The 144,179-nt window shown below is 37.6% G+C and overlaps 1 protein-coding gene across 2 annotated transcripts; it reads right to left on the reverse strand.

Moving 5' to 3' along the window:
- Positions 1–49,067: 49,067 nt before the first annotated feature.
- Positions 49,068–74,027, reverse strand: LOC308194383 (uncharacterized protein). 2 transcript variants are annotated; one of them, XM_080590278.1, is made up of 6 exons: positions 72,957–72,976; positions 70,262–70,488; positions 64,908–65,019; positions 63,462–63,529; positions 58,461–58,618; positions 49,068–52,738 (listed from the first exon to the last, which is right to left on the reverse strand). In XM_080590278.1, exons 2-6 carry the CDS (start codon positions 70,353–70,355, stop codon positions 52,688–52,690), a joined length of 483 nt encoding a protein of 160 aa, XP_080446404.1. In that variant the 5' UTR covers positions 70,356–70,488; positions 72,957–72,976; the 3' UTR covers positions 49,068–52,687. The 2 variants fall into 2 exon arrangements, 1 of the variants encoding a protein (XP_080446404.1); XR_013950487.1 differs by lacking the exons at positions 49,068–52,738; positions 63,462–63,529 and having other exon boundaries at positions 58,274–58,618; positions 70,262–74,027.
- Between the last annotated feature and the right edge of the window lie 70,152 nt (positions 74,028–144,179).

Genomic DNA, 144,179 nt, shown 5'->3' on the forward strand with positions numbered 1-144,179 from the left:
AGCTTCATTGCACTAGGTTGTTTGAAACACAGATCAATGGCATAATGGAATTCAGAGGAAAAAAAATAATATTAGACTAGGTAATATTAGATTAAAAATATGTGGAATGCTCATGACAGAGGAACCCTTTGGGGACAACTAAAGGATATGCAGACTTTGTGAAGCATTTTTTCTAACAGTTTCTAAAATAGTTGCATTGACTCTGGCTTGAGAGTCATCTCATGAAATTGCTTATTCCTGCTCTTCACATTAGAGTACCATTACCATTCTACTTCTATTGAAGAATATAAAACAGGAAAGCACGCAATGCTTGGTCAATTCATTTACTATGTCACACCTGACATCACAGTATCTCCTTCTCCTCTTTCCCAGGAGACTTTAGTAGTTCATTGAAATTCATATCTGAAATAAGGTCTTCACCAAATCCATCATTATCCATCCATCTTTCTTAGGTACATACTCATCTATATGTTTCTGGGAAATTACATCAGAATTGGCATTTGTGAAAAAAGTAGAACAAGTAGAACAAGTGTCATGCCATGACCACAGAAGCATTCTCTGGTTTCACTAAAGAAAGAAGAAACCTAAAAAGGAATTCCGTGTGTGTGTCTGTGTGTCTGTGTGTGTCTGTGTGGAACTGGGAGAATGAAGAACCACACACTCTAGGAGATCATGTTCAAGACCATCTAAGGAACCTGAAGGTGCACAAGTCCATGGGACATGACGATATGCATCCATTGGTCCTGAGGGAACTGGTGGGTGAAGTTGCTAAGCCACTGTCCATCATATTTGAGAAGCTGTGGCAGTCCAGTGAAATTCCCACTGATTGGAAGAGGGGAAACATAACCACTATTTTTAGAAAGAGAAAAAAGGAGGACCCAGGGAACTAGAGGCCAGTCAGTCAGGACAGTGCATCTAGGCCAGGGCAATTCCCAAGCACAGATACAGGCTGGGCACAGAATGGATTGAGACCAACTCTGAGGAGAAGGGCTTGGGTGCGTTGTTTGATGAGAAGTTCAAAATGAGCTTGTAACATGTGCCTGCAGTGCAGAAGCTCAACTGTATCCTGGGCTGCATCAAAAGCAGTGTGGCCAGCAGGTTCAGGGAGGTGATTCTCCCCCTCTACCCTCTTTTCATGAGACCCCACATTCAGTATTGCCTTCATCTCTGAGGACCCCAGCACAAGAAAGACATGGACCTATTAGAATGATTCCAGAGGTGGTCCATGTGGATGATCAAAAGGTGAGCACCTCTCCTATAAAGACAGGCTGAGCGAGTTGGGGTTGTTCAGCCTGGAGAAGAGAAGGTTTGGGGTAGACCTTATTGCAGCTTTCCAACACCTAAAGGGGGCTGTGGTGGTTTTACTCAGCTGGGCAGCTGAACTCCGCCACAACCGCTTTCTCACTCTCCCTCCGCAAAGGGAAAGGGGAAGAAAGTATGATGAAAAAGGCTCAAGGGTTGAGATAAGGACAGGGAGATCACTCAACAATTATTGTCACAGGCAAAGCAGACTCAGTATAGGGAGACTGATGTAATTTATTACCTATTACTACCAGGCTACAGCACTGAGAAAATAAAAACAAACTACAACCACCTTTCCTCCATCCACCCTCTTGTATGTCCTCCCCCTGAGCAGTTCAGGGGAATGGGAAAAGGGGGCTACGGTCAGTCCCTAACACTTCGTCTCTGCTGCTCCTTCATGGTCACTCTCTGCCCCTGCTCCATGTGGGGTCCCTCTCATGGGATGCCGTCCTTCCCGAACTGATCCTGCAGGGGCTGCCCACAGACAGCAGCTCTTCAAGAATTGCTCCCACATGGCTCCGTACCACGGGGTCCATCCATCCCCCAGGAGCAAACTGCTCCAGCACGGGTCCCCCACGGGCGGCAGCTCCCCCCAAGGCCCCCTGCTCCTGTGTGGGCTCCTCTCCACAGGCTGCAGCTCCGGCCTGGGGCCTGCTCCTGCGGGGGCTCTCCATGGGCCGCAGCCTCCTCCAGGCCACATCCACCTGCTCCACGTGGGCTCCTCCACGGGCTGCAGCGTGGAGATCTGCTCCATGTGGGACCCATGGGCTGCAGGGGGACAGCCTGCTCCACCAGGGGCCTCTCCACATGCCGCAGGGGAACTTCTGCTCCATGCCTGGAGCACGTCCTCCCGCTCCTTCTTTACTGACCTTGGTGCCTGCAGGGCTGTTTCTCACTCTTCTCTCTCCCAGCTGCTGTTGCACAGCAGTTTGTTTTCTTTTAACTTTTCTTAAATCTGCTCTCACAGAGGCGCAAACAACATCACTTATTGTCTCAACACTGGCCAGAAGCAGGTCCCTTTTGAATCTGCCTGAAACTGGCCCTTATCTAACATAGGGCACCTTCTGGACCCTTTTAACAGAGGCCATCCCTGAAGCCCCCTGCTACCAAAACTTTGCCACGTAATCCCAATAGAGGAGCCTACAAGAAAGCAGGAGAGGGACTCTTTAAGAGGGACTCTTTTTAAGGCATTCTAGTGATAGGAAAAGTAGTAATGGATTTAAACTAAAATAGGGTAGAATTAGATTAGTTATATGGTATCAATTCTTTACTGTGAGGGTGGAGAGGCACTGGAAAAGGTTGCGCAGAGAAGCTGTGGATGCCCCATCCTTGGAAGTGTTCACAGCCAGGCTGGATGGGTCTTTGAGCAACCTGGTCTAGTGCAAAGTGTCCCTGCCCATAGCGGGGGGTGGAATTAGATGATCTTTAAGGTCTGTTCCAACCCAAACCATTCTGTGATTCTATGATTCTATTATATATATATTTACATTGTGCCCCTTAACCTGTCCCTAATCTGTTTATTCCACAGTATCTCCAGTGGGAACTGTTTCATTTTCCATTCAGACAAAGAAACAACAGACATTCAGACAAAGAAAGAACAGTTCTTTGCCAGGACACTGAGGGAAAACTTCAGTTTCTGTGAATAAGTTAAAAAAGCTCCTAAAATGTAATTTTCTAATTCTTCTGTAGTATCTGCTTTAATATAAAGGCTTTTTAAGAACATTTAAACTTGCGTAAATCATGCAACAATCATGTAACAACAATCTTGTGCATAAATCACATCATCTAAAAGATTTTCCTATTTTTTTCCTGTATGAAAATTACAGAGAATCCTCCCCTCCTATCAATAAAGGTTACTAGTATTTATGATGGCATGAACAATGAAGAGCTGGGTTTGCGGAAGAATAGCTAAATGTATTTTTCCTGGAAACTTATACACATCGTCGTTAGTAATATTCAGAGAATAATTTCTTGAGAGATCCTTCAAGTGCCAATTTCAGCAGGCTGATTTTGAACTGCACTCTAGAACAAACAATCAAAACCCCAAATTTATAGCTGCAGTAACATGTCTGAAGTGCTCCTTTGTTTTCTGTTTTTATTTCCTATGGTGTTTTCCGTTTCCTAGGGGTGATTTTAGCTTTTTTTAAGTCTATCTGAGTTGAAAGAAGCAGCAACTTCTCTGATACAGGAATGTGCTATTGGGAGCTACTCAGCAAGACAAGCCTAAGTAAGAGCTCTAGTCTTTTTGCGTTTTGTGTTGCCTGCAAGCGGTAGCACTCCTGATTTCCAGCTCCCAAGCCCTTTGAAATTCCTCATTTCTTACTTAGATAGGAGAATAGATATGCTCCTCCCAATGTTACTCTTCCATAACCAAGTTCATAGAAACATAAATAATACTTTCTTTTGTTATTTCAAATTGTTTAGCTTTCTCTAAATATTTTTTATTATTATTATTAACAGTTTTCTCCAATCTTTCTACATTTTTTTTTCTTTTGTTAATTTCAAGTGCTACCATGCCCATTTAATCTCAGGAGTAAAGGGTAGGGGGTACATTACTTTCTCACAGGGAAGGTAATTTTACTATATAAAATTAGTCTAGGAAGGCTAGTGTTTGTGTTTGGTAGGGTTTCTTTTATTTTTACTTGTAAATGCTTGTTGTATTAGCAATTTATTTATCTTTTTCTTTTTAGTGTTCTATTGTTTTCTGTCTTCTTGTTAGACCATGCCAACTTCTTGCTGTAGTTGTGTCTTATATAGCATGTGTTACTGAAAAGTGCTTTGGACACTTTTCAGGGAAAAGTGCACTGCATTATAGTACATTACATCCATAGGACAGGAAAATGAAGATGTCTTCATGGAGGTTGAGTAAATTAGCTTTGCTGGAAAATTGAAAGTGTTTTTGGCTGAGGAATTTACTCCTGAAAAATGTATATTTCACAGCCAAATGGAAATGAAAAGGCCATGCCCTAGAGATGTACCCATTTCCTGCCATAGACCACAGCTTGTTCCTGGTGACAAGAAAATGGACAACTAAACTGGGGAGATTAGTGTTGGGAAGTTAGCCAGCAATGTCATGTTTTTTTTCTGACAAACTGTGTTAGGTAACTAGTTTGAGATTTAGAAAAACAAGGCAAATCAAGCATAAATGATAGCGCTTAAACTAAGTTAGGTCAGAAACTTCCCACTGACAACTAACTGGTACTATGAGATAGGGTATTGCTGTTTACTGATTCATGCTATCTGGCTTACCACATAGTTTAAAACTATTTAATAAAAGCATATTGAAAGAAAAAGGAGTAGGGAAATTGTGGCTGAAAAGTACTGTTTTGTAAAGGAAACCGGTGTTTATCAGTTATTATATTTTTCTAAAATCCTGGAACCTGTAACATAAGATTGAGGGGAATGGAAAATTTCTCTGTTTTTAAGAGTAAGTATCTGTTACATTTTTGATTTTGCTAACACCTAAACTTTAATTTCTAATCCAGGCTAGCTCTAAATTCAGGCTCAAGCCAGTGAGAATTATCAGCGCTGCCTGGACATCTCTCTTACACTCTGTCACTAGTCCTAAGTCTTTTTACATGTATAACAGAGCAAATTACCTGGAAAAAACCTGTTACTCTATCACCAGTATTCATGTATGGCCTCAACTGGTAGTCAAGTCCAGTGTTTGCAGCCAATGAAACACACCTTTGGCCCGTCAGGAAATTCAGAGGCTCTCACATCCACACTTTGTCATGGATCACACGTGCTCTGTGTGTGGGCCTGCAGATGTCTGTTTACTTATGTGAAGAATAACTCCATATTTTAGGACTTTCCAGGAATTTTTACATTACTGTAGTTCAAAATTCCAGTTCTGTTTACCAGGAAAACTATCATAATGAATACACTGTAGCATGTTCATTAATAGCTTGTCCACTGTAGTAATTTAAGTATAGTTAGTCCATCTCTATTGAGAAAAGGATAAATGTAGTTTTTACTCCCATCCTCACTTGGAACAAATTATAGCTTTTTCACTGATTCTACCTCTTCTACACATGAGCAGCTGCACACAATTACAGCAGGTAGGGATCAACAGTTGTTGGCTTTTTTCCTTTTGTTTATTCTCTTTGTGGCAAAGGATCCAAGGATTACCAGTGCAATTATTTCATTCATATTCTGCCACGGTGTTGTCAAACACCAAAGATAAATTAATGTGGCGGCTAGTCCCTTGTGTAGAAAAAACAGTCTAGTTACAATGTGACAAGGACTTGTCCATGATGTCTGGAAAGCAAGAATAAAACCCAGTTTTACTAAAAATCACAGTACAAAAATTACTTCCTAAGGTGTTCCATTGAGTCCTCCATTCCTTCTCTTTTTTTATGCCTTGTTCCAACAGTTACAATGAGTGTTCCACCTTTTTTTGTTTGTTTGTTTTGTTTGCTTTTGTTTTTGTCTTTATTTTCAAGATTTCTTATAAAAATAGGTATTATGATGCATGTCATGAAGACTTAGATCATATATTTCTTCTTTTAGATAATTGACAGAAAAAAATACATTTTATGAAATATTTCAAGTGATTTTAAAATTGAATTGAGTATGCAATTGATTAAAAAAGTATTTAGAAGGAGGGATCTAGTTGTTTCTGCACAGTCAGATCTGATCACATCAGTCAGGACTGATCACATGTAACTACAGTCTTGTTGAAAAAGACACAGGAGAGGCTAAAGTACTGTATGTCCCTTCTTAACATGTCTTAAGAATTAGTGTGCAAAAGAAATCTCTAAGTAGAGTTTAATGGTATATCCCAGATATTTTCCTACAACATACATATGGCCCTCATAACACAATACATCGTTAAGCTGTATTATTTTATACAACAATATTTTCACAAGATCCAACATGAAATTTAAAAAATCCAGTATTTCATTCTTGTTATATAAATATATTATTTATGAAACCTGTAAAGGTAATTCATAATGTATAAGGGATTATTAAATGCCCTTTGAAATTAACAGGTAAATTTCATTGGGTGCAATCACTGGACTTGACTACCAGTTGAGGCCAAAGTGTTTAAATCAGATAACATTGTTATCATATTACTTTATGTAAGACCATTCCACATCTTTTAAAACAATAGCATGGAAAAGATAGCAGCACATTTTTGAGAGAGTGAGTATACATCTGGAAAGGTCTCTTTTATGACACAGCTTTAGATGAATTGCTAGGGAAAAAGAAAAAAAAAAAAAAAACAAGATGACAATCCATAAATAGAAGCTGGCATGCTGCAACAGAGTAATGATTCTTCCATTTGGTATTCTGGACAAAGAAGACAAAGCCAATTCAATCTGCTCTGCACTGCATTATAGTGCATTACATCCATTACTTCAAACAGGTTGGATCTGAATATAATTAATGTGATATCAGCTTCCTATTAATTTCTTATGAATAATATGTTTTATGTTGTTTACTAATATATTGTTGTTGTCTACAATCTGTATCACAGATACATTTGATCAGTCTTATTGTATTAATTTCAGTTTGTTCTATTTCCTACATTCAACATTAAGTATGTTATGTACGAATCTACATTATCCAAGATCCATCCTGTCTGACCAGGCTCAGACAAAGAATGTTTCCTTAGCAACATACGCTACCACAAAAATTGAAAATGCTCTTCTGAAATACACAGGTATTCCTTCGATTTATTCTGTTTGCTCTTAACAAACTGAAAGTATTGTTATGAGGGAAGCTGGCATGAACCTTAAGCCACTACTGGTGATTTACTCAAAATAAGCCACAATGACGCTTCCCTTCTATAAATGTGTTTGTACAAGTGGTATATGATAAATTCAATTGTCAAAGTTTTGTTTGAGAACCTTTTAGAATGTGACTTTTCTGTTATAAAAAAACAGGGTTTGCAACAATGAGAGACTGCAGGTTTTCCCAGGCAGTATTGGCTCACAATATTGGATGGAACTGACAGTTCAACATAGAACTGATTTTCTATTTATCCTAATTTGGGACAGGGCATCCATTTCATCCTCTAGAAATTCAAACACTAAAGGATTTTAAAAGATTAAACTGAAATTTTGGAGATGAACTAAGATGGGAAGGTAGAACTTACTACAAAAGTGTCTGTCAGTATATTCTCTTCCTTTACAGTCAGAGGGGCTCCAGAAGATGCTTTGTAAATGGAGGGAAATATATCACCTTTCCTAAATATTGGACACCAAAGAAAAATAGACTAATTGTTTTCTGGAGACTTTCCTCTAATTGACAGATCCTGGGGAATTCTTTGCCCTGGAAAAAAAGCTTGGTGAAATGCTGCAACATCAGCAGATGCAGCCATTACTGCAGGGTTGGGCAGTAACAGCTCTATCCACTATGTGCATGGTCAGCTCAGAACACAATGGTAGCTGCCTGTTTCAAAATATCTTTATGCCGCAATCTGGAAAAAAATATAATTAATATATTTTTGTCTGCTTCACCTTGTTTGCACAGTAGCTAGTTTCATTGTCTTAATTATATGTAATACTAGCAATTTCAGCAACTGTGAATCTTCTTATTTTTAATACCCAAATTAGCAGTCAGATTGATGTAGTTTCTCTGAGCTTTCAATAATTCTCTTGATAGAATCAAATAATAGAAAAATGAATTGCTTTCTTTATAATATTGCTTGTGATTAATCAATGTGATGAACTGTTATACTGTTTCCATTGATTTATTCTGGAATGACTTGTCACATTACAGGTACCACAAAACAGGATTGCTCTTAATGCATCAAAAGATACATTTATAGACACTATCTTATTCTTACATGCAGAACAGCTAATAGAATAACATAAATAGAATATCTTTTTTAAAATGCTAGCTAGGCATTGCAAATTTTTATGGAAGTTCATAATTTTCTTATTCTAAAGTCTTCCTATTATGTTTCAAGGTAAGATTTACTTTTTATCTTTTATTTGTGATTGTTAATTCCTGGCAATATTTCACTAGGTATATGTGTCATTTATCCTCTCCTCTCCTCTCCTCTCCTCTCCTCTCCTCTCCTCTCCTCTCCTCTCCTACCCAGTTCTCTTTCCTGGCTTACCCTCCCCTTGCCCAGGGTTGCCTGAAGCCTTTCTGTATGATTACAATGACATTAATAAATAACAGAGATGTTTAGTACATAAGTATTAATAAAGTTGTAAAACAAAAAGATGTTAAAAATATTCAGCATCAATATCCTAGTACCTTGATAAGTGCTTTTCCAGCTGCCATCAGTGAGAAATGGAGCTGAGAGATTCAACAAGGAAATTTCAAGCAGTAACTACAAATTCTTCTGTAATCAGTCTCTAGGTGTGAAACCAAATTATCAGTACCAGTGTTACCTGTGCAGATTTTACTCTTAATGAACAAGAGTCTAGGAGGGACCCCTTTTTCCTCTGTAATAATTTCATTGTCTTGCTGCTTACTCATACATTTTCCTCTGCAGCACTGAGCTCACTGGAGATGTGTCACATTGAAATAAAAGCACTGCAAGTTATCTGCAGAGATTTTTGCTCCTGATAAAAATGGGACTGAACATGAGGTCTGATATGCACTGCCAGACAAGCTGGAATAGTTTTGCTTCCTTCCACATTTTTCTTCCATGATGTATGTTATAAATCTGTTATTTTCTCACTGTCAAGTGGGATTAAATGTTTTTTTATTATTATTTTATTTTATTTTTGCAGTTTAGGAGCCTTAAGTAGCACATCATCACATGTTCTCAGGTTATTCACATGAACAGAAGGATGTTATGGAAGGGAAAAGGAATAGACTCCTATCTAGAGCAGGAAGACCTGCCTTCCCCCTGCAGTATCCCTGTAGAAAGCTACAGAATTGAGATCTGGCATGGCCCAGGAACATTCATCATGAGCATGATAGATTCGTTAGTTCCTGACACAGCACAATGATGCACTGCCTGCATGCCATTACAATGTCTATGAGTACTAAGAATAGCACATATTCTGTGCTGCAGGGCACTTGTGATCATACATTAAGGTCTGTTGAAATAAAGGATATTTGTCAGGTCGGTTTCACAATAAGCAATGTACGTAATTTAAATGTTATAAATGATAAAATTTAACCAGCTTATAAAGTGATGGAGTGGCGAAAATGATGTAGCAGAAGGGAGAGGAGAAATCATATTCTAGCCACCAGACACACATCATAGATTAGACATCCTTCCAATTACTTGGCTACTCTTCCAAGTCTTAGTGAGGAATTTACGTGTTAAAGGAGGGGCTAGATAAAAGAGGGTAAGAACTACTTAAGGTTATTCCATCCAAATGTGGCTATATAAGGTCTGTTATTTTAAATTTCCTTAACCATCTATGTCATGATTCTAAAAAAAAATCTATTGGAGTTTAAATTTCCTATTTTCACATTCTGTTTCTGATGCCATGTCTCAGGAAAGCACACTATTCCTTTACATTGCTCCTCTAAGACTAAAACCACTGTCCACAATGTGTGCCTTTACAATATTAAGAGTGTAGTTATGTCAAATATGTGAAGTGTTCTGAAAAATGCAACTTTTATTATAGAAGTTATTTTAACAGGAGACCCATGAGTCTTAAAGAAGGGAACCTATAGAAAAAAAGAGGTTCTTCATGTCCCCTAACTTTATGGACATGAAAACCTCTAGACATGTGGACTCCCCTTGGTTGAGTCCAGAAGACGGAAAATATGGCAAGCGGTCATTCTGTGTTCCTTTGACTGAAATGAACAGGTAAAAGATAGTGGCAGTGATAACATGTCTCTGCTGCTGTAAGAAACAGTTGAACAAAGTTCAAATTCTGAAACTGTGGGGAACTCAGTTTACTTAATCTTAAGGTTATTGCTATTGAAATATATATATATATGGGGGGAAAAAAAAAAAAAAAGTATTCCTTGAACATTCTTTCTCTCTTTCACTGCTGCTGTAAAGCATTGTAGTAGGAAAACGTGTAAGCCAACCTTTATAGAGGCATTAAATGTAGCACTAATTAACCCTTTTAATAGAAAACAGGTCAGGGTGGACTGGACTTAAGACAGAGGGCATATTTAAAATCCTGATTTATGGTATAACCCCTGAAGACAAAATAAGCCGAGCCTATCTAGAAGTAGAAGCTAGAAAAACAAATGCTAAAAATGAATGTTCTGCTACCCTTCAAGCAGACTCTCCCAGATCAGTAGGACTGCTGATGACAGCAGAGGAGGAAGCAGTTTCAACATCTCCCTCCAGATCAAGACACATATGCTTGGGCTTGTTTCCCATCTCCAGCGGAAAGTAAATATCTGGTCACTGAAGCTGAAGACTCACTAGCTAAGATTTGATACTCCTTTATACTCTTCCTTTCATAAAACCTTATACCTTTACAGAGGCAGCACAATGGGCCACCTGGGCCACCAAATGGTACCTTGACTTTCTGCATTAGCTTGCAGAAGGATGATCTAATTAGATTGTATGTTACATAAATTTTTGTGATTCTATGCAACATGCAATAAACATACTAAAGCTTAGTTTCAGTGTTCTCAGAGAGATAATCTTACAGGACTGTGGTATTACACCTCTTGAGTGTCACCTTCATTCAAAAATCACTCCCTAGAGTTTACAATAATGTATGCAAATTATATATTTTTTCTTATCCAGTACAGGAATGTCGTTAGTATATTGCATCCAACTGCTGCATAAAAGTAGATCAGTACTAGGCATTTTGCTTTTAATCTTGAGTCATGGGATAGAAGTTTATTTTACTTTATTTTTGCTTCAGCTTCTGTCAGGAAGTTCCATTTGCTGTTCTTTTTGCTGAGGCCAATATGTTGTCATCTGGGTTTTTGCATCAACTCAGATTTCATAGTTCTACATTGATGGGACCTGCACTAATTCTCCTTTTTCCTGATCCCAGCTGCCCAATAAGGACAAAGTAGAAGGAAAAACAGGAAGAACATAAATGGAGGAATAAACCAATAAACCTCTCTACTAAACTGAGAAACAATGGGGACTGGGAGAGAAAGGAGAAAATGTGTGTGCGTGCATGTGAGAGAGAAAGAAAAAAAAAAAGAGAGAGATAAAGTAAAGAGAACGAAATCAAGAAATCCTATTCTTTAGCATCCCCCATCAATATGTTCTCAGTGCTGCCTTGATACAAGCCTTTAAGTCACTCAACCTATTCCTCAAAGCTGTGATGAAATAAATATCTTCTTTTGGGTTTGTGTGTGTGTGTATGTCTTTGTACTCCATCTGACAGTTATAGTCTCTTTAACCATGTCTGCAAGCAAAATACATCACTTTACATTTCTGGAGGGTCTCATGTCATTGTAATGATGATGCATGTCATCCTGTTAAGTCCTTCACATTAAATAGGTAACTGAAACAATTTGAGTTGAATTCCTGGGGTGACAACAAAGATTGAAATACTGAAGTTTACTGAAAGCAATGAATCAAAATGACTACAAGGTGGCTGAGCAGAAGAAGAGACGTGAATAAAACCAGTGTGCCAGATCTGCTGCTTTTCAAGCTCTATAGACATTTACATTATTTCCAAATGGTGCACAGTCATTTCTATTCAGATATAATAGCATTTGGACAATCCAGTCCACTGAACTCAGTCTGTTCAAAAGCAGATACTAGGTATTATTCACCACTTCCCCAATAAGAGACATTCTTATCCAGTTGCATATCAACGACATCAGCTAACTTTAGATTTCTTTGGTGTCCATGTCTTAGACCTCCTTTAGAATGAAGAAAAGAAAAATCTTTAAGAAATAACCCGTGAGACCTCTTTTGACTCATTACATACCTACCATAGGATGGGAGAAATTGTTCTTTAGGTATACTTGTTTCTGGCTTTTGATCATTAAAAGATCTAAGAGTCCTTCACCAGTATAATCATCAATATTTGTCCAGATTCATTGTCTCATTGACAGAATTAGCCAATGGTCTTGTTAAAACAAGTGGTTAATCAAATACCAGCACAAGTTTTTGCAGATTCTTCACCAAAATTCCACAGCCTGAAATACCTCATACAAATTATTCAGTGAATACTTCCAAAGAGAAAGCATCTTTAAATAAGAAGGATTGACTCATATTTTAAAGGAAAGATGCAGAAGAATCCTAACATTTACCAGAGGAAGGAAAATAAAAATTTTAAATTAAAAAGAATGAAAGACAAAAGAAACAGAGAGAGCTTATTAATACTGTTTGTGGTTGTTGTTGTTGTTGATTGGTTGTGTATTAAGGTATTCAGGTTAAATAAGCTCGACTGTTTATATTTTACTCTTTGACCAATACAAAGCGTTACAGAATATAAAAGGCATTAGGTGTTTATCAACTTGTGGAATTATGCATGGTTCAGCATGATTTCCAGTTTTCTTTGAGAAAGTAAAGCTTGCAGCTCTGTGTATGTTTATAATTATGTGAACTAGAAATAGTTTATGTTTTTGTTTTTTTTAGGTGTTCTAAGTATGAAATGGTGGAAAAAAAAAAAAACCTCCCATTTTTGTATTGTTTGGATGTTTTTGTGTGAGTGTTTCTGAACGTTGGCTTGCACCTATATATATCCAGCAACATTTCCCCAGCCTAAGGAGGCAGAGTTTTGCAGGTCTTTTGATGAATATCTTTAAGAACCTAAACCTTGAAATTTGGAAGGAGAATAAAAAAGTCTCATAACTTGTTCCTTTCCTAAAGCTCTGTCATCCTGGGCAATATATATGTAAAGCAGTCAGAATTGCTTCTGAAAGTAAAATTGTGTGTATTACTGGTTGTATCATCTTCCCAGTGGTCGTGGCTCAGGAGAAGGTCATCTGCTTACTGCTTCCCCTTCCTCCATGAACAACAAAGACAAACAGTTTCCTGCTGCCTATATTTCAAATTCAGCAAGTCACAGAAGCTTAAGAGTTTGGTATTTCTCTCTGGCAGCTGCCTTTTCAGCTTCAAAATTTAGATTCTTGGTAAACTTTCAGACTTATTTTCCCTCTAAAAAGTTGCTCAAAAGGCACATGTGTTCAAAGCATTCATGGAAGATGTAATGGTCAGAATAGAGGTATCTCTTCTCACTCTTACCATCAAATATGGTAAGAGTATGTGGTGACAGTCATTTATTTCTTCCTCTACTTCTACTGCTGCTGTTACCATGTGATAAGAGGTAGCCAATTTAATAAATCATGAGTAGCTTTCTCATTTTTTCACTTCTACTCCATTTAGGTCTTGCAAATGTATCCAGGTCATATTTTACCCCCGAAATATAAGCAGTTTGTACCACCATGGTATTTCTATAGTCTTGATTGTTATATATATGTTACAGCAAGAAATTATAGGGAACTGAGTTATTTTCTTAACCAATTAATGTTTGACTAAGTCATGCATAGAAGAGAAAGATATTCTAGTGTTTCAACAAACATAGAGTTTCCCAGGTGAGGTGTTGCATGTAAGAAATAAATATTCTTTTCTGATCTTCATTTGTTCTGTGAGGTAGTATTTTGATTATAATGTATAGCTACTGGCAAGTTATTAGCTACCCTGCCTCCACCTATTTCTAGTCTATGCCACTCCAGTACAATCTTTATATCTTTATATATGTAGGTGGGGTTGAGAAAGCACACAATGATTAAATGTGAACAAAATACAAACACAGTATCAATGAACAGAGCACACTGACTGTGGTGCTCCTGAAACACCAGGTACACATTATACTGCTTCAGAGTAAAATGATAAACAATATGATTTTCTAAGAGAGATGAAGTGTACATCACAGCAAGTTAAACAGTATGTGCTGTGAGTCTGTACAGAGGAAAAATAGTGTCAAAAACCTTAGCCAGAGGTTAATTGGTAAATGGCTGAATTATTCATTTGTTATTAATGATTACTAATGTGCAGCATTAGAATAATCAATGTTCCAACCCAGTGCTTTGCCAGATGTCATGTTAATCGTGAGTGAAGACAGCAGTAGCTTAGCAAAATACGGAAACAATTAGCGTGATTGACCTCAAGGTACCTCATGGCTCTCTGGAGCATTGTTCCAACATTACTGCAGAACAGTATAAAATTCTCTGAGATTGCAGAGTGTGAAATGAGAATTCCTAATAGCCTTTGATATAAGTATGTTTTGTCTCATAAAAGGTAAAATTACAATAAATCTGACATAAGCAAATATATTTGCTTTGAGAGATTACAATCACAGGCTTATAAGCAAGAAACTACAAAATAACCTACAGTGAGAAAAATTATAACACTAGACAATGTTATTGGCTAATTGAAATTAAAATCTACTCTTTCCCCAGTGAAAAATCTGCTGAGTTTTAATATTGCCAATAAAATTGTGTTTTTAAATTATGCTTTATGACCTGAAACAACAATAAACCACTAACTGCCATGCTGTTATTCAAAATATGCAAAGTAGATTATTAACCTACAGGTATTGTAAAATGCTGAGGAGTTCGATTTTATTCTATGCAGGGTTGAGATTTTATTCTGTGGCTGTAACAGGAGTTTTCATCTGGTTTAGACAGATGAATCAACACAATTGGGTGCATCCAGAGAAATGATGGCAGGGGTGTGTGGAGAAGGATATGTAGAGCCAACACAACATCTCCCCATTGCAGGATGGATAGACCATCCTATCTCTTCCCACCAGGTTTGAGCCTTAGCTGCAAGCAGAAAGTTGGCACATCCATCTCCAGGCACTTATGCTTGCTCCAATCATTCAGTGGCTCAGAGAAGTGGTCTTTAGGAGCAACAGGCTCTGAACCACAGTTCCTAGTCAGGGAATCCTATTAGACAATGAAAAATCAGCAATGTTCCTGTCTGCTTTATTTGATTTGCACACAACCAGGACAAGAAGTTTCTTCAGTGAAAGTTGGCTTGTACCTGTGGTGCCTAGGCCAGACCCCTAGCACATTCTCACATGAGTGAGGGCTCACAAAACATGCCTTATACTGAAGCTGGAACAAATGAAGGACATCAGTCAAAGAAAAGATTCTGCTACAAATGTCTGTGATGTGCTTTTAAGGTTTAAGTTACAATGCTTTATTTATCTAGGGACATTTAGGGTTTGTGCCTAATCCATATATCAAATATTGCTGTGTTCCTTTCAGCAGAGGGACATGCGAAATGCTTCAGTGACCTCAAATACAGATTTGTTGTAGGTCTTTCTCCATGACCTTTCTGAGTTTTAGAATCATGATGTAATCAGAAGTCTGGGGCTAAAGTGCAAACTGTCATGAAAAAGACAGTAGAGGGGCAGGATTCTGTCTTTCATTGTGAGCAGAAAAATAGTGTTGTTTTTATTTATTTTTATTTTGTTTTGTTGATTTTTTTGATTTGTTTTTGTTGAATTGCTTTCATTTTTGTTTCTGCATATATATGGCTTGGGGTTTTGTCACCTTTTTTTTTTTTTTTTTGAGAGGGCTTGTTGATTTGTTTTGGGGTTTGTTGGGTTTTAGTGTTGTTTTTGTTTTTTTGTTTTTTGGCTTGGATGTTTTTTCTGTAATAACTAGGGATGAGTCAGGATGTCTGTAGCATGAGATACACACATCCTATGATCCTAAAATAACAAAATGAAGTTTTTGAGTGGAGTCTTGAAATAATGGAGAAGCTGTTCTGCAAGCAGTAATGGAGATCCCCTCAGGCATTTCACTCTACCCCAGAGAGCAAAGAAGCACTCCGTCTATGAAACAAAATAAAGCAGGTTTTCTTTTTCACTCTTAATTTGGATTTTCTGCCATTATATATCTCCTACTGGAATCTTCTGTACTGCTTTAGTTTAGGTAAAAGGCTGGTCTTTCTCCCCCCAAGGATGTTAAGTTCACTTTTATTTCTTCTTGATGTTTTAGTCCTAGAAAGTTGGTAGTGCAAGTATTTGTTCTCTCCTTTGCAGCGTACTGGCTTTTACATGTGAATTGAGAGCACCCTGGAAGAATGTTAACTTTCACTTTGGCAGATTTGGTTTTGTCACACAATGTTAAAAGTTTCACTTGTTTATGACAACTGTTTTAGACAATTTAACAATGTTCCAATTGCAGTACGTAGATTATGGCATTACAAATTTTCCAAATAAACTTATTTCATGTCTACGTGTGCTGAAGTGAGAACACTGAAGTCCCTGCATACTTACTGCTTGACCATAAGCAGGTATTTCAAAACTTATGACTGACCTGAAAGACTGTAAAATCAATGATGTATACAGATTGAAGTCTGCAATTGTAGCTGGATATGCAGGACAGATCTGAGAACTCATTAGAAATCTTCACAGCTTTCTGGTTCACTGAATATCATTAACTAGTGTGCATGAATTACAAAGTAACAAAAGGATCTCTTATAGTTCAAAAGTATCCTGCAGACCCCCCACCACCCACCACCTCCTTTTATGAGCTACCCAATTATTATTTTTTCCCTCTCTTGTTGTTGAAGGAAGAAAAATAATGAGCTATGTATTCATTAATTTAAAATCATCTTATACCTGTTAAAGAGGAAAGAACATATCTCCATAGATTGATAAATACAACTTAAAGCAAAGGGAAAGAGAATTATTACCTCTGCATGTATGTAGAAGAATGAGATGTCTTTGGACTGGACTCCTGTTAAACCACAGCTCATTTCCTGCCCATAGACAGTGGTAAAAATCCCAGAAATCAGCAAGTAACAGATATTAGTTCAAAAGTTAAAAAATGCCTAAACTGTCTTGGATAGATGGGCTATATGTTTGTCTAACTTATTTTTAAACACCTTCAAAAGAAGGAGATTCACAGAGTTACTGTGTCACTGCTTGTATTTCACTTCTTTGTTAAACATTTTTCCTCTTTACAAATTTCCTTTGATATTTACTAGGCAGATTTTTATCATCCATTTTTATTGTACATGGAGAAACAACTGATAATTAATCTTTAAGAAAAATCATAGTAAATGACTTCCAAATTTCCTTTTGATGAAGTCCTCTTCTCTCCAAAATCTTGTCTTTCACCGCAGCTGGTCAGAGAGAAGTTATTTTGTTTTCTAAATATCTGACATTTCTCCCACCTTTAGTCAGTTATGCTGCTGTTCTTTCACTTAATAACACATAATGTTCAGCTTTTTTCAAGCCATGTTAGTGTATTCACTAGACCTTCCAGTATTTTTGTTCACTCTCATCAATAACCAATTCCTCCTCCTTTCTCACTTGTGTCATACCTTCCTTTTCCTATCTGCAGTACCCCTGTTCTGTTGCAAAGTCCCTCTTCTTGACTGCATGTTGTGAGCTTCCTTATACATACTTTTCTATGAATATCATATTAACCTTCTTTCCAGCAAGTATAAGTTTTTATTTCCCAGTACATTTCTCTAACCTAGGCAGAATGCTTATGTTTACATTCAGGTGGCATCTCCAGTGTTCCTGGAAGTATAAGCCATGGAACAGATGAAGTCTATTGCATTTTCTGAGCCTACAAGCGTTTAAGAGGTAGTCCAAAAGGGCAGCTATGGGCCAGCTGCAGCAGAAGCCCTGATGCGTGGTCCTTCCCTCCAAATAAATGTCAGCCACTCCAACTGTACAGCTCAGGGAATCCTTAAGCTCCATGCTGGTTTATGCATGTCCAGGAAGCATGGATAACAGAGAAGTTTGGGCTCCTGAAGGTATTTAAAATCCCTCCATATTTTAAACGTGTCACAAAGCTGTTTGTTGACCTTGATTCCCTGTTGCTCAATTGCTGTCTCTGCATCAGACAGCAATTTGCACTGCTTCCGCCTGCAGTGCCCTTCCGCATGGATTTCTCACCAGCAGAAAACAGTGAACAGCTGGAAGATGTTTTATGGAGTTTTGAATTCTGCACCTCAATAGTTATTGAGGTGTTAACAGTTACCTTGCAAACACCTACTGTTACAACAAAGAAATTAAATCAGTTAAAATATATTACGAAAAAGGTTAATCTCTTAACATAAAAAATATATTTGTTATGTTACTAGGTCACTGAGGATCATTGATAATAAATTTTGGCCCTTTATTAATAATGTAAGTTATTGGTATTGATAACATAAAAAAATGTAAGGTAAGAGCAAAGTATTCCTTATGTTAAGAACATTTTTACTGCCCAAGTAGCATAAAAAGATGTTATAAAAATGAATTTCTGTCTGTTTTTAAGTTTGTGGCCTACACAGCATTGAACGCACAGACCACAGTAAAAAAACTACATTGTTAGTTTCTATTATTTCAGTGTTTTGAGGGATTGTTCAACTTCAGGGAATAAATACAGAAATGATAAATATTCATACACCAATATTTGGAAGACACCAAAATCCCTCAAAGCTATATTTGTCAAATCCTTTTAGTGTAGGAGTACCTTTTTTTAAACAGCAATTAATATTGTCCCTTAAATAGCCTGGTTTAGAGGGGAATTTTTACAACTTATGCATTATGAACATGTTGGATTTCACCATCAGTGCACCACTCTGTCTGTTAGTGAGTCATTACAGTCTCAGCAGAAAATGTATTTCACCTTGATGCAGGGAAGGAGGATATAGTTTGCCCAGTGCAGCTTCTCCTTAATTTTCCATGTGAATTTGCTGTAAACAAGACAAAGTAACTGAAATAAGATAGAGGCTATTGGCTATTGAATAAATTAATTTGAAAGAGACCTCGGTGCAGATGTAGCTCCCTTTACTCTAGGCACAGTATTTATAAGTTAACACCATTGTGCCTACTCTGCAGAAGGAAATGGTGGGTATTGCCTCCCTATCTTGCAGAGACGCTAGAGGATGCTGATTAATAGTCACACCTTGGCATATTCAGACTTGCAGGTCAATCCAGACATACATGTACTCTCTGCAGGGCCAGAAGTGACTTGAGCCAGGCACCCTCCCTTGCCTTCTCACATCTGCTGCACTCCCCATCCCGGAGCTCACGGGAGGTTAGAACCAGGGTGAGTCCCAATACAGAGGTGCAGAGGACAGCCAGGGATGTTGGGTTGCAATACCAGCCCAAGCTTACAGTCAACACGAAAACACATCTCTGACAAGTAAAGCCTGGGATTCAGTCTTTCTTATGGTGCATTCCTCAGGTGTTAGTGCAAAATTGTTTGTCGGTTCTCTTATCTTCTCATGTAAGAAACTTTGTGGCATAAACCTCATTTATAATACAAAGCCTAAAAAGTGGAGATAAAATGAACTAACTGTTATTCTGGAATCCTTTCATTGGTTTCAAATAGATTTAGTCTCAAGCAGTGCACAAGGCACACTCTAGACACATTTTAAATCATAATAAATATGCAGTAATGCTATATGTGGTGAAATGTCAAAGCACAGTAGGTAAGAGGGTCAATCTGTGTTGAGCCTTATTGACTCTGACAGTTTCTGCTGCAGAACAATACTCCACAACTGTATTATTTTTTTTTTGGTTGTTTAACTACAAATAAGATGACACAATGTTAGATAAGGAAAACAGCTGTATTCTTTTATCCTGGGCATAATTATAACAACAGATGAAAGAGTATTAGGGGCTCAGCTCTAATTTGGTAAGTAAAAACTACCTGCCTATACATCAGTTTTATTTATGAGGGGTGGCAGGGTTAGAAAGAAATCCTGACATAAAAATATACATATATATGTACACATATAAAGACATACATATACATAGATAAATATATATATAAAGAAAATTTGTGAGCAATAAAAGAAAATGTAACAATATATGCAATGTTTTATTATGTGTGAATAGGAAAGTGATACTCATTTTGATATTGATTATTTTCTCTATGCAACATACTGTTATTTACAATAGTGGACACGTTTTTCCCAGAGGCTCAGGGCTGCATGATTTATGCTGTGTCTCAGTCCCAGCATTATGTTATGTAAGGCACCAGCTGAGTCCTGAGATGAGTCAGCTGCCAAATACCATATTAAAAAGCTATTGTTTCATAACGAATCAACAGGCTTTGAAGTAATTATGTCCCTCATTGTTTAGTTTGATACAAGCTGTTTCAGCATGTAATAAAACAGACTTAGAAGTGAGACTTATCGGATCCCATTATAAACTGCTTTTAGCTTCTTTCAGTTACCAATAAAGCATGACTTTCAGTCTAATGGGATTTATAACAATGCATGCTTGCTTTATTTAACAAGTAAAGCTAGTAAAACCTATTCTTGTCATGCCAGTCATTTGTAATTGTAACCTAAAACTTAAATTTACTTTTGTTTGACGGACTAGGTGCTTCTTATCATCATTCACTACTTGCCTGTGTGCCTGTCTTGCCACAACTCCACAGGCTAATGGCTCAGAACATTGCAGGACAGGAGCCAGGATGTGAACTGGTACAGAAGAAAGGTCCGTCACAAAAGGAGCTCATGCTCTCTGTATAGACTTAACACTCTGTTTATGAGCAAGATAACATTTTGATGTTGAATGATGACAGAGGCCAGGCCTGGCCAGCAGACACACTAAGGAATTATGGAATGTGTCTGTGCATCTCTCTTTCCAGTGGAGATGCTTACACCGGACTTATATGACATTTGATATTTTATTCTCTCAGAATAACAGCATATACAGAATGACACCTTGCATGGTTAAGATGTCTTGTATTGGGGAAAAGTACTATTAATTTTTAATCTACAGTTTGTGATGTATTTACCATAGAGAAGACAAGGTCAAAGAGCAGTACCTCATTCTGGCACTAGAGAGTGGTGAATTTTGTGCTAATCCTTAGATGTTAGGAAAAAAATAATCATTCCACAGTCTTGTACCAAGGTGTTAGAAGATATAAAACTCTTAGCCAGAGTGTTTGTACTGGAGATTCAAGGACTCTTTTAGATACCTTCAGATTTAGAATCATGGAATCATAAACTATCCGAGTGGTAAGGGACCCACAAGGATTCTCAAGTCCAACTCCTGGGTCCCGAAAGGACCAACCCCCTCTCCCCATCCCTCCCTCCCCCAAAAAAAAATAATAAAAAAATCATATCACGTGTCTGAGAACATTGTCCAAACAATTTTTGAACTCTGGCACGCTCAGTGCCATGACCACTTCCCTGGGGAGCCTGTCCCAGTGCCTGACCACACTCTTGGTTAAGAGCCTTTTCCTAATATCCAGCCTGAATCTCTCCTGTTGCAGCTTCAGGCTGTTCCCTTGGGTCCTATCACTGGTCACCAGAGAGAGGAAACCAGTGCCTGCCTCTCCACTCCCCCTCATGAGGAAGTTGTAGATTTGTCTGTAAGTGCTACACAAGCACTTACAGGCTTTGACCTGGGTTCAATTTTCTCTGTGCAACCAGCTTTGATGTGCTCTCAGCCACCACCACCAATGAAAAGATCTGCTGTCTCAGCCTGTAATTGCTGGCATTTCCTGCACATCTAAGTTTCGTTAGGGCACATCACTGCAGCTTGCTAAATGAGTCACCATCCAGCCATAATAAATATGTATGTGTACTGTCTGCATGATTATCAGTGCTCTAATCCAGGGCAGCTGACCAGCTTACCTACAGCCACCAAACATGATAGAAAAGATGAAAGTGAAGATGGATATTTGCAGGCTCCCACACCCTGGAGAAAGGTAGTTAGGCATCAGTTTTCCTTCTCCTGCAAAATGTGTAGTATATGGTTGATTCATTAACACCAGTTCAGTACCTAGGATGTTCTGAACTCTTGTATATAGGGTATTCCAACCTCTGGGAACATAGGAGAGCTATAGATTTATAGGCATTTGCAAAATAGTTCCGTATTTTCTATTTGGGTCTGATCATTTGTTATCCTGAATGTCAATGTATGGGATCTCTAAGAAACCCTGAAGATAAGACAGCCAGGAGACTTTGGCCCTCCTGGTACATGTACTGTAGCATGACCAATAAAGAATGCATCACATCATGTCTAGAAAGGCATCAGTGATGTACTATATTAATCTTTCTTCACGAGCAAGAACTGAAGATAAGCAAAAAGAATTGTGTTAGCTCTGATTTCCATGGTTCATGAAAAGCAAATGTTTTAGCTTGCCAGACCTCTAGCATGGCTTCCTGTTTGCAGATAGATGAATGAAGCCTTGTCTGCCTTCTGTCATGAGTCTGGAGTCTGTAAAACACCATGCATGTCTGAAGAGTATGAATCACAGTATCCCACAGCCAGTGAGTCATCCATCCAGGTCTTTACAATGTTGTCATATAGCACCTAATGATAGATTTTGTACTGATCATTGTAAACTTTACTGCAAGCCACTTTGCACTACTTCCAGCTCATGACTGAGTAACAGTTTCATGCCATATGCAATCTATTATCTGTTATTTTATGTCTGCCTACCTGCTTTCTTAAACAAATTCACCTTGTCCAAACTGTGATGGATTAAATAATAGATTGTATGAAAGGGTAACATGTATGTGAGAAAAGTGGTGTGGGGTACAAAGAAGAGGCAGGTTGAACATATTCTCCATCATAAATTTTGATATGAGCGAAGGAATCTAGAAGACTCTGAGACTATTCACATAGCTAATTTTCATTATACAATACAACATAATTAGTAACTTACAAAATCATATTTTGCAGTCACCAGCAAAGGCTTTTGCCTTCATGACTGGAATTAATGAAGATCTCACCCTTTACTCTGCTGAGCACATGAGCCATCCCCTGATTCTTCTGGGTAATTTTTTTAATTGCTTATTTTAGGAAATATGCAGCAGCACAGAACTCACACTCATTTGCTGTCACTACTTAGCTCTAGTGAGTGCAAAATTCTAGTATAGATCAAAAGTCTAGCATTCTGTGAGTTAACAAGCAACTGAAATACAACCATGGACATATGAAAATATCAATATTTATTTAAACTAATAAAGTCTTAATTAAAAGTGCAATTATGTAACTAACCTCCTAAGATCCCTGGTTTCTGAAGAATACAAAGAGCCTGCAGCATGTGAAAAAGGCACTATGGAGTTGTGTAATCAAGGATGTTTGATTTATTATTTCTGTATGTATAATTATTTTATTTTTCCAGTACTTCTACATTTATTTATTTTTTTACAGACAGTTTTACATGTATAATTCTGATGCCTTTAGAATGAATGTAACATTTCATCATAGAAAGATAGAATCATAGAATGGCATGGGTTGGAAGGGCTTGGGTTGAAAGATCATCTATTTCCCTTGCATGGTCAAGGATGCCACCCACTAGATCAAGTTGCTCAAATCCCCATCCAGGCTGTGAACACTTCCAGGGATGGAGCATCCACAGCTTCTCTGGGCAACCTGTTCCAGTGCCTCACCACCCTCAGAGTAAAGAATTTCCTCCTAACAACTAATCTAAATCTCCCCTCTTTTACTTTAAAATTGCTCCCCCCTTTTGTATCTGCTCATATAAAAAGTCACTCCCATCTTTTTTATAAGAACCCTTTAAGTAGTGAAAGGCCACTATGCAATCTCCCCAGAACCTTCTCATCTCTAGGCTGAACATCCCCAGCTCTCTCAGCCTTTCTTCATAGGAGAGCTGCTCCAGCCCTCTGATCATCTTCATGGTCCTCTTCTGGACCTACTCCAACAGGTGCACATCTTCCTTGTGCTGGGGGCACCAGATCTGGATGCAACACTCTGAGTGAGGCCTCATGGGGGAAGAGCAAAGGAGGACAATCAATTCTCTCAACCTTCTTATCATGTTGATGCAGCCTATAGTTGGCCTTCTGGGCTGCAAACATGCACTGGGATTGACCCAGGTGCAGCACCTTGCACTTAGACTTGTTGAACCTCATTAGGTTCATGTGGGCCTACTTCTCAAGTTTCTCCATGTCCCTTTGAATGGCATCCCTTCCTTCTGTTGTGTCAACTGCATCACTCAGCTTGGGGTCATCTGCAAACTTGCTGAGGGTGCACTCAATCCCATTGATAAAGATATTAAACAGCACTGGTCCCAAGCCAGATCTCTGAGGGACATCAACCTCCGCCTGGACATGGAGCCATTGACTGCAACTCTCTGGCTGTGGCCATGCAGCCAATTCCTTATCCACTGAATGGTCCATCCTGCAGATCCATCTCTCTCCAATTTAGAGGTAAGGATGTTATGTGGGATCATACCAAATGCCTTACAAAAGTCCAGGTAGATGATGTCAGTCAGTCTTCCCTTGTGAACTGATACAGTCATTCCATCATGAAAGGCCACCAGATATTCCTGGTAATATTTCCTGTTAATATTACGTTTTTATCAAAAGCAAACAAGAATCTGAAAATTCATTCACTATTAAATACTAAGCAGTACCTTTATATTATTAATTAAAAATGTCATAATAATGCAAAACCAAAAATTAGGATTTATTGTCCTGACTGGGTTTCACAAGAATTACAGATATGTTAGAAAAAAAAAATATAGAGAGAGAAAATCTGAGACACTAATCCCCAAAGGTAAAAAAGTGAATATCACTTCTTGAATGACACTTTTTTATTGTTTGTTAGAAGTTATAATTTGTGACTTTAAAACTTTTAAACCTTAAAACGAGTTTATTGCTATCCACTTAATGGTATTAATTATAGATTTTAAGTTACTTCCTTGGTCTTGAAATTATTAGGAATTAACTTTCCCAGAACAATTAAGCAAGATGTGTGTATCTCTATATCTGTTTATTTTACATTATCATTAGAAAACCAAATATCTATGACATATATTTTACAGCAGGAACTGCATTAGTTAGGTAAGTTCAACCACTCATTGAAATTATATCTCTAAATCATTTTTAAAACTGTAAAAAAAATGATATTAGAACTGTAGTTTAGAATCAATCTCAATAAGAATTTGACAGTTTCACTTTTTATTGTGTACTTCTACTTTTAAGGAAGTACTTTATTAATCAGTTTGGCTTCCAGAGTGTAGGACACTGAATATGTTTTTTGATTATACCTTAAAATTCCGCATATTTTCTATGGAAAAGAAAAATCATCATGTAGTTTTAATAAGAGAGGTTTCCTCTGAGTGAAGAGGAAGCTGTGGGAAGTCTATAGTGTAAGTGCACAAATTAGAAGAGCTGGTCTTGGGATAAACAAAACTCAGCTCAAACTTTCTACAACCTTGAAAAGACTTTTTCCTTCTCCAAAGTAATATACTTCACAAACATTACAATTGTGTTCTTTTCCAAAGCTGATTTAATCTGAACTTTTGACTTGCCATTATTTCTTTTCAAATATGCCCCTCTCTGTCCTTACTCTGTTCTTATTTCTTTTCATAACATTTAGCTCACTGGGACTCTGGCATTGAAGTCATACTTGTTCCACAATGTGCCAGCCCTTCAGGGATGGTCATTCCTTCCTTTCTGATTTTTTTTTTTTTTTTGCTAAACATTTTCACAAAAGAGTGTAGATATCAATACAAAAAAAATTACTGTTATTTAAGACCACCGTTTTTTCTGATGCCATGAGCAATATACTGATCCCCTAGCCCATGCCACAAAGCAATAAAGCTTTAAGCATTTCAAATTTTAACCCAGCTCTGGTAATAATTCAGTCGTGTTGAAACATTTGCTTGAAAGTACAGTATTTCCTTGAATACATAATTCAATAAATGTATCAAAAGTTAATAACTCGGGTCAAACTAGGTTCAAACTTTGTTAGATTGTTATCATATAATGGTAAATTCAGTGATACAAAACCTAAATAGTGATATTTTGTCATTTTAATTATTATATTTTGTTTTTCTCAAAATTCCTTACATCGGATATTCACATAATATCAGAGAGCCACCTGCAGTAAGATACATTTCTAGTCCACTGTAACTCCTGCTTTTAGTTTGCTCTGTGCTTCCCAAATCTGAGCCAACACAGAGATTCATCTGACTTTCCACTGCAAGTTAGCCACTTGTGTTGTTAGGAAATGTTTTATTTAGAGGAAAAAAAAAAAAAAAAGTTGTTTTCAGTTAAATCTATTGCTGTAGAATACAAACAAGACAGTTTGTTTATCTTTAGTACCATATAAGCATAACTGCTACTGATTTTTCTAATTTGCATGTCATTGGTATTCTACTTTATGTTTTCATTTTGGAATGCAATATTTCAGGCAACCAGAACAGTCTGCAGCATTTAAGTTTCCACAATGCCAAAGGCACATTTCAGAGCTGTTCTTGGTGATTGTCTTTATTTGACCCTGCATTGATCAGAAAAGTAAAGGATTTTATGGAATGAAGGAGAAAATACAAAACAGAATGAAAGCACTTGTAAAGAATAGGATTTTCTTTGTATTGTCCTATTTAATTCCATTTCTACAGATAGCAAAGGAAAAATTAAATTTCAGCAGACTTAATTTTGGCATCTGCATCATTGCAGCCCTTTAGAAAGCTCTGTGAAGACTACTCAAGTAACAGCAAAACTACTGATAAAATCCATATGCTCATCCTCAAGTGCACATCATTTTATTCCTAAATCTACTCCCTCCTTGTCAGCATTTCCGAATTCTTATTAATGAAAATCTCAGAAGAAACACAATTCAGAAGTTAAAGAAAAATATATATTCATAGTAGAGCTTATATTTAAGCTTATGATATGATTGTCTTTTAGATCTGCTTTTCCTCTGGTCTTCATCATGCTAGACTATACATTCAGGTTTTGACAGATGGAGGAACGTATATGGCAAATAACAATAATAATAATAACAACAACAACTAGATTTGGAATCATCAGAAGTAACAGTAAATAAGAAAAATAACAACTCAAAATTCTGAGTCTTGTAAACTCACAAAAACTGACAGGGAACAGAGATCAAAATTCCAAAATTCTGCCAAAGTCCTTCTGACAAGAGCTGTGTGATTTGTCATGAGGGTTATTTTGTTCTTTTTTTTCTTTGTTTTGTTTTGGTTGTGGTGTGGTTTCATTTGCTTTTGTTTGGTTTGGTTTTAATGGGACTGATTTCCTGTTGTGGAAAGAAGATTCCTTCTCTTTTCAGTAATGTGAACTTTTCACAAATATCCTTTACTTTTTAGAGATATTTTCAAGTATTCCTCTGTACGATGAATACTTCTAAGCCACGTGAGTTTTCACTGAGAGAAGCAAGGGGTGAAAACTAAAAAATGCCACTGAAAAAAATCTGAGAAAAATTGGAGTACCTGTGCATGCACACTTCTTTTTTTTGTTTGCTGTATAAAACTAACTGAAAAGACAAAGTGGAACAGAGATTGCATGCTAACGATCATCTCCCAGTCAGGTGGACCAATGAAACTCTCTAATGTCCTTCAAAAACACAAAGTTTAAGTTAAGAATTGGAAATGAAAATGATAGGCAATGAAAATTCAGATTTGAGTCTCAAAGTCTTGTGGCCTCTCTAATGTCTGATTCCATCACTATTCTTCTTCAAAGGCCATCTTTTCCTTTTCCCTAATCACTGAAACTTTGTCACCACCCTTCCTGATGCTCACACCAATTTCACCAACTAAAATCATAGCTGACAAAAACGCACACAAGAAGGCCTCCCCAAAAATAGTTTTTTTATTTTTTTTTTATTTTTTTCAGAATATAGGCTTAATACAAATGCCTCCAGCAAACATGTTACTGAAGCAACTTCCCGTGTAGCATCGTGGTTGTGCCAGTGCAAATGAATTTAGACCAAATGAATTTAGACCAAGCATAAATTAAAAGACCAAAGTAATTTATTTATTTATTTATTTGAGGGAGAGAATTGTACTTGGTCTGGTTGGTACGGACATAACTTTCCTGAAGCAACCCATACAGTGCTGTGCTCTGCACTTGTGGCTAGAACAGCACTGGTATCACACCAGCGTCTTGTCTACTGATGAGCAATACTGGCACAGCATCAGGACTCCCTCCAACCCACCAAGAGCCAGCAGGATGTGTGTGGGCAAGTGATGGGGAGGGGACATCACCAGGGCAGCTGACCTAAACCAACCAAAGGGATATTCCACACCATATGATGTCACACTCAGCAATAAAAGGTGAAAAAGAGAAACAAGAGCAGCGGGCTCTCGTTATGAAAATGTCTGTCCTCCTGAACAGTGGCTACACACATTGAGGACCTTTACGAGGGACATTGTCAAGCATCACGCAGAGATGGGAAGTGGACAGTAATTTATTTCCTCTCTCTCGGTGCTTCCACACAGCCTTTCCTTGTTTGTGTTTTTTTGTTTGCTTGTTTGTTTTTCCCCTCTTCCTTTTCTTTTTAGTTAAATTATTTTTTCCCTTAATAACAATTTTACCTTAATAATTAAATTATCCTTATTCTCAACCTGTGAGTTGTTTTTTTCTTTCTTCTTCTCCTCTTCTGAGCAGAGGGAGTGAGAAAGTGGTTGTGGTAGAGTTCAGCTGCCTAGCAAGATAAAACCTCCACAAGAAGAATTTGATTTAATGTTTGTCTGATATCAGAGTAACCTGTACATGAGTTTGCAAAGAGGTGCACACAAGCCACAAGAACACCAGGACATGTTGGAAATGAATTAGCCATATCTTCCTGTGCAAAACTTTTCAAAGCTGAGTGTGAACACTTCCATGAAGGCCAAATCATATTCTTCAAATTCACAAACTGAAAGGTGTTATTAATATTTCATTCACTTCTAGGTTTACAAAAGAAACTACCACATAAGTCATGAATATGAAGAAAGTGGAGATAAGACTGACAGCCCAACCTTAGCTCTACCTGTTTTAAAAGCTTGCTATCTCAACTGGATTCATGGTATTTGTGTTCTTACTGCCAGACTACATACAACATATCATCAGAACAGTCCATAAAATGTGATTATAATACTTACTTTACACAGTCCACAATGTGCCTTTTTCCCCTTAAGATATTGGGAATCTTAAAATAAATAAATAAATAAATAAATGTTGCTGAAACATTGGCTTTTTGTTTCACTACAGAACTTTCTGTTCAACAAGAATATATCAGAGGGGAAGGAGATGTGATAGAAAAATTCAGAACCTGTGCAGCCTTCAGCAAATATTGCTAATTTTATAACATTTTTTTTCCTGTGTTTAGAGTTGGAGCAGAGGTTACAGGAAATCAATAGTTCTCTTGAGAATCAGAATTTATGAAGAAAAAGATCTTGATAGAACAATTTATTTCATTATTTTTCTTTTTTGCAGAGTAAAAGCAATGTGCATTGACACATTCACAATAATTTAGATTAGACCCCCTGTTAGAGCAAAGCACAACTCCCTTTGTAGCTACTCTGCACCCTTAAAAAAAAAAAAAAAAAAAAAAAAAAAAACACTTCTTGACTGTGATCAGTAGCAAGAAAGTTCAGAATATCTGTGGTCTGTAAAACAACTGACATTTAAGGATGTTTTCACTGCTAGGATTACAAAGTAAGTCAAAGTATGTTTTTCACTTATTTTCCATATGCTTAGGGCTGAAAAAAAGTTAAGCCAAAGCCTAAATAAATTTCTCCCCCAAGTAACTTCCTTTACTGTTTTGAATAGCTTGAGTGCCAAGCTGTAAGTCATTCACCAATAAAGTTCTAGTAGAAATGGCTGAGCAGAATTGGAAAAGATAGATCAGAACAAAATACTCTGTAGAACCAAGAATATTTGCACAAAGCTCCACTCTGTAATGAATATATATATATATATAATTCCTCCATGGATTGTATAACACTGGAAAGTGCAGCACTGTGGGTCCATACAGATGCAAATTCCCAGGACTTCCATATTCCCCAGCACTGGGAGAAAAACCCACCTGAGAACTGTAACACTAGCAATGTCTGCTCTTACATTGTCATATCCTAAGTTGTCCATTTTTCTTGCATTTCCTAAGAAATATAACAATGACGTGTCACCCTGAGTTCTTGTAATTGCAGTCTAGAATTTCTGTTTCAAGGGAATTTTTTAGAAATGTGATGTATTTCAAGGTAATTTTGTTTTTGTTTGCTTTTTTATGCCTCAGAAATATTTCAGCCTAGAAATCTCTAATGGTGTAACTGTTCTAAACTGACATATTGTCCGTCTTGCTTGTTGGTTTGACTTCTTGAAATACACCTTAACATTTTTATTTATTTTTTTTTCTGTATCTTTAAAAGTAACTTAAACTTACCAGATCAACAGCTTGGTAAACAGAAAACTGCACTTTCTGTATAAATTCTTCAAAACTATCCCAAACTTTTCCTGTTTGATAATGCATCAGCTACAAACTTTGAGATAAATTATTTTTTTTCTGCAAAGAAGTCTGATCATGTTGTGGTTTTTTTTTGTTGTTTGTTTGTTTGTGAAGACCTCATGGAAAAGGCCTCAATGGTTATGGAAATGAAAGAAGATTAACTCATGAAGTCAGATAGATTTGGAGATTTTACCTCCTAAATTATTTTTAACAAAGCTTTGTTATTTACTTTGTAACCCCAGACTAATATAATTCTAATTCTATTTTTGCATTTATGAATAAATCTGCATTTTATTTTTTCCTGTATTTGCGATGTTAAAGTTCAGAATCTGAGTTTAGTAGGCAGGCTCAAACTGGCTCACACAACAGAAACGTGGGTCCAAACTGGCCGGATGCTTGAAGCAACCACCATGTTTTCTTTGAAGTCAGCTGCTCCACCCCAAGGGTTTTGAAAACAGATTTTGTTAGAAAACAAAGAAAGCAAGTAACTTCTAAACCTGATATATTCTGCTCTTTGGAGTATGACTGTCACAGCTTGTGCTTGTATTTCTCTGATTTCCCCTCTTTACACTGCAGAACTGTTGCTCTTTTGGGTCAACATATTCTGTGGTTGCAAATACAAATGCAGCATCACCTTGTTGCCAGAGTGCACCCAGCTGCACAAGGGAAACAAGAGCTTCCCTCCCTACTGCCCACCCATTGCCTTCAACACAACAACATTTTCAGAAAAAAAGCATGAAGGAATGTGTTGGTCATGGGAGGACAGTGCCTTTCTTCCAACATGAAGCTTTCTGTTGGTAAATATTTTCAATGCTAATAAATTTTAGATTTTCAATACACAAATGCATTAAATCTGTAATTCATTTGGTAAATAGCAACTAATCTGATAAAATTCCTGATTTACTAAATCATACCTATTATTAAAACTTTAATAATTATAATTATATTTAATAATTATAAATATGATTATAAATGATTATATTTCTTCACTGAACATTCACTTTCTAGTTCCATCAATTTATAGTTGTCTTATGTTTTGACTGTTCTGCATCCTGCTGAGCAAAACACAGAAAACACCTCCATTCTTAACATACACTTTCCTTGCTAGCAGTGCAGCATATTAGGAGAAAAAGGAATTTTGCAATAATAAATACTTAAAAGTCAGTGGTCTGAACAACTAAAGGAGTCCCCAAAGTATGAGAAACCTCACAGACAAAATTTGTCTGCACTCTACTCTCCTTTCTTTCCAAGAACCTCTAGTTTGGAAATGCTTGCTGATTCTTATTGCAGCATTGCAAAAGCATGGGGATAATATATGAAAAAACACGGTTATGTTTGGAAAATTCAAACACTTACAATACTTAAATTGCTTTTTCTCTTAGAAGATCGCAAATTATGTGATGCTGTTTATCTTCCTTCATGTAAATCATTAATGATACAAGGTTACTAAGGAATTACTAGGAAGTGACACAGAAGACAGACCCATTAAACGATGTAGGTACTCAAAACTGGAGGTTAAATATGATTCAATACATACTTGACAGCTCTGTCTATGCTTCAAGCTAGCTTTGATCCAGATCTCACTGGGAGGTTGCAGCACTTGGCCATGCTGATATTAATAACCTCTCTCTATTAAGTGGTCATGTTAGCATGGGCGTAATTCTATTTCAACACATGATCTTGTGGCTCCTAGACATGACTTAGCTCATGCCATTGTCATTCAGAGTACAAAAGGGCTCTCTGAGGCTCTGTCTGCCTTCAACCCTTTGTGTCTTTTCCTGAGACTGGCCTTCACACATGAAACAATTTACCCAAGGTTGAACAATTAACTAGCAACTCAGTTTGCATCAGGTCAGAAGAAGCCTCATTTTCTTTCTGATGTTGTAGTCATCAGATACTTTCCATAAAGTTTCTGATTCAGTTCAGCAACAAAAGGGAAATTTCAATGCAATGTAACTTTTTAACTTTAACTTTTAACTTTAATGGTTATTTCATGATTACCTGTTTGTTATGTAATTCTCTGAGATTGCTACATGGGAAAATAAAGAATACAACAATTTTAAAATATGACCCTTAATTGTTTTGGATTTTACCTTAAAAGTATCAGGAAGTATGGATACAGGATTATGGCCTCAGTGATGCAGAATTCCCTTCTGCTTGAAATTGTTTCTCACAGGTGTTTAATAACATTAAGCTTCTTATCAATTTCCCATTAGTGCCTCTTCAGCAGTTAAAGTGGTGAGATTAACTGTCCCTCCTGAGCAATTGCACTAACACACTACTGTGACTTTATGATGAGGTCTACCAGGAGAGACACATGATTTGAACTCATCAGAGCCATATGCTGGTGCATCTTAGGGCTCTGGGGCTTCCTTAAGTCACTGAAAGTGGAGGGAGGCAAAACCTATAGTAGGTACTGACAGTCAGCAATGTCATTACTTGAACTTCACCTTTCAGAAATCTTTCTTTTTCAAAACTATCTAGGCAGCCTCTGCCTTCAGGATTTTTCCTGTTCTTTTTCTTAAACCCTGACTGATTTTGTCAGTCTCATCCTCCTCTCAACTAATCTGAAACCACTCCAGATAAGATTAATACTAAAAGGGAAGTGTGTCATAGGTGGAATAACTTGGACATTAATCTAGACAATAAATTCAGAACATAGAAAACTATCCTTGACACCTCCTTCTTATTTTGGAAAATAAAGGCCTTACCTATGACTGTTTCTGATCCCCTAATTTATTTCTAAATTACAAGATACAATTTGAAGTTCTCTGCTGCTTGCAGGTTGCACTCTGTGCTGCAGAAATCTCCTAACACTCTCCAGTCTCCCCAAGCTTCCTTTTTTATTGGTTGAAAACCAAGGAGTACAGGTAAGAAGATGAAGGTTTACTTAGCTACTCAATCTCAACAAGTGGGAACCAAGATCCCTGAGTACCACAGAGTCCATCTTCTACATTTTCATTGAAATCTTAAAGAATATGCTGGTGGATGTGGTTAAACAAATTTAAAAAGTATATTAAATGTATCAGATTCACTGCACCTGCATTAAATTTTCAACCATAAGTTATTGCAGCTGTAAATTTAAATTATAAGAAGATAACCTTAACATGATTCTCGTAAACAGGGAATTTTAACCACAAAATGGCAGTTAACTGGTCAAACAGTTGTCTTATAGAAATGACTGATGATCTATTGAGTGACTATTAGCTCTCCAGTACATCTTACAAAAAAGCAAGGAGTTTCTCTCTGAAACAACGTGAGAAAGATTATGAAAAATCTTTTTGTTGAACCTGAATTAAGACAGACCTCATGTAGAGGACAGCATTCAGTTTTAGACACTGAGTTTTAAAAGAGAAAGGAAAAGTAAGGAGCATGTAGTGATCACTGTGGGCAATCAAATAAAAAGCTCTAAAGCAAAGAAATGTGGGTGTGACATACAGGTGTTACAAACAGAATGCTTCTGAAAACATGGCTGAATGAGCTGTTTTTCTGTTTTTGAAAGCAGCAATGATTTTTCATTTGGATACTATGAAAAACTAATCTGACCAATATAAAAGATTGTTTGGATTAAATATATACACTAAACTTGGTCACCCTTAACAGCATTAGTATTACCGCTACATATTGTAGGCACTGGGGATTTAAAATATGGAGTAGAAAAACAGTAGGAGACAAATAAGAAAATTATGAAAGAAATAATCACAAGTAGAACAGCAAATTAAAATGGAAACATACTTTAAAGACCATTTGTTCATATGCTTTTTTTCCTTCATCTGTAAAAATAGCAGGGAATGTAAGTTATAAATTAAGCAGACTTGGGAGCTGTTTTCACGCAGTGTGTGCGCTTTACAGCATGACATATAGATGAAAAACAAATCAATTCCTTTACAGCGAAGCACTGGATTGCAAATAGTAAGATGATCTCTCAAAAAAAATTCAAAATTTGTATCTGCATGGTAATAAATGTGTTAAGCCCTCAGGGAAAAAAATAAAAATAAATAAATAAATAAATAAATAAATAAAGAGGAGGGGGTGGCTGGGAGAGGGAGGGAAACAGAAACTACTGAAAAGCAGGTTCTGTCTCGGTGTCGGTGTTGGGACTGGCACTGTTTAACATCTTTGTCAGCGACGTGGACAGTGGGATCGAGTGCGTCCTCAGCAATTTGCCAGTGACACCAAGCTGTGTGGTGTGGTCAACATGTTGCCATCCAGAAGGGATGCCATCCAGAGGGACCTAGACAGGCTTGAGAGGTGAGCCTGTGCAATCCTCCCGAGGTTCGACCTCCCAAGGTCCTGCATCTGGGCTGGGGCAATCCCAAGCACAAATACAGGTTGGGTGGATAATAGATTGAGAGAAGCTCTGAGGAGAAGGACCTGGGGGTGTTGGTTGATGAGAAGCTTGACATAAGCCGGCAATGTATACTTGCAGGCCAGAATGCCAACCAAATCCTGGGCTGTATCAGAAGTGTGATCAGAATGTTGAGGGAGTGTGATTCTCCCCCTCTACTCTGCTCCTGTGATACCCCTTCTAGAGTACTGCATTCAGCTCTGAAGCCCCCAGCACAAGAAGGACATGGACATATTAGAACGATTCTAGAGGAGGGTGACAAGGATGATCAGAGGGCAGGAGCAGCTCTCGTACAGAGAGAAGCTTCATGAATGTTCAGCCTAGAGAAGAGAAGGCTCGGGGCAGACACATTTGAATACTAGGGGACAGCTTCTTAAAGCATATTCTGAACATCTAAATTCTTCTGAAATTTGCCCCTTTCTACCTACTTTTAAATACAGTCCTGATAGCTTCTCACATTTAGCTTGGAATAGTAGCAAGTCCGTAAGTACTCTTGGAATTGCTTGTCCTGAGAAAAATGAGAAAGTAGTGAGAGAGACTGGGTACATTCAGCACAGGTAGTGCAGAAAAAAAGAAAAAAAAAAAAGAAAGAAAAAAGAAAGAGAAAAAAGAAAAAAAAAAGTCAGCTGTGCCTGATCTGTAGCTTGGACAAATTACAGCTATACTAACTGGTAAATAGTGCTTTAAATAAAAACTCTTGGAGAGACCGACTGCTATGCAAAATATCCAGACTGGCACATCCACTCTCCTGAATAGTCCCTTGATTAAGGTAATCCTTAGATAGTATGCCTTTATTGACACTGAAAAGTATTCTCCTGCATTTCACATGCAGAAGGCTGAAAAACATAAACACCTCCGTAAAGCTGCCCTTTACGCATTCCCAATGGCAGAACATTGTTGGGAAACAGTAAAAGAAAATGTGGTATATAGCCATTTTGACACTCTTTTTGATACTGAGATCTGCTGGTGAATGGTAAATGGCTTAAAAGTCAATTGAAACCCCAGCTGACACCGCTGTACAGCATCACTGAAGAAAGGGCAAATGCAATGCTGAACCTCAGGCAAAGGGATTAGCATTACAGCATAGTGATGATGGTAGTTTTTCTTCATATTTGATAGGAGTAACATATTAGAGTTATCCACATTTAGGTTTTAGGTTGACTATATTATGGTCACGTCAGTTTTTATGTCAGACCTTCAGTTCTGAAGTGCATTATGTGTGAACTGCATTTTTGTAAAGTGTACAGACTCAAGTGGTGTCAAAGCTGGACATATAAAGTACTATCAGCAGCTGTGTTCTCTGTGTTGTCATGTACAGTCCGCTTTCCCACTGTACGGTCATACAAATGCCCTTACTATAAATGGCAAAAAGAGCAGCCAGCTGTCCAGCATTTGGCAACACTGCTTGGCACAGCTTCTTTCTACGATGAGTGGAGAAGAGACAGAAATGAGGACTGTTCCTTTTATTTTTGCCTTCTTACAAAACCAGCACCACCCCACACAACAGCAAAATCCTGGGTGATGCTGAGATAACAATTATATGATGTCAGCTGGTATCTACAAGTCTGAGTTGGAATTAAAAGATCTTTAGGGTCCCTTCCAAATCAAACCATTCTATGATTCTATGAATCTCAGGAAAAGACTGAGGAAAGGGGTCATTCTGTAAGCTCAGTGTATGTGGAGCAAAAGCCCTGCTGATGTGAAATTCAGAAAGTTTTGCACATGCCACAGAGGTAACCTTTTTCCACACTGTTTAGCAGAGGTTTATCTGACCCCAGATATTTCTGCTGTATCTGCCTGACCCATGATCCCATCCACTGCCTGCAGACCCTCTCATTGGTGTGTTTTTCCTTGACACAAGGACCACTCCTAAAGTACTTCTCCAAAGCACAACTTCTCCCTTAGCTTTGCAAAGGAGGGAAGTTAGGGTTAGGGTTATACTTTGAGTTAGATCTGAAAGCTTCCTTCCTAGGCACATTATACCTGTCTCAGACCTCCTCTGTCAAGGCCACATGTGCTGGCTGACTGGCAATCTGCTGCACAGAGATGGTTTAAGCTGATTTGTTCCCTGTTAAAGAAACACTCTGGTGCAAGATCCTTTACAAACATTCTTAGGCATAAGACCGGTTGTTGTTCTTAGACTCAGAGTCAGTCCTACATCTTTCATGTTGAAAAGCTTCATGCTGAGAAGGGTAATGGGAAAAGGAGACAACATGAGATCTGAGGGAGTGTGTAGCAGTGTTGTTGCAGAAGAGGTACCATACAAACTGTCATCTTCCTTACCTACTGAGAGCATGTGAAAGCGGTTCTCATTAAGTTCTGAAGTAGCTCTGGATATTTAAACTGACCTATTTGTCTTTACAAAAAGGTCATTCTGTCCTACTGCTGCTAGTGCCAGTTAATTGAGATGTGAATGCTGTGCCTGTGCTGAACCCACGGTAATCATCTCAAGAGGGGCACTCAGCAGTCATAACTTTATAACAACGTCTAGCCGTTCTCACTGTCAACCTATACATCAGATTTCAAATCATTATATCTGAGAGGAAATGCATCCTGAGATGCCATCTGAGAGGAACTGGAAGCACCACAAGTGGAAACAAAACTACCATTTCAGTTTCTTGAAACTCACAGTCCCTGTTAATAACTGTGTTGAGATAAAACTGCTGTTATTTCTTAAATGCCTGTACCAATAAACACCAATCAAAGTACAACATTTAGCAGCCATGTCAAAGCAAAGAGTTAGTATGAAATAAAAAAAGGAACAGGTAGTTGGAAAAGCACTAGGGTGAACATCAATTTATAGCCACTAGCAACAGTGAATAATTTTGTTAGCATTGGGTGCTCTAATCTGATGTCTAAATAATTTTATTACTAAGCCATTATTTAGTAACATCATCAGGAACTGCATCAAATACAATAATGTATTTAAAAGAGCCTGTCATTCAAACTGACTTTTAAAAGGAATGGAATAGTTTCTGCTATACCTAATGTTACATTTTGACACCTAAAGCAGAAGAGATTAAATGCTTTGGACTTTTAAATTACTACTATTTCCACCTGTAAGGAAATTATATTTTCCCCTGTGATACAGGGCAATAATGTTGAAATTAAAGTTTTGCAGACTTAACCGCTACAGGTAAACATTCTTTCAAGAAAATACTCATAAGCAGCTTGATGATAAATCACATACAATTTTTTTCCTGTACAAAAAGGGTAATGCAATTTCAAAAAAAAATGATTAGACTGTAGTTTGAGAGGATGTGAATTAGACACAGCAGTTTAGAAGTACACACATTGTTCTGTATGTTTTCTACAAAGCTTCATACCTTCCTTAGAAGTATTGGAACTTCGCATTTCAACTGATGTGTGAAAAATTGGGGCTTTTCCTTCTCTCTTATATAAGGATAAAGGAAAGGGCAGGAACCAGGTTAATTCTGCTCACTTTCCATATTGCAGACCTCACATCAGGCCTTAAAATGTACCATTTCGTAATGTAAATGTATTATCACTCCAAACATGGCTGCTGTAGGGCTAACAGAATTTTGTTACTATTTTTTATGCTTAAAACTCATTTTACCAATATATAAATATATAATATAATATACTTATAAAAGCGTAAGAAGAAAAAGGTATAGTTATAATTTCATGGGAACATCACCCACATTTAATGAATCATTAGGAAGATTGAATACCAGGGGGAAAAATAAAAAAAAATATAAAAAAATAAATTATACTATATAAATGAGTTTTCTTTTAGGCTCCAGACTAACTTTATCCATAATTCTGGAAATTGATATCTTCAGCAGTATAAAAGCTCATCAATTCTTGTTTATTTCCACCGCACAAACAGCACTGTACATGGTTGCTTTTCTTTTCCTGTATGGTATTCACTTTGCTAGTATATTTATCTTCAGTTTTTGTAAATTTGTTTTTTCAAATGTGTTCACTTATGCTGTTGCATTAGAAGCAGGGCAGCATTACACATTGCCTATAAGATGCAATTTCTCTCTGTCTTATTTAAATGAATTGCATTGTGTTAACAGCTGACAAGGTTCAACAGGAAGAAATCTTAACTGTATCCCTTTATTATTATGTTAACATGCTAGACTTATTTATTTGCTTCCCACTAAATACTTGTTTAGTTCATTTTCAGATGAATTATTTTGTTGATACAACAAGTGTTCAGGCTCTGTTGAATTCAAGTATGACGTATGACTTCAATGATTTTAATTTTCAGTTCACATTGAAAATTAAACCAGAATTTGAGAATCAAATCCAAAAAGTTAATGTGGGTGGAAGTCAGGTACCGACATGGCATAACTGCAATGCTAAAACTACCCCGCAGGTGCCTTCTACCTCTGGAGATGCCAAAAACAAATAAGCTAGCTGTTTTGTTTGTTTGTTTACCCTGTAAAACCTGTAGAACCACTCTGCAGTGGTTCTGCTTCTGGGCTTCTGCACAAGCACCCCAGCTTAGATTGTTGCTGAGCAGCTCAATGCCTACTTGAAAGTAAACGTGTTTCCAGCCAGGTCTCCGAGAGGAAGGACATCTGACATGCCATGGTAGGTAGATATGCTGAAACATGCTGCCTGGGCATAGCATCAGCTTTTCTATAAAAGCTAGAGCTGCTTGTGGATTTTTCCTAAGGTCAAGAGGAAGTAGTGCTCTTTTTTTTTCCATACCTGCATGTTTTATTTAATTGCATACCTATGGTGCAGGGATGCAGACTGAAGAGATGAATTCACATTTTGTTGGACTAAAAGAAAAAGAAGAGACATGCCCTGAGCCCCTCTGCTCTCTGCACTGTTTATGTGTGGATTACAGTATTTTTTCCATGTACCTGTAATATACATCAGTATTACAACACAAATGTCAAATTAGCTCTGTTGCTTCCCAGAACATTGTTCTGTATTAAAGCACTCTGAAACAGATTTTATAGGATGTAAAGGACTTTCTCTCTTCAGGATGAGACATTTCTTCCCCTAGATTTCATGTCTGTCCTCAAAGGAGAAGACTCCTTTATCCAGCTCTGAAGAAGGAACTTAAATCTTAGAGAGGTCTAAAAAGTACTCTCTTGTTTTTAATGTTTCAATGTCATTTTATGTTTCTTGTTTTTAATGTCAGTTTGTAGGAAGCTCTGTCCTGGTAAAATATAGTTTAACTGTCTGCTCTGAATAACTCCTATTCTGGATCCCACTTGCCATACACATTTAATAGGGTCTTAGGAGCATAACAGATTCCTCATTGCCATTGTAGAGTAGTCCCTTCAGCTAGAGGGGGTGTTGTTGAGCTGGGTGCACTGAAGACTCCAGGGTGACCTATGCACCAGAGTACACGGACTCAAATAGCTTAGCTCTGTGCCAAAGATTGGGTAGGATTCCTGACTGAAAATGAAGGGTGTGTTATTCTCAGTCACTTCTTTTTTTTTTTTTTTTTTTTTTTACTTCTTTTCTTTTTTTTTTTTTTTCAGGAAATAGGCAAGTATATCCTACATTGCTTAGGATGTCCAAGGATGAGCTGAGCTGCTTATGCCTCTCCACTGACTACAGAGACAACCTAAATAATTAGCTTAAATAATACAATGAGATTTAGACAGGTTAGGTGAAGTGGTATGAGCTGTGCTCCTTTCTCAGAATTTGTTAGCAGCCACTAGCCACCCAGCTGCAGACCCAGAAGCTCCCATAGCATAGACATTGCTATGGCAAAGCCAAGGGACTGTAGCAAAACAGACTTTCATATCTGCCTTGATGTGGGCCAAAGGTATTATATAGTGACCCCTTCCTTGTACTGACCTGATCAAAGTAAAGGAAGTGACCTGGGGAAAGAACTATGCTCCAGTACGTCAGTATTCTAAATAAAGCAAAAAGAAAATAATAAGTATTATCTCCTGATGAAAAAAAAAAAAATAGAAGCACGAATTACTGATTTTGTATCCAAATACTGCAAATAGATTAGAATAGTCATGTTCAGAGCTATTTAACACTGAACTAACTTAGAGGTGCATGTTGTTTTTGTTTTTATTAATTGTAATTAATTAATATAAATTTTTGGAATAGTCCAAACTTTGTGTCCAGAATTATAATGTAGTGAAATAATATATCAAAAGGTGTATTTTTCACTAAGAAATAATCAGATATTTCTTTGGAAAGGATTACAGGAACAGCAACATTCTTTCTTTATTGTTAATTAAGGTTGTAGCTTCTACTTTGAAAATACTAGGAAAAAAATATTTTTAGTATCATCCAAAGCTTCCTGAAGATGATGGAAAATCTCCCACTGAGTTCAGTAGGCTTTGGATCAAATGCTTACTGTCCTCAGAAATGATTTATCTAGTCCATTCTCGTCTATTCATGATGTGAAGGAAGAGAGTTCCTCATTTTCCCTGAGACTATCTTAATTAACTAGCAAAAATGTCACAAAACATATATTATTTTTTTTACCTTTAAGATAAAAATACAAAGATCTGCTTGTTAAACATCTTGTGATCAACTGATTAATAGATTGCACATTTATGTGTATGCATACAAACATATATAGGCACTATTTTGTATTGTTTTTGTAGCTTCTTATCCAGCATCAAGGATACTGGTTAGGAGACTTTTAAATGTATTTAACAAGCAAGCAAATGTTTATATAATGCAACTCATTTATCAATTATGTCACTGAAAAATACATTTATTCACATAACTTATAGTCCTGGTCTGGACATTTCTAAATTAAAAATAAATAAATAAATAAATAAAAAGTAGAAGAGCAGTTTAATGACTGTGAGTTTGGAGGTTCATAAAAAGTGCCAGGTTCTGTCATTTCAGGACAGGTTTCCCCCAGCATTTCCTGGTTTCCTTTGATTATTATTTTTTTTTAATTTTTATTTTTATTTTATTTTATTTAAAACCAGAATCAAGGGTCTGTAAGGTGCCTGCAGTGCAACCTTTTCAATAGCTAGATTTTCAAGCTGTGTGACTTTGTAAACAGCTCATACTGCCACTCAATTATTATTTATTCTCAGTAATTAAACTGGACACTTAATACTCATCACATTATTTACCAGGCTACTTATCAATATTCTAACAATATTCTAACAGTATTTAAAAATTTTTTATTTCCATCTTTCATACTGACAGCATTAGAGCAAAATATCCCCCAAGCATTTTGGTCCACACTGTAAAAAGCAGATTCATTAATTGAACATCTTTTAAAAGCACTACCTTTCCTTGTCAGTAATGAAACTTCAAATGGTAGAGAGAGCAGAATTCTAAACATATTATTTTTTTTACAATAATGTTATTTTGTACATATGTGTGTCTGTGAGTAACTATACATGTGCATATATATATATATAAATGTATTTTCTGTCTACAGGCACATCATGGCTCCTTCCCTATTTCTCAGTCTGCTCCTTCTGAAAAGCTGTTTTGATTTATTGCTTTTCAACGAATCTAAAAACACTGTTTTGTAGTGACTGCTTAGGATTGTACCTAAATGACTAGGGATTTAGATTCAGAATTCAATGCATTTGCTTAAAGACTAAACACAATATATCCAGTCCCTTGAAACAATGGTCTGTAACAAATTATATCATTAAACCAGTCAGTTATATAAAGCAGTACTGAATACACTTGGTGAGAATATCACATCTACTGTACAGCTATTTTGCTGCACCAGTTCATGTCACGCTTCTCCTTCTAAATCTTAGTGTTTTTCCTATTCCAAGGACTTGTTTGCAATATTTCATGTAAACAGTCACTAGCGGTACAAAAACTCAGATGTGAAAATGTCATAATTATGGCCAAAATGTGTTGAACATGATGTTTTGAATGCAGTTTATTTAAAAAAAAAAAAAAAAAAGGCAAAGTGTAGTAGTAGAAAATACACCTGAGTTCTTTTTCTGACTCTCTTCTGGTCTATCCTTGTAGTGTGTTTACGTGACAAGGTTTTGGTAGTGGGGGGCCATTAGGGTAGCTTCTGCAAGAAGAATCCAGAAGCTGCCCCATTTTAGATACTAGATAAGGGCCCTGCTGCTGGCCAGAGCCAAGCCAATAAGTTATGCTGTTTGTGCCTCTGCGAGAGCATATTTAAGAAAGGGGAAAAAAATCTGCTGGGGAACAGCAGCCGGGAGAGAGAGAGGAGTGAGAAACAGCCTATCAGGCACCAAGATCAGTGCAGAAGGAGGGGGAGGACGTGCTCCAGGCGCCGGAACAGCACTTCCGCTGCGGCCTGTGGTGAAGAGGCCCCTGGTGGAGCAGGCTGTCCCCCTGCAGCCCATGGGTCCCACACGGAGCAGATCTCCACGCTGCAGCCCCCCCGTGGAGGAGCCCACGTGGAGCAGGTGGATGTGGCCTGGAGGAGGCTGCGGCCCATGGAGAGCCCCCGCAGGAGCAGGCCCTATATGGCTAAGGAAGACTCAGCAGTGCTTCTTTTGCTATTCACACCAATGCTTTAAGAGACTTTTTGCTTAACAGTCTCTCATGAGCTAAATATACATAACAGTAATTTTAATCCGTGGACCTCCCTTCATTCTGCCTACTCAGGAGTTCCACTTACAAAATCATCCTTTACAGTTGGTTGCTCTGTGACATTTAGTGAGTTTATTTCAGAAATCGGTTTGTTTGCATCTAGCACATATGCCAGTGTCCAGGCTTCCTTGTGAAGAAGGTAGAAACAAATAAAGGAGTAGCAAATGGATATAATTTCAGTAATTTCTATTTCTACCTGATTTATTTATTTATTTATTTATTTGCCATTGAGACAAAATGTCAGGAGTTTTGCTGACATTTTTTTTTAGTTTAAATCAAATTTTGAGGAAGCTTTAATGCTGGACCCCAGAAACTCTGAAGACAAGGTATACAGCCATGCATTCATAGCTGTAAGGACATAACTACTTACGTGCTCCAAAAATTAATAGTTGTCTGAGCATACGTGATGGTTGGATATCTGTCCTCTAAGTGACAATTATTTTGGAGTTTTCATTCGATCTCCTGCTTTGATACCTCTTAATATTTGATCCCATCATCTAAATTATTCTCAGATTAATTATGAGCGTATTAGGAGTAGCTCACAAATCCACATCACAAGGCCCCAGTAACAATGATTTGGATAAATTCTAATATCTTTGCTTTCTTGGTACAGCATGTTAATCTGCAAGACCGTTCCATTATTTTCACTTGGACTTTTTGTGGAATTGAAATATGACCAATATTTTTTAAAGATCCCAGAGGATCCTGATATATTACATTCATATCAAAATGATTTCAAGTGCAGCAAAACCATACAGTCACAAAGCCACAGGGATGCTAGTTGGAATGAACATCTGGTGATCACCTTGACCAATTTCCTGCTCAAAGCAAGAATGCTGCCATCACCAGATCAGCTGTTGTGGGTTTGTCCAACTTGGCCTTGAACAACTCAAAGGATAGAGATCACACCATCTCTCTCGGAAACCTGTCCCTGTGTTGCACCACCCTCCCAGTGACACAGCTTCTCCTAGACTGAAACTGAGCAAGCCTGCGGCTGCTACTTGTTTTACAGCCTATCATCTTTAGTTCCATTCCATTTGAATAGACGTGTGGAGGTATTAAAATGCACCCCTTAGCCTCTGTCACCAGACTGAGAATGTCTCAGCATCACGCAGGACACATGTCCAAGGTTGCAGATCATCTCCATCCGCAGTCCTTCTGGGACTGGGTGCTTAAGCTGGAGAAAGTAAACTAACAGCAACTTCACTAGCACTGAGAAGGTAGATTTTTTTATTTTTTTTTATCAACTGGCCATGATTCTTGTAAGGTCAGCTAGTATGCAGCTTTTGTTGCATATTCATTTGATTCATATTCAAACTAGACCAACTTGCCAGCTATTGTCAAGGTGGCTAAGGCATAGATTATCCAATCCTGTGAACAACTATCAAATGTGTCAGTCTTTTTATTTGTTCTTTAATGGTTTCCTATGAAATGAATCAATGGCTTCCACCTAAATCCCAGTGAAAAATTTTCCATATTTTTTTCCAAATAAAATTGTTGTAGACAGTTTCTCTGGAGAGATTAAAAACTGCCAAAAACAGACAATTTTGTATTTCATCTTTCAAATGAATTTAATGAAATCTGGTATTCATAGAACAAAAGGATGGAGAACACTTGTTAGATTGTCACGCATGCTAGAAATCTAAAAGGAAATGCTAACAATCAAGAAGACTCACATAAGGATATCAAAGGAAATTAGTGTAAAGATTTAATCTGCTTTATAAGATAGTAAAAGAACTTGTTACGAGAGAGTGAGAGAGAGAGAGAGAGAGAGAGAGAAGTTAGAAAGCCAGAGAGAATCTAAATCAAAAGAGAAAAAAAAAATGCTAAGCATAGTTAGAACTGTACAGCTGAAACTCACTTTTATGTTTTATTAAACATTCTGGTTCATACTGAAGTCACTCACTTGTACATTGTGTGAACTACACATCAAATTTGAAATAACAGACCTATTAATCATAGATGAAAAGCTAGCAGCAAATTTAAAATACCTACCAAATAGGATGATGAACTCAGGATTTCCTGTAACAGGCTTATACTGTTCTAAGAATTCTCAAATGGCACTGAGAATAAACACAACAGGTTCAGAATGGCTTTGTGATACAAACCAATATGGTCCTGTATTTTCTACATCTGGTGTATTATCTGTCCTTTTTTACACCTTGCTAGTTTATAGATGTTGCCAGTTTTAGAACTATATCTGTCTTTTGCTAAGTAGTTCATCCGACAAAAAGAGTTGATGTCTAAAACTAGAAACAAAATGGAAATATTTATTAGGGTAGTGATGAACTGTTAGGACAAGCCATGTGATGGATTTTCTTTTAACTTCATATAAACTTCTACTTCAACTAAGAAGTATTCAGAATTAGAAAATATTGCATAAAATATGATCCAGGCTACAGAGAAAGCCTCACAGTCATAATGGTCATTTCCATTCCTGTGATCTTTGAATCTCCAAACCTAGAGCAATTACATGCCATTATTTTTAACCATGCTACAGCAGTATTAATTCAGTACCTAGCCCCTCTGCACTGTCAAGAATTAAGAACTGCTTTGTAAGCTTAGAATTAGATTTAGGTAGGTATATAAATCTAGAGTATTTGAGATGTCAACAGACTTCAGTCTCTACTGATAGTTGGCTATTGCTATTAAATAGGTTTTCAAGGACACTATTCTCATTGTAGCTAGAATATAACTATGCATCTCAGTGTTCTGAGAAACTAGATAAAAGGAAATGAAATAACAGAAAATAGAACAAAATACCATGAAAATGTGATGATATACAATCAAAAAAGTATATATATACAATATATACACTTCTCCTACTTCAATCTTTTCATCAGATTTGATGATCTGGAAACTTCTGTCTCACAAATTGATCCCTTCTATCTTACCATTTTTAGATCATGTCTCCATACTTCTGTCCAAGGGAAGATCTGGAAACTTACATTTTTTTTCTCATACATTTGGTTCTCATGACATCAGAAGGAAGATGAGGAAAACATGAGGGAATGTCACCTTCATGCATGGAGCTAACCCTTTTTAAGAGGCTCAGAATTTAGGGAGAGTTTATTCCTTCTTCCCGTTGCTTCCATGGTGACAAGCAGCACATTCCTGCAGCATTCATGGTGAACAAATTCCTTCCAAAGTCTTGCTAAAAGCTACTTTTCTAGTAGACAAGTGAGCCTTCTGGTGCATTTATTTCTTAAGAGCAGTGGCAAGTCTCCCCTTTATAAAGACATTCTTCTTTAACTATTCAAATCAAATAAACACATAGGTCAACAGTGTTTAGTGATGGAGATTGGAGGCAGAAAAATAGAGATAAAACAGAGAAAAAAGAGAGATGATTAACACTATGAGGATACAGTCTCCATTTATGACCCATTCCCCGATCCCAATTATCAAGAATAAGCAATCCCGGCTCTTCTATTCCCCAGGCACATAATAGGAGAGACTGAGCATTCACTATCTTCCTGATACCACATTTCTCTATAATTTTCCTTCTGTCTGTGTATCCTTGTAATAAGCTTCCAACAGACTGGGGAAATAGATGTTTAGCTGTCTGTCTCTAGTCTTCACCAGTGGCAATAGTATATAGATTCTTTGTCTACCTGAATGGTAAGCGAACACTAATTTCTGAAGGAGAACATATTATTTTCATTAGAGGTTCATATACTCATTTCTAAGACCACATAGCCCCAAGCCTTCTGCTTTCAGTCTGTCTTTTGTTCTTGAAGAAGAATGTGGTTTCATCCTAATTATATGTTCACATGTTCTTTTCATCACATCCTAATGATTTTTCCTAATCTTGTGCTGTGGCAACTGTTGATAGTCTCTTGATTCAAGTTGTAATATGACACGTGAAGTTGATAGACAACAGGACTGGCTGCCGGTTTGCAGCTGTGAGAAGTGGAAACAAACACCTGTGGAACTAATGGGGAACTAAGATGAATGTGCCTGTTTTCAGTGTATAAAACCACTTAGGCAGGGGCGCACTACTCTAATTTCATTACTGTATTTTGGGCGAAAGAAACGTTACAATCCATTTCATTGTTTATAACTGAGCCTGATTCTTCCATGTCCTTGCACTGTGTTTACAATTCACACCTGTCTTTAGCAAATCTTTCAACTTTTTTCTTAATCCATGCCTTCAGAGGGAGATCTTCACTGAAACACAAATCTACACAGACTGGAATATGGGAGAAGAAAGAGGAACACAGCTCTTTCAAGAAGGACACTATGTGAATTTCACAGGCAAACACAAAATCAGAGGAAAAAGACCCTCAGGGTGGGCATGGAAAATTAAAATGTGATACTATTTTACACACATTTTGTTGAAAGTACAAATAATTATACTACCATAATGGAAAAATGCACAGAAATTTGATTCAGAAAAGTAGTCCTTAGAGGTCTATTTTCTTGCTCCCTAGCCCTAAATGAAATATAGGTTATACTTAGAGATAATATTTAAATGGTGAGTTAATATCACAACCTGACAATTAATAGCAAAGCATAATACAAAATGATCATTGCAGATGTGTATTGAAACTCACTGATGTGCTCTCTGAGAGATTCCTGATGGTCATAATTCAGATTTCAGAAATTTTATTTAGTCAGAAGTGTGAAGCATATGATAGAGCTTTGTTCTAGCATTCACAAATTTTATGGTTGTTTGATTTTTGCTGTGACTGTTGCATATCCTGTAGACATCTTACTCTGTAAAATAACATTTTGAGCAGTGCATACCTTTTCTATATGGATTTAATTTCTCCAAACAGCATGAAAATTCCTTTGTGTTTTTTGTTTGTTTGTTTGTTTGTTTGTTTCAGCTCTTCAAAACAATGAAGAGGAAGAAAATTTGTCTCAGAATTAAGCAGTTATAACATCTGCTTTTGAAAAATAAAACAGCAGTGAAAAAGCCACTTGTAAACAAAGTATTTTTGGAAAGAAGAAATATTACAAAGATTTTTCATCTACATGTATCTTTGCTCAGAGTGAGGGAAACAGATTTTTAGATTATTTAAAATATGCTGTGATTTCTTTTTCTCAACTTACAAAGAATAATGTAGCAAGAGTAAAATACAACAGCAAGCACTTTCAACTGCAGTACTAAAACATCAAAACTGAGAAGTTCAAAGTGGTTATCTCACCAATCTGGATTAATTCCCAGGTATGCCAGAGCTCTCACATGTTCTTGATAAGTCATTTACTCATAAATCAAACTGTGATTATATGTTAGAAAGTGAAAGTAAGCCCAGAATCATCTTGGCAAGTCCCCAGACCAGAGGGTGTCCCAATAACATAGCTGGCAATCCATGAGGCCATGTAAGTGTCAGCATCAACTAAGAGGAAGGAGTAGCTCTGAACAGAAATGAATAAATTTCCTTGTCACAATGTCTGACTGGCAAGTAAAAGAATTATAACTGGGGAGTACTTTTGGTTTGAAAAGTAGCATTATTTTTAATTATGTTTTTTTCTTCTCAAGTCCACTATGCGTTCCAGTGTTATGTCAAAATTTAAAAAAAAGAAACTTGTCCACTTCTGAGAATGAACAGATAATACTATTATGAATCCTCATTTATTTCTGTTATAAGTCCTCATTTATTTCTATTACGAATCCTCATTTATTTCACATCAAATACTGCCAATGTCATTAACTTAGGAATTTTTTGGCAGATCTGAATTCTGTTTTCCCTTTCTCAGTTGATGTTGTTACAAAAAATAAATAAATAAATAAATAAATAAATAAGACATTTTCCTCCAGCTTGTCAAGACATGTTCCAAGAACTCCATGTCCCAAGGCATGTCCCATAATCCAGTAAATAAAAAAGCACAGCACAGAGCCTGGATGTAAACAATATGTTATGTATGAGGTTGAACTTTAGAATGACAAACAGTTCACTAGGTGCATGGAAATAGTGTATTGTTGTTTTATAGTCACACATAATCTGACACAATTTTCATAGTAACTTTTTTTTATGTAGAACTGAACAGTAATCTGATTGTCCAGCTTGTTATAAGTTTTAAGATTTCAGTTATTTTCCCATCTCCCAGTTTGTACTTCTCACTTTTTTAACACAATAGAAAAAGAAAAATCTCACATTGTCATAAAGTGAGAATATATAAAGGAAACTACATTAGATTAGTTTAAAATACCTTGTTTCAATCACTGAGTATTTCACTTGGATTGTGGATCTTTTAAATATTTCCAGGTTTTAAACTCCTTGCACTGTAGAATAGAGACATTCATTTTTTAAAATTGTCAAAGCAAAATGTTTACACAAGTTCTTTTGTAACAGTTGTTGTTGTTGTTGTTGTTTTCCAAGGTAATAAATTTGACACAGCAGATACACTCTTCGTGGTGGAAATTTATTCCAACCAAAATGGAAAAAAATAATGTAATTCACTTCATATACTATGGAATTCGATAGTTCTAGGCCTGATCTTAAGTGGCACATATATCTACTTGATGATCATGTAGATTTGATTTTAGTAAATTGAAATAATGGGAAAGACAACAGTGATCTTAGAGATGTTCCTGCAATCTCCACTCTTAAGTGAATAGTTAAGTATGCCTGATCTACCATTCATTCTGGCTTGACCAAAATGAGAAGCTTACCAAAAGATGAAGTAACTAACTGACTTACCAGCTGACATCAGAAGGAGTAGTTTATCTTGTCACAAATCCCTGAAAGGAAGGTAGAGGACATTTCTAGTTTTTATTAGTAACAGGAAAAAAACTGTGTTTTTTTGTTGTTGTTGTTGTTGTTGTTATTGTTGTTGTTGTTCTTAGGAACTATAATTTGCAGTTCTTCCCTGTTTAAGAAACAGCTGTTCAGCTGTACCTCTTCTTCCGTCATTCAGTGTTTTGCTAGAGGGTCTTGTAGATCTCATAACCACTTCAGAAACAGAGGTAGCAGAGTTCAGTTCAAAGGAGAAACTTCATGTTTTGAAGCCTGCTTGAATCTTATCTAAGCTATCCAGGTTTCCCAACTCTTAAATTTGCTGTAGAGAGCTCACAGAAATACTCTTTTCTTCTCCGTGTCAAACTGTTCTTTCTCATTTGACAAACGTTCGTGGTTATGTGGGTAAGCTTCCAGTATTTTAAAAATGAGAAATATTGAATAAAATATGGGTACGTCTCATTATAAGCAGAACTCATTAAAATTCAAAAAGGAAAGGAAAATATATTTCCAATATTTTTCAAGTACAGAAGTTTGAGCAAAAAGTGCATAAAAGTACCTATACATTAATTAAATATTCTCATGTGCATCTTTTTCTTTATTTCCATGTAAATTAGTACTCGTTTTTTCCGGATATTTCTTGACATATGTTTGTCTCTACACAGCACTACTAAAGGAGAACATCCCCTGCACATGCAGGCAGGGTCTCTTTGTCTGAACCAAACAGACTAATCTACATTGTAAATTTCCATATCCTTGCCCCAAAAACGTAAGCATAACTTCCACAGCACACTCATGACTTGCCAGTACTTGCTAAAAGCTAGGTATTAGGACCAGTTCTAAGTAATAGGTTTCATCCTACCCTGTTTTTCTGAATCTTATAGGCTTCAAAGAATAATTTTCAATAAACTTAAGGGAACTTATAAATAGGCAGTGTAATCGAAGATGTGCTGGTTCTGAAGCTTTTCTACAGGTAGTCCAATATCTGTTTTTCCCCCTGCTTTGTGTTCTTTCTATATTCTGCAGGTGATCAGTTTGAAGTAGATTAACAAGTAGAAGTAGATTAACAAGTCTATTATCAGGGAGGAGGCATCAGTCAAACAAAGGAAATGAGGTATTGGATGTCAATATGCGAAATCTGACTATCAAGGTAAAGCTCTTAATGCTTCTAGAAGCATTATGAATTATACTGAATTAAGGATAAGGTCATACAATCAGCTCCATCTCAGATCAGTTTCTCTAAGTCTATGCATCTATTTGCCTTCAAGGTACAAAGAGCAAGCTGCAAAAGCCACCCTTCACACAGTACTTTTCCTTTCCTTCTCTTCAGATGCCTTTGGGAACAAGTTGTATTAGTGAGGATGCTTTCCCACAAGCTGAAAACTTGGGGCCTGAATCAGAAGAGTAGTTGGATATATTCTTGACCCAAGCATTAAACAAATACAAGCCCAGAAAACATACAATTCTATATTTAAAGAAGGTGTTAAAGGTAACTGATCTCAGTCATAAACTTGAAAAAATGCATTAATGTCTGGTTCAAATGGTGAGCCTATCTTTTTTTCCACTTGTATTTCATAATTCCTGTTATATCTCTGTTATGGCTCTTGTCTAGTACTGTGTTAAGTATTATAAAATAAATAAATAAATAATCTGAAAATGGTACTGCATTTTTTTGCCAATATATTTCTTAATATAAGACAGACAATTCCCATTAAGTGATATTATGCTTCAGTTCTTAGTTTTAAAATTTTCATTTAAATTTTCATTTTAAATGCTATTAGAAGGGGAGAAAATAATATCCTATTACCTGGTGTCTTTTTCTTTTCCTTTTAATTAAAAGTATCGTAACTGTATATCACAAATTTCAGTGGTGCAATTATTTTTCCTATACTTTCCACACAAAGCACCAATTGAAAAAAAAAAAAAGTATTTTACATACTGCACTATTATCTCCTGCACAGGGCCATTATTGCGACTATGTTGAAGCGCTGATAACAATAGCAAAAATTGCTTTCATAACAGTTATGGAGCAAGCTTTGGCAGTGATATAAACAGCAGGAAATTCTCCATGAGCCGAAGTTAATAGCTGAAAACAGGTTTATGAAGTATACCTTGTTGAGCCATCCAGATACATTTACTGAAATGCTTAGCTCTCTATGTTGAGATTACAGTTTCAGCTCTTCATAAAATCTATTCAAACTGAGTTTGGTTATATATTAAACATCTTCCAGTGGTAGCACCTGTAAACTGAGTGGCTCTATTGCTTTGTACATTGTAAAATCTAGGGAGAAATGTCATCATATGTGGGGCCTTATTTGTATTTACTGAGATCCATATCTTATTATCATCTTAATACAATACACATTATAGTCAAGTGCAAAAGGTACATGGTGTCTCTATTAGCTATTTTGCTAACAAATTAACTTTTGCTATCTTTTTGTTTGTTTGTGTGTTTGTTTGCCCTAATGTTTTGCCAATGTTGTGTACAACTCACTGAGGGGTCTGTCTACTCATAACTGCATCAATGTGGCCCCTGCCATGGGGGTCATTTACATCACATTCATGTTTCAGCTCCTGAATTAGAAAAATATTTCTAGTCTCAGAGGAGCTAGATGGATAATCAGAAGTTTCTTTACATATGCAGGGAAGAAGGGAAAGGCTTCTAACACAGAGGTTCAACAGCCCCCTGAGGACAAAGAGAAGTAGCAGCAGTAGGGAGGAAGGAGTCTGTCAGAGAAGTGGGAGTCTTTCTCCATCCCCAGCTGTCCATATTGTTTTCTCTTCCCACGAAGACCCCTTGGATACTCTGAAATCCCAGTCTCCAAATACAGAAGGCAACTCCTTCAGGGCAATAAGCTTTGGGGTTTGGAGCTGAGTGAGGACTGTGGATTTGCCTGGAAAAAAAATAAAGGAAGAATTGACTTCAATTACCTAGTAAAGAAGGCAGTGCACACAGTGGAAAATAAACACAGAAGGAAGAATTTAGAATTTAGAAGTAAGAATATAGAATATTGCTCTATTTCTTAGAGCAATATGAGCTCTCTCCCTGCTCCCAGCTAAGTGCCTGATACACTAGCACTGTGGGATTTCCTTTTGTCTTTTTACAGCATTGTCTGTGCCAACAGCCATTGCCTGGGCTGGCAGAGGACAAGGCCAGCTTACACTCTGTAAGAGAGGCAATTGTACTCATTCATGTTTTTAAATGTTGCTAATTACAAACCAGAGAGATCAGAGATGAGTCATCACAACTTTTATTCACAGCCACCTTTCCTGCTTCAGCTTTCTTAGTACTTAACAATAAAAGATAAATTTCATCCTAGGCTGTCCTCTTAGCAAGGCAGCCTGTAAAGCTGCTGAGGAAAAAAAGCCTTCTCCATCCCTCATCTATAACCAATGTCCCTGATTCAACCTCAGGCTTACAGTGAAATCAGCTAGAAACATCTGCCACTTCAAGTGAGCTGAAATGTCTTACTACTACTCTCTGAGACCATTAGCAGGACAGATCTCCAGGAAAGATAAAAATCCCTATTCCAAGCTGGCAACCACTTCATGAATATCCCATCATAAAAAAAAAAAAAGAGTGGATATTGTTCCACAGTCATCTGCTTTGCAGACTTTAATTACTGTCTAAATTTTCTATTAATATTTGCAAATATGTTGGGTGACCAAGCAGATTCAACAAAAATATTTCAGAAACAGGGGTAAAAGGCTTCCTAGATTTGCTTGCCCAGAAAAAAAAAAAAAAATAGGGTTTTTTAAATGAATGGGTTAAGGGGAAAAGGAAGGAAAAATCAGTTTTCCTACCACCCAGAGATATCCCACTCAGGTAAGGAATTCACATTAATGTTCTTTCCAACTTGGTGAATTTAGACTGATTTGCACTAGTAGAAGATTAAGGTCACAGTTTATTTGGTTGTGTTTTGAACTTTTCTTTTTTTTTTTTAATATTCCAAGAGAAATATTTCCTGAAGCATCTAAGACACAATAAAAAGAAAAGAACCTTCATAAAGGAAAAGAGAACAAGAAATGGAGTGGAAGAATAGTAAGAATTTCTTAAATCTTTTATTTCATTCTGAGCAAACTTGAAATAGATCAGTGTGTAGTGGGATAGGTAAATTTAATAGCTATGCATTTAGATCAATCTAAATTCAGCTAGTCTAATATAACAGGTTCCATGCAGTGATTTTTTTTTCATGCTTGAGTGTATTTTACTTATAAAAAGTTACCTTAAATAAAAACAAACAAACAACAAACAAACAAAATGTACTAATTATAAATTACAGGTTACTTTAAAGAGTCTATGTAGGATCCAGCCATGCTTTCAGTTTACAGCCGTCAGTTCTTTACCAATGCACATAATATAAATTTGACCTGCCAGAAGGGCTGTTTCTGCACATCCTGCTTTATTCACTTCAAGCAAAATCCAGCAATTTAATCCAAATATTTGAACTACTTAATCTAATATGAATTGATTTAGCTTGAGATAGCTGGGGAGAAGTCTTCCAGACTACTTTACTGGGCATATACATATAAAATTGTGAGCCTCTTTCGCGTACAAAACACATTTTCCAGTGGCATAGTCATAGCTGGAAGATAATTTACGTCTACTGCCTAGTGAGACTACTTAAATAACTGTGAAGTTAGAGACATAACAATTTCCTGAAATCCACTTGACTTTTGGATGTTTCTCTGATGTAAAACTTCAAACAGATGTAAGACATGCTCGCTGCCCCCTGTCATAAGACTTTCCACTGTCTCTGGAGTGGTTTTGTTTGTCAGGGAGCCTTATAAGCTACAGGGCCATCTAAATTTGGAAAGATGTTTAGGGATTATCTTCTCTCTAAAAATGTTGCACTTAGTGTCATTAAAAGTAGTAGCTGTTACCAGCAGAAGTCACTAGGAATGAACCACTTAACCACACTTTTCAACTTTTTACTTGTGCGTTGAACTGCATTTTGTGTAGCCAATTTTTCTCTACAGCTAAACCATTTTCCCTTTCTGAAAAAAAGCACACACACGCACATTAACAATAAAGCCAAAAATCTACACTCATTGAGAAGAAACACGGAAGCGTTCACACACATTGCTGTCAAATGCAGTGGAACCTCAGATTTCTCTAATTAATTAATAATTTCCTTCATGGATTTCACCTTTCTGAAACACCCAAATTTTAAATTAGTTATTTGCAAGTAGTTCAGAGTGTGATGTGTTAGTTCGTTAACCTGTTGAATATGAACACAGACTTTTCTGCATCAATATGAAGACATTGGTGAAAGAGTAGAGAAGGCTTATAAGCCCCAGTTATGATGAGAACAGTGTAAGCACTGTGAGTAGAATCAACACTGGGTAATGAGTTTAAAGTAGTTTTTTATTCCATTTCAACAGAACTGTTAATGAGATCTAGTTCTGGCATATCTGTAAATAACCTCTCCATAAAGAGTTGAATCATAGAAACACTTAAATGGGTGACATGTTGCCACTGTATATATTATCTGGTTCTTGTAAAAGAAAGTCTATCTATCTGACTTAAGAAAGTCAAGTAATGTGCCTGTCTTACTGGTGGTTCATGTTTTTTGTGTATAACATCAAGGACAGTACTGAAATTTTCCATGTTGCAAATAATATGATCAATCTAAATATTTGTGTAAAAGATTATGCAGAAAGAGATAATGCAGAACCTATCTACTTGTGAGCTAGTGAAAGCTTTATGTCTCAGAAGATGACACCATGTTCTCACTCAAGCTATGAACAGACTGAGCTAACTTATTTCTCTCGTCATTAGGTAAGGTCCTTTGCCTGAAGATGAGAGAATGATATTCAACTTTTCTATAAGCCCTAAGATGATGGATACATTTTCAAAAGCTTTTAGAAAGAAGATTCTCAGCTACTTCTGACAGCATTAGATGAGTTCCCCATGTGTGGAGATGTCTCTCCTCTTCCCTGTCTGTACTTCAAAATCCAACATCCCCATCAGTGTCATCTCAAATGAGAAGTTATGTGGACACACGGTTTTTCATTATGAGTAAAACACACTGATTATTTTTTTTCTGTATATACCTCAAAGCTTTTGCCTTGTGATCACAAGCAGGTATATTGATTGTTACTGTGGCAGATTTGAGCAAAATAACAAAAAAAAATTCTTCACTTGATACAAGGTTCAAGGTTTTTACTAACTTCAAAACCTACAGAAATTCCAGTATTACTAATTACTAATTACACAGGCATAATTAAAATGAAATTGTACTATGAACAGCAAGAAGTCTGTAGAACCATTCTGGTTTTCACAGAATCACAGAATGGTTGAGGTTGGAAGGGACCACTAGAGATAATCTTGTCCAACTCCCCTGGCAAGCAGGGTCACCTAGCGCACATTGCACAGGATTGCATCCAGGCAGGTTTTGAATATCTCCAGAGAAGGAGACTCCACAACCTGTGGGCAACCTGTTCCAGTGTTCTATCACCCTTACAGTAAAGAAGTGCCCCTGCATATTCAGCCAGAACTTCCTCTGTTTCAGTTTATGTCCATTGCCTCTCGTCCAGTTGCTGGGCACCACTGAAAAGAGTTTGGCCCACCCTCTTGACACCCTCCCTTCAGATATTTGTATACATTGATAACATCCCCTCTCAGTATTCTCTTCTACAAGCTAAACTGGCCCAATTTTCCCAGTTAACTTTTCTCTCCCCATTTATACAGCACCTCCTGACATTTTCCTCCATGGCGGGTGGTATGCGAAGTTCAGCTACTTCTGAAATGACTGGTCAACTATTTCCATGTGCTCAAGCCCAGCTGGAGAACTGTGAGCAAACGACAAAATGCTCCTGCAGCAGATTTTTTCCCATAAGACACTATTATGAGTTTTTAACCCTTTCCAGTATAGTCTGTCCCCACTCTAAATTCCAGTAAAAATTCTTGTTTGTTCGCTGTCAGGAAAAATAAATAAATAAATCAAAACTGAATTCATTCTTGTAAATTCTTGCCTTATGTTACATTGTGTTTGTAACCGTGATTCAAATGAGACTGTTACTAAGGTTAAGTTTCATTCAGCAGAGCTAAAAGAAGATAGAAAGCAGAGAAAGGAGAGACAAACATATTTTTTAAATTACTGAAAATGTTGCAGGAAGCATACAAGACAAAAACAAGCATACAACTGAAAAGGAAAACAAGAAAACAAAATTCTATTACGGACTATATACACACTCTACATATGCTCCATTCACAGAGGGCCACAACTGAGACTTTGCCATTTGAGAGATACTTAAAAAGTTATTTATATAGACACTAGCACTATAGGGGATTTATACTGCAGCTGCAGTAGAAGCCAGAAGTAAATGCTAATACTGATGCAGTCACCAGTGTCACTTCTTCTCTGTTGAGAGAAAAATATAAAAATGAGGTGGAGGAAGTCAATGAAAGTTTAGTTAATGAAACAGCTTCTCAGTATGGAACAAAACATTTTTGTGACAAAATTAAAAAGACTGAAAAGTAATGTCTCAATAAAACCTAAATATTTTTAAAATATTTTCCATTCTCTAAGATTTATAAACCCAAAATATTACTCCTCTGGGGAAAAAAAAAATATATATATATATATATAAATAATTTATATATAATAATATAATAATATTTAATAATTTATATATAAAAATAAAAAATGGGAAACTTTCATTAACTTAATTCTTCCAATTTTTAATGCCTTCCGGTCCAATTTTTCAAATTCATGAGAAAGAGAAAGAGAATGAACGATGAAAGCTTTTTGTATGAAAAAATAATACATTCTTGGAAAATGTTTGTAAAATATTTTGCTTATGAGAAAAAATACTGTTTTCAATAAACTTTTCCAACTTGAAATAAGAACATGAAAGTAAAATACATTTTCCTTTAATTTTTCTGACAGAATGATCATTTGTCCTCCCATGGCTGAGTATCCTGAGATGAAATATCTTCTGCCTGTCTTTTTCTTACAGCAGCCAGCTTTGTCTGAAATTGCTTTATTCCAGAAGTTGAGTTTATGCAAATGACATGACACTGAACAATTCTGACAGTAAATTTGATACTTTGTCAGTGTCACACTATCAAACCACATTAATATGCTGAATACTGCTATAAAGTCTGCTTTTTAGTGCCATGTAACTTTGAAAACATGCCTGGTTCTCCTCTTAGAATTATCAGACTATCTCTCAAGCTGGAGAAAATATGTTTACAAGATTAAAAAAAAAAATATATCAGCATTTCAGATAAAGAGAACTTTAATTTGTTTTGAAGTATAACTGTAGAAACTCTTTTTTATTTGAGTTTTCTTTAAATGGCTGATACTGAGGCATGGAATATATGTATAATTAAATATATTTTGAAAAACTGAGTGAAGGTAAAAATTATGTGTTTTTTGAAAAGTAAATATTTTTTGTGGATGGTGAGTGTTGTTTCTTAGTTTGAGTTGGGTTGGGTTGGGCTTTGTTTGTTGTTTTGGTTTGTGGTGTTTTGTTTTTTTTTTTGTTTGTTTTTGAGGAGGAAAGGATAGCAGAAGAGGAAAATTGGTTGAGGAGAAGGAAGTAAATCCTCAGTTCTGTTAGAGTTAAATTCATTGCAAAGAATTAGGAGCAGAAGGAGAGACTTGCACTTTCTGTATTCTGTAGAGACTGCTGGGAGTTAGAATCATCTTCAGCACAGAAGTAGATCTCCCTTGGGAACTTCAATTTGCAGCCTGTCACAGTGACCCACCAAGAATTGCTAGAGCACTGTATGGGCTCCTCACGGGTCAAGCCACAGCCAGGGACTGTAAAAAATACCAAAAAGGCTTAAATAATAATAATAATAGTAATAGTAATAGTAATAATAATAATAATAATAAACATTTACAGTAAGAAACTGGGGAGTTTCACTATATACACAAGAGAAATAAAAAAAAGCACATCATTTCACTGCAATGAACTGTAAGAGATCTATTATGCTTTGATGCTTAAGAAAAAGAATTTTGAGCTTAATTATCAAGACCATGCTGAAAATGCTAGCTTAATCCTCCACAGAAATCAACATGACAAATAAAAACACCATAAAAACTCCTTTATGCCACTAAATAAATCTGTATTTTTAAATTGTAGATAATTCTTGTTGCCCTCCCCCTCCCCCCCTCAAAAAAAAATATTGATAAGAAGCTGTGTAGACTCAAATTTCCCAGTTTAGAAACTGATGGTGGAAAAAATAATATGATTAAAATCTATAAAATCATAAAACTATAGTGAATGCAAAGAAAGAAGTAGTCACTTTTCTTCACGATAAAAGCAAGGAAACCTATTAAAATTAATATCTAGTAAGCTGATACCTAACAGAGAAAGCAGTTTTCCATTCAACCTACAATAGGGTGGAATATAGAAGAAGTAAAATATACATATTCTCAATGACAATAATGGTTAACATAGGGAATTAAATATCCTTTTTGATTCATATTTTTGAACTGATTAATATATAGTTGGGAGACTACTGAAAGAATATCTCTGTTTTATTCTTTGGGGTTTATAATCTTCATTTGGCATCTGCTATTTTTGCAGATGGACACTGAAATAGACAGGATTAGAAGAGTCTTTTTCCTACATTTACTGTTTTCTCTGTATATTTTTGCATGGTCTGCTGCAAAATATGAAGAAAAGCAAACAACAAAAAAAAAAGACATGCTGTTCAGACCTTTCTTTCTTCTTTGTGTGATTCTCCCGAACTTTTATTATTTTAGTTTCATGAACAAATTTTTAAGTTCTTGAGCACAAACATCTGTAACAAAATCTGTTCTAAAAAATTCTCCTAAAACATTTGTGGCTTCTCTATAGAGTAAATTTAACAAGTTCTTTCCAAAGAATAATCACCTACATTTCATGACAAAAAGTCATCTTGAGCCTGCCATCATTCAGGATTCATTAGTTTCTTGAAGTTCATGCAGTCTACTAGGATTATGATTGCATTTGTGTCTAGCATACTGTCTGAGATCTGCTACAAGATGAATGTGTGTATTTAAGGAAATAAACAATGGGAGTATATTCATTTGTGATTTTGCACTTCACAGTCATATCCTCTTTCAGACTATACTGTTTTGATGTTTATTGCACTTTCACTCACAATATTAGAGACCCCATTATTTCTGACCTGCCATGAGATAGGCTCCTCAGCTCATACAAGGACAATACCCAGATGCTACTCAGGTTCTGCAATAAATAAGGTTGCTTACTGCTCCAAGGCTACTTTGCCCTTCATCTCAAGGTAGCTGATTAGGCAAGGACACCACCAAGTTGACCCAGACATACTGGTGCCATCAGCAGTTCCATCAGCACCTTCTTGGGATCTCTAAATCATTCTGTGTGGAGACGTCAAGCATTATGGGCAAAAAAGTGTTCTGCTTGTCTAGCTGAGGACATACCAAATATAAAACCATCTTATAGATAGGATGGAAGAGTACTAGGAAGGGCAAGCAAGTGAATCCTAACAAACTGGAGAGTTAATGACAGGGTGGTCATAGACAAAGTCAATGTATTCTTAAGTATAGCAATATTCTCAGCAAATTTTTAAGATTTGCTTATGGGTTTGGGGCGAATTTTGAAATTCCACTTCTGAAATTATTTATTCTTCAGCAACCAAGTTTCAAAGAGGAACATTTGTTTATTTTATATGATTTAATCAAATTGTGGATTTTTCTTGTCCAACATAGAACTTCCACATACAAATCAACATGTGTAAGAGAAGGGAGCGTTACCACAGCTTCTCAGCCAGCCTTAAAAGCATAACAAAATACTTTGATGCCTGGGGTACAATCTTTTCCTTCCAGCTCTTCTGCAGCTGTTTTTTATATTGACAAGCATTTTTGTACACTTTTATAAGTAAAAAAAAAAAAAAAAAAAAAAAAGAAAAGATGTGAGTAAAGCTCAGTATTTGCTGTTATATTTAAAGGGTTTTCTTGAGTGCCATCATAACATTAGACCTCTAGATAATAAGCCAAACTCCAGTCAACAGAGAAAGATAAAACAACTTCACCAGTGAGACAGTCATTCCAGAACTGTGTGCATTTTAATATTTTGTTCTATTCTCTTAAGCACTGATAGCTGCTCCCTGTCAAAAACAGGATAACAAAAGAGAGGAATTACTGACTCAACTTGCTATGGCAGCTCCTGTGTTCCTAACCCAGTTTGCCCTGCTTTTTCTCATCAAGGGAGACTTCTGATGCCAGTACCATTGAGTTTTCTCCCAGAATTTCTCCATATCAACATACTGGTAAATGGCAGACTTTTCAAGCTGTCTGTTTTTGTCTCACTTAAAGGTATGGGATATATCCACATCCCTTCCTACATTCTTCTTTCATAATGGACAAAACTCTGTTACTGATTCCATTATGCTAATATCAGCTGTCTCTGTTCCTTCACTGTTATATATGCAGGATTGCAGCATTATCTTATTCTTATATATTCTGTATGCATGCTACTTTATGAAATCTAAAATATTGTATAATAAGGAATCTGAACCTTTAGAGTTCTGTAAAGACAGTAAGAATTTTTAAATCATTTTTGTCTTTGCAATTTCTCAATATTCATCAATGGAACAGGTAGTTACTTACACAACATTCTTTTTTGCATTACATATTTTATAGGTTCTGAGGCGTGATAAAAAATCAGCTGACTGATCAATCTTTTATATTTATTTGCACTGAACTGTCTTTTTTATCTATTATTCTTGCAATGTTCTTTACCTTTATTTATCTACCTTCTGCTTTATTATTTACTGTTACAATTCTATTTCAATCTCAAACACTTTTTGTTTTTGTCTCCTGATAGTTTAGAACCAGCCATCAATTCTTTTCATAATCTTTTACAAGGTGGAAATCACAGGCTGAGTTACCAAGATGCAATCAGTTGAAAATGCATGACTCTCCACATCTTAATCTTCAGAAAGGTTATCACAATCCTTCAGTTCCTGCAAAGTGTATTTCTAGTGTTTTGAAAATGCTTTCCTAGAAGGTTTTCTGGCAGTACCACTGCAAGTATTACAGAATACACAGTTGTTTTTGACACATTATATACTCATCTCCTATAATTTCTTTAGAATAAAAACATGTTTTTTCTATATTCAGTTCTGTTCTGTTTTATTTACTTCTTTACACTGAAATGAGAGGAGGCATGAAGGACTTTTCTTTCTAGTATCGTTTTCTCTGTGATTGCTTTACTTTCAAGACACCAATAGGCCAGCATTTTGGACCTTATTCTTGTGGGCCTTTTACAAAACATCTGTAGTGATTTTCTTTAGACATCTGACTCGCTTATGTTATATGCTTAGATGTGATTTTTCAGTTGTACTTTTTGCTTTTGAATTAAAATTCAGTAAAAATATATTATTTCTTCTTTAGCTTTCATGTTATGAAAAAGCCAAAATGCTTTGGCTCAGACTTTTCTATGTGTTTCTGATGGACAAGGAAGTCATTTGGTTCTCTAGAAGAAAGAATCTTTCTGTGCTCTCTCAGTGATACTCTTCTGTCTTTCTTCAGTGATGGTCATTTCTTATTCATTCATGTTAACACATGTAGACTTCTTCCCTTATTTTGTTTACCCATCAGTTTTATGATTGGTAGCACTTCAGCTTCCTGTTAAAAATTAACAAATGGATGCCCTATGATGTCAAACTGTTGTTGCTTTCCACTGTAAAGTCAGTTAAGTGCAAATCAATAGGACTGCTCTAGTCCATACATTTTTTTTAACTTTTTATTATTATTATTATTATTATTATTCTCTTCTCTGTGTTTATATTGTTTTTCAAAATATTAATTTCATAAAAGACAACCCTGGCAGGTGCTAGTCATCACAGTCCATTGATAAGAAAGTACTGTGTGAGAGTGTGAGGTTTGTATGTGTTGATAGGAATCCAGCTGTATAATTCAGCAACATTAAGAATGCAGTTGACACAATTGTTTAGTAAATACCTCAAATCTTTATTTTTTTTATTATTTTTTTTCCCCAGGAGTATGAACCATTTAATGCATAGAACTAGACTAAGAGAGCCCATTTGGATGTCATTCCAGACCTTCTTTTCCCTGTACCTTTCTCTATATAGAGATCATATAGAACCCCAATGTTTCTGAGCTCTGCAATGCCACACTATCATTTAAGATCACTTTGGGACAAGGTTTCTGTGGTTTCCAAGATAAAAAAGAACTATTATTCTGCCTCCTTTCTCCACTACTCACAAAAAAAAGTCCAGCTATGGACAGAAGGCCCTGAGGAGACTGCCGTGGCCTCACTTTTCAGTCTGGATCTTCAAAGAGGAATTATGCACTGAGCCATTCATGCAACGTTTTCACTGGTCAATTTTCATGACAACACCAAAAAAATGACAAACAGCATCAGCTGGTATTCATAGCAGGTTAATACAGCTATGAGCATTTACAGTTAATAGCTAACACTTAACCTTCTTATGGTTTCTTATTCATGTATTAAAAAAAAAAAATGTCAGACATTTCTGTGTTACGTGGAAAAACTCCACTGTGCTTGCATGTGCATGCAGAATAATGAACTTTTCAGCTGGTACAACCAGGTGCTAAATCCCCAAAGTGCTGAATGTCTTTAACATTAGAAGTTGGTAGCTCTACTCACACATATTGATGAGTTCCTCATGAACAAGGACGTACTGCCACAGGCAATCTCCCAGAGGTTTGCAGTGGCTGTTTGGGGGTATATCAGTGTTGTCAATAAACCAATGTATCAGAGGTTTCACTGCAGTAGCTAAGCTTGAGATAAGTGTACTAAATCTTTTTCATATAAATGAGAAAAGTGATTTTTTTAGGTATATTTTAGTGTTAAATGTGAAAGTTATAATTTGTACAATAAGATTCACAAAATCTCTTCTTGTGGATATTTTTTTTTAGAAAAAACACATTACATTAATTTCAATGGGACTAGTGGGCCCATAAATTCCAAAATATCAACACAAACTTGCCGCATACAACAAAGTTAAATGTTTCAAGGCTTTGACTGCAAGAACCTTAGTTCACTTATCTCTGTGAAGAAAATACTAGAAAATCAATGCCAAAATTTGGAATTGTATGTATTGAGATAAAAACAATGAAGGATGGTTTAATTAAAATGGAGGAGGTCTTCATGACAGAATTTTTCAAGCTCGTTGCATCATTCAGTTTGAATCTCTTACTTTATCAAGAGTTTGATTTTTCATGAAGGTTAGTCTTGTTGAAATTTGAAGGGTTCTGTAAGAAAATGGCAGGAATGTTCCCAATTCTGACACAAATTTTAAGACATCATAACATTAGAGTTGGAAAAATTACCATTCTTTCTGACAGTCCTCAGGTAGAAGACAGGGAAACATTCAGTCAAGAGGTTTTGAGGTGACAAGTCTATACCAACAGCTTTTGCTCTGTGTCCTGACTGTCTTCCCAAGTCTGAAAATTGCATGTGTCTGGGCTGTCAGAGTTCCTCCTTTCCATTACAATAACAACTATTGTTTTAAGGTATCAAGGTTACCATAGAAGACAAACACAAGGATTTTAGAAGCCTTATTAATAACCATATATTGCACATAGATACAGCAGAACATAACAAGCTATAACATGTTTTTGTACCTCACAACAGAGAGGTTTCTTTCTCACTGCAGATAATATATCTCTTTAATAACTATTATTTAGTATTTTGAGACATTAAGAGTTTAGCATATAAAATTGAAGTAGATGAATGTGAAAAGAGGTTTGAGTTTCACAAAGTCTGAATGGCAATCAGGTATACATCACAATGAAGCTACACTAAATTATTAACTGCAACAATATACTCAATTCAACTTGCTAAATGTAGGTAGGTCATGTCCCATATTTTGCCAAAAGGGATGGTAAGTTTAAGTGATGGAAGTCCTGCTATTTCCTCCAAGAAAGGCCAGCTTGAAAGCAGCACTCCAAGCTGAAGAATAATGTAAAATGAATAAACTTCATGGTCTCTTTTTAGCTTCTGCTCCCTGGACAACACATCCTTCCGCAGAGATGTGTTGAGTAATAAATAAAAGTGCACTACCCCAACCCCCACTGTGGGTTATTTTACCTGTACAAAATTTCGTTGAGTAATAAATAATCCAAGGTTGAGTCAAGGTCCACAAACAGGATCTTCTCAGTCATGCTGTGTTCACGTTTGCAGAGGCACCATCTTAAAGGGACTGAAGACAGTTGGGTAACAAGCTTCAGAGTTTCCTATCATTTCATTTGCACAATAGATTTAATATTGATCCTCTGCATTACTGTAGGGAGTTCGTAAACAGAAATTATTCACCAAGAAGCAATAAAAGGCAAAGAAAGCCATCCTTTTCCAGAATCCTTCTGCAGCTTTCTAAAAGTTACTCTCATGTTGTTTTATGGGCAGTAAAATCTTTAACACTCCATTGTTTCACAGATTGCTCTTTAGGTTTAAGCATGAGCTCATAACAATGAAATATTTAACAACAAAGTGTTTGTTAATGGACTAACTCTGTGGTAGGCCTGAAGCTTGGTGCATATCTAATGAGAGAACCTACTTGTGTGACACTCATATAGTCATAAAGGGAGAGAAGAATCTTTTCAGTATGTCTTCTACATGCTGACCTGCTACAAGGGCAGTGCATTTATACAAAAGAATTTCTTAATATGAATTCTATGTATTTGTATAGTGGGTTTCTTTTAATTGGGAAATTCACTTTCTTTCCTCTTTTAAATTTTTTAAGTTCTTTGTTTTGTGGGATAGTATAGACTAAGAAAAAACTAGACTAGGCTGGTAACCTATTAGCACAGTTGTTCTAGTGGTAGTTGGATAATGTTGGCACCTTTCTGGATGATCTAATATTTTACTATATTTTATTTTATTACACCATAGCTAATATTTACATGACTGTTTTACTTTAGGAAACATCTGTCAAAGAGGTTATCAAAGATTCTGCCAACAATTAAAGTTTAACCCTGTTACAATTTGTCCTGGTTTCAGCTAGGATAGAGTTAATCTTCCTCCTAGTAGCTGGTAGGGTGCTATGTTTTGGATTTAGGATGAGAATAATGTTGATAACACTCTGATGTTTTAATTGTTGTAGAGCAGTGCTTACACTAAGCCAAGGACTTTTGTAGCTTCTCACACCACCCTGCCAGCAAGGAGGCTAGGGGTGCAGCAGGAGCTGGGAGGGGACAGACCCAGGACAGCTGACCCAAACTGGCCAAAGGGGTATTCCATACCATCTGACGTCATGCTAAACAATATATAGGGGTGGCTAGGTGGGGTGGGAGGACCGGCTGCTTGGGGATAGGCTGGGCATCAGTCAGCAGGTGGTGAGGAATTGCATTGTGCATCACTTTTTTTGTACATGTCATTAGTAGTAGTACTATTATCATTATTTTTTTTTTCTCTGTCCTAATAAACTGTCTCTATCTCAACCCACAGGCTTCATTTTTCTGATTCTCTTTCCCCATCCCAGAGAGGGAGGGGGGGAGGGTGTGGTGCTTAGCTGCCGGCTGGGTTAAACCACAACACATTATTTTGGGAAAACAAATTATTTCAATCTCCTGCTTTCTGTAATGTTATATTTTCACATTTTTAGCCCTGTGCTTGCAAAGTAAATCTCAAATTCATGACTTCATTATAGGAACATGATACTAATTTCTTCTTGTACTGCTTATGACACAGATGGAAAAATGAAGAAGAGTAGGAAAATACATGCCAAAACCTATGTACCTTGTCTACACAACTTTCAGCTGCTATCTAATAGCTTAAAATACTCAGAAAGATTTAAGGTAACCATTTTAGATATAAATACCAAAAAGATGTTTCCTGTGTGTGTGAATAATAATCCCCCAACCTTTATTTCCTATTTCCTCTAATCTAAAGTTTTCCATTTGCTTAATTCAACCAGAGGCATACACTAATTTTAGTAGATCACTTTGCTCGGAAGTATTTTAAAAGTTAAAGAACCTCAAATAAAAATAAAATAAAATAAAATAAAATAAAATAAAATAAAATAAAATAAAATAAAATAAAATAAAATAAAAACACAGAAGGACTTTTCCTTTTTCCTTTGTTCAATAAAAATACATTATTCATATTCATGTGGCAGTCTTCTCTGACGTTGCAGACACTTGAGCTACAATACTAAAAGCATACTGCAAAACATGTTCTACATAATGTTAACTGCTTTCACTATCAATGTAAATCTAGTATTAATAAAGATCAGATGCTGAACTTACATTAGTTAGAATTAAGAAGGCATTTACTCCCCACCTGAGCACTGTGAAGTGAAATATATTCTTCCAAACCATGGCCGTTCCTAGATTGAAGTTATGTCTCATTTTCCTAGATTCCATTTTAACTTCCTATTTTCCTGTATATATCATCTTTTGGTATATATGGTTTGTAGATAACAATAACAGATCATAGAATGCCATACTATTAGCTGACATTTAGAAAAGCAATACTATTAAATGATATTCTGTGAATGCTGTGAAGCAATGTTGTTGTGGAGGAAATGCTCTGAAGAATATTTTTTTCCATCCCTTTTAACTTGTTCTCTCCAGGACTTAGAAAATGCAAGTATGAAATAGGTAAAATAATTTCCCCTATCTGTTAAAAATGTGAGAAGAAGCACTTCTTTACATTTTGAAATGCAAGGTTTTCTAAAAGTGCACAGTGTTACCATATATGGACATTATCTAGAGTTAATTTCACTGATGCACATATCGCTAAATGGGGCTACAATACATTATTTCTGATCTTCCATGTGTATAGAGACTTCTGAATGAAATGGAGTTATCCAGGTTTTACATTGGAACCTAATATAAACTTCATCTTATGTTTTAAATATGTCTGCTATTGAAAATTTAAGGAAATTACATGGTTTGAATGATTCCAACAGGCAATTTATTTATATATTAAAAAGAAGAAGAAGAAGAAGAAGAAGAGGAAGAAGAAGAAGAAGAAGAAGAGGAAGAAGAAGAAGAAGAAGAAGAGGAAGAAGAAGAAGAAGAAGAAGAAGAAGAAGAAGAAGAAGAAGAAGAAGAAAGAAGGAGGAGGAGAAGGAGAAGGAGAAAGAGAAGGAGAAGGAGAAGGAGAAGGAGAAGGAGAAGGAGAAGGAGAAGGAGAAGGAGAAGGAGAAGGAGAAGGAGAAGGAGAAGGAGAAGGAGAAGGAGAAGGAGAAGGAGAAGGAGGAGAAGGAGAAGGAGAAGGAGAAGGAGAAGGAGAAGGAGAAGGAGAAGGAGAAGGAGAAGGAGAAGGAGAAGGAGAAGGAGAAGGAGAAGGAGAAGGAGAAGGAGAAGGAGAAGGAGAAGGAGAAGGAGAAGGAGAAGGAGAAAGAAGGAGAAGGAGGAGGAGGAGGAGAAGGAGAAGGAGAAGGAGAAGGAGAAGGAGAAGGAGAAGGAGAAAGAAGGAGAAGGAGAAGGAGAAGGAGAAGGAGAAGGAGAAGGAGAAGGAGAAGGAGAAGGAGAAGGAGAAGGAGAAGGAGAAGGAGAAGGAGAAGGAGAAGGAGAAGGAGAAGGAGAAGGAGAAGGAGAAGGAGAAGGAGAAGGAGAAGGAGAAGGAGAAGGAGAAGGAGAAGGAGAAGGAGAAGGAGAAGGAGAAGGAGAAGGAGAAGGAGAAGGAGAAGGAGAAGGAGAAGGAGAAGGAGAAGGAGAAGGAGGAGAAGGAGAAGGAGAAGGAGAAGAAGGAGAAGGAGAAGGAGAAGGAGAAGGAGAAGGAGAAGGAGAAGGAGAAGGAGAAGGAGAAGGAGAAGGAGAAGGAGAAGGAGAAGGAGAAGGAGAAGGAGAAGGAGAAGGAGAAGGAGAAGGAGAAGGAGAAAGAAGGAGAAGGAGAAGGAGAAGGAGAAGGAGAAGGAGAAGGAGAAGGTGAAGGAGAAGGAGAAGGAGAAGGAGAAGGAGGAGAAGGAGAAGGAGAAGGAGAAGGAGAAGGAGAAGGAGAAGGAGAAGGAGAAGGAGAAGGAGAAGGAGAAGGAGAAGGAGAAGGAGAAGGAGAAGGAGAAGGAGAAGGAGAAGGAGAAGGAGAAGGAGAAGGAGAAGGAGAAGGAGAAGGAGAAGGAGAAGGAGAAAGAAGGAGAAGGAGAAGAAGGAGAAGGAGAAGGAGAAGGAGAAGGAGAAGGAGAAGGAGAAGGAGAAGGAGAAGGAGAAGGAGAAGGAGAAGGAGAAGGAGAAGGAGAAGGAGAAGGAGAAGGAGAAGGAGAAGGAGAAGGAGAAGGAGAAGGAGAAGGAGAAGGAGAAGGAGAAGGAGAAGGAGAAGGAGAAGGAGAAGGAGAAGGAGAAGGAGAAGGAGAAGGAGAAGGAGAAGGAGAAGGAGAAGGAGAAGGAGAAGGAGAAGGAGAAAAGTGACGTGAATTCTTCATACAGATTCTGTCTTTGGCACATGTAATATAAAATTGTGCATTTATGTAAAATTTTAGAGTTTTATAATATTTAGTCTTTTCAGACATCCTTTCTTGTCTCAATAAACCTTTCAACATTTTAAACCTGCAAAATAACTGTTAACTTTCTCTAAGATATAAAGATCTCAGTTGTTAAGTAAAATCAATGTTGTATGTTGATAAAAACTATTAATTTCTGTATCAATAGGAGCTCTGCTAGGGCAGGAGACTGTTGATCACTGGCAAAAACACCACAGACCTCAGTGCAAACAGGTTTTTTTTTTCTGTTTCTCAGAGAAGATATGTATTCATTGGGCGTACCTGTGCTATAATTTTTTTGTTCAGTTCTAATTCAGCTTTTGAAGCAAATCTGACCAATTTTCCAAATGTGCTTTGATTCATATCAAGGACCAGCAGTCTTTAGCATGCAAACTGGCATCTTTTGGATGAAAGTAAAATGGAAGATGCTCTCTAGAAGAGTATCTAATGCTCTCTAACCACTCTCAGGCATTCAATCCATGAGACCAGTCTAGTGACCATCTGAAGTAATAATCCTAAATGTTTACGGTGTGAATGTCACCTCCTTAGTGCCATCTGTTTTTCTGCAGATACAGTCTTGTTGATGTAGACATCATGATACTTCTATCCTTTTTTAGTGCATTTGCTTCCATGGTCTGAGCAGATTTAAACATATGCCAAATATCTCTGTTCTGTCATGTTTAGGAATTGTTGATTGGCAGAAACCAGACACACACACACAAAATAAAAAGCTTTTCTTGGTCACTTTGATACTTTGATACTTCGGAAAGTAAAAAGCAATAACAGTGGGACAAATAGGAACATTCCTTTCTAACTTACATCAAAATCTTATAAATTGTCTAGATAACAAAAACATGTTTTCACACATTCTTCTTATTCTAATATATTCTAATATTCTAATATATTCTAATATATGTCACCTAAGCCAATTCCACAGTCCTCCTTCTCCTAGTCCTTGTATGTATCACACTAGCCTCTGTCATTCCAGTTAATACAATTCACCTTCTTATTGTTGTATTACCTTTGTCTTGTGGTTCTTTTCCAAATTTTGGAGGGTGTAGAGTTCCCATATGCACTTTCTTGTAGACTACAGTCATCTGTGGCTTCTTCTGCATGTGTGAGTTTCTTTGTAACTCAATGTACTTTTCTACTGATCATGACTCCTCCTCATAGTAATTACACAATAACAAACAATGTTCTCCCTCGTAACTGGAGACTTGCAAAACAACATATCTTTTCTGTTCATAACTGGGGAAAAAAAATATTAATAATTATATTTGTTTTAAGTTGGGGCTTTAAATTGGCAATATCAATGCCGATATTATGATAGAAATTACTCAGAATAAACATACATATCAGGCTCATTTTCAGTGTTATTTATCTGTTACAAAAACTTGATAAATCATCTCATTATTCTGCTTGGTCAACATATTTGCCATAAATCTGTGTCATACTGGCTATTCCACAATCAAATAAAGAAAATAAACTTCCATTTTTTTCCCCAATGTTGCAAGTGAGATAGTGTAACTATGGAACTATTTTTTTTATATATATTTTATATTTATTTGAGAACAGGTGAGCAATTACTTATTAAAATAAAAAGACACATTTTGATAAGATGTAATTGCAGCTGTGATTTGAAGAGAGGGCACAGGATGCTTTGCATAAATTAGTGGGAAAAGGGAAATCTAATCCAATGATCCAAGTTCCTCCAATCTGCTCAGGGCAACTTAAAGGAGATATTATTTGTTGTTTCTATTGAAAAGATAATTTGTTCCTAATATCTAAACAAATTTCTTATAAGTATTTCACTTCCTCTAAGAAACTTGCCTTTCCTAGATACAGTGGAACAGATCCTTCTCAAGGGTTGTACAAACAATGAACTTGTATTAGCAAATTCTAAATGCTCATAAAAAGTTCAGACAGACATTCATATATTCTCAGTCTGCCTGAAATGAATTTCTGTTTCTTTTGGGAATGCGATTTTCAATCATTCATGCACATTTTCAAGATTATCTAGTTTTGCTCTTCACAGGCTGTGAACCAGGCTGATGGAATCAGTGCATTTGGCTCATCGTAGGTAGCCGTAGAGCATGAGTATCTGCTGAAGACTGGAGAGCACAAGCAGATTTTCTCTGTTACACTATTTACCATGGACAGAGGAAAAACCATAATACTTCTAGCAGGTTAACACTTACCAGATAAAACTGGAGAAAATGAGGAATGCAAGTCATGAACCAAGAAAAAAGGACTTGAAATTGGAGTTCAAATTTGGCTGTGATTAAGTATGGACAAGAAATCACCCTTGTAAACCTCATTAAATAAGGTTTCATAGTATGCTGACATGGAAAAAATTATCGCACACACTGAAGGTGTAACTGAGTTTACAGCTTCAAATAGGCTCTTCTCAGTGAAGTCGTAGTGGAGAAGCTCACTGCAAAAGCTCATTTTCTTTGGAAGTAACTATTTCAGCTCTGGTTGTGAACTGCAATAGCCCTATCTGGATTCATCCATTTTGCACAAGCAAGATGAATGCTGAAAACATTTCCAAAACATGGAAACAGATCAAATTAGCTGTCTCTCTTCCTTTTCAGCCCTCAGGGGCTCTACCAGTCTTTGTATATTAGAAAATGAGAACCTGTGAAACTGCTGACAGAGCACCAGAAGATTTCCTGAGACAGTGCAGGAAAAAAATGGACTTTAAACTCAGTACAGGAATAATTTTTCATTTCTTTCCTTACTCATACACTCACAGAGAAAAATGTTCTTACTTCACTATGGAGGCATTAAATGTAAATAAGTAAATATGTGCTTGTGGACCATCCCATGTTGTACCATCATGACAAGCATGGGCTGTTTTTCATTGTTCATAGGCTGTGAATACTTCTTGTTTCACTGCTCATTCTTTTATACATTCACATAAGCAGGAGAGAGAAGTAAAAAGGATTTCCTCTAGAAACCTTCAGATTTTATGTATTCCTTGAGAATTATTTAGAGATAACCACAGCTGTTAATGGAACTTTCTTTGTTTCCTAAGCAAATGATCACCCCAATCCATAATTCCATATACTCCATATGCATGATTTCACATTAGTTAGTTTGCAGGAATAGATCCTTTAGACAATTGTAAGCAAAAGCTTTTTCTACTTAATTAGGAAGCCCCCCCCCACTCCACCCCCAACCCCCAACCCCCCTGTCCCACACACACAAAAACAGAAAAAAGAAAACAGGAGGTAGTCCTCCAGGAAAAACTAATTTCAGAAGTCAAGGGAACTGTTTAAGTGGCGTGATTATAGTGCTGCTGAATACCAGGAAAGTCACAATTTCAGTGCCGTAAATATTCCTTTGGTGCCACAAATACATTTTTAAAAAATGTTTACCCGATAGCAAGGCAGTTTGTTATCTCCTTTTTAAAAAGGTTCTATTTCTCTGTGGAAAATTTTGAAAAGCTTTTGTTGTGGTTTAACCCGGCTGGCAGCTAAACACCACACAGCCGTTCGCTCACCCTCCCCCCTCCCTCTCTGGGATGGGGGAGAGAAACGGGAAAGTGAAGCCGGTGAGTTGAGATAAAGACAGTTTATTAAGACAGGAATATAATAATATAAGGAATATAAGGAATATAAGAATAACAATAATAATAATAATAGTGATAATGATAATAGTATTAACAATAATAATGTGTAAGAAAACAAGTGATGCACAATGCAATTGCTCACCACCCGCTGACCGATGCCCAGCCTATTCCCGAGCAGCCGGCCCCCCCACCCCGGCCAGCCACCCCTATATATTGTTTAGCATGACGTCAGATGGTATGGAATACCCCTTTGGCCAGTTTGGGTCAGCTGTCCTGGGTCTGTCCCCTCCCAGCTCCTGCTGCACCCCCAGCCTGCTCGCTGGCAGGACAGAGCAAGAAGCTGAAAAGTCCTTGGCCTGGTGTAAACACTGCTCTGCAACAATTAAAACATCAGCATGTTATCAGCGCTCTTCTCATCCTAATCCAAAACATAGCACCCTACCAGCTACTATGAGCTACTTAACTCTGTCCTAACTGGAACCAGGACAGCTTTGTATTTCAAAACAGGTCTGCTTTCATATTATATTTGTTGCCAAACTATTTTAATAGGGCAGTAGGTAGGAATAATGTATAATTAATACAAAAATATTTTATTTATCTAACCTTATTCTATATACCTAATATATCGGCATAGCTATCTTACTAGAATATTTTGCTTTGAACTTTCAGGAAATGCCCTCTTTAAGATTCAGCATATAACTTCCAGACTCAAAAATTTGCACATGGTGTTTATAGAAACAAAATGCATTATGATTTCATTACATTGTCTTGATACCCAATTATTCTGTTTCTTAAGTGATATAAGTATCTTAATAACTCTCCAATCAGCCATAATGACTAGCATGTCTTACTTTTGTGAACTATGTGTAGGGCACATCTGCGAAATTCTGACAAGATTTCACCAAGATTTCAAAGGAAAATTTCTATTTATATTTACATGTTGAGACAAAGCTCTTCTCACTTTCTCTCATCCCATTAGTTGGACTAGTGGAAAGGGAATGAGGTGAAGCATATTTTATTTAACAAGCAGCAGCAAGGACTTCTCTCTCCACCAGAGCAGCACTGAGAGTAGGTGTCTCCTCTGTGCCCTCAAAAATGAAGACTGGCACCCACCTCCTGTTGCTGCTTAGTGTTCCCACTGTGCACCACAAATATGCATTCCCGGCTGTGCTGGACTCTGAATATGCTAGTGACAGCCCCTGTAAACCCACCACCTCCCCCGCACCCCCCCCCCCCCCCCCCCCGAGGGTGGGCCCACATGGGGCACCTGTCTCCAAGACTCTCTGCTAATTCAGGCAGAAGCTTCTGTTGCTCTCAGGCAACCTCTGCTTTCAAAGGGCTAATAGTGGGATGAGGCTGGCCAGCAGAAAGGAATTTGCTTAAAACTGAGAGCTGATATTCCAGCTGAAGATTACCATGACTGCAGAAACTGAAATGAAAGTCCAACACAGGCCTGTTGGATCCATGCCCAAATCCAACTTCAGTTATGGGATCTGATCAATTTACTGCAAAACTAAATCATTACGCCAGTGATTGCAATCAGTCATCTGTAGGTACATAGACCACAGCGTTAAAAATAATTTTACTTTAAAAGATGATTTTTCAAATACCTTTAACTCAGCCAAATCAAAGCTAATTTACAGTACGATTAGGCCATCCACTTACCCCTGAGTGAGGACCACTGTATTCATTCTAAATTTCCCATTTCGAACTTAATCTTTTACAGCTCTAGGACTGTTCAGGGAAAGGTCAGTCACAGCAGTTCTTTTCTAAACAAGAAAAAAAAAAAAAAAAAAACTCTTATAAATGCTTTTGTGCCCCAGAATCTCTGACCAGCATTTTCTACCACTTTGCAGCAAATTTATCAGTATACTAGTGTTGGAGTGGAAGGTTTTGTCCACAAAAATAAATATTTCTCAGGGGTGTGACAATCTGACATGTAGGGTGTTACTGAAAATAAATCTAGCTACAGAGGCCACAGATGACCCACTAAATTTTGTCCATCTTATCACATGCAAATCATTGTGGATACCTGCATGAAAAAGTTTTGTTTGCCACAGTCAGCATCCAGACGTACTAACTTTTTTCAAATTTATTATAAGTGCTTATTATATATTTGTTTTTGTAACATTACCAGAGAAACAAACCAGGACGTAATAAAACAAAGAAACAAAATTTCAGTTACAATGAATATACAGGTAGAATACATTTTGGATCCCTACCAACATTTTATAATACAAATTATATATATATAAATATGGAAAATAAGAGGAAAAATGAAAAGAAAAAAAAAAGTGTACTATGTGAAGAATGTAACCATGAATCATATTTTCTCAGAAAACCTTGCCAGAATAACATATGGCCTTTCACAAATGTGTATACTTAAGATAAGGACTTTTATCTGCATCAGGAACATCTCTTTCACTATTAAAATTTCATTAAGTTTAAGCCTAATAAGCAAACTAATAACTATATATTTCCATTAGCACCTTCTAGATACATGGAATTCTGTTTTTTTATTAAGTCTAGGGAGATAGAAGAAATTCTCTGCTTCTTTGTAAGACACAGGCCACACTCATTGTCAACTCTGACATCTATAGACCAAAATTTAGAGTTTGAAATAACATTAGGCAGGGCTTAGCATTATTTTGAATATCAGAAACTTTTATTTTGACACTTACATCTACATTAAGAAACACCTTACTAGACTTCAACTTTAGAAATGCTAGTCAATATTTATGATTAGTGTCAGCATTTCTGCAGTATACATATGTAGTATACATATATCCTACAGAGATGTACCCAGGAACCACTGGTAAATCAGGAACATAAGCTCAGCAGGAGAGGAAGCAGTACTTTCTGTCAAAATAATGTACCTTCCACTACATTCTCCTTTTCAAGTATTTTGAAAAGCAGTTATTTAGGACTTTGCAGCATTTGCCAAAACTCCTTAGACATTTTGGTTTCTGTGTCCCTAACCTCACCCCAGACTGAGGGTAAACTGTAATATCATTTCTTAAATTAGGCTGACATACAATACTATATTGTTTCTAGCCACTACTGACACAAAATAAATAAATAAATAAATGAAAAAAGAAAAAAAAAAATCAACCACTTAACCACTTTGCAGTTTCAATACAGAGATATCAATATTGAATGCATTATTGGCCTATGCTATGCCCAGGGTTTGTGGTCTAACAGGGTTTGTGGTGAAGCCTGTAATACCCTGAGGCTGATGGGCACTTCTGCTGGTCTTGTGCCGCCCTTCTTTGCTATGCCTCAGTGAGGCCCACAGAATAAAACTGTCTTTGCTATTATAGTGTGTTTGCCTTGTGCATGATGGATCTCAAAAGGGCTTTGCTTCTACTGGCAGCCTACCTGTTCAATTCTCCAGTCAAGCCTTGTTTTTGGACAGCCATAAGTGCATTCAGAAAGGAGTAATAATTATACATCAGCAAACAGTCTAGCTAATAAATCAGGGATTAGCAAGTGAGCATGCCCTGCATTTAGATGAACTTTCACCGTCCTGATTATCCATAATTTCTAGTTAGGACAAATAGTCCTGTGAGCACTAAAATAAAAGCTTCAGTTCTTCTGGCTGCCTCATATTTGGTTACATTTGGTGTCTGTCATCTGTTTTTGGTGTTTTTCTCAACCATTCACTATAACACCTTCTTGTGTTAATTCTTTATGTCTGATAACGTTAGTCTCCTTTAATTCAGGACAAGTATGTCCTTAATTTCTATTTCATCACTTATTTTCATGAAAGTAGCAGTCTTTTAATGTCTTTCAAGACCTGTTTTCCTCTGGTTAAGTTTCTTGAAATTGTTGACTGGTTTTCAGAATGCGCATACACAGAGGCACAGAAATTTTCATATAGGAATAATATAGGAAATTAAGCTATACAGTGAACAAAAGATGATAATAAGCATCGTTATATTGCACTGATATAATTGCAAATTATCTTGAGTATGTGTTTTAACTGGAACTAATAGCAGTTCAGATCAGGTAGGAGGCATCTATATAGGCAGGAGTAGACAATAATGTTGAGGTCATTAAAAAGTCACACGTGTCGCTGCTATTAATAATCAGCAAAAGAGAGTCCTGCTCCCCTCCCACAGCATTACCATTGACATCTGCTGCTCAGCAGCTTAACATATTAAAATCTGAGTGCCATTTTGGGATGAATTGCTTTCCAGAAGGAGGGGTGAACCTTGGGTGAAACAAAGCAAGATGCTTTCCATTGCCAAACCCCAGAATAAAATGTAATTTAATTAGGAAGCAATATAATCTGGTAGATACAACTCAGGAGGAATTCCTCCTACTCTTTGGTTGTACTGATTTCTATTACCAGGTTTTTAGGTAGGGATGGTCTTTCTGTATGCATTGGTAAATTGCAAAGAAGCAAGGTGACCAATTTTAGCTGAGGTTAAATGCTGCCAAAAGACCAATATATTTTTTGCTGTAACGTTAAAGTTCTCCTTACCTAGCATATGTTTGACCCATGGAAAGCTGTGAACCAATTTACAGCTGTGTACCTGATAAGCTTGATAAGGGCTTGAGTACAAAGAAGGTCTCTCCACCCTTGTACTGCAGCACTGACTCCAGTATAACTACACCTTTCCATCTCCTCCCATGTTGCTTTCTGATATTTCAACTAGCCTTGCTTTGCCATAACCAGCTATTTAAAATTGGTCACATTTGTCACCTTTGCTCATACTTTGACCCACCCCAGGCAGGTATTTAGGATACTTGTGCCCCCATCCCATCACTGCTACAGCCATCAGTGGCTTGCAAAGGAGAGTCACCAGAGGTGAAAGGCACAACCTGGCAGTGCTCTCAGGAACAGTGTTGGCACCATAACTCCTCAAGACTTCACACCCTTCTAAAAACTGAGATCCTTCTAAACAGCAGTCACTGAAAAGGTACCTGTGCCATCAACCTAGTAGAAACCTGTAGAACACAATTTGAAATTTGATTGTGTTCGTAGTTAGCTAGCATGTACTAATCATGTCTGATATCATAGAATTGTAAAATCAAAGAATCATTAAGGTTGGAAAAGACCTTCAAGATCATCTGGTCCAACCATCCCCCTACTACCAATGTCACCCACTAAACCATGTCCCTAAGCACCACATCCAACCTTTCCTTAAAAACCCCCAGGGACGGGGACTCCACCACCTCCCTGGGCAACCTGTTCCAATGCCTGACTGCTCTTTCTGAGAAGAAATGTCTCATAATTTCCAACCTGAACCTCCCCTGGCACAACTTGAGGCCATTCCCTCTAGTCCTATTGCTAGTTAGTTACCTGTGAGAAGAGGCCAACCCCCAGCTCCCCACCACTTCCTTTCACGTAGTTGTAGAGAGCAATAAGGTCTCCCCTGAGCCTCCTCTTCTCCAGACTAAACAACCCCAGTTCCCTCAGCCACTCCTCATAGGACTTGTGTTCCAGGCCCTTCACCAGCTTCCTAGCCCTTCTCTGAACATGCTCCAGGGCCTCAGTGTCCTCCTTGTAGTGAGGTGCCCAAAACTGAATACAGAACTCGAGGTGCAGCCTCACCAGAGTTGAGTACAGGGGAACAATCACCTCCCTGGTCCTGCTGGCTACATTATTCCTGATACAAGCCAGGATGGCGTTGGCCTTCTTGGCCACCTGGGCACACTTCCGGCTCACGTTCAGGGAAACATCAACCAGCACCCCCAGATCCTTTTCCTCTGCACAGCTTTCAAGCTACTCTGCCCCAAGCCTGTAGTGTTGCAGGGGCTTGTTGTGGCCAATGCGTAGGACCCAACACTTGTTATGTTGAACCTCGTCTCACTGGCCTCTGCCCATCGACACATCCTGTCCAGGTCCCTCTGCAGGGCCTTCCTACCCTCCAGCAAATCAATACTTCCCCCAAACTTGGTGTCATTTGCAAACTTCTCAGTGTGCACTCAATTCCCTCATCCAAATCATGAATAAAGATATTAAAGAGGATGAGCCCCAACACCAAACACTGGGGAACATCACACATGACTGGTCGCCAGCTGGTTTTCACTCTGTTCACCACCACTCTCTGGGCCCAGCCGTCCATCCAGTTTTTAACCCAGCAAACAGCGTACCTGTCCAAGCCATGGGCTGCCAGCTTCTCCAGGAGGATACTATGGGAGACTGTGTCAAAGGCCTTGCTGAAATCTAGGTAGACTACATCAACAGGCTTTCCCTCATCCACCAGGCGGGTCACCCAGTCATAGAAGGAGATGAAGTTGGTCAGGCAGGACTTGCCTTTCATGAACCCATGCTGACTGGGCCAGATACCCTGGTTGTCCCACATATGCATTCAAGATGACCTGTTCCACCACCTTTCCTGGCACTGAGGTCAGGCTGGCAGGCCTGTAGTTCCCCAGGTCCTCCTTATGACCCTTCTTATATATGGGCATCACATTAGTAAGTCTCCAGTCATCTGGGACCTCTACAGATGACCATGACCGCTGATAGATGATGGAAAGCGGCCCAGCAATCACATCCACCAACTCCCTCAGCACCCTCGGGTGGATCCCATCTGACCCCATGGGCTTGTGACAGTCCAGGTGGAGCAGCAGGTCTCTAACTGTTGCCATTTGATCTGTGGAGGGCTTCTTCTGCTTCCCATCCCAGACTTCCAGGTTGGAAGGCTGAGTACCCCGAGGATAAGTGGTCTGGCTAGTAAAAACAGATGTAAAGAAGGCATTAAGAGCCTCAGCTTTTTCCTTATCCTCAGTAGTCATGTTCCCCCCTATGTCCAGTAAAGGATGGAGATTCTCCTTGGCCCCCCTCTTACCATTAATATATTTGTAAAACCATTTTTTTTTATCCTTAACCATAGTGGCCAGGTTGAGCTCGTGCTGGGCTTTAGCCTTCCTGATTTTTTTCTCTGCATATGCTGGCATCTTCCTTGTACTTTCCTCAAGTTGTCTGCCCCTTCTTCCACTGGACATAACCTCTCTTTTTCTCCTGGAGACTCAGCAAAAGTTCCCTGTTCAGCCACACTGGTCTTCTTCACTGCCGGCCCACCTTATGGCACATGGGGACAGCCTGTTCCTTTAAGACTTCCTTCTTGAGGAGTGTCCAGGCTTCTTGGACCACTCTGCCCTTCAGGACTGACTCCCAAGGGACCTTCCCTCCCAGTGTCCTGAACCATTCAAAGTCTGCCCTCAGGAAGTCCAAGGTAGCAGTTTTACTGACCCCCCTCCTGATTTCACCAAGAATAGAGAACTTTATCGTGTCATGGTCACTCAGTCAAAGACAACTCCCTACCACCACATCTCCCACCAGTCCTTCTCTGTTCATGAACAGTAGGTCTAGCAGGGCATCTCCCCGGTAGGCTCACTAACCAACTGACTCAGGAAGCTATCTTCACACACTCCAGGAACCTCCTAGACTTCTTCCTCAGGGCTGTATTGTATTTCCAGCATATGTCTGGGAAATTAAAGTTCCCATGAGAACAAGTGCTGGTGATTGAGCAACTTCCACCAGCTGCTTGTAGAATGTATCATCCTTCTCTTCATCCTGGTTTGGTGGTCTATAACAGACTTCCACCAGGATGTCCACCTTGTTGGCCATCCCCCTGATCCTTATCCATAGGTAATCTACCTTATCATTCCCAACTCCAAGCTCAACAGCACTGAAACACTCTCTAACATAGAGAGCCACACCACCTCCCCTTCTTAGTTGCCTGTCTCTTCTGAAGAGCTTGTCGCTATCCATTGTAGCACTCCAGTCATGGCAGAGATCCCACCATGTTTCAGTGATGGCAGCTAGGTCATAGTTTGCCTGCTTTATCATCTGTAATGAAGTGCAAACAGGGAAGTAAACATAACTATTATAAATATTCATGTCTATAACAGACTAAGAGAAAGTAACTCTAAGACATCTAGGAGAAAAAGAGAAAAAATTCATACAGATTCCAGGTTTTTAATTATTTCCAAGGTTCTGATTTTCTATTTTTAAGACACAGGGGAGGAAAGGGAAGAGAATTAGATATCGTTAATGGAGTGGCCTTTTAAATGAAATGTGTATTTATATGTTATTTTCATTCCTTATCCACTTCATATATTTCATTTTTCTGATACTAAAGCATGGAGATCTAAATAAGAAATACAGAATTTATTTGAAGTTGCTATAGCCACAGTAAGCATAGCTTTCTAAATTTATGGGACTCTGGTTTTCTTAGTATTTGTTTTTTTATTTTATTTTTACTTTTATATGCATTTTTTATTTTCACCCTAGTTCACAAATATAAAACCGTAATGTAACAAGGTCAGCAATTCTATGTGAAATGTAGGCTCAGCAATTGCCTTTAGTTCCTCAGCCCTTGGTAGGCATTACATGAATAAGCTATGAGGAGAACATGTTCAGACCATGAAAATTATACAAGAAGTTTGACAATACAAATATTAACAAAAAGGAAGAAAGGTCAAGGATAATGATGAATTAAAATACAAATAATAAAATAATATATTAAGTACAATTTTAACCTTCATCCTCAAGATAAAAGTAACGTAAAGGAGTAGTACCCAAAGAGAAATTCTGTATGCCATGTCTACTTCTCTTTCTGTTGACTTGTACTATTTATTCATCACATATATCATACGGTGTCTGTAAAGATTTGGAGAACATAGCAATCACATTATGCAAGAGACCTGGCATATATAAATGACACATTTTCCACTAGGGCTAAAGCTCCTCTCCATAATTCGCATAAATCTGGGGAGGAAAGAGCAGAACGGGATCCTATCTGATGCAAATTGGCAAACATCTGTTAATGTTGATGGTGCTGTGCTGATTTACACCACCTGAGGAAGCAGCCTTACTTAGCCATTGACTAAAAGCTGCCACTAGTGAACAGAATGAGCCAAATAAACTGCAGCTAGAACTCAGCATAATTAATTGGATTCCTTAAGTGTTGATATGTGTACATATTCCCATTATAGATAAATTTAGAGATAGATTTATCTAGGAAATGCCAGCAAGCTTCACATACATAGGTATAGAGAGATAGAGACAGAAAATTATATATATATATAAATCTTAATTTGAATCTTAGTTACACTGCTGGGAATCCCACTGGATTCAATTGACAATGACTGATTTTAGCCACAGCATCAGGAAGTGGAGAGAAACTAGAAATAACTGGTAAAGAGCAAGGGCTCTCCATCCAAATTTTCCTGTGTCTTACTGGGGGAGACTTGTTATCTCAGTATGTTTTCTATACTCAAGCTTTAAGCACTGCAAGTTTATCCACAGTGCTGAGGCAGCAGCAACAACATGACTGCTTTTCCTGCCAGAATTGAGTGTTGCAATGACATGCCAGGTTTCCAGCACAGGAAAAAGTTGTCTTCTCTCTCAACGTGCCAGGAAGCTCAGAGTACACTCCATTGCCTTCAACTCACTTCAGATTTGTAAGCCCACGGCTTTCAAAAGAAAATCTTGGTGGATTTTCAGTTACCCAGGTGTCTCAAAGTACCCATGAGTGTGTCATCCTTTTCCTCCCTAACCTTTCTGCAGGTTTTAATAATCTCATAAGATTATTCCAACAAGAAAATTCACGGAGATTCCACACCACAGTGAATATTAGCAAAACAATGCAAGTTTCAGGTCAAAACAAATTTCTCCATTTCTTATATTATTTCAGAAAATGGTTACAAATTGCATTGCACAGATTTATGCTTGAAGATTTCAGGGAATTCATCTGTTTATATTTTTTCTGGGAAACCTGCTTTTTTCTGGCTGACTAGTGATCCTTTTAAAGCATTCAGCCAGCTTCTGGCTCCACATAATGTTTAGTTTCTAAATCATTATACACCATGAAATCCTCACCACTTAACTCTTTCTAAGTCATGATTTTATCAGCCATATTTTTTGATCATAACAGTTTATAGACTGTACTTCTGAATTCAGTAACTTATACCTATGCCACAACCCAGGGCAAACCTCTTACCTAGCTACCTTTCAAAACTAGCACATTATATCTGAGATATAAATTACACACCTTCTGTCCACCTGTTTCTGATTAATGTTTTTGCTTAAATCTCCACTCTACTTGGTTAAGTGAACTTTGAGTGTGTAGTGGAGTGTGCTGAAGTGTTAGCAGCATTGAGTGGTACTCAGGTAATGCATACCACCTGATACAGCACTGTCCTCCTACAAGGAAAGCAGTATTTGCAGCTTATGTATGGATTTCCTTTTCCTGAATGACTCCCATGCTGGTTCATGTCTCATCTGGGCTCCAGAGAGGAGTATCACACTTGAGTGGACAATAGAGCCAATGGGTCAGCAGATACAACTCCCTTTAACTTGTTGAATTGTTCTGTTTCCTTTCCATTAAAGCAAATTTCCACAGGAACCTGCCCGCCATAAATCCATCTGAGATAGGCATCACTCCTCTCATGTCACCAGCAACCCAGCAAGACATGATATTAATTTTTATGTGGGAATGCTGAGGGACTGACTGACTTCCCAGTAAGCAAACAAATTTTGACTGATTTTCATAATTTCCGTCCTTACTCTGCCTGCGGTGGCCCTATAGAGTTTGAAATTGAACTTGACATTGTTTATTTTATAGTTGTCATCACCATGAAGACTTTGCCAGTTATCCCACAGAGAAGACTCGTTTTCAGGATTTGCAGCCAAACATTTAGACTCCAATTCCTTGAAGCAGGAATTTGTCTCTGTTGCTGTCAGTAATACTGGAGAAATACATTGGAAACAGCCTTGCAGTTTTTCAGACTTTTATTTAAAAATAAGGCTGATGAGAGACCTTCCATTAGTAGTTTCCAAGTATGTAGTGTGAGTATATACACACACTATACACTAGATAAACTATTAACTTTTTATGATTCTTTATATAATTCTCTATATATTTTTACCAACATATACATAAATATGTAAGAATGTATCTCTTAAAATATGTTAATCACAAAATGCCATGATACAACATCTGAATTCCCATAATTTCTTTTAGCTGTTAAACAGCTAAATGTGCTATGATCTATTAGGAAACTCCTGGGCTGTATAGATATTATTACATTCATTTTAATAAATCTCAGATCAAATTTAGATGGATGTGGCAAGAAATAAATGCTAATTATCACAGTTGACTAGAGTAAGAATAATAATAATAAAAAAAAAAAAGATTAAAAGTCAATGAACTAATATGATATAGTTTATTTAAGCAAACTGTTGTGCCAAGAACAGTTCCAGAGCATTTAATTAGTAAGGTCCATTAAAGATGTTCAAATAAATTTGTTCTGTTACAAGCCTGGTTTATCAAGAACAATCTAATGGAAAGTTTTTTGTTAAACTAATAATATTTCGGATCGCAAAACAACACTAGTTATTTGTTTGGAAATTTTATCAGTTCTATAAAGGGAAAAAATTTTCATTTTTAAGGAAAAATGCTTAGAACATTCACCAGTTTATTCAGTGCCAGCAAGGTTTAAAGATATTCAGCCATATGTATCTAACAAATTAAAGTTGTAAGAGAAAGTTGGACAGTACACAAAGAAACAGAGTCTCTTGTCTGCAAAGGCAAGCTTTAAAGGGAAAATTTGGTGTATGCTTTGTATCTCGAGTAAATGGCATAGAGACAGAATGCAATATAGTAGAAAATGCATTGTTTTCCAAGGCTACAAATGTCTGTCCTGCACAGCCAGTCATTAAACAGAGATTCTGTATATATAAACTCCACATTTTTGCCAGCAGACCAAAGGCAACTTGGTGAACACAGAATTGCCTGCCTACTTTATCTTCATACAAATGAGCTGAAGTGCCCTTGGCGAAGAATGCAAAGTTATGCCAAGAGAATACTGATTTTATACTGCTGTAACCAGGTATTTTATGAAAGTCACAGTGAAGTGTCTGCATGGACTGAAAATTCTGGTGAGCAACATTTCAAAGTACAAGCAGTACCTACTGTTTGTCCAGTAAATTACCATGTCATTGTGATGATGCAAGACCCAGCAGACCCCTATGAAAAATAGTGTAATTAGTAAACCAACTGAAAATAACTATGTGTAGGGATGTAGGTGACATCATTCATTAAAATTTTGTTTCTTAGAAATTCTTACTTAAAAGAAACTCCAAGAATCCAGGAGAGTCCTTTTACCAATTTTCATCTTACATAAAGTGGTAAGATATAAAGTGCCATTAGATATTATAGATAGGTAGGTAGATACAGATATGCATACATAAATTTTTCTCTAATTCAAGACAAATCTCACTCATATTTTAAGACCACTCAAACACTGTGGCCAGCAGGAACAGGGAGGTGATTGTCCCCCTTTACTCAGCTCTGGTGAGGCCGCACCTCGAGAACCGTGTTCAATTTTGGGCCCCTCACTACAAGAAGGACATCGAGGTGCTTGAGTGAGTCCAGAGAAGGGCAACGACGCTGGTGAGGGGTCTGGAGAACAAGTCTTACGAGGAGTGGCTGAGGGAGCTGGGATTGTTCAGCCTGGAGAAGAGGAGGCTCAGGGGAGACCTTATTGCACTCTGTAGATACCTTAAAGGAGGCTGTAGCGAAGTGGGGGTTGTGTCTATTCTCCCACGTGCCTGGTGAAAGGACGAGGGGGAATGGGCTAAAGTTGCACCAGGGGAGGTTTAGGTTGGATATTAGGAAGAATTTCTTTACTGAAAGGGTTGTTAGGCATTGGAATGGGCTGCCCAGGGAAGTGGTTGAGTCACCATCCCTGGAGGTCTTTAAAAGACGTTTAGATGTAGAGCTTAGTGATATGGTTTAGTGGAGGACTTGGTAGTGTTAGGTCAGAGGTTGGACTGGGTGATCTTGGAGGTCTCTTCCAACCTAGATGATTCTGCGATTCTGTGAAGTCAAGAAATACAATAAGGTAAAATAAAATTGGTAGAAAATCATACTTCTTTTTCCTTTTTTCTTTTTGTTAAATATGAGTGACCACTTTTGTTATTAAACATACATCCAGATAAAACAGTTAAAACAGAAATGATAAGAATGATGGATTGGTGAGCAGAGGTAAATCAAGGGCAACCACCATAACATCACTCTTGATGTAGATTGCTTTGACTTGGATTGAATTTGACTGGAAACAAAACCATTGGGTTTTTATTTGGGTTTTCTAAAGATAGTATTCAAAGATCTTTTTAAAAATAGGTATTTGAAATTTAACTATTCAGCTCCGTTTATAAAGTAATGATTTTCAAAGTCACAGTACAAATTTTGATAGACTTAGGGGAAAAGAGACAGCAAAGAAAATGTCAGATTTCTTGATGTGTTCTTTTCAGCTTCCTTCAGAAGTGATGAGAATTTTGCTACCTTGGTGAGTTTGGTTAGGCAATTTTAATCTGTTTTTTCAAAAAGTATTTCATGCAACATATCTAAACCATACTACTATGAGTGTTTAATGATGGTTACCTTTGCATTTTTTACCAAGAATTCCTGTGCACAACTTTTGGGTTATCTATTAAAAATAAATAAATGAATAGAGAGAGAGAGAGAGAGAGAGAGCAGAATTTGACAAAATAATAATAAATAAATAAATAAATAAATAAAAGCCTGTGACTCAATAGCAGTACAGACTGTACAGGTAAAACTATCTGAAGGATAAAATCACCTTGGAGCTTTCCTGTTTCCAGTCGTTTCCCATCTCTGACCCTCTCAGCCTATTCATTTTCCTTCACATCCCTTGTGCCTCGCTGCTGATATGACCTCAGATCCTCTGAGTTTTCTGAGTGGGGGGACAAGACTTTTACAGGGATTAAAGTTATCCAAGGTGCAGGCTGTACATGCAAAAATGTAGCCATTTAAATAAGATTAAAAATATTAATCTCTGCAAGCTTTCAGAGCTGCCTGCCTCATGATTGTTAGTGCTAGTATTCTTACATGAACTCCTTAATATATCACAACTACTTACTCTGCTAGTTCATAAACAAGACTAGACAAACAGTTTGAAACAAATACTTCTCCTTTTTCTTTAGTGACAATTATTACAAATCATTAACAGTGCCTAGATCACTCTATTGCTGTGAATGATTTGAACAAGAAAAATGATGGTATGGGATAAAAATAGTCTTTAATTATGTCTAAAATTAATTTGCTGCCCCATAAACCATGGTGGCCTTTTACACTGGTCAATTACCCCAGAGTAGTAAAGTGAGTGCCTGTACATATTTTCAACAGTCAGCATACAGAAGCTATTATAGAAAGATACAAGGAGCAGGTACAAGGTGACCTTGAGGTATTTGGAGTAGAATTGGGTGGAGAAAGGGAAAGGGAAAGGGAAAGGGAAAGGGAAAGGGAAAGGGAAAGGGAATGAGAAAATATTCTCAGCTGATTTATTTTTAGTATTTAATAAGTATTTCTAACCAGAATTAAAACTGAGCTCTCAGTGTTCTCTATGTGCATGTAGGAAGCTCAGCATCATTCACATTTCTGCACATGCATATTTTTTCCATTTATTTAAAAATCACAGAAAACAAGAGAGAGATTTCAAAATGTTAAGTTTTAATTAAGGATATATCAACATTTTAAAATATTTTTTGAGATTTTTCTTTCAAATATTCTGAAGTTTTCATCTGTCAGCTATGGCTTCATATGTAGTATATGTACACAGAATGTATTTATAGTAATGTAAGTATGAATACTGTACAGACAGTACATTTAGTGCTAGAGTCTCACAGAAGCTAATTAAAACCTTGTCATTGGCTAAAGTAAAATTGGGGTTTCATTCTGAATATCTTCGTCTGTCATTGAACTCCTGAGCTTCTGTAATATAAAATTTCAAATATAAAATATACATCAACTCAATTAATCCCACAAATTAAAAAATTCTGGATCTTTTAGCCTACTGTACTTCCTAGAATTCTCTTTCAATATCATCAAAAAGTGTGTTGATTTTAGGATGTTATTTCAAGAACATCTAATTTTACATTTCTGACATAACACTTCTTATCTTTAAATAAGCTATCTAGAAATATAATGACTGAAATGTTTCTGAAATTACTACAGTCTGAAAAAAGATTTTTTTTTCTGGTATAGTTTAAAAATAAAAAATACTTGTGCCAACCCATTTAACCCAAACCAGCAACTTTAGGACTTACAAATAAATAAGAAACCACACAAAGATGTCCCTATGATCTATGATTTATTGAGACAAATCTTTCATGGCACTTCCCTAAAATTTAAGATTAAAAAAAAAAAAAAAAACATTTTCACGAAAAATCTGAATTACTTTGTTGTTTTGCTGTTTGGAAAGATTTATTTGACAGGATATTGAATATTCTTAAAGAAAGATTTGAGAGAAATCTTGAATATTTTTACAGTTTCATTATAAGACTACAGAAGCCCTGAACATTAAAGCAAGCTTCCTAGAGTTCATAGTGTTATGAAAACCCAAGCCCTCAACCCTGGCAAGTGCCCTGGGTGCCCTTCACCTCAGCAATTGTATTAGGAGTGTGTAGTGCACATCCCTGTGTTGGCCCTTTTTTTTTTTTTTTTAATCTCTTTATGGAAAAATAGTCCAAGAATTTGTTTAATCTATTACTAGACTCTTTATCTGCTGCCAAAACTTTCTATGGACAACAACTTCCAGAATGCCAGAAATTGGTTTATTATGTTGATTTTTATCTGCTGGAAGTCTTCTGGAAAAATGACAGATTTAGAAAGCCTAAAAGTTGGAACTGAAGATGGAAAAATCTGAGCATTCTTATTGCTTTGGCTCAGCTGCTCAAACACTTTGTATTTTCCTCAAAAAATAAAAATAAATAAATAAATGATAGTTGTTGGTTATGGTTGTTATTATGTTTGATTGTTGTTGATTTGTCAGTTCTTCTGCTATTAGTACTTCAGAAAAGTGAAAATATTGAAAAATAAGAAATGTCACCAGAGTAACACTAGCATAAAATCACTAAAAACTGTTAGCAACATGGTAACCTTGAGGTACCTTCATGCATTACAACATATAACTATAGAAAACTTGGACCAGTTCTCAGTCATTACCAGTAAAAATGAGTAAAAAAATGAGTAAAAATAAATAAATAAATAAAAACATGCATTTGCAAAACAAACAGAGTCCTCAAAGTTTAAATTACAACAGTATTTCTGTTCGTGGAAAGACAAAAAAACACAACTGGTGACAAAATAGCTTTCAGGGCAAACCATGACTCATCTTTCACAAGGAGATAATAAAATTGAGAATGACTGAGTCGACTACTATGAGAAAAAATCATTCAAAATGTAAAAAGCTCTTTTCTTCTCATGACTAAATTTAAAAGTAATAATAATAATAATGATGCAGAATTGACATGCAGAAAACATGGGTATTTTCAGAGCTCTGTAGTAAGATTCCTTCTGAAAACTAAAACCACTTTTCATTGCAATGAAATTGGGCTTAGAAAACTCACAAACACGAAACATTTAACGTGAAATGTGAAACCTTCACAAATGTGAAATATGCAGATTTTTAAAACTCCGAGGTAAACATGGTATTTCACTGTGGTTTTTTTGTTGTTGTGTTGTTGGTTTTGTTTTTGTTTTTGTTTTTTGTAATTATGTAAAATTCTAAGAGAAGTTGGAAGTAGTTTGTGTTCTGAGTGCCAAACCATTTGAAGAAAATGATCATGCCAACTCCTCTGAATTAAAGTCATGGTCTCTACTAAATTCTACTTCTATTTTAATTTTATTTTTGACAATTGCACTTTTTAATAGATAATTACTTGCAAATTATACTGACAGTATAGCATGTTGCTCCAAGTTTATCTCATTATACTTGGCAGCACAAGCAATACTGAAAAACAAACCTTGTTGATCCACAGGATGGCTTGTACATATTTGATATATTCCACAGTGCCCTGTGGCCCACACCTCTTGCTCAAAAAGCACTAGGCTCCCAGAGTTCCCTAGACTAGTGGATAATCCTACTGCAGCAGCCATTTTAGACATGAACATTTGTTTCTTTAAGCTAACAGTGTCAATGTGTTTTGTTTCCATACACGTTGTGGTTTATCACACCAAGCACCTAAGCACCATAGATCCATTCGTTCACTCCCCTGCCAGTGAGATGCGGGCAAGAATCAGAAAAAGCTAAAACTCATGGATTGAGATAAAAGCTTAATAGGACAGGAAAGGAAGTGAAAATAATAACAATAATAATCAGAGTAAAAAGAAAAAAAATAATATACAAAGCAAGTGATGCACAGTGCATTTGCTCACCGTCCACCAGCAGATGCTCAGCCAGAACCTGAGCAGTGACTGCATCCCCTCCATCAGCCAACCACCCCGGCATTATTATTCAGCATGACACTATATGGTACGAGTTGACTCTTTGGTCAGTTTGGGTCAGCTGTCTTGGTTGTGCACTCCCCAGCCCCAGGGCTGTGCATGCCTCCCAGCTTTTTGTGCATCCCCAGCCTCCTCGCTGGCAGGGCAATATGAGAAGCTGAAAAGTCCTTGACTTCATGTAAGCACTGCTAAGAAACATCTAAAACAACAGTGTGTTATCAACATTATTTTTCTCCTAAATCCAAAGCACAGCACCATACCAGCCAGTGTGAAGAAAATTAACCCTATGTCAGCCAAAACCAAGACAATAAGGTTGACTAGGAAGACAAAGAAAAGAATTACAGAATCACAGAATCACAGAATCACAGAATCAAAGGGGTTGGAAGGGACCTCGAAAGATCATCGGGTCCAGCCCCCCTACCAAAGCAGGCTCCTTAGAGCAGGCTGCACAGGTAGGCATCCAGACGTGCCTTGAATATCTCCAGAGAGGGAGACTCCACAACCTCCCTAGGCAGCCTGTTCCAGTGCTCTGTCACCCTCACCGTGAAGTTCTTTCGCATGCTGGTGCAGAACTTCCTGTGCTCTGTCTTGTGGCCATTGCCCCTTGTCCTATCCCCACAAACCACTGAGAAGAGGTTGGCCAAATCCCTAAATAATAGTGAGTATAGTGAGCATGAGTGAGTATAGTGAGCAATACAGCAAGCGTGAGTATAGTGAGCAATAGTGAGAATAAAGTGAGCATGAATGATATGTGGCCAGCAAAATATGCAGGTTTGTAAAGTTGATGGAATCCTGAATAACAAAACTAAATTATTTAACTGCACACCATTTTAAACACTTATATTAACATTCCTGGATTGCTGTTGTCCCCTCTCATTTTACCAAACATTTATTTAAGATAAAAGTTTTCCTGTAGAAATCTGGAGGAACAGGCTAGTGACATCCTGCACAAATACAGAACGAAGACATATCTCTAAAAAGAAGAGAGAAGTTTTTGGTTTTTTTTTTTGTGAAGTGGTTTACCTGCTTCCAAATCCCTCTCTTATTGTTATTCAAATTACAAACTTAAAGGAGAATACATCTGAACAGTCCATGGAAACCATAACGTCTACATTGAAGGGCCAATGTTTTTGCAAATACTCAGTATTTCACAGATAGGAACCCAATACCAGAAAGGCCCTTCACAGTTATACAACTAGTTTATTTCCCAGAATATCTGATTATTTTTTTCTTCACTACTTTTACTCCATCATTCTGCATCACAACCACATCCCATTAAAATAAAAGAATCATTTTCCTACCTGACTGCTGACTTCAAGCAAAATTTTGATGATCGAAAACACACTGTAAACCTTTATCCTGATTATGCATCTTGTAAGACATCTGATTCAATTTCTGTAAGGTTGTGCAGTGCTGTAATTCAAGATTTGCAGGCTGTATTGCCTCATAATTTTAGTCCAACAGTGCCATCCTCTGCTTCTTCCAAATCACATTTCCCTATAAATCCTTCAAAGATCCTTAAGCAAGACTCATTGTCAGTAAGCTACAGTTTCACACTGTAAGCTTTGACATTATTAAAATAAACAAATAAATAGATAAATAAATATATCTAATGTTTTAGTCATAAGACCAAAAACTTTATTGGTATTTTCTGGTTGCGAAATATTAAATACAAAAATTTTATGCAGTGTTATTCTCATAGGTTAGATTTGTGAAGCCTCTCATTTGGGTTTAAAAAGTTTGTTGGTATGTTAATATATCCAGTTAACTCTCCAGAATTTTACTGTACTACTTATTTTACCTTCAAAAAAAAAAAAAAAAAAAAAGCAATCATGGACCTGAGGGTTATTTTACATAATTAATAGAGAAGTAGAGAGAAGATCCCCAGCATCCCAAAAGGCTTCTAATTAAAAATTTAGACTACAGAGAATATATGGACATGAAGGTAAGGAGAACGACAGATAACATCAAAAAGAAGAGATTCACGTGATAACCAAAAATCATGATACGAAGTCCGATTCTGTGCAGAATGGAGGTAACATTCCTCCCCATCAAATATACTTCCATGACATATTTCTAAGCTCTCACATAATGTAGTTAATGGCTCTGCATACATCATTCTAATGGCATAAAAGCACTCCACAGTGAAAAAAAAAAAAAAAGCACTCCACAGTGAAATAATTCTGTATTAAAAAATAGAAGGTTGCACGCAGGATCTTAATTCTCAGAAGCAAATGACTCTTGGTGGACTCTGAACTCAGTGAATAAGAGTAAGCAACTCTTACTCTGAACTCATGAATTCATGAATTCATGAACTCATCAATTCAACTCTGAACTCATGAAGTAAGTTCATGAAGTTCTCAGAAGAGTAAGCAACCCAGAACCTCAAGCATGCCCATTTCAGACATTCATTACACAATCTCAGAAATTTACTGGACACAAAAAAAAACCTCACTGAAAAAAAAAAAAAAACACCTGACCTTCAGCACCAGTTGCCTCAGAGACAAAATGACTTCAGAAGGAAATAGAGGGAAATGGGCCCACATGAAACCTACTTGACCTTCATGTAAGTTAGACTAGTTTGCATCATGGATACAAGGTTGCTGCACTCTCTCTTTTCCACTCCTTGAATATCCCTTTTTCATCATCAGTCTGCACACCTGGTGTAACTGGTGAGAGAAGCATCACTCTGCCAGGGTTTTCCAGGGTAGGATGCCATTATGTCAGGAGTAGGCCCCCCTCTCCCACTTCTCTAAGGCCATATTGCACATCTGGACTATAGACAGATGTTCATTTCTGGACTCAGCAGTGATGATGGGAAAGAAGATAACTCCTCCTCAGAGACTCTCAAATTACTCCTCATCCATATCCACTACACAGCTCTTCAAAGCCACATCTGATGTTTTTGTCCCCTTCAGAGTTAGCAAGATCTGCTTGCTAACAAAGATGTGCTGTTTAAAGTATTTGAGCTAATCTGTTACATTCGTGCTAAAAGAGGTACAGAAGCCATTATCAAAACAACTGAGCTGACAGAACATCAAGACAAGGAGCACTTTAGTACTGCATGTGCCTCTTCCACTGTCACAGTAATATGCAAAAAAGAACATTTCTCCAAAGCCTTGTTCAGAGGAAATTTTGCTCACAGAACAGAGGTATTCAGGAATACTTTTTCCAGTGGTATGAAATCTTTACAACATTTTGAAAATAAAAATAAAAATAAAAAGACTAATTTATCTTAGTCATTATCTCAATAAAAATTACTCCAGACACACAGTGAATAGTTTTACATATTGGCTTTTGGTTCATTCTTTTTCACTGAGCGAATTCACAGTTTGAAGGGTTTATCACCAAAATAACTGATTATATAAATCCTTTTCCTTTGACATTCTTCACAGATAATTCTGATATTATATCATTAGTTTAAAATTACTCATTATAAGAAAATTTTAAAAATCCCCTGCTAAAAGCTACCATGAAGTTACAAAGCTGAGCACACACCCAAGTCATCTATAAAACAAAAAGAGTCTTCTCACTTGGTAACTTCCCATTAATGTATATTTTGATTATGCAAGTATTTTATGGATGTCTGTTTCTTACCATCACTGACAACTTCAAATATGAATTGATAGCACAGAAGTGATTACAGTTGGTAACATTATATAGAGACATAATTTAAGGGATCTAGCAGTGAAACACCATTAAACAGTAACATCGTTCAATGTGAATATCTGATTATTAACTGCTTTTAAGTGTTTCTATATTAAATATCACTAGAATGGCTTGTTAACATATTTATGACATTATTTATGCTCTTTATTAGCAATTATGTTTCAAAATTATTTTACCTTTTTTATTACCCACTATGTAAACTAAATGTCATCCATCAATTCAGCTTCAGAAAATGGTTCTGAGACATTCAATGTAGCTATTCAAATGTCTTCTAATAGCTCATTTATGATTAAAATGTTCATTGTTTTTTTTTACTGAAACCATGTTTCTATATTCAACAACCAAAGCTGTATTCACTAAAACTGCGCATGACTAGATCTGCAGTAAGCTATGCAGAGAATTGTCAGGGTCCAGAACCTGAGCTTTATGCCAGATTAATGTCCTACCCTGAATTGAGGCAGTCTAGGTATTTTACTACGTCATGAAAAGAATAGTGAAATGGTTGTGAATGAAGGTCACTTGTTACCTAGAATTTTTCTCCATTTATCTGCTCCCAGATAATATTCTAAGCACTTATTATTTGATTAAGCCCAGACAGAGGTATTTATTTATTTTCTGACATCTTGGCAAAATTGTAGATATCACATCCTGATCAGGTATAACATGGCACGCAAGAAACGATTTCCACAAGTATTGTGTTGCAGTCTAATTTCAAGTTTGTCCATTGATTTTGATCATATATGAGTTCTGGGAATCATAACTCCTTTTGAAAATCCCACTGGTAATATTTTATGACCAGCAGATGCTGTAACAAACTTTTCAGTTGGTTATATATGTGTATAGGTGTATAGATGTTAAGTGTTCAGTGGACTACATGATAGCTACAAGTTTTTACTGCACTTCCTAATCTCACTTTCCAAAGAAATAGTTCATTGCTGTATAATACACTAGAAGATAAAGATAAGAGTAGTCCAAAAGAAGAGTGCCTGACAAAATTAGTCTGACCAACATAAATGTATATATTCCACAGTTTCTTCATTCTTCATTTTCACAAAGTCTCATTGGTATAGTGAAGAGGAAAGTTTTACAATCACAGTGACATTCTGGTGAATCCCAGTGGCAAGTGCTGTTACTGTTATCATACAGAAGTAGAGGTGAATCTGCCTACTATGTATAAAGAACAGATAATAAGGTGATATGTCTTCTCATAGATCACCTTCACTACAATTCTGTGGCGTTTTCTGGCCTATGCCATTATTTACTTTATCTCAGTGACATGAAGGGAGATCTTGACTCACATAGCCTGGTCTAATCATAGTAGTCAAAAAAGATTTAAATATTCATTTGGAAGGTGATGGGCAGGGTGATGCCCTGGTTACAGGGCAACTAGGCGATTTTACAGGGCAACCAGGTGATCAGGCCCAGTCAGCATGGGTTTATGAAGGGCAGGTCCTGCTTGACGAACCTGATCTCCTTCTATGACAAAGTGACGTGCTTGGTAGATGAGGAAAAGGCTGTGGATGTGATCTACCTTGACTTCAGTAAGGCTTTTGACACCGTTTCCCACAACATTCTCCTTGAGAAACTGGCTGCTCGTGGCTTGGACTGGCGTACGCTTCATTGGGTTAAAAACTGGCTTAATAGCCGGGCCCAAAGAGTTGTGGTGAATGGAGTCAAATCTGGTTGGAGGCCGGTCACTAGTGGAGTCCCCCAGGGCTCAGTACGGGGGCCAGTCCTCTTCAATACCTTTATCGATGATCTGGATGAGGGGATTGAGTGCACCCTCAGTAAGTTTGCAGACGACACCAAGTTAGGTGCGTGTGTTGATCTGCTCGAGGGTAGGAAGGCTCTGCAGGAGGATCTGGATAGGCTGGAGCGATGGGCTGAGGCCAACTGTATGAAGTTCAAAAAGGCCAAGTGCCGGGTCCTGCATCTGGGGCGCAACAACCCCAAGCAGCGCTACAGGCTGGGAGATGAGTGGTTGGAAAGCCGCCTGGCGGAGAAGGACCTGGGAATACTGGTTGATAGTCCGCTGAATATGAGCCAGCAGTGTGCTCAGGTGGCCAAGAAGGCCAACAGCATCCTGGCTTGTATAAGAAGCAGTGTGGCCAGCAGGTCTAGGGAAGTGATTGTCCCCCCGTTCTCGGCTCTGGTGAGGCCGCACCTTGAGTACTGTGTTCAGTTTTGGGCCCCTCACTACAAGAAGGACTTCGAGGTGCTCGAGAGAGTCCAGAGAAGGGCAACGAGGCTGGTGAGGGGTCTGGAAAACAAGTCTTACGAGGAGTGGCTGAGGGAGCTGGGCTTGTTCAGCCTGGAGAAGAGGAGGCTCAGGGGCAACCTTATTGCACTCTGTAGATACCTTAAAGGAGGCTGTAGCGAGGTGGGGGTTGTGTCTATTCTCCCACATGCCTGGTAACAGGACAAGGGGGAATGGGCTAAAGTTACACCAGGGGAGGTTTAGGTTGGATATTAGGAAGAACTTCTTTACTGAAAGGGTTGTTAGGCATTGGAATAGGCTGCCCAGGGAAGTGGTAGAGTCACCATCCCTGGAGGTCTTTAAGAGACGATTAGATGTTGAGCTTAGTGATATGGTTTAGTGGAGGACTTGTTAGTATTAGGTAAGAGGTTGGACTGGGTGATCTTGGAGGTCTCTTCCAACCTAGACGATTCTGTGATTCTGTGATTCTGTGATCTGAGTGGTTTAGTAATTACTCTGAAGCTGTACAAACCCTCAGAGTTCTCAAACTATATTATAATTTGCTAGCGCAACTCAAATCTGCATACCCTTCACTGATTTTATTAAAATAGATAACCAAGTAAATATACAGTTAAGAAGGCTAATTACTAAGCTAAAGCATTGCAATTTTATTTAGCTAATTAGGGATGGAACAATGCAGTGGTAAAATTAAGGTCAGAATTAAAGTAGACTCAATCAGTCTAAAGCTTGAGCCACCAAAGTAAAACAAAAAGTAGGTATGCTGAATTGTGAAATTGACACTGAAATGCATCGCTTTTCAAGAAGAGACCATCTTGGTGAACAGGAAGTCAAGCAAGAGTGGCAAGAGCTAAGCATGGATGAACAAGCAACTCCTGAAAAAGCTAAAGCATAAAGGGGAAGTACTAGAGACACAAAAGCTGAAGCATGTGCTCCTGTTCCACACAGGCACAGTCCAAGGGTTCAGGATAACAGTTAATAAAGACAGAGCCTACGTGGAGTTGAATCTGGTGAGTGACATGAAGAGCAGTATAAAGGACTTCTGCAGACACATAAGCAGCAAAAGGTATACTAGGGAAAATATGGGGCTGCTGCTGAACACGTCAGGGAACCTGGTGACCAAAGACACAGAAAAGTAGAAGTTACTGAAGGCCTTCTTTGCCTTTGGTCTTCAGCAGTCCCAGGCCACTGAGATGAAAAGGAAATTCTCACAGAATCACAGAATCATCTAGGTTGGAAGAGACCTCCAATCACCTAGTCCAATCTCTGACCTAACACTACCAAGTCCTCCACTAAACCATATCACTAAGAACAAGAAGTCTGACAGAAAAGGAATTGGAGATCCCTAGTGGACGCCAAGTTTGGCATGACCTAGCAATGTGCCCTTGTGGCAAAGAAGGACAATGGCACACTGGGCCACATTTGGCAAAGTGTTGCCAGCAGGTCAATGGAGATGATCCTTCTCTACTCAGCAGTGGTGAGATACATCTGGAATGCTGGGTCCAGCTCTGAATTCCTGAGTATAAGAGAGACATTGATATAATGGAGCTAGTGCAGTGCATGACGAAAAGATGATTAAAGAACTAGATTTGCCATATGAGAAGAGGCTGAAAGAATTGTGAATGCTCAGCCTGGGGAAGAAAAGGACCAGGAGGATCTTATCCATGTGTATAAATCCCTGACACATAGGAATAAATACAGACCCAGGGTTTTCCCTTTGGTGCCCAGTAACAGAACAACAGGCAATGGACACAAACTGAAATATAAGAAATCCCTTGTAAAGGTAAGAAAGGGTAAGGATGATCAAACACCACAGTAGGTTGCCTAGGGAGGCTGTGGAGTCTCCATCCTTGGAAATACTCAAAACCCAACTAGACACAGCCCTGAGAAACCTGATTTCACTGACTCTGTTGTACTAGATGATCTCCAAGAGTGAATTCCTGACTCAACTATTCTGTAAGTCTGTGATTCTGTAAATTAATGATTTTTTGAGTCCTATCTTGCAAAACTTCTCATCTTTTTCATTTCACTCTAAGATCTCAGATAAGGTTCTAGCTAATAAATTGCAATAATGGATAAAGAATATAGCAGTGGGCAAAGTAAGGGAAAAGTTTTGAGACTCTAGCAGAAAATGTCCTTTAATGAGTTGAGAAATACATGTTTATTGGTTGGGGTTCATCTGACCTTTTTTGTTGTCTACATCAACTCAATATGAAACATATCCTAGAATCCCTAATACTCTCATATTGGTTATACAGCACAATTTGGTTTTGTGTTTTATCAGAATAAGTGGAAGATAGTTTTCATAATGATATGTTTACATTGTTTCCAATGTTAACAGTTTTGGATTTATCATTCAAATATGAAAATTCCTCTACCTCCAGTCCTAAAAGAACTCCTAAGATCAATTATTTCCTTGCAGGCCTGTCACAGTCCTTTAGAAAATGTTACCTATTATTCTTCTCTTCCTCACTGTCACTCATCCACAATCCCCTGCTTGACTGTAGAGCTTTATTTTATTTCTTCTATTTGTTGTCATTATTCTAGCAAGTTTTGGGGCATAGAAACAGGAAGCAGTTGCCAAAGAGCAAATAGAAGTACTGAATCTGCTATGTGAGCTATGTGAGGCTCTGCGCCCTTTTACAAAACTTAAAATGCAATGAGCTGATAGCCTTATTTGTCTCATTAATATACACAGTTCTTAGAAGATATCATAGAGCTGGTGGTGGTTATACAACCATTCAAAACTGTTCAGAAACTGAGTAGCTGTATGTAGTAATTCAAGATTTAAATATTCCATATAAAAGTATTTTACCCATTTTGGTAGATGCTAACATTAAGTTGTATGTTGATTTTGATTCTTCTTTTATTTTATCCAGAAAGACAAACATATTCCTGGCTGCTAATTTAAACACTTCATTGGGTTGTCAAAGACAATTATGAATTATGCATTGGTGCACTGTTAATATATATTCTACATATGCAGAATTGAATTTTCATACACTGAATTTATATTTCAAAAAATCCTTTTGCATATTGTCATCTAACGCCATGTTTCTCTTATATAAAAGGGAGAGTTGACATGTTGACATAACAGAAGATGTAGGCTACAAATTTAAGAGATGCTAAAATTTTTGATAGCTATGCAAGATCATAGGTATATTTGAATCTGATAGCTATACTTTTCAAAAAAGCTTTTCAAATTCACATAAAGTGATCTAGGATATGAAGCAAAACTCCCTGAATCTTCTTTGCATTAGAGACAGACTGTAACACAAAACTAATTATGGGAGTAAAATTACTTGTGTTAATCTTCCAATCTTTAGACCCTCAAACCCTGTATCATCAACTAATTATATTAAACCAACTCAGAAACATTTTTCTCTTGCTAATCTCCAGCCAGAGAAGCCAATAAAAGCAGAATAATTGACCATAAACAATTTTATTTGCCTGATTATATTTAAGCTTCAGTTGGACTGTTTTAAACAGCTAGCAACAGATGGATGCATTTTACTTCTTAACCCAACCCTGAAGGGCAGAACTAGCTAAGTGTTTTGACCTTATTATAGCTGATGATAGGAGCAGCTGAAGATACAACTGCCAAAAAGGCAACTAACAAAAGAAAGGCAGAAAATCTAGAAGCAGAAGGAAAAAAAAATGGTCAATAACAGGTTCAAATACTCTGCTCAATCAATTCTTTAATTAAAGAATAAATAAATAAATAAATTACTTTTCCTCCTTTCTTCTCTTGCGTCTTTTTTTAATATTTTTTTCTCATCCACTGCATGTATAAAAAATGTTTTGACCACAGTAAGAGTAAACAGATGCAATCAGTACTAACAGCAGAGTATTCCAGGATTCAGCGGATAGGAACCATGGGACTGTTCCCTTCTGAAAGGGTTTAGAATTTCTAAAGAGATTTTTAAAAGAAGGTGTATATTGCAGTGGGAGGCACACTAGGCTGACAAAATAGACAGTATAGAAAAACAGATCAGGTACACTTTTTATACAGATGTAGTGGATGCCCCATCCCTGGAGATGTTCGAGACCACGTTAGATGAGGATCTGGGCAACCTGATCTATTGGGTGACATCCCTGCCCATGGCAGGGGGGTTTTAAATAAATGATCTATTCTGGTCCCTTCCAACCCAGGCCATTCTATGATTCTATGATTCTATATGTACAGTTACAAGTCCTCACTACATTTTAAAACTGTCTTTGTAAATGAGATTGAATGAATGAATACTTTATCACTTTAAATGTTTTATTATAAACTTTGAATTAGAATTAATTTATTTTTTTTCTGCCATCAACTAAGTATGTCTAGGTATGAAATGAGTTCCACACGGTTTAAGAGGTAGAAATAAAAGATTTTGTACTGCATAAGCATGTATTCCCATCTCAGTGTTATCTTTCCTCCATTCTCCAGCTTAGTCTGACTCTGTTTCTGTCTTCTGTGTATATTCGTTTATCTTTTTCTTTGTTTTTCTTACACTCTTTCACCTTGTGCATCTTCTGCACTACCACTAGACACAGAAATGAGCCAAAGATTTTATTAGATTGGCAGTTTTACATGTACCTGGGGGGGAGTGAAGGGGGAGGTAAGAGGTTCAATTTAACAACAAGAAAAGGATGAGGTATATAACTGATTTTAGGATCAGCTCTTCTCCCCTAATTCCAGTTAAATCTCAAAACTTAATAATTTCCCAAGATTGACTTAATATTTGATATTTAATATTTGATACCTAACTTGGACTTGGACTCCCACATTTTTGTTTACACTGAACCTGAGCTGGCTCAAAACCTGTCTGTAATGAGTCCTTTATTCTTTGAACAGAGGATGGAATAAAGTTTTATAATCTTCCCTGGCTAGTTTTCTCTTAAAAACAGTTGCTTAAGCCAAGTTTTGCTTTTAATTTTCCCATCAATTCAATCAAACAAATCAGAATGAAAATCAAGGAGCTGCAGCCAAAGCTAAAAATAATCCATCATAATTCCACTGTTCTAGTCAAAATTGCCATGTAGCCCCCACTGGAGTATGAGCCTGGTTTGTTATGACAAGAGAAGGTAGTATTAAGTGTCATTTAAAGTTATGAGAGATACATTTTAAGATTTTAAGTATTATTTTACACTTTCTGAAGAAAAAAAATGCAAATCACTGCAATTCAGAGAAGCCAAAGGTAAAATGCAAATGAATTTCAGACTTATTTCTATGATATTAATTGTTCCACTTTCCCTTTTTTTTCTCCAAAGCCTAGATAGTTTTAAACACTATTAAAAAGAAACATACTGTGGACCATCCATAACACAATGGAAAAGAAGCTTGATTTCTCTAAGAAACTTGATTTCTCTAACTGTTGCTAGTAAGACCACTCATGCCCAGCTATCTGCTGCCCTGTTCTTAGCGGTTCAGCAAGAATCAGAAGAAAAAAAATGTCCTAATCCATGTTTTAAGAGAAAAACTGGGGGTTGATTCTGGCCAGTAATTGTTTTCTTTTTCCCTAACTTCATAAGCCTAAAAGTCTGATACCACATAAATTGAAGAATAACTCTCACTTCTGTCCTTGCTACTTGGAAGAAGTTAACATCCTTCCTGGTCTCCTTAATTTTATTTTCTTCACTGAGTGAAGAAGGGGAAGATTATTGTAAAAAGGACAAGAACATTTACATTTTTTACTTATATAAAAAATGTACTTACTTTTGGTTTTAAACAAGGTGAAAATAACTATTTCTCTTTTTTATAGTAATGATTAGAATGAGGCTTGCTAGATTCAACAGAAATAGCCCCAAGCTGTCTATTTAAATAAAATGTCCCTTTTGCAGGCCTATTCCCTTGTTCTCTGGGATCCATGCAGACTTCACGGGAAAGGATTCACTTCATCTGTGGAGGGGAAGGGGATATTTTGTCATTCTGGGAAGGGAGTGAGTTCTCTCCACTCCCTTAAATGATGAAAACCACATTGAGTATTATTATGTGGAGTAAAACTGCCAATACTTTGGGCAATCTGTACTATCAGGCAGACTTTCCTGCTTATATATATGCATCACTAAGATCTTGCTTCTGTGAACTATCATATATCCTATATATACACGCCTAATTCTGAGCACCTTCAGCTTTCCCTAGCATCAGAAACAAAGACAGAAGTCACCAATTCTTGGCAAATCCATCAAGAGGTCAGGGATTTTTTCATGCCAAGTAACTGTAGAAGTTTCCTGACACCCAAACAAAACACTTCCAGTCAGTATTCTCAACCATGCCTTGCTTTCCTTAACCAAGCACTTGGATGAGAGAAGAAAGTCTTACCTTATCTTCAAATTAAGGTCGGTGCCTGCACCAACCATCTTCCCTGATGCAAGTGTTATCTTCAGTAGAACTCTAGTATATTTATTGCTCAAATTAAGCAGTCCATTTGAGAGTTTCAGGCAGTTTATTGAAATGTAAAGGAGCTTAAGTTTTGTTCCCTCTGAATATATGTTGTGTAATGACCATTCCCACATTTCCAAGTCAAACTCATGAACAGAATTATATTTCATGTTCCTTTTTTTTTTTTTTTTTATTCTCTCCTACTGATGATTTGGTCAATTAAGACTTCCAAGTATTACATCTCTTAGAGAGTCAGAAAAGTATGAAATTGCCTTATAGTAGTGACAAGGATGAAGAAATCTTTCAGAATCTTTACTGTGGCTCTAAATCTGAGGTAAAAATTAAATAAAGCATATACTATGAGCTAAAAGCTAAAGCACAAAGAAAGTATTTTAGTTTCACACTCCTAATTATTTAATAGTCACTGTTGCAAAAGGATTTAGGTCAGAATCATGATCTGAAATTTGAGTTGTAACTTACCTCATCTCATAATCTAAGAGACAGTTAATTAAATTTACTTTTTCCCACTGGCATTTTATTCAGTCCTACCTTTTCTGCATCATTGTATTTGGGAAGGGCTGAGACAGAAGGCAGGTATGCTGACCTGAAATAATTGAAATAATTTGAGTATTGCTAATGCCCTTCTTGTTAAAAGTGTTTCTGCATAACAGCACTGGATTAAAATGCCTGCTATAGGTATATGGTGATGTAGTCCAAGAGCAAAGCTGTTTCAGGTAATAACAGAAACGCCACACATATTTTGATTAGTAACTTTCTAATAGAGACAAAAATTATGCTTTTATTAGGCCATAGAGAAAGTACTTCCACATCACATGGCTGATTTTTCTATTCTAGAAAATGAACAGATGAAATGAACCTCACTTTTAAGTGATGCACCAGCAAGAAGACCAAGAGTCTATCAAGGAATACTGTCATCAAAACAGACCTCAATAAATCATCTGAATCCTTAAGACCTTCCTAAGCTTAATTATCTATTTCCTGGTGAATTTATGAACAGTAAACAGACTGAGTCTGGTTCAGTGAAACATGTTTTCATTTATGAAATGTAGGATACCATGGATATATTTAAAACACCTATGTTTTTTAAGACCTCATGCACATGTTCAATTTAGTGTTGTGCATTTACACTACAGATATTAAATGTGGAATTTATTTCTCCTTGTTTGAAACACACAAGGTGGGGTCATGGGATAATTAGGGTAATTAACATAGAGTAATTAAGTCACTTTATGATGTATAGTGAGCTATGAAGTTTGGTTAATAAGAATATCTTTTTTGTCTATTCCCCAAAGCTTAAATTAAATCATAAGGTCTGGTTCACACCAGCAATAGTCATCTTTGGCTTTTTATTTAGTCAGTAGAGAGCAGTAAATGTGTTTTCAGAGATCAGTTTGTGGGATCTTTGCTCACATAAATCTCACCAGAACAGACAGAGTATTTTTTCTGACCTGTTTTCAGGCTTTGTAACATTAATTGGAATCAAACCAAATCCTTATTAATCCCTTGCTCTGTATAGTATTTTTCCGTAGAAAGTAGGAAGTTTTGATTATTTATTTCATTTCTGTTGTGATTTGTTTTATTATGAACATTGGCCCATTTAAGTAAATTGTCTCACTAAAATATTCAGGGATGGATGCCAGAGACCAACTCACCCAATCGCATTAAATGAGAGTCAACCTTTTCTTTGCTTAACTAATTAAATCAAATAACACCTGCAAGATATATCTGCCCTTCAAAAAGCAGTGACTGATACTGGGATTCATTTGAGGACTAGCATCAAACTTCAAGGTTTTTCAATTAAACCATGAAAAGCTACCATGGTTCTTTAAAATTGGAAGATCTTAAGTGATTCCTTCCCTAATAGATATGGGAAACCATATCAAAATCCAGCATAGTGTGTCTTAGTAAACAGACATTTCCTTAATTTTCCCATGAGAACAAACCCTGTTAAATGAATAAACTTTAATTTTAGAGAAAAATGTGCTGTAAGCATATCAATGACTTAGTGGACTTATACTTGCTTTTTAAAAAGTAAGTGGATGTCATGAGCCTCACACCTAGAAAATCAAAAGCCCAGCTTCCACCCTCTAGTGGCAGTGACCTCCCTCACAGTGCATGGAGATGGAGACAGTCTCAAATCTAATTTTGATATGAGTAGCAAATGAACTGAAGGAGAAAGTTAGTATCAAGTTAAAACTAGCCTAAGAAGCAATTCTTTAAATTATCTTGATATGAGAACTGCTAATTAGTTGGAATCATTCTGGTTTTCACTATGAGATGAATCATGAAAGGAAACAGCGAAATCCAGGTACTTGCAAAGTTACCTAAAATCAGCTGTCATACAATTCTGATACTATTCTAAAAGGATCTTAGCAAGACCTTGAAAGGCCACTTGTATTAATTTACTTTGCTAGTAAGAACCAATTTTACTACGAAGCAGTCTTACAATATTCAAGGTAAAGGTCTGTGGAATAATTTTCCAGATGCCTTCAAGTGCCAAGCAAAAAGTACAATGACCTTTAGAGAGCCTTTTTCAAAGGAGGTTACTGTAAAGACACTGCATATCACTTAACTTCTATCCTAAGACAGATAAAGTAAGGAAATGCCTATAAAATATTTATTTTCTAGGTTGAAAGTTTTTCATTGTTCAGAAAAATTTGAAATAGTTTAATGTTTTCTTGTATACTATGTAGCACATGAAAATTCTTTCAGTGCTGTAATATGATATATTTTTATTCACCTGGGGTAATAGCAATTGCTTTATTACTGAGGAGAGTTTCAAAAATCCAGTAGTGGTGCACGTACATCATTCTCTGTCTGGATATCGCTGTATTTTATATCTGGATCTGCATATTCATATCATTCTTTGAATAATGAATAAACAGAAAACTTTTTGCTGCATTAGTAAAAAAATGTTTAAAAATATCTGGATGGGTCTTTTTTTGTAAATTATTCTATAATGGTCACAAATATAACAGGAAATACTCCTTCCTCCAGTTTCCCATAACTGGTTCAGAAATCTCACTGATCCTGAATCTGTACTAGTCCAGTAAACCATCACTTGCTGTAATTTCAGAATGTAAAGTCTAATTGCTGATATATTTCATTTTCCATTTTAAATTCAAATGCAATTGGTAGTTCACAAAAGTCAAATACTCCCAAATTACTGATGACAAAGAGTTATGACAAGAATTTTGTGACCAACCACAACTGAAACTCTTGTCTAGCATTCTTGGTCCTTTCAGTTTACTACAAATCTGAATTTTAAAACACTGCACATAAAGGAGCTATTTTACCACCTAAAGCCTTACAAAACCTGGCTGGAGCTCATAGCACATGTTCCTGCTGTGGGCATGCATGCATATACTTTCATATTACTTTGTTCCTAAAGATAAAATATTGGTATAGGTATCTAGAACAATATACACATGTAAAACCTCACTTGTCAAAAACTAGAAATCAAACAAATGTATGTGGTATAGCAAAATCAGCTATTACCAAGCCATTCTCAGACTGTGGCATTTTCAGAATGTCATCAGTGACTGAACTCTATTTTAAACCATAATGTTTATTCATGAGCATGATCCTACACAGACTTGGTACAGCCTTCCAACATTTTGGATTGTATTAGGGTATTAAAGTTAAGATAAGTCTGCTCTATCGAATGTTAATTATATGTGGTTCTTGCACACTCATAAATATTTATGTGTTAAAGTACACTATAGACATGCTGAGAAACCAAACGTTTCATTGAATAACTGAAAAACAATGTATAAGCTTTAGGTGAAACACTTGATTCTCTATTACTTTGTTTATTCTGTTCCAAACTATGAGATATATTAAAGAACAAAAAAATGTGAATGAGTTATGAAAGCATCCTAAATCACAGAGAATCCAAGATGTTGAAAAGTAACATTTTTACCTAGAACATGTGTACTGATGTAAACTGATACTGTACATTTTTTAGGGTTCATTAGGAGGGCTTTCGATTTTTGAGGTAAACAGGACCTGTAGCACTATTCAAACAGGTGTAATGTCAAATCTGTGATGATGTAGTGGTTGATTTTCTGTAAACCAGGAAGAATTCAAGGTCCTTTGCAAATAGGACAGGAATATTGCCTCTCTGCAACTATTCAGCTTTTTACCTATCACACAGGACTGAAGAGGAGCTCTCTGTGGAACCCTAGGGGGAATTGCAAGATCTGGAGTGACACCAGTGACACCAATCTTCTTTTTGGTGGAAGATTTTACTTTCTCTGTAAGTATTGCAACAAAGCATCCTACATGCTAGGTTTCACAATATGCTAGATTTCACTAATGTAAATGATTTCATGAAATATTCAAAACATTTCAGCATTTCATGCAACGACGGAGTGGAGTAGTTCAATCATGTAACAAAGTGCTTGTTACTTCTGTCATTTCACAAAATGGCTACAAATTTGAGTCATCCTACAAAGTCACTGTCTAAAATAGTCATTTTGCAGTGACAGAAAATTTAGTGCAGCAACTACTTTCACAATGTAACTGAAATATAAGCTAAAGATGATACTATGGACACATTTATGTTAAAGTATATTGGTAAGATTTCAAAGAGGTAAAAATATCATCTCCTGTATATGAATATTTGTCTTTATGCACACAGGCTTTAATGAATACACACTTAGGTGCATTAATAAATAAGATCCACCCTACAGTTGTAAAAAAAGGAAGGATGAACATACACAGAACATGTTCATGTCATACTGTATGAAAGATTTCTGGACATACAAAACTCTCTGCCTGTAACTGGATAGTTGACCATTGAGGGAGGAAAAGTGATAATTTTTGCCACTTACATTTCATATTTAAATATATGACCAGAGCAAAATGGGGGCATCAAGAGTTTTGTTGCAGCTACCATTATGAAATAACATCTTCACCTTCCATTTTATTGCACTGTGTTCCACCATTCTGAATACCAAACCATAAGGGTGAAAATCCTAAGTCTATAAAATAACTCTTAGATACCTTCCTTAGATACATTTTGTTGATCTTTTGAAAATAAACAGGAAATTCCAAATTCAGACACCAACCAGAACAAGCTTTAATATAAAACAAAACACACAGTACATATGAAATCCCAGTGTTGAAACTGCACATCAGATATTAACTTTTCCAACTTTGGGGAAAAAGAGGATAGGTTTTAATTATCTGAGCAAGTGCTGTTAATCCTTCTGGAGCTATGAAATACTAAGATCCTTTGCCAGCAAAGCACTTAGGTATATTTTTTTCTCTAAGCCCAAAAGTAGACCACTGAACTATATATCTACCTGTCTACAAATGTTTAAATTAAGAAAATAGTCTCAGTGCAAATTTTGCAAATGTTTAGTTCAGTGCTGTCTATATAATAATGAACTGGATCATTTCAGCACATAAATGTAAAAAGATGTAAAATGAAATGGCAAATGGCAACCACAGCAGTACTACCACAGAGCCAACGATTTGAATTGAATGGCTCTTTTAGCTAAAATTAAATGTATTTTCATGCTGTTATGAATCCATTCCCTCACTATGTTGTCCAAACAACATGTAGTGAAAATAAGACAGTAGACCTCAAATCTCTGATTCACCCTTGATCAACTCATATGAACTACCAGGGCTAATGCAGAAGCAGTTTGCAGTCCATACTTGGAAGTATACACTGAATGGAATTTTACCATTATGCAGTCTTCTAAATTAATGTAGACATATAAGGTTTTTAAATGTACATTAAATCGTAACAGATGAATTGTTTCCACAGCAAAGCAATTTAGTAAATGGTGATTGTCTTCCTAGGTCATGGGCAGAAAGGCTTTTCCATTAGGAAAAATAAAAAGGAGGGAAGAAATACTGAAAATAGGTAACTGATGAAGTTATTTCACAAGATAACTATGAGTCCATAGGTAAAATTGAGTGTACAACTCTGACCACTGACATTCAGAAAAGAAATGAACTGAAACTAACAGAGGAAGATAAAAGAGTTGTCAGGACAGTCAAGTGCTTTGCATTTCCAGAGTAGGAAAGCTCAGCTTGTTCAGTCCAGGTTAGCTGTTTCAAGGGGATATGACTGTTTCATAAATATATCAGGAAAAGGAAACATCAGGCCAGGAAAATATATTTAAACAAAAAGTTTATTTTGGCATATGAAGAAATATGAATAGACAGGCAATACACTTAGACTGGAAATTACAATTTTTTTTACCACTGGAGAAGTGAGATTCTGAAGCACAGAAGCGCTGACTGTAATGAAATTATGCACCCTTGTATCCAATTTTCTTCATGTCCCACGCATGATCACTTGAGCATCTCTTTTTTTTCTTTATTTTTTTTTCCCAGCCATGTGTGATGACTTCATATGAGCAAAACCTGACAACGTAGCAAATCTAAACAATTTTACATCTGAGGTTTTTAACTTTCTGGAAGTGACTATGTGGCAAGGTATCTAAGACACATTTGACTGGGCTTTGTTACTTAGAAAATCACACCCAGCATTGTATTTTTTAGTTATACTTGCATACAAGTCTAATACCTTTTCAGATCACAAAATTAGCATTATTGTGATGTATTTTATAGATATACAAAAAAACAAAAGTATGTAACGTACTTACATGTAGTTTATGTTGTTAACCAGCTTTACACTACTGCAGGTACTATATTACACTGATTAACCATCAGGTAAGATTAAATAAATAAATAAATAAATAAAACTTCTCTATTTCCAGCTTGGTGAATGGATTATAGAATCAAATATAATTAAATCAGAGGCAGAAAGGTGTAAAATTAATAGCTCAGGTTCGGTTTATTTTATAAAGCTCAGTTCAGCAGTTTGTTTTGTTTTCTGTTGAAAATGTTTAATCATTATATTATATCCAATAAGAAATTAATTGATTTTTAAGTTCTGTAAGCGGACCAAATCTTATGCATAGGCATTATTCTTAATTACAAAAGGTTACAGTTGATTTTTTCAATATACGTGACTATAACACAAAGTAGGCTTTAAAAGTAGGTCAATTTTTCATCACAAGTACAAAGCAGTGTTGTTCATCTTTCAACACAGTGTGAAAAATAGAATAATTTGTGGTGCAAAAATTCTGCAGTCACATGCCTGACAACTGAGTGAAACTGTGCATCTTATTACTATCAACCCTTTTTAGGATTGTATGTATGTTGATGTAAGCATGTCTTTTTTCACCGTAGCATTACTGTATCTCAAAACTGAATGTTTTCCATACAATATACGTCCTTAATAGCTATACATTCATAAGACCTTTCTTTTTTCAAAACTCTTTCATCAGCAAATAAAGTAAATGTATTTATACCTGTATTGCTTTCTTCATAGGCGCATCCCAAAGAAACTGCATTTTAAATTGTCTAGATGATTAAATACATTCTCACATAACACCTGGTTTACAGTTAGTTGAGCTGATTTTCTCAAAAACTCTATAGGTAGAATTACTGAGTCCATGATAGATACTGGTTTGATAGCTTTTGTGTTTTTGTGTTTACCTTTTTTTTTTTCCATTGTGGATTTATCTTGATGCCTAGAATGTTAACTTGTATTTAAAAGATTAGTTTCTAAAAAGATATCTTTCACATACAAATCAAATTAGAGGAATTGCTTTTTATTTAAGATTTCCTCTAAACATCTCTTCACCTTTTTCCCTATCTTAAAACTACTTCTTAATCATGTGTTTACAAACACCTCCTGGAAAACCCACATGCACTGATTTCTCCATTCCATCATCTGGAATCACATCATCTCCTCTCTTACAGGAGACAGAACACAGATTTAATGCTGGTTTTAGAGACTCTATCCACAGTTATTTAGACATTTTTCAACTACTTTAGCTCTAAAGGAGTGAAGGAGTGGAAATGTCTACTTCATTCTCTAGGTAGTTTTAAGATATAACAGATTTCCAAATTATATACGTATTTACAAATATTTATTTATTTATTTATTTATTTAGTGTACTGCAGTCTAAACACTAGCTCATTTAGGAACATTTAGTAAAATTTAGCTAAGTGACTGTCTACAAATTATATTTATATTATATACAAATTATATAAGAAGTAGAATTGTTGGGCCTGATTATGCATCCTATTAGAGTGAGCATAAGATGATGAAACTTCAGCAAATCCAGTTAAACTACAAATAAAGTCTAAGAACTGACTTTCAAAGGGTTGGGGGTTGTTCATGGCATTATACAGAATTCTCTCAGTGATTTATTTTGTGGTATACCTGGAAGAAAATGTAATACCTGACAATCATTCCCATCTTGTATTTGCCTGAAAATGTTTGATAACTTCATGTTCAGTATTGTAGTGGGTTTACGTGGCAAGGCTTTGGTAGCAGGGGGCCATAGGGGTGGCTTCTGTGAGAAGAATCTAGAAGATGCCCCATGTTAGGTAAGGGCCCCACTGCTGTCCAGAGCCGAGCCAATAAGCGATGTTGTTTTGCGCCTCTGTGAGAGCGTATTTAAGACAGGGAAAAAAAAAAAAAACGCAGCCAACCAGCAGCTGGGAGGGTGAGAGGAGTGAGGAACAGCCTTGCAGGCGCCAAGGTCAGTGAAGAAGGAGGGGGAGAGGTGCTCCAGGTGCCAGAGCAGAAGTCCCCTGCAGCCTGTGGTGAGGACCATGGTGAAGGAGGCTGTCCGCCTGCAGCCCATGGAGTACCATGGTGGAGCAGGGTTCCACGCTGCAGCCCGTGGAGGAGACCACAGTGGAGCAGGTAGACCTGCACCGACAGAGGCTGCAGCCTGTGGAAGACCCCTGCTGGAGCAGATTCTGGGCCAGACCTGTAGCCCGTGGAGAGGAGACCACGCAGGAGCAGGTGACCTGGCAGGAGCTGCTGCCCGTGGGTGATCCAGGTTGCAGCAGTTTGCTCCTGAGGGATCGACCCCGTGGTACGGACCCACATCTGGAGCAGTTCTTGAAGAGCTGCTGCCTGTGGGCAGCCCATGCCGGATCAGTTTGGCAAGGACTGCATCCCGTGGGAAGGACCCCACAGCACAGGGGACAAGAGTGACCGAGAAGGACAGGCGGCGAAGAAGCGCTATGACTGACCATAACCCCCATTCCCCCGTTCCCCTGCGCTGCTCGGGGGGGAGGAGGTGGAAGAGGGTGGATGGGGGGGGAAGGTGCTTTTGGTTTCTTTCCTTTTTTTCTCACTTCTCTAGCTTGTTAGTAATTAGCAATAAATCTTACTATCTCCCTATGCTGAGTCTGTTTTGCCCGTCAATAATTACTGCGCGATCTCTCTGTCCTTATCTCAACCCTTGAGCCCTTTTCATCGTATTTTCTCCCTGTTCCTCTTTGAGGAGGGGGAGTGAGAGAGCAGTTGTGGTGGAGCTCGGCCGCCCACCTGAGTAAAACCACCACAGCAATCAAGCAGCAATCAAGCAGCAATCAGTATTTCAGCCTTTTAAAGTATTTGCAACAACTATTTTGGCAATCTGCAAAGTGACAAAGAATGCACAGTTCAGTGGGTGAAGACATTTCATGCTGAAAGGTATACACTGAGCCTCCAAAATGAGTTAGGGAGTTGGGGAGATAGCCTTACCCCTCCTTAATTGAAGGAGTTGTTCATTGGTAAATCAAGTCCAGGAAATAGCACTTAGAGTAACAAAGAAAGAGAGATAATATTTATTTCTGTTTGAGAAACCTCAAACCTATCTCCTCAGTAAATTAGAAGTAAATAAGTTTAGGGAAAGAAGCCAAAAGATAGTTATTTGTTCTAAGCAACTCTATGGTTTATAAATAATATAACAGCAAATTCCTGCAGTTGTCACTATATTTCCTCTTTTCTGCAATGTATACAGGGAGATATGCCAAAGATCATACAGACAGAACAATATGAAAGAATTGAACTCGAGTTTTTACTCTCCATTGGCCAAAAGCACACCCTTTCCCATTTCTTGCAGATGATTCTTCCAAAAACTCACACTGAAATCAGAAAATGCCAGCAAGTAATAAATAGCATTGTGTAAATTTTCAGTTGAAGATGTAATGCAAAAGTAATCAAAAAAAAAAAAAAAAAAGAAAGCCCAGCAAAGTAAATGAATCTGTAAAAAATGAAAGGAAACATGAGGCCCAATGAGCAAAGCAGTGAAGTCTATATTGTAATGGCACTTAAGCTTCAATAACAACATTACCTATTATGTCTTTGTGACCTAAGAGAAAAAAAAAAAAAAAAAGACAAAAAAAAGGCAAGAAAAGAGAGAGAGAGAAGAATCCACAAGATATTTAAGAGTGCAATGGAGGTTCTGAATTGAGACCACAGAGGAAGAAAAAGGAAAAATGAAAAACAGAAAATCTAAAGAAGCAGAACAAGAAAACATCAGCAAAAGAAAATAAAGTGAAGTAATATATGATGCGCAATGTGATCGCCTTACTAACACCTGCTTCAGCCTCACTAATGCAGGCCAGTGCAGTTATTCAAGCTAAGCAAGCTAAAACAAAGCATCCTGATGGGATGCAGGCAGGTTGTCCATGGTGAACTGAAGCCTGGGGCACTGAGCCATTGTGGACCAGTGTGGTGTTTTACCTACCGGGCAGCTGAACTCCACCATGCCCACTCTCTCACTCCCTTACTCCAAGGAATAGGGGGAGAAAATACAATGGAAAAAGGCTCAAGGGTTGAAAAAAGGACAGGGAGATCACTTGCCAATTATTATCATGGGCAAAACAGACTCAACATAGGAAGATTAATATAATCTCTTGGCTATCACTGGTAGACTAGACCAGTGAGAAAATAAAAGCAAACTAAAAACACTTTCCTCCTTGTGGTGGTTTTACTCGGGTGGGCAGCTGAATTCCACCACAGCTGCTCTCTCACTCCCCCTCCTAAAAGGGAGGAGAAAATATGACAAAGGAGAGAAAATACGACACAAAGGGCTCAAGGTTTGAGATAAGGATGATTTAATTAAAGGGAAAAGGAAGAGGGGAAAAAAATAAAAAGAAAAGAAAGAAAGAAAGAAAGAAAGAAAGACAAGGCCACGCAGAAGCACAGAGAGAGAAAAGCAGTTACTCCTCATCAATGAGTGATGTTCGGCCATGACCTTGAAGCAGGGCCTCAATACACGTAGCAGTTGTCCAGGAGGACAGGCATTTGCACAAAGAGGATCCCCACACACACACTTCCTCTTGCCAACCTTTTATTCCTGAGTGTGACATCATATAGCATGGAATATCTCTTCGGTCGGTTTAGGTCAGCTGCCCTGGTGATGTCCCCTCCCCATCACTTACCCACCCCCAGCTTGCTCGCTCTTGGGGGGTTGGAGGGAGTCTTGATGCAATGCCAGCACTGCTCAGCAGCAGACACAACACTGGTGTGATACCAGTGCTGTTCTAGCTACAAGTGCAGAGCACAACACTGTATGGGCTGCTGCAGGGAAAGTTAACTCCATCCCAACCAGGCCCAGTACAATCAATCCTCTTCCACCTCCTGCCCCAGAGCAGCGCAGGGAAACAGGGAATGGGGGCTGCAGTCAGCTGCAGTCAGTCCCTAATGCTTTGTCTCCACTGCTCCTTCATGGTCACTCTCTGCCCCTGCTCCACGTGGGGTCCCTCCCACGGGATGCCGTCCTGCCCGAACTGAGCCTGCGGGGGCTGCCCACAGGCAGCAGCTCTTCAAGAACTGCTCCCACACGGCTCCGTACCACGGGGTCCATCCATCCCCCAGGAGCAAACTGCTCCAGCACGGGTCCCCCACGGGCGGGCGGCAGCTCCCCCCAGACCCCCTGCTCCTGCGTGGGCTCCTCTCCACGGGCTGCAGCTCCGGCCCGGGGCCTGCTCCTGCGGGGGCTCTCCATGGGCCGCAGCCTCCTCCAGGCCACATCCACCTGCTCCACGTGGGCTCCTCCACGGGCTGCAGCGTGGAGATCTGCTCCGTGTGGGACCCATGGGCTGCAGGGGGACAGCCTGCTCCACCAGGGGCCTCTCCACCACAGGCCGCAGGGGAACTGCTGCTCAGTGCCTGGAGCTCCTCCTGCCCTCCTGCACTGACCTGGGAGATGCAGGGCTGCTTCTCACTCTTCACTCTCCCAGCTGCTGTTGCACAGCCGTTGTTTCTTTTCCCCTTCCTTAAATCTGCTCTCCCAGAGGCACAACCAGTATCGCTCACTGGCTCAGCTGTGGCCAGCAGTCGGTCCCTTTTGGAGCCTTCTGGAGCTGGCTCTGATCTGACGTGGGGCTCTGTTCACAGGTCACTACTGAAGCCCCCTTCTGCTACCAAACCCTTGCGATGTAAACCGAATAAAACCAGAGACAGAATAAAGATAGTTTTTGTGCTTCACAGAGCTTGTCCACTAAAGCAGTCACTTAGCAGCAGCCTGGGTAGCTGGGGAAAACTGGCTGAAGAGAAGTCAGGGAAGGAGAGTGGCTGACACACTTATTATTCACTTATGACAAACATTTGATAAATTTCTGCATTTCATTTGAACCTGGTGTTCTTATTTTTTTATCTTTACCCTGCCTAACCCTGTCTCTGATCTTTGTAGAAGAGCATTCTGTTTTGCAATATCTAATGATTAATTCACGCTGATGAGTAATAATTTCAGGGAAGAGTCATATGGCTTAGAAACGTTTTCTGTATCACCTCTGTGAGTATTATGGATGTGTAATTCACTTCTCAACACAAAAACTGAGTCATGGAAATCAATAATTCAAAAAGCTGAAGTGCATAAAATACAATAAACTAAAAAACTGTTATTTAGGTAATGTTTTCCCACATTTATTAACCTTGACTGTAATGCACAATAGAAACTAGGTCTGCTTTCTCAAATTCTCAGCAAGGAACATTATTAAAACAGAGCCGTAGGAAGTGTGCACAAGGAAGCAGAAAGATATCAGATCTGATCAGAATCATTACTTTTCTGCCTCCTTCAGTGAATCTCAGGGCTGTTCAGAGAAGGAAAATAAGTTTTTTGTTTTTTGCTTGCATACAAATGCCTCTGAAATGTGGCAGATTTTTTTTCTTCCCTGCAGACTTTTTCTGTGCTATTTTCACTAATGAGAAGCACACAAAGGAACATATAAACTGGACAGTAAAATGAAGCTTGAACTGCAGAAGAAACGCATTTTAAAAACGTAATGCATTTTTTTCTCCCACAGGTACTCCTTCATCAAGTTTTCCTCAAGACCTGTAAAATAGTTTTGTCGTCACAGCGGTCTCTATAGATGATCATAACAGCTACAGTTTAATCTTCTCACCAGAGAGGGAAATGTTAAAGACAATAAAATAAAGCATTTTTATGTTGTGTGTTGTTTGTTTTTCTCCACGTCTCCATGATAAGAGAGCAAGCCAAGCTACCAGCCTTAGGGAAAGTGACAGCCTTATAAGAAATGGTATTATGTTAGAGAAGCAGAAATTCAAATCACTTTCCAAAATCAGACCAACAGAATAATGTATATCTGGTTCACCCAGTCATTTACAGGTCAGCAGACTACTAAATTTAGGCATTCATGCAATGAATGGTGCCCAGCTTCTCATTTGTCTGAAGACCTAACTGTGGGACAGAAGTCCTCAACCATCACTATGATAAAACCGTTCTAAGGAAAAACGAAGCTAACCTTCACAAACAAAGCCAAACTAAACTAAAAATGGCATATTTGTTCTGCCTTTGAGTGGACAATACTGTAAGAAGTCCTTTTTTAACAGTCTTGATTAGTGGGAGAAATACCCTGTTGTCATTCCTCTTGTCATTATATAGATGGAGTAACATTTTCCGCCCACAGTATTTCCACCTTTAAGAAAAACACAGTGAATACTGGGTGAGGAATTCCAGGTGAGGAATTTCAATAGAGAAGGAGAAAGATCAGACAACATCTGTGAAATATTCATTTTACATTTTGTCTCTTTAATTCCCATTTGTATTCAGGGAATTAACCTTGGGGAACTGTTATTGAAAGAGGAACACAAAATTTGAACAGGAACAGGGGAAAAAAAAAAAAAAAAAGGAAAAGCAATTGTGTGCCTTCTCAAGTTTAAAATATGAGTGTATAAAAGAGAGAAAGAAAGAGAAATGCAGTCATTTCTCTGCACATTGCAATGCTTAGATGCACTCCCTTCTCTGTCAAAAATGTGCCTCTTCTTCAGCAACTGCCTTCACGCCTCAGACACAGAAGTGGCAGTGTGAGAGTGAGGAGACATCTGAGCTAGCACAAAACTTCCTCAGTCAGCCGTCAGCAGTGTTTCAGCAGCAAAGACTTGCTGCTCAGTGATGTTTGACTCATGACTCAGAGGCCAGGTGACCTCGGTGGGCTGCAAGGCTGAGGTTGTCACTGCTCCCTGTAGGACAAAGCCCTGTCTGTTCTGCACCAGGGCACATCAATCATGGCAGTAAATCATCAGATGTGATAGAGGCAAGATAGATGGTGAATGTTTTGTTTAAGTATTTGCCTACTTTGTAACTGTAAACGTAATTCTTTGGATATGCAAGTTTTGGGAGCCCACAGTAGGATTTCTGCCTGGGAGGCGGGGTTTTATGGTATGCTATATATAAACTAATGACCTGAGCTTTCAGGCACTTATAAAATCCATTTTCTACACATCTGTGTGCATACCATGCCATTATATCAGTGGAGGTAATTATTTTCACTCTTCAAAATCAACATAATGACAAGGTGTGATTTGTTATCCATTACTGTGCTTTCTATATAATTCATTGTGGAATTTATCAATATATTTACCCATCTGACTAAATTAATTAGAATTCATTAGCAAAATATATAAACAAATGATATCAACACAGAATCACACCTATCTCACTATCACATCTCACTAGCACTCATTCATTTAAATGCTGTGTTGTGCTTGTTGTGATTATCATTTGATGGTTTGGGAATTAACTAGTACTAGATTATTAGTATGAGTTAGAATGATAAATTTCCCAGCAAACTTGATTTATATCTTTCTCATCTTCTAGACAGAAATTATTTTGAACAATTCCAAAGAAGATCTTAAAATTGGCTGGAATAATAGTAATAATAATAATAATAATAATAATAATAATAATAATAATGGCCTTCTCAGCACCCTTTTGAGTTACTTGTTTTTCAAACACACAGATTTAAGTAAAACTATTAATAAAGTAGGAAGATTCTTATATAAAAATACTTCAAACTACTTTATGTAATGTTGACTTCTGTCATCTTATCTTCCAGACTTCTTCTGAATTAATTAATTAAAATATTGAAAATAAAAGGTACCCTTTTATTGGAGACAAAGATTAACCTAAAGCTGTATTAGACGTACTTTTAAAATGAGCTGCCATGCATACTATAAGCACCTTTGTCAACAGCAGAGATCAGAAGGCCACATACAAAGTCAAAATTTCAGAAGTAAAAGTATATTAACGTTATACGATTAAATAAAATAATAAAAGATTTGGTATTTCTGCTGCCTTCTCAGTAGATGTTGAAAGCCGACCCCCCCAAAAAAAAAAAATCACACACAATCTGTTTTCTAATTCTTAACAGAGGCTCAGCAAAAGTTTGAATCACTTAAACTTTATACATTTTTTCTGAGGAAGTAATATATTACACCACTCAATTAAGAATATATAAAAGTGCACAGATCAAAGATCTAGGGGTATTGTAAAGTCAGAGTGACTAAAATAACAAAAAGTATACTTAGCTAGTGATAGTTCAAAGCACCTGACAAGAAAAAAAAATGAAAATGATGGTTATCTAATGAAAATATTTCTCCTCCGATTCAGAAATGTTAAAAAAAAAAAAAAAAAAAAAAAAAAGGTCAAGGAAAAGGCATAGGAAATCTGAGCTGAAGTACAGGTCAGTGCTGAGCTTTATGCATGTCAGAACTGCACTTGATAAGATTGTTCACTGAGGATGGTTCACTTACCTAATATCGTTTCTACTCAAAACCCATAGAAATTAAAATATATATAATGCTAATGATATCATACATCTCACACTGTTCACACAGTAGTCCTAAACTAAACTTGATCTTTTTCTCTTCTCATTGTCTTCACACATCCCTCTCAGCTTTCCACTGGGAAATGCTGGAGTTCATCCAGCTAGCAGCATAGAAAGACAAGTAACTCTGTATTACTTTGCAGTCCCTCTAGTTTCATCTTTTATGGAGTTATGCAGACCAATCCACAGCTTTTAAACAGATTTAATGCAGCACAAGTAAAGTGAACACCTGCATTTCTGGAGAATAAAAAATATAAAGGTTTTAAATCTTCTTGTTTGGCAGCACTCAGTGTTTTTGGACTCAGAATAGAAAAAGTATATATAAGTCTGTTTTTCTTTCCATCTTTGGAAAGTTGAATTTGTGAATACAAATGACATCTATGTTAGCCCATTCCAACTTAGGTCTTTAAAGTTGCGTGGTCATCCAAATATACCAATGATCCAAACTTATATTTTTGCTTTCCATTAATAGCTACCAGGAATTCAGATAGCTGAAAGAAACTGACACATAATTTGAGATGTTTCCATCAATCATCTTGTAGATATTTGCCAGCTGCAAATGGAGACTGATTTTGCCAGTATTTCCTTTCTCCATTTCTCTAGACTGCATCTGGATTGGTTTATTACTTCCTACTCATGAATCATAAAGGTATGCGTTTACTCTCAGATCTATGATTTTGGCTCACTTCCCCGGACATGATGTTTTGCTGACACTCAGCTTTGGGCAAAGTATACATTAGAATAATACACTGCCTAAATGCAAGGCATTTTAGGGCTATATCCACCTACCTGTGCAGGAATATCCCAGGTTTCATTTAAATCAATGTAGGTGCTTTAATATATCTCCAAGACCAGGGATTTTAGTGTTTAAAGGCCATCAGATCTTCTGTTAGATGGGATGGGGGAAAGTGTCAATCTGCCGGAGGGTAGGAAGGCCCTGCAGAGGGACCTGGACAGGATGGGTCAATGGGCAGAGGCCAATGGGATGAGGTTCAACATGGCTAAGTGCCGGGTCCTGCACTTTGGCCACAACAAGCCCATGCAACGCTACAGGCTTAAGGAAGAGTGGCTCAAAAGCTGTGCAGAGAAAAAGGATCTGGGGGTGCTGATTGATGCTCTCCTGAACATGAGCTGGCAGTGTACCCAGGTGGCCAAGAATTCCAAAGAAATCCTGGCTTGTATCAGGAGTACTGTAGCCAGCAGGACCAGGGAGGTGATCATCCCCCTGTACTCTGCTCTGGTGCGGTTGCACCTCGAGTTCTGTATTCAGTTTTGGGCCCTTCACTACAAGGAGGACATCGAGGCCGTGGAGTGTGACCAGAGAAGGGCTACGAAGCTGGTGAAGGGTCTGGAACACAAGTCCTATGAGGGGCGGCTGAGGGAACTGGGATTGTTTAGTCTGGAGAAGAGGAGGCTCAGGGGAGACCTTATTGCTCTCTACAACTACGTGAAAGGAAGTGGTGGGGAGCTGGGGGTTGGCCTCTTCTCACAGGTAACTAACTAGCAATAGGACTAGAGGGAATGGCCTCAAGTTGTGCCAGGGGAGGTTCAGGTTGGAAATGAGGAGACATTTCTTCTCAGAAGGAGCAGTCAGGCATTGGAATGAGTTGCCAAGGAAAGTGGTGGTGTCACCATCCCTGGGCGTTCTTAAAGAAAGGTTGGATGTGGTGCTTAGGGACATGGTTAAGTGGGTGACATTGTTAGGAGGGCGATGGTTGGACCAGGTCATCTTGGAGGCCTTTTCCAACCTTAATGATTCTATGATTCTATGATCCAGACCACTAGGTTGAGGGCAAATACAAGGGATTGGGGGCTGGATAAAACCCTAGAAACACAGTGTAAGAGAGAACTAAATGTCTCTTAAAATGATCTGATTATTATCTTCAAATCACAGTTCTTGGCCTCAGGACAATATATTTCAGCTTGAGGGACCTGATTGGCAGTATCCAATGGGAGGCAGTTCCTAAGGGCAAGGTGGCTCAGAATAACTGATAATCAAGGACAACCTCCTCAGAACACAATGATGGTCCATTATGATGTGTAGAAAGCCAAGGAAGAATAGTCAAAGACCATCATCTGAAAAGGGAGATCCTGACTGAGCTCAAGTGCAAAACAAGAAGTATACAGGAGGGTGAAGGGAGGATAGGATTCCTAACAGGAATAAAGATGTTTCCTTAGCTCACTGAGGTGGAGAAAGTCATAGCTGGAGCTGAAACTAGCAAGGAATGTGAACAGCAACACAAGGGACTTCTACAATTACAGCACCAACAGAATTAAGACTAAAGGGATTGTGGGGTCACTGTTTAATGAGGCCAGAGTTCAAATAACAAAAGATGCAGATAAGGATGTGTCTGAAAACAGACAGCTTGGATTCTCCATCTGTGCATGACACCATCATTTTCTAGAAAGAAATAACTGGCTATGAGGACAAAAGGACCACTGTAGAGGTCATTTACCTTACATTTAGCAACTCTTTCAGTACAGATTCCCATAGAGTCCCTATTTCCAAACTAGTTAATAAACTTGTTGATAAGCAAACAATAAGGTGGGTAGAGAATTATCCAGACTGAAGAGAGGTGAGAGAACTGGGTTTGCTCAGCCTTGAATAGAATAAGGGGGAATCTTATGGGAGGGTGTGGAGAACACAGAGTCAGACACTTTGAAAGTGCACAGCAAAAGGTTGTGAAGCACAGGACATATGATGCAATAAGGGGAAATTCAGTAAGTGATAAAGGAAAAAGGTAAGATTTAAAGAACAGCAGAACAGAAACCCAGAGAGGTTGTGCAAACTACGTTCTTGGAAATACTCAAAACTTAGGCCGTGTTATGAGTGGATAGTTTGAATAAGTTTCCCTTCCAACCAAAATTACTCATGATTCTACCATCTCTTTTATTTTATCAGGGATATTTTTGCCCCTGGTAGTTTACAGGGAAAAAAAAAAAATGTAACTGTGATACACAGTACTCTCTCCAAGAACCACGATGATGAGGGTAGCAGAAGAGTGTGTCATGAAGGAATGAATGAACTGTGTAGGAGAGGTGGTGCACACTGATCTTATCTGGTTTCCAGGTACTCACCAAGCTGCTCTCTCACTCCCCCTCCTCAGCAGACAGGGGGTGAAAATAAGATGAGAAAGCTCATGGGTGGAGATAAGGACAGGGAGATCACTCACTAATTTCCATCATGGCCAAAATAGACTTGGGGAAGATTAATATAATTTATTGTCAAATAAAATAGAGTAGGCTAAAGAGAACCAAAAACAAAAACACTTTCTCACCAGCCCCTTCTTCCCATGTTCAACTTCTCCCCTGACCCTTTTACCTCCTCCCCATGTTTGGCACAAGGGGATGGGGAATGGCAGTGGTTTGCTGCCACACCTTCCTCCTCATACATCTCCACTGTTCCAATGTAGGGTCCCTCCCACAGGATGCAGTCCCTTGTGAACTGCTCCAGCATGGGTCCTTCCCATGCTTAAGCACGTTCTGGAAGAACTACATGTTTTGCATCTACAAGGTACAGTCCATCAGGAACAGAATGCTCCAGTGCAGGACCCCTGTAGTCTGTGATTACTGCTGAAAAACCTGTTCCAGCACAGGCTCCTCTCCACAGGCCTTCCAGGAGCCTGCTGCTGCCTGGGCTGTCCATAAGCTACAGTTTCCTTTAGGGCACATCCACCTGCTATGTCATGGGCTGTTACACAGGCTACAGCATGAATATCTACTCTGATATGGTCCTCTATGGGCTGCAAGGGGACAACTTGCTTCACCATTGTCTTCTCTGCAGGGGAACTTCTTCTCTCACACCTGGAGTACCTCCTTCCCCTCCTTCCTCTCTGACCTTGGTGTTTGCAGGGCTGTTTTACTGACTTTTTTTTTTTTTAACCGCTCCTCTCTCACACAGCTGCTCTGCAGTGTTAATTTCTTAAGTATGTTATCACAGAGGCACCATAGGCATCACTGATGGGTTCAGCTGTGACCTGCAGTAGGTCCCTTTTGGAATCAGCCAGCACTGGGTCAACATGGGGAGCAGTTCCTAGTTTCTTCTCAGAGATGCCACCCCCGCAGTCCCTCCACTACAAAAACCTTGCTATGTAAACCCAACAGAGCAACAAATATTACATAGTATTCCAAAATGAGGCAAAATACATTCTGATGTAGCACATTACGGGAGAACATATGCTGTGTTATTTATAGCTACAGTTTGATGGGAGAAAACAAGGATGAATTCCTCAGTATTTGATACCAAGTCTGGAACAACTGATTTTTATTTATTTGGGTTTTTTTTTTTTTAGAGGATAACTGTGAACTTGACGTTCTAATTCCTAAAAGCTGAAAATGAAAGTAGAGTCATTTTTTAAAGCAGTTAATCGGGTGATTAATCTCAGAGGATTTCCATTTTCTGCTTTAACAGATAAACTTCTTGGATGCCTTTTTGTAGTCGTAAAACCCCAGAGAAAATTTCTCAGTGTAACACATCTACACTTCCTTCCTCCTCAACAACATGACACGTAGAATATAACATCACATGCAACCACCAAACTATTCCTGCTTCTTCTGTTATTTACAAGATATTTTTGGTGTGTTCATTCCAAAAATTTCTCCATAAAATTGTCTTCAGAATTTTAAGCAAACTTGCCATGACTATGCAATAGCATATAAGATTTTTAAATGATGTTTTAGCAAATAAGAATGCCAATAATAATTAAATTTCAAAAATATTTCAAAGGTTAATTTTGTGAATTGTTTCATATTTCTATGCTGGAAAATCTTCATTGAAATCCTGAGCTTAAGTATGGCTCTCAAGCATTTAAAGAACAGCAGGCTGAGGGATGTGATTCTCCCCCTCTACTCCACACTTGTGAGACCGCACCTGGAGTACTGTGTTCAGTTCTGGGGTCCTCAGCACTAGAAGGACATGGAACTATAAGAACAAGTCCAGAGGAAAGCCATGAAGATGATCAAAGGTCTGGAGCACCTCACCTATGAAAACAGGCTGAGCAAGTTAGGGTTCTCATCCTGAAGAATAGACAGCTCCAGGGAGACCTTATAGTGGTCTTCCAGTACCTAAAGGGGGCATACAAGAAAGCGGGAGAGGGATTCTTTATCAGAGATTGTAGTGATAGGACAAGGAGTAATGGCTTTAAACTAAAAGAGGGTAGATTTGGATTAGATATTTGGAAGAAATTCTTTAATCTGAGGGTGGTGAGGCACTGGAACAGATTGCCCAGAGAAGCTGTGGGTGCCCCATCCCTGTAAGTGTTCAAGGCCAGGCTGGATGGGGCTTTGAGCGACCTGATCTAGTGGAAGGTGTCCCTGCCCATGGCAAAGGGGTTGTAATTAGATGATCTCTAAGGTTCCTTCCAACACAAACCATTCCATGAGTATGTGAAAATCCAGAGTCAGTAGCAGACCCATTCTTTTCAACTCCTTGCTACTCTGCAAGCAGAGATTGCATTTTCCCAGTGAAGGTTAAAACAGTAAAGCAATGTTATAAGCATGGGAGGTATCCATAATGTGACAATGCACAGTTCTTAAAATAACACATGCCTCCTGGGAAGAATGAGTTATTGGGAGGAGCTACAGTGCATTAGAGTATGATAGACAGTGTGTTAGGAGAAATAAAAAGACTCAGGATTCAGAGGAAAAAGAAGAAAGAAACACTACAACCTACAGCTGTTCAATGAAAAGACAGGACAAGAAATAAGATTTCTTATAAATATTTGAGATAGAGATTAACATAAAAATAGTAATAATAATAATAATAATAGTAATAGTAGTAGTAGTAGTAGTAGTAGTAATAATAATAATAATAATGTTAAAGCTTTCCATGTAACACTTGGGAGACAGATACAAACAACTTTGTGACAGGCAGAAATGTCTGTCACAATTTTGGACATTTGCATTTGGACAGATCTGATGTCGGTGTTTAGGAGGAAAACAGTAGTGGCAACAGTAAAGCCAAAAGTGGGAAGCTGTAGTCCGCAGAATAGAAGACCAGAAGAGGAGTTTGTACATATATTTTCATATGTTTTCATATGCACAAACTGCAATAAGAACACAATAAGAGGTCAGACAGCATAATGTAACTGAAAGAGCAGTTATGTGACAGCTCCATTTCTGTGCTCTTGAGCTTAACTGCATTCATGGGAGAGAGTGCAGAAGAGGATGATCTGGGCCATTGACCCCAACAAAGCATTTAAAAGAGATTCATCGAATCATTTAGGTTGGAAAAGACCTCCAAGAACATCAAGTCCAACCGTTAACCTAGCATTGCCAAGTCTACCATTAAAGCATGTCCTTAAGCACCACTTCTACACGTCTTTTGAATACCTCTAGGGATGGTGACTCAACCACTTCCCTGGGCAGCCTGTTCCAATGCTCCACAACACTTTTTTGAAGAATTTTTTTTCCCAATAACCAACTTAAACATCCCCTGGCACAATTTTAGGCCATTTCCTCTTGTCCTATTGCTTGTTGCTTGGGAAAAGAAAATGATCCCCACTCCACTACAACCTCCTTTGAGGTAGTTTTAAAGGACAAGTTTATTTCTTAAGCTTCATGTTAAGTCTAAAGAGGACAAAGTTTTTAGCAGAGAAATGAAGGACATCTACATCATTTAAATTTACCCCAGTCTTCCTTTACTACATCCAGGGCTTTTATAGGCCAGCATACTTGTCTTTGTTTATATTCCTGGTGTCAAGAAAACAAGTTATATCTTGGTGTTGCTAACACCTCTGGATATCACAAATTTGTTCAGGGCCTGAACAATACTGCAGTTTGCCTCTGAGAATTCTCAAAGTGCATTTGGAGTTAAGTCTCCCACAAAGCTTGGTACCAGCTCAGTCAGGTTAGAGACGTGCAGAGCTATTAGCCTCCTAATCCTCTCCTGTCAGTTTAGCATCCAGTACTTACAAGGGCACCGGTTACAATCATCTTATGACACTCCTCTAGGCATCTTAAATTTTCAACAATGCAGTGCAATTAATTTTGAGGATGCATAACACCATAAAGAATGCTGACCTAGGATAGATAAATGAAAGGCAGGAGTGTATTAAGAAGTATTTTTTGATGCCTTAGTTAAAACCAAATTGAAGTCAGAGGATTTGGTTGACTAGGCATACTTCAGTGATGAAAAGCCTGTCTCCTTGTACAATATATTATTAAGACCTTTTATTATTCTGTGACAGTTTAAAAACTCTAAGTCAAAAAGTGAAATGTAATATCAATAAAAAATGAGAAGAAAAAAGAGTAAGTGGGTATAGCATATTTTGATGATAATAACAGTTAAGACAAGAGAAACATTGGGCAAGGTGGGAGTAGGAAAAGATTGCTAATCTCATTTGAATATTCACACATTGGCATGGGACAGAAAAGACTATCTATATAGTAATTTTTAATCTTGCTTCATAATGAAAGGAAATCATATTATGTGGGAAAGATTAATAATTGCTTATGTCAGTTTTGTGGGGGGAAGAAAAAAAAAAAAAAGATTGGCCAAGAGACAGAGATGTAAACAAAATCTGTTTGCCCAGGAAAGCAGACATGATATTTCTGCGGAAAAAAAAAAAAATGTATACAATCTAATTTTACTTCAAGAAAGGACGGTTATACAAGGGTATAGACAGTAATATGCTCTCAAAACAGTTGTGCTGGCTGAAGGAAGAACATCACAGCCCACATGCATATTGCTGCCTGTTTTCCAAAGATTTTTGCCCTTGTATCTTACAGATACTGACATGGCCAACTGTAGGTATAAGCAGGTTGCTGTTGCCCATTGCCTGTACTAGAATGGAAACTGGAAATCCTGAATTTTAGTGCTATTGCTAGAGGAAGAGATGACTGCATGTGGGGTATCCACAGAAGAGACAGTAGCATAGTGTCTACAAAGCTCCCTTCCCTGTAACCCCCAGATAATGTTTTTGCTTTCTGTTAAGTACTGTAACTCAAATATGCAAGGACTACAGACTTAACCCAGCCCCATTCATTTTGACTTGGGAGCTCAGCTGAAGGTACCAAAAACGGTGTCAGTCAAGGACATAAACCAGACCTAAGACAACATGTCTGCCCATAGACTAAATGTCAGATTTCCTCGGTCAGTGACACAGCTGGTAAATTCCTAATTCATGCCTGAGCATGTACTATAACTACATAGGCTTTTATTTTTTCCTGCAGTGTTCTTCTCCTGATTTTTCAAGAAAGCTTATTTTCTTTCAAATGTTTATATTTTGGACAGTCATAAGGGAATTTACTGAATCAATTTCTGGGAAAGGAAAATAAAGGGGGGGGGGGAGGAGGCAGTAGGGGTGGAACAATCTGTTTTCTGTAGGAATAAGAAAATAATGATAAATGTTGAAATCCTCAGTGAAAAACAACTATCCAAGGAACATTATTAGCATGTTGCTGATTAACAACTGCTATGTGCAGATCAATTACAGTACATCTGAAATCCCAGTGGGTATTTTCATTGGCTACCAGAGATTAGGGTAAAACAGAAGCACAGCTCTGCCCTGGTACAATTAACTCTGTACAAGATACCCATAGGATGCTTAAGCCTGAACCCTTCTAAAATGGAACAGCTCAAGAAGCCTTGCCTACCACAATTACCTATTAACAGCTAATGATTAATAGAACCATCTATCTCACTCTCTTCTCTAGAACCATGTTGGGCCAAATCCTGGGAAAATAATGTCCAGTAATTATAGAATAATTTAGGTTAGAAAGGACCTCTAACATAAGTCCAACCATTAACCTAGCACTGCCATGTCTACCACTAAACCATGTCCCTATGCACCACATCTACATATCTGTTAAACACTTCCAGGGATAGTGACTCAACCACTTCCCTGGGCAGCCTGTTCCAATGCTTCACAACACTTTCAGTTAAGAAATTTCTTTTAATATCCAAACTAAACTACCCCTGGCACAACTTGAGGCCATTTCTTCTTGTCCTTCCAATTGGTGCTTGGGAGAAGAGCCCAACCCCCACCTCACTACAACCTCCTTTGAGGTAGCTGTGAAGTGCAATAAGGTCTCCCCTGAGCCTTCTTCTCTCCAAGCTAAGCAACCCCAGCTCCCTCAGCCAATCCTTGTAAGACTCGTTATCTAGACACTTCATCAGCTTCATTGCCCTTCTTTAGACACACTCCAGCACCTCAATCTCCTTGTACTGAGGGACTCAAAACTGAACATGGTATTTGACATGTAGCCTCACCAGAGCCAAGTAGAGAAGGACAATCACTTCCCTAGTCCTGCTGGCCATACTATTTCTGATACAATCCAGAATGCTGTTGGCTTTCTTGGTCACCTGAACACACTGCTGTCTCATATTCAGCCAGCTATTGAACAATATCCCCAGGTCTCTTTCCAACAGGCAGCATTCCAGCCACTTTCCCCCCAGCCTGTAGTGTTGCATAGGGTTGTTTTGACCCATATGCAGGACCTGGCACTTAGCCTTGTTGAACGCGTTGTCCTCGGCACATTGGTCAGGCCACCCAGATCCCTCTGTAGAGGATTCCTGCCCTCAACCTGATCAATACTGCTGTCTAACTCCATGACCTCTGCAAGCTTACTGAGGGTGCTCTCAATCCCCTCATACAGATCAATGATAAAGATATTAAAGAGAACTGGCCCCAGTAGTGAACCCTTGTGAAAACCACTTTTGACTGGATGACAGATGAATTTACCTCCACTCACCACAAGTCTTTGGGCCGGCCACCCAGACAGATTTTTACCCAGTGAATCATATGCATATCCAAGCCATGAGCAGTCAGTTTCTCCAGGAGAATGCTGTATGAAATGATATCAAAAGCCTTACTGAAGTCTAGGTAGACCAAATCCACAGCCTTTCCCTCATCCACTGAGCACGTCACCTTGTTGTAGGAGGAGATCAAGTTTGTCAAGAAAGACCTGCCTTTCATGAACCCATGCTGACTGGCCTTCTTGACCACCTGGGCACACTGCTGGATCATGTTCAGGTGAGCATCGACCAACACCCCCAGATGGGGCAGTGTTGTGGTTTAACCCGGCTGGCAGCTAAACACCACACAGCCGTTCGCTCACCCTCCCCCCTCCCTCTCTGGGATGGGGGAGAGAAACGGGAAAGTGAAGCCGGTGAGTTGAGATAAAGACAGTTTATTAAGACAGGAATATAATAATATAAGGAATATAAGGAATATAATAATAACAATAATAATAATAATAGTGATAATGATAATAGTATTAACAATAATAATGTGTAAGAAAACAAGTGATGCACAATGCAATTGCTCACCACCCGCTGACCGATGCCCAGCCTATTCCCGAGCAGCCGGCCCCCCCCACCCCGGCCAGCCACCCCTATATATTGTTTAGCATGACGTCAGATGGTATGGAATACCCCTTTGGCCAGTTTGGGTCAGCTGTCCTGGGTCTGTCCCCTCCCAGCTCCTGCTGCACCCCCAGCCTGCTCGCTGGCAGGACAGAGCGAGAAGCCGAAAAGTCCTTGGCCTGGTGTAAACACTGCTCTGCAACAATTAAAACATCAGCATGTTATCAGCGCTCTTCTCATCCTAATCCAAAACATAGCACCCTACCAGCTACTATGAGGGAAAATTAACTCTGTCCTAACTGGAACCAGGACAGGCAGCATTTTGCTAGCACTATTATCATATGTTAATACTGTTGCAGTTAAGTGTATTTATCAATGGAAATTCTGAATCTCTTACATCTGTCACCCTATTAAATACTTCCAACTTTGAGCAACTGTCTCAATGAAAGTCATCAGCAGAGCTCTGAAACAGGAAAATGTATGACTGATAAGTCCCCTTTAGCAGGACACCTGTGACAGAGCAAGTGACGGAATAACCTGTTACCCTTGGCCAGGGACACAGAACAGCTTCAGAAAAGAAACAGGCAGGAGAAATTCCCCAGGTGCTTCTCAGTGTTCCAGTCTCTTTTCTTTGTGAGTTTGTATGTGTGCACAAAATATAATCCTTATATATGTACAGTATGTAATAGATATATAACAGTACATAATAGATATATACACATGTGTATCTATATATAATACATATATGCTATATATTCAATAGATGCAATATAACCTTGATTAAGAAAAGCCACATCAATACACAGATCAAAGCAAATGGCTAAGAGCATATCCTCTTTCTTTGGATTCAGTGACCAGACAAAGGCTGTAGCATTGCACATCTGCAGCTAAACATAGTGTTTCCTTTCCTGAGGAAAGCAGTTAGTTAAAATTTCAGACCCAGAGAGTTACCAATTGGAGAAGCTGAATCAGATGCATTAATGCACCCTACTACTTAGATACAAAGGTTATTCCCCCAATCACAGAAAATAACCCACACAAGACAGCACAGCAGCTTCAGTTTTTTTGTTTGTTTTGAGTCTCTTTCTAGACTCACTCTGCCTAGAAGTCCTCTCTTTGCTCAGTCTCTGCACACTGGCCATACTTCTGCACCAAATATCTGCAGTCAGACATTGCTGCCAGTTTCCCAAGTCCTTCTGCTAGGTCACTCTTCATGCACAAACCTTCCCCAAATCACCAGTGACACTTTCCTGTAGAAATACACCAATCATATACTTTTGCTTCAAACAGGAAGATTTTGACTGACAATTATTCCAAGGTGTTTATGGCCCTCCTAGAAGGATGGTATATAATATGTTAGGTAAATCCAGCCTTGATTAGGCCCAGTCAATTTTAATTTTTCAGATGACAGTTATATATTAGTTCCAGGGTCTTGTTTCTTTCCAGTTTACTGAAATCATCTGAAATACATTTTTTCTCCTTTATCATGTTTTAATTATTTTTCTCTAAAAGGAGTAGTTGAAACCAGGACTTTCAAAATGTTTGGTTTCAATTACTCATTTGTAGAATAGGTGTAAGAACATTTTCCAGCCTCATAGTGTACAGTATTTGCAGTAATAAATTAGAAACTGCACGATGCTAGAGAATCGTGAGTTAAGTGCTTATGATAAACTTGCATTTCAAATTACCATAGACATTTTTTCTTTAGGGTTACTCCTAAGCACCTATTGTCTAAATAAAGTTTTATTCTGTCTGGAAACAGATTTAGAATGAACCAACATATACTAACTTTCTTTTATTTTTACTGATATTTTTTATTCTGAGAAATACTTCTGAATAATATTAATAATATTTTGTTTTCAGACTGGATCTGACTTCTTCCACATCACTACCAATGAATTTGATATGGTATCCGTTCTTGATTCCACAACTGAAAACAGAAAATATATATGGATAAAAAATAGAAGAATAAGGAAAAAAATAAGAAGTTTGGGTTTTGTTTGTTTGTTTTTTAATAAATAAAAAATAGTCCGAGGACTCTCACAGCAGAGGCTTACCTTGCAAAAGCTTGTTCAGCTTCCCACATGTGGTATGAAACACTTAATCGAAGTACTGACTTGGTTTACATACTTATGATTAGAATTCTGCTGCCATCAAGAGCATTTCTCTTTTATAGCAGATCACAGACATCAGTAATTGGATTATTGTTATAGCAAATTTTACTGAATTTAACTTCAACTCCTTCTATATGCTTTACAGCAGTCTTCCTAAGTAATAAATTGCACTTTACTTAATCTTTTTGTTATGGATTAAATCAGTGTATTTAATTCTAATGTTTACATTGCTGACCACATCTTAAGGAAAAGTGAGTTGACTGCAGAGAGCCTCACTGCCACAACAAGTGATGAAATTGATTGTGCTCTCTGTTTAAAACCATAATTTTTGCAGCATTATTCTACTCTTGAAAAAAGATATTTCACACCTCAAGGCACTGTTACCAGAGAAATAAACCAAACTGAATCACAGCAAAGTTGTTTTCTTTTTTTTTCTGTCCTGGATGGCTTTGACTCAAGTGAATGGATTCCAGCTTTATTATACTTTGCAGAGAAAAGTGATTGGATGCAGAACGATTTCTTTCAAACGATCAAAACAAGCACCATAGCTAGAGGAAACAAGCAGCTCACGCCTACTGTGTAAACTTAATCTGGGCACACCACCTGAGGTACCTTTTTTATGCTGCAAAGTCAGTTAATTAGTTTAAACATGTGACATTGCTCCCACTCTGTTGTTAGTAAGCTAAAATCAGAGCAATTCATCTGAGTATTTCGCTAACAAATCCTGTGGATGTCTTCCCTGAGGTAGGACAAAATCCTGGCAATGCTTAAACAGCATCTTCAGTAAGAAGGCTACACCTAGGGTGGTCACCTGTTCGGGGAGAAAAAAGACAAGAGCACAGCAACAGAAAAGATGGTACACATTCCCCTTCCACAGAGTGAAAACTGATGCACAGAGGAGGAAAGAGATTCACTGAATCACTCACTGGTGGAGCTGGAACGGAGCTGGATCTCCGCTTAATATCTTCCAAGCTGGTCAGAGTTTCATCCTATCCTAATGACCTCTAATGAATAACTTGCTCTCCACAACTTTAGTAAATGTACCAATATAGAAGAAGGTTACACATTTAATATTCATATCAGATAAATTTGAAATTATGATGATACTAGCTAATTTATGGCCTTTAGTCCTCTCTTGGCTAAATGTGTTTGTCCACATAACATCATCAAAGTCTTGTTCTCATTGGTCAGCACTGGCAGAAATAAGAAAGGTAGTCACTTTTCCACATGCAATGCAAAAAATTAATCTCAACAAACCTGAGTTATGATTGTTTTTCTAATGGTGGCTGATCTTCCAGCCCAGTCATCAGAATGACATTACTGCCACCCTTGCTACTTGACTTTTACACCAAAGCCCAGTCAATATCCATGATCTGCATCCTTGAAAGATGAGAACCTGCAAAGAAGGGATAGAAGCAATGCAGGCTCTCACCTTAGAAATTCAGCCCTGTGAGATTTGTCATACACAACACCTGAACCCCATGCTGGCAACATCTATTTCAAAAGATATGAATCATCCATTATCTGACCTTGTATCAATATTAATGGGAAGGCTCCCATAACTTTCAGCTCTTTGCAGTCTGATTGCCTTCAGGGATGTCATCATGGAATCTGGCTGCTCCAGAAATTCAAAAGTTCAGAAATTCAGAAGTTTGGTCTTTTTTTTTTTTTTTTTTTTTAACCAAGCTTGCATTGGGAGCTTGTAAAATAATGGATTTTGAGTCAAGTTAATGAGAGGAGTGTGAGAGCACATAGCTGTAAACACATTGTTATCTAGTAATATTCAGATATTGGTGGTCTATCTGAATACAGGTTACAGTACTAATCTCTGTAATATTGTAACAGAAGCACATCTTGGAAAGAATGCCAGCTGGAATAAAAAGAATATGACCAAATAAAATGTGCTGTTCCAACAAAAGACTTTGAGTTATAGCTACTGAAAATAGATCGGGCTGAAAGATCATGTCAAAGAAGCTTGTAAAAGCTTAGGACAGGCTGAGCAATAAAGTGCATTAAGGTAGTTTGTACCAGTAATCTGCTGAAAGCTTTGCACAGTGTAAACTGAAAAATAGAAACAAAAATGAAAACACGGGAAGAACACAGTAAAGGAGAATGTAGCATTGAGGTTGCAAGTACAATTTCAAAATCACCTAGGAAAATGATGAAAGCAAGCAGCTGTACAGAGTCTGAGATAAATATCAAATTGTCTCTGTGGGAGAAAAGGAAAACAAGGAATTTGGAAAATAAACTAGGAGCTGGGATTCAGAAAAGCATAAACACGCAGACAAATTGGACCAGATGGCCTTTTTCTCTTTCTGTCATAATTTATGATCTTGGAACCTGCAGAGCCTAAAACTGATTTGGAAGACCAAAATCGTCCCTGTCTCAATTGACAGTCATTGATGTTGCTGGCTTTATTTGCTCCGTTTCCTGTCCCCAGTAATTACAGACCATAAAGACACATCTCACCTTATGCCCCATGCAGAAGGAATCAACTTATATGGATAGTCATTTCAACTGTAAAATGACAATAAAGAAAGGCCTAGACTGGCTCTTTAGGCTCAGCCTGGAACAGGGAGCCTTACACAAATAAAATCACAGTGGCATTCCCCCTGAAGGCAATGTTTCCCCCTAACTTGGATGGCATTTTCCTGTTGGTCACAGTAGCCAGTGCTGTAATTATTATTTATGACAGCAGAGATCAACAACTGCTGATCACACTGACTGAGTTTTCATGGCTCACTGAACAGGTCTGAAATGTATTTGAATCAGTGACCTGAAATATTCTGTATCTCCTTACCTGGAGAGAAGCTGTGGATATGTTAGTACCATGGTGTACATAGATACTATGTGCCATATATACACAGATGAAATTTTTCCTGTTTCAGTTCAGGAAAATTACACCGGTCATGGTAAAACCTTTGAGATACACTTCTACAGTTTAAGAAGTCCCCTTTTAGTCATGTACTTGTTGAAATGTGTATGTATTTCCCTCAGTGTAGGAAAAAAAAATGCAATTAGAGATTAAAAACTTATTATAGAAATTATCAGATTTTTTTTGGTAAATACAGGACAAGAGTAAAACTGTTAGCTAGGATCTCTTAAACGACTTCAATTTTCTAAAAAAGAAAAAAAAAATATTAACTGATTTGGTGACACTTTGGCCCAAATCTTAAATATTAAGTTCAGCAGAGAAAAAGTTTTCCTTGTGAGAAAAGCATTAGCATCTTCATGTGTTCTCCTCTGTGCTCGTATGTTCTCCTTCACCTGTCTACTTCACTACCAGGATGCAGAAAAGTGAGCAGGAAGAAATCTCCTATGCAATACCATGGTCTTTTTTGCAAGGAGAAAAAAAAAAATATATATATATGAAAGTAAAATATCCACCTGTGTACCATCCAAACTTGTCAAGCTTGATTCCCAAATACAGAGCCAACTGGCTCCCAAGTATACTAAGAACATTGTGCTAGAACTCAGGGTATTTGGCATCTCAATCTTGCAATGACTTCTTTGTGGATATAGGTTATTGGCATGTTTAATAGCCATAGTAAGAACCATACTACAATAGGATGGTTCTTTGTCTCCTCATTGTTACACTGAGCTGCCTAATAGTGGATTACAGCATGTGATAACTAAATCCTACTGTACTTCAGTCTTCCATGTGGAATCCATTAAGTGAAAAAATAGCTGAGTTTATCCTCAGATAAGCAGGTGCACTTATAATTCTGTCTAAGGAAGCACACAAACAGCAATTAGAAGAAGACACAATAGGATAAGGGAAAGCTATTGGAATATAGAGTCACCTACTTCAGTGAATACATTTCTGGTGACACTTTTGAGTTTAACCATTTCCATGAGTGCAGAATTTGGCTGGTGGGTTGGAAACATGTGCAGTCTGCAGACTTTGCAATCATGAACAAGCAAAGAAAACTCAAGTTGTTTTATGATAATTTAAAACCAGAATTTGCATAGTGAAACAGGAGAGGCTGGAAAAAAATGAAATAAATCAAATATATATATTTATGTTTGTGCATAACATCTTGTGTTACTGTATCAAAGTATCATTTGCAAAATTATTTTTGTATTCATAGACATCTTTGAAAAATGAAAATGTAAAGTGTCATTAATTCATTCATGAAATCAGTTAAATAAATGAACTTTCTGAAAATTTACAATGGTGCAAATTTTTCTTTTCATGTCTCTAAATAATATCAGTAACTGTGATCCTAAGGATTGAAGCACATTGCCTTCACTCCATCTTTAATTTCCACTAGGACATTCACCTTCTAGAGGCAAAAGACACTTTTCACATTCTACACATTAGCTGCAAAGCAATCTTTAATTGGCACTTACACCCTATCAAAACAGATATAATGCCTTATGAGCCAGCATTAAGCCATCTAAACAGATGGGCATGAGTGCAGGTGCAAGGCATGCCAGAGATCAGTGTGTGCATCATGTTTGTATTGAAGGGCCAGATTCCTCCCCAGGGATGTGGAAAGGGCAGCTTATGCAGATTACCATCCCTTTTATGAAGTTGGGCTATGCCACCACCATTCCAGTTTGGCTCTGTATTAATAATGAAAATGTAGAAGTATATTCCAAAGACATTTAAAGTGAGCTTTAGGCTTTCTGAACTCATGACGAGGGCAGAAATGAGACAGTTGCCCCTTCTGATACTTTTTTGGAACATCTCATTAGCCTTATCCAAAGTGTTTCAGCAGTGCTGTTGAGTTTCCTGCCAAAAGCCAATGCATGACCTTCTATTAGTTTGTATACCCTGAAAACCCTTGTGCCACTATGGGTGTTATTTACATTTTATACAATCGTAGACTATTAAATCTGTTATACAAAGTAAATGGGGATGAAAAATTACCTTCACAATTAACAGTGAACTGCAAATGAGGAAATAATGTGTCTCTTTGAGGAAACCATATGCTTTATGTTTTAAAGTACTTGTAGTAATGCTGGTGGAATAGTTAATGTACAATGAATGCCATCTGCTGACTAATACAGAGTATTTACAAGGGCAAATAGTCCAGATAACCATGCTTGTTAAACGACTGTACAAACTAGTATGATATTGTTTGGACAATTATCTGAATTTGGTCCAACTTTATCCTTTCTTTTCCTACTTCTGATGCTGTCATTACGTTGCATGCTTATGCAGAACCCCACAGACAATGGCACATGTAACAGTTGCCATTCATTCAGAACTGTTGTGAGAAACCATCCAGTCCCCTTGTGAAACACAGAGTAATAATGGAAACCATCACCCAGAAACTCTGGCACTTGTAAAATGGGCCTGCAGTCTTGAATGTGCTGGACAGAAAACCTGTACTGAGATGAATAAGAAAAAAAAAAAAAAGAAAGTCAGTCAGGTCTGCTGAAGCACTGCAGTGTGCACAGCTAGTGGGCACCAGCAGCACAGCAACATCCTGGTGAATCAGCAATTTTATTCGGGGAACAGGGTATGCTCCCTGGGAAGAAAAAAAAAAAAAAAGTAAACAGGAAGCAAACAGAAAAGTAAACAGGCTTGCACACTGCCTGGAATTTTGCTGGGAAAAGACATTGCTGCCTAATGTTTGCTTTCTATTTTTTTCAGAGGAACAGGTCTTTTTGTACATTCAGAACTGCATAAAACATGCTAGAATCTATAATCACTTTATCACTCTGGCAGATACAACTTGTTTTGCTTTGATATTTGGTTGAATTAGAAGAAATCAGAGTAATGCGTATCGGGTTATAAATAATCTTAAATCATTCCTCCTGATGTGTCATAACAGATATTTGAGAAATAATTGAGAATGAACCAGAGCTTCTTGACAACTGCTTTGCTATGGCATGTGAAGCATTTAGCTGAAACTCACACAGTACCCTAGACTCCATGAAACAAGATGACTTTCTGCCAGTTTGTTTCTCTCCAAATCACACTGAACTCAGATGTCTTCTACTATGTTAGCAATAAAGGAATGGCAGACAAATACAAGCACTTTGGTAGATGGCTTGTGCTAGCAATCCCTCAATATGTGTTTGCTTGCAAACACACCATATTCTTGAAGACATTTACAGCCACGATATTTTTATACTGGGAAAAATCTCTTTCTTGCAGTTACAGGAATATCTCTAGGATATTATACAGCCACAGACTGCTGGGACAAGGCAACTGAGACAGAACCACATCACTCATTTAAAATTTCTTCATGAAGTGGCCTGAGTCCAGAAGGTGGATAGAAATTTCTATTCCAAAGTTTCTATTTTAAGGCACACTCACACTAAAGAGAACCTCACGCGAATGCCTTTCCTGCCCATTTTATATCAGTGTGGTGGGTTGATCCCAGCTAGCAACCAAGCACCCACTCATTCTCTTTAACTCAGCTACAGGGCATGGAGAACCAGGAACAGCTGAATGAGTCAGTGTTTAATTTCACAGGAAGTAAACAAGTTTGGGCTTTGAAGACAAAACCCAGCTCTGCCTCAAATTCTTTTGCCTCAGTTGCTCACTGGTGACAAAAGCAACAAAACAGGTGAATTTTTAGCTTTACCCATACAAGTGTAAAGTGGGAATTAGTAGGATTTTAGGAAGTATTTAAACAAAAAAAATGTCTTAGCTTCCTCAGTTAGTAGCCTCTGTTCCCCCAAAGCTGTAACTACAGAGAGAAAGACACCTCTCCAGAGTGTCTGAGATGTAGGCAAGACCTAGCTACTGCTACACAGGAGTCCTGAGTCATCCTAGAGACACCCTTTTTCTTTCCACTGACCACGATCCAAGGCTTCCAACTTAGATACCTAAGTACAGACTCAAATGAAAGCTGTCTGGATACTGCCCTCCTCTCCTCTTTATTTTAAGCTAGTCAGACACTTCAGCAACTTTTTATCCCCATCTGTGGTATTTTACATCAAAAGTCATCTGAAAATCTGACCCTAGATCATCAGTCTCTTATGAAACTTATCAGCCAAAGCAAAAAGAAATCCATACAGTACAGTGATATTGCTCGGTATCTGTTATATAAATCCATTTATATTGACCATTAATATTTTGACAATTCCACTTTAGTCCAACACATCCACAGGCTTGAATCAGTAAGCAACATCCAGATTTAAGAAACAAATTAAAATTAGGAAACAAGTTGACATTTTCAAATGTTTTAAAGTGCTGTTTGTTTGGTGTTTTTTTTTTTTTTTAATTATTATTATTTTATTCAGTATTATTAGCTTAAAATGAACAGCCAGCATTAAAGAGCTTTAAAGTACCAATAACCCTGGTCATTTGGTTTGGTGTGCACTGACATTGTCACTCGAAACTTTTAACTTTTTGCTCATGGCTCTCTTGGTGACTGGAGGGAGAACTAGTCTCAACAGAGAAAAACTGGCTGTTTTTTGACTTTGAAGTTATCTGTAGCCTGCTTGAGGTTAGGTTTACATACAATCTGATCTTAGTTACAGTGGTGTAACTATAGAGATACTCTACTGCTTCTGTGATCTTTTTCCCACCTATATACACTAATAAAACTAAGATTAGAATCTGACCCCTAAAATCTAATTTTGCAACAACAGATTTCTCTCTTTTGAACCAGTTCACAGTCCTTCAAAGACTTCAGAGGAAGGAAACTGCATAGGCCTCTCCCCAGTGTCTCTTTGAAGAGTTACAGATGTTATGTTGCTTCCAGGAATGAGTTTAGACATTGTAAAAAAGACACATGCCATGCAGGAATCTTTCCATTCATCTTTTATAGCCCTTTGCTATGTCTTTCGTTTAAAAAAAAAAAAAAATCATACCAGTGTTTTAAAAACCCTATAGGTTTGTAAGAGGAGAAACAAGTTTGGTTTCAACCTCATTTGTATCAATTAGTTAAGACTTAGTAAACGTTTACCTAAAAACTGGGCTTTGAAGTCTAGGAGCCCAGATTTCTACTTAGATCTTAGAAGAGTGCAGCCTGTGGGATGTGTAACAGTAAGGACTTAGGAAGCAAAGAGTCTGGAAAATTCAAAGAAAACAGAGTTAAGTACCCAAATTACAGTGACTCTAATGGGTGTTAGATACCCAGGCTTGCAGGATGCTTTGAAGATCCCAGCAGCAAGCTTCTGCAGCCCCAGATCTTTTCACATAATTACAATTTCTTGGAAAACTCTGAAATAAGGTGTTCATTTGATGAAGCTCAGATAAATTAAAAGAAATATATCATTCTGATTTACAGATCTCTGTGGTAGTTTAGTATTGCTTCAAATTCTAGCTAAAACTTAGAATAACTTACTACTTTAATGCAAAATTAATTTTTCACCTTCATATATCACAAATTTAGTCATATGCATAGACATGCATATGAATACACATATAAACACATATAAGTTTAATGCTTAGGACTAAGTTAATTTTTATGAAGTCGTTTGAGCCTCATTTACAATCAAATAAGCTTTTTATTTTGAAATTATTTTTGAGGTGTTTTCAATACATATTTTTGTTATTTTGAAAAGATATAAACATCTTTTGATCTCACATAGAAATAGTGATACGAATTTTAAAACAATTACTACAAATACCTCCCAAAACAGACTAGTTACTCTTGCTCAGCCCTCTCAAGGTTTTCTGCATGTCTCAGACTCCAGTTATCCTACTGTTGCACTCCCAAAATGAAATCACAAATCAAGAGTAAAATTACAGGTGACAGTTACTGAACAGCTCAGGACCATACGCTATAGCATAGGTCCTAAATAGCAGCCCTGAACAGGAGTTCATTTTCTTCCATTGGCAGATGTCTCTGTGCTACTCTTGATACTAGGAGCCAGAAAAAGTTATTGTCTGGGCATCTGGCACAAAGGATAGAATTTCTTATGACAAAATAACATACAATCTGCAAACTTGTCTATAGCTATTCTTATTAAAAATTGGTATGATTTGTTTATGCCAAGGACAAATGAATGCCTTTTCCTAAATGAAGCCAGTATGCTAGGACATGAGTTTAATGTTCAGATTCTTCAAAAAATATGCATTAGCGTGGAATCTATTTTGAAAACTGATTTGTCACAGTAAATAACAATGTCCACCTTCCAGAGCAAATCTGGGATCCTTTAGACAAAGAAATTCCAAATATATCCATTATTGTTATCCATTATTATCTTCAACTTTTTGAGTTAGTTTGGTTGTGTTTTGTTGGTTTTTGTCTTGTTTTGTTTTTATAATTTGGTGCAGAAAAAAAAACAGCTAAGGGTATGTCCATATCTGTCAGACCCTGAAAGCACCAACAGGCCTTATTGCCCCTACTGAGCTTCCTGTGATCTTTCCCACCACCTTGATCATGGTCTCAAAACCCCATTCCAGTGCAGCCCAGTGCTGTCAGTTCTGGCCTGGGCTACACTGTAGATGCTCTGCCTTCTACCTGATGTTTTGACATGCTGACTGGACTTCCAAGACTAATCCTGGACCTCACTTGTCACCTTGTATTTGTCTCATGAGCCCGGTCACTGTCTCCAGCCTGGATCTGCTGGCTGCCTCTGGGAATGGTGGAAACAATGGGACAGGACCACTGGGGGAGGTCCATGCCCTGCTAGCCCCATTAGTTCCTACCCTGGTCTCTTCCCATAGCTGTCCCTTCCTGCACCCTTACAGTTAGATCTTACCTGCATCTCAGACACTCTCTGAAGAGGTCTCTTTCTCTCCATAGTTACAGCTTTGGAGAACAGAGGCTACTAACTGAGGAAGCTAAGACATTTTTTGTTTAGCCACTTTCTAAAATCATGCTAATTTCCACTTCATGCTTACACAGGTGAAGCAGAAATAGTTGATGCTGAACCACACTATCCAAATTCTGAGTTTGACTTCTGATTAGGTCACATCTGAACCCATAGTCCTGGCCCTCAGTGCCTGGAGCTCTTCAGGTGACCTCTTAGAGGGTATCTTCTTCCACATCATCCTGAAGGAGTCCACTGGACAGAGTGAGCCAAAGCATGATAGAGGGACTGATGGGAGATTCATTTCAAAAGCACACTCCTGATCTGAACTAGAGTTCTAGCATAAATGACCCATAAGGCCCTAACTTTGTAAAATGCATATTACATATGAGCTTTTCCTGAGATTGCCTATTGAGCAGTATTAATTACTGTTTTGAAAGCACTACAAAAGCTATGACATTACAAAAGTTTTACAAAGCTATGTGCAGAGGGATCACATTGCTGTAAGGTTTTTGTTCTTCAAAGTCCTTTGTGAATGACAGATAATCAGTGGGACAATCCATACTGGGCCTATGAGCAAGTACAGATGCACAAGACAATGTACACTGCAGAGGAATATCTTCCATCAAGACTCAGTGACAGTTTGCAAACATGGCACCTTGCCAATAAAGCATCTGTTGCTTGTCTTGCACAGACACGCTTTTGAGAGACTTCTATAAAAGGAAACACTTGCAAGCTCCTATTTCTTCTTCTGAATATCTTTATGCTATATTTGTTGTCGACATCTGGAGCTGCAATGAGAGATTACAGACACATTGTCATTCTGAAGGAGTTCATTTCCCTATGGCATCTATCTCTTCTCATTTTATAGTCATAGAGCTTGACAGCCCAAACCAAGATGAAAATTTGAAGCACCATAAGGTAATGACAGTGAGTCTAAGACAAAGAAACTATTGTTACTATGACAAGGACACCGGAGATCAACACACAAGTCCTCGCAAAGAGTGCATCTAGGGACTTTTAGTTAGAAGAGTCTCACTTGACTACCACAATACCACATGCTGTACAGTGAATCGTTAAGGCCTATGCCATGTTTTGAGATACAGTCATCTCATGTTTTAATGCATAAGTAACAGCTCACACTTCCAGAAATGTTTGTCACAGTTCATACTCTACCATATATTCCCAACAGAGGACATCACTGAAATGAACTGATCACTTCAGGTTTCCACAGAGATACAGAAAGACCCTTTTCTTTGCTACAAATCTCATATGGGCTTTAAGAATTCCTTCTGTTCTTCTATACTATGTGCAGGTAATAAGCTGTGAAGAGACTGTTGAAAGATCTTTCCTTTTTCTTCAGGAAAAAGGAAAAATTGGTGCCAAACTCAAGAAGTGCTGTTAAAATTTTTATGTACCAATAGTAATACACATGCATTTCTAGGTCACTGGTAAGCAAATCAGGTTTTCTTCCAGTATGAACTCATCAAAGATAGTAATGCTACTGTTGTGCAATTTGGTATGCTACTTGTATAGAAAAATCTTGTACAGAATTTGCTTAGCACAAGTAGCTAAATTTGCTGAAGCATAAGGCCACAGCCTGTTAAACTGTTACCCAGTTACAAGGAAGAAAAGCCACAGAGCTGGCTCAAACTAGAAGATAAGAAAGTACAAAAGACTACGCTGACAGACTCTGCAACTGTCAGCAGATTCTACAACCCTGAAGAGATGGAAGAAAGCAGCTTACCTAGTGACACTGAAAGGAACCAATCGAGGACAGAAAGACCTCCAACCCTAATATTACTGGTCTGGACTGTCAGGTAAGGGGTTGGGAATGTCAAGTGTAAGGGCATAATGGCCTAGGGATTTCTTTGTTTGGGGTCCCTACTCAGAAGCTTCCAGCTGGAGCTGTTGCTGTAACTTTAACTCTGAAGAATTTTTATTTGTTTTTGTTTTGGTTGGGGGAAGAGGGGAGGAGCTGCTAATTAACATTGCAGAAAATTAGAGTCAAACCCTTTTATGGTGACTGACTTGCATGATTTTTGTAAGTTACTCCTAGATTTACATGTGGGTAATGGTGCCTCTGCACACATTTTGGTTGTTTTTACTGATTATTCCTCTTCTACTTTAAGGTAGAATCTGTACTCATATCTATTTGTTCTTGAAATAACCTAGAACTACTATACCATCTGAGATGTTAATACGCCTACTTGGCTTCAAAAGGTGTTGGGGAGGAACAGCTTCTCTGATCACATTTGTGATCTCTAGCTGTTTGTCTCACTGCCAGCTTTGACCTATCTTGTAGTAGGAAGGATAAAGGTTTATTGTCTTTTCCATGACCACTCTGCCTGATAGTATCTCTTTCCAAATGTCCCACAGCCACTTGTTGCTCAAAATAGCGTAGTTACAGTAGAGCTACATTTACCTACTCTGATCTGTGCCACTCCAGCACGTGGAGGGGGGCTCAATTTAAGTAACGGTAGGCCAATAAACTCCAGTCAGGCTGTGTCTCTCCTGACCCCATAAAACCTTAGCTCTGCACAGCACTCAGTGAGAACCTAAAAACTAATTGTTCAGGAGTTTTGTTTTAGTTTAGGGTGTGAGTAGTTTTTTTTCCTGGTAGTGAGAGAAAACAGTTGTTAGCAAATGAAGCAGGCCTAGGGCTGAACTCCATTCCAATAGTAATGTCATGATTCACCTGAACAATGTCAAGTACTCAGAGAGCAGAGTGAGGATTTAAAGATTTGGCCAAATATTAGTACCACCTAATATTTAGAGTGTTCCATAAAACTTGTAAGTATTGTATTTAACAAACAGAGCTATACAGAACAGTCAGGAGCTAGATAAGAACACAGGAACAAGTATGTTCATGATGGAAACCCTGTCCTATTTAAGTCATTGACAAAACTCTAAGTAGATTCCATGGGGCCAGTTTCACTTCTGTCAATCCAAACCCATCTTAGGCGTGTGATTATCTTAGCAGCACAAGCTCACACAATTTTGCTTTGCCTTGCATTTCAGTTATGTGAGAGGGAGGTCAAAAAGGAATATTTTGCACTGTTCTGTCATGAGAGGCAATTTCTCTCGGGCTAAGGTGGTACACTGAATTGAAAAATGTAGTCTGTTGTAAATCTGTATTCCAAGCCCTGCTGAAAATTAGTCTGAACAGTCTGAAAAAAAAGTATTTTAGTCTGAAAAAAAAAATACAGTTTACATAGAATAGCATTTGTTAGACAAATACTTTTTTGATACATAATTATTCATATTTTCATTTACTTCTTTCACTGAAACCTTTAGAATATTGTTGTGATACATTTATGTGTTATATTTTCAGAATTTTCCACAATAAAAAATGAACTGACTCCAATTTTCTTCCTATACCTTCCTCAATATGCATCAATACAGTACATTGCATAAAAAAAAAAATCTATCATTTTACAGTGATATGTTTCAACCTTGTTTTAAACTACTACAAACTGTGGCTATTTCTATCAGCTTCTGAATTTGCCTCAGTTAACATCCTAGCTAATTTCCACAGCAGACAAGGTCTTAGAATAGAAAAATTCTAGGTCCAGTCTTCAAAGAAAATAAATGAGGACAGCAGGAAGGCAAAGAATTTTTAGTGATCTTTGTGTATTGCTCAAAGAATACTAAAATCTTATTCCAAGGTAAAGCTGAAAAAAAAGAGACCCTGGGGTTTAACTCTGGGAGCAAGATTAATGACTTGGTGCTATGCGCACATCTGAAATGCAATCTGAAATGCACATGGCTTGGATTGTTCTGGGG

This window comes from Anser brachyrhynchus (genome assembly GCF_964034855.1).
Source record: "Anser brachyrhynchus genome assembly, chromosome: 1".
In the NCBI taxonomy this organism is placed as follows: Eukaryota; Metazoa; Chordata; class Aves; order Anseriformes; family Anatidae; genus Anser; species Anser brachyrhynchus.

Bases quoted from the DNA above. Each gene is read 5' to 3' on its own strand.
- LOC308194383 (XM_080590278.1), bottom strand. From the start codon at position 70,355: ATGCAGAAGAAGCCACAGATGACTGTAGTCTACAAGAAAGTGCATATG. The intron at 65,020-70,261 runs GTAATACAACAA...AACTGTCTTCAG, and splicing joins AAAAGAACCACAAGACAAAG to TCCCTTTAAGATGGTGCCTC. The intron at 63,530-64,907 runs GTAAAATAACCC...ACCCCCAAACAG, and splicing joins CTCAACGAAATTTTGTACAG to CCACTGCAAACCTCTGGGAG.